General features: G+C 39.7%; 1 protein-coding gene across 1 annotated transcript; it reads left to right on the plus strand.

Annotated features, from left to right (window-relative positions):
* The first annotated feature begins 7,764 nt into the window (after positions 1 to 7,764).
* On the plus strand, positions 7,765 to 117,247 carry RNF24 (ring finger protein 24). Its single transcript, XM_070381282.1, has 6 exons — positions 7,765 to 7,892; positions 75,683 to 75,832; positions 88,977 to 89,019; positions 91,150 to 91,191; positions 112,260 to 112,339; positions 113,115 to 117,247. The coding sequence occupies exons 2-6, from the start codon at positions 75,690 to 75,692 to the stop codon at positions 113,251 to 113,253; spliced, it is 447 nt and encodes a 148-aa protein (XP_070237383.1). The 5' UTR covers positions 7,765 to 7,892; positions 75,683 to 75,689; the 3' UTR covers positions 113,254 to 117,247.
* The last annotated feature ends 4,232 nt before the right edge of the window (positions 117,248 to 121,479 follow it).

Consider the following 121,479-nt stretch of genomic DNA (forward strand, 5'->3'; position numbering starts at 1 on the left):
AAGTTACTGGAAACCTAAGAGTTTCCAATCTCTGGAGGGGTCAGGAAGACAAGACAGATGTTTCCATCTGTTTATAAAGTGTAATTTTACCAAATTATTGTCATAATTAGTTTGAGGGGAAGGTTTTCCCTACTCCTGGAAAACACAGATTCAAACCCACAACTTTTCAGATAGAAACCGTAAAAGTTATAAGCATATTTACCAGTTCAGTTCTTCATATTTACCAGTTCAGTTCTTCTGTTAACCTTTGTAAAGTCATCAGGCTTCTCCTTAGAATACCAGAACATGTCGGAATTTTAGGAAATCCATATGATTTCTGCTGCTAAGTCACTTCAGTCGTGTCCGACTCTGTGCGACCCCATAGACGGCAGCCCACCAGGCTTCACCGTCCCTGGGATTCTCCAGGCAAGAACACTGGAGTGGGTTGCCATTTCCTTCTCCAATGCCTGAAAGTGAAAAGTGAAAGTGAAGTCTCTCAGTCATGTCCAACCCTTAGCGACCCCATGGACTGCAGCCTACCAGGCTCCTCCATCCATGGGATTTTCCAGGCAAGAGTACTGGAGTGGGTTGCCATTGCCTTCTCCATATAATTTCTAGGATACCTATATTAGTTATACTTACCATACAATATAACCTGAGAGGATTTATTACTCATCTGATAACATTTCCCATGTAATTTAACCAACCAAATAAACCCAATTAATTTAATATCTCTCTTTGGGATGTTTCAGGGGCCCTTTGAAGCATCCCAAAGGTAGCTAGAGGTCGAAAGAACTTCAAGAGAATTTGATTTAGGAAATTTTGTCCAAAAAAATCAAAAAGGTTTAGAACATTCAGTGAGATCTAGCCAATGCTGATGGGTGTGTCACTTAGCCTGCTGATATCTTACAATGGGTGTACATACAGAGGCTCAAAGTCTAGTCAAAGTCAATTCCACCATCTTGGACCTAGTTGGTTTTAACCAGTTTTCCTATGACTGAGTCATTCCTAATGAAATCCATTTACCTAATGAATTTTAATCCAATTTTAGAAAATCCTGATCATGTATAACTCTTTTCAGTAATTTTTTATATCTTCGTCTACTGAAAACACATCTTAGTTTCCCTAAAGTATTTTCCACAATGAGGTACATTTCTGGCTGACAAATTTGTAACAGAATACAATCTTATTTGACCTCTAGTAAACCTAGGTTTGGCTTCCGTGGTGGCTGAGATGGTAAAGCATCTGCCTACAAAGCCAGAGACCCGGGTTCAATCCCTGGATTGGGAAGATCTCCTGGAGAAGGAAATGGCAACCCACTCCAGTATTCTTGCCTGGAAAATCCCATGGACAGAGGAGCCTGGGAGGCTACAGTCCATGGGGTTGCAAAGAGTCAGACACGACTGAGCGACTTCACTTCACTTCACTTCAAACCTAGGTACAACAGAAGTATTATACTTGTTGATGGTTTGAAAAACCAGATATTAACTTAATACTGAATATTTCCCAGTTCACATGAATCCGGAATTCATTTAGCTTAATTTAGAATTCTTTGCTTTGTTAGCACTTTTATTTTTTAAGCCAATTAAATAATTAAATATTATCCAGAGACAAAGACATACCAAGACAGACACATATTCAGACAGACACAACGTGATATCTAGCTTCATTTCTAAACTTAGTCATGAATTAGATATTACAGTATAAAATTTACTAGTTTATAAATAATAATTGGAGTAAATAAAAATTTTAAAGTCTTCTTCCCATTTTTCCTCAGTCTCAGGAGTTAGAGATGGCCTACATAAGTGTTCCTGAGGGCCCTGGTCTCAAGGCACAGGGAAAGAAAATCAAGTTCTAACAAAATGGCAACAGGTCTAAACCAAATGGTGGCCACACAAAGCCAAATGGCCATCACAAATTACAACACCAAACACAGAGTATAAAACACATACATAGACCTGGCAGTCCTAATCAGAAACTCCCTTAAATATAAGATTACAGTCTCTCAGAAAACATCCTGTAGAGACATAGAACTTCAGATCCAAGTACTAACAGAGTAAATGAAATATCTCAGGTCTTCAAAGATTTCAAAGGGAAAAAAGGAAGCCAAGTTGAAAGAAGAGGGGAGGAGGTGGGAGAGGAAGCAAAATGGGTGGCCTTTCAGATATCTCTTGCAGATACCCAGGCATTAAGGGACTTTACCCTGAGCCTCCAGAGAAGGGAAGACTGGAATTCAGCCCTACTAGAAACCAGACCAGAATAGAACAGAACCAGAATTCGAGTTCTCTGCCAAGAGGAGGTGATCAGCCTCCAATCCTCAGCTCAGGCTGAGGCTCTTCGACCAGATTCCTGCGTCCAAGACCAGGGGACTAGAAAAAGGGATAGGATAGGAAGGGTTAAAGCGAGAAAAGAGAGAAGGGAGGCAAGAGAGGTCAATAAAGTCTCTTGTTCCTTACCCAGTCTGGGCACTCTGGCTAGTTGTCTGCATCAGGAGGAGACCAGGGACAAAAGGGTCCGGTTGCGGCCACTGGTCTGGTCCATCAGCAGGCAAGCTAGTCCCCAAGTACCCCAAGTGGTCAGGATGTCAGTCACAGCAAAGAAGAGAATCACCATTTGTTGCAGGAAGGGAGACACCCACCCCCACCCCCAATCAGGGCCCAAGACTGGGCTCTTAGTCTAACACTCAGAAATGAACTGTCCGAGGAGACACATGTGCTGACAAACCAAGAGATTTTATTGGGACAGGAAGCCTGGGTGGAGAGCAGTAGGGTAAGGGAAACCAGGAGAGATGCTCTGCTTGCAATCTCGTGTATTATGGTGATGGGATTAGTTTCCAGGCTGTCTTTGCCCAACCATTCTGACTCAGAGTCCTTCCTGGTGGTGCACGCATTGTTCAGCCAAGACGGATGTCAGCAAGAAGGATTCTGGGAGGTGGTCAGACACGTGGTGCCTCCTTTTGGGAAACTCAGAAGAGTTTCCTAAACTCTTCCGGTTGGTGGTGGCTTATTAGTTCCATACTTACCAGGACCTCCCGTCGTAAAACAACTCATGCACATGGTCACTATGGTGCCTGGCCAGGGTGGGCAGTTTCAGTCAGTGTTCTTCCCCTAACACACCCACACACCCCCCACTCTCTTCCCTGCAACAGAAGGAGAACCTCAAAGGGGGAAAATGAGGGAAAGTGAGCAATCATTTCTCTAACTTCCCTCAGCTGCAGTGCCCACACACTCAACTGAAGCGCCTCAGATGAGATCACCATGAGGCCTGTTGCAGACTCCCAACAGCACCAACGATTTCTGTGGCCCAGGAATAGCAGAGCCAAGGAGCTGGGAACAGGAGGGTGTCTCTTGAGAATACACTCCGTGCTGAAGAAAAGACACCTCTTCTGCTCTTGAAGCAGCACTAGATTGACCCTAGGCTTTGTTGTTACAGGATGCGCTAAACCATCCCCCCTCCAAGTGTTAGTTGCACAGCCACATCCGAGTCTTTGCAACCCCATGAACTGGGGTCCCATCAGGCTCCTCTGGCCATGGAATTCTCCAGGTAAGAACACTAGAGTGTGTTGCCATTCCATTTTCCAGGGGAACCTTCCTGATCCAGGGATCAAACCCTAGTCTCCTGCACTGCAGGCAGATTCTTTACCAGCTGAGCCACCAGGGAAGTCAAACCCCTCAAAGGTAAGTTTTTTGGTGTTTTTTTTTTTTTTTTTTTTACTTTACAATATTGTATTGGGTTTGCCATACATTGACATGAATCCACCATGGGTGTACATGTGTTCCCCCTCCTGAACCCCCTTCTCACCTCCCTCCCTGTCCCATCCCTCTGGGTCATCCCAGTGCACCAGCCCTGAGCACCCTGTATCATGCATTGAACCTGGACTGGCAATTCGTTTCACATGTGATAATTTACATGTTTCAATGCCATTCTCCCATATCATTCCGCCCTCTCCCTCTCCCACAGAGTCCAAAATATTGTTCTATACATCTGTGTTTCTTTTGCTGTCTCACATACAGGGTTATCATTGCCACCTTTCTAAATTCCATATATATGTGTTAGGATTGCCGGGAGAAATATCAATAACCTTGGATATGCAGATGATAGCACTCTTATGGCAGAAAGTGAAGAGGAACTAAAAAGCCTCTTGATGAAAGTGAAAGAGGAGAGTGAAAAAGTTGGCTTAAAGCTCAACATTCAGAAAACTAAGATCATGGCATCTTGTCCCATCACTTCATGGCAGATAGATGGGGAAACTCTGGAATGTCAGACTTTATTTTGGGGGGCTCCAAAATCACTGCAGATGGTGATTGCAGCCATGAATCACATGAGTAAGCATTCAGTTCAGTTCAGTCACTCAGTCGTGTCCGACTCTTTGCGACCCCATGAATCGCAGCACGCCAGGCCTCCCTATCCATCACCAACTCCCTGAGTTCACCCAGACTCATGTCCATGGAGTCAGTGATGCCATCCAGCCATCTCATCCTCTGTTGTCCCCTTCTCCTCCTGCCCCCAATCCCTCCCAGCATCAGAGTCTTTTCCAATGAGTCAACTCTTCGCATGAAGTGGCCAAAGTACTGGACTTAAGCTTTAGCATTATTTCTTCCAAAGAAATCCCAGGGCTGATCTCCTTCAGAATGGACTGGTTGGATCTCCTTGCAGTCCAAGGGACTCTCAAGAGTCTTCTCCAACACCACAGTTCAAAAGCATCAATTCTTCAGTGCTCAGCCTTCTTCACAGTCCAACTCTCACATCCATACATGACCACAGGAAAAACCATAGCCTTAACTAGACGGACCTTTGTTGGCAAAGTAATGTATCTGCTTTTCAATATGCTATCTAGGTTGGTCATAACTTTCCTTCCAAGGAGTAAGCATATTTTAATTTCATGGCTGCACTCACCATATGCAATGATTTTGGAGCCCCCCAAAATAAAGTCTGACACTGTTTCCACTGTTTCCCCATCTATTTCCCATGAAGTGATGGGACCGGATGCCATGATCTTCGTTTTCTGAATGTTGAGCTTTAAGCCAACTTTTTCACTCTCCTCTTTCACTTTCATCAAGAGGCTTTTTAGTTCCTCTTCACTTTCTGCCATAAGGGTGGTGTCATCTGCATAACTGAGGTTATTGATATTCCTCCCGGCAATCTTGATTCCAGCTTGTGTTTCTTCCAGTCCAGAGTTTCTCATGATATACTCTGCATATAAGTTAAATAAGCAGGGTGACAATATACAGCCTTGACGTACTCCTTTTCCTATTTGGAACCAGTCTGTTGTTCCATGTCCAGTTCTAACTGTTGCTTCCTGACCTGCACACAAAAGAAGACTCTACACATGGACATTACCAGACGGTCAACACCGAAATCAAATTGATTATATTCTTTGCAGCCAAAGATGGAGAAGCTCTATACAGTCAACAAAAACAAGACCAGGAGCTGACTGTGGCTCAGATCATGAACTCCTTATTACCAAATTCAGACTTAAATTGAAGAAAGTAGGGAAAACCACTAGACCATTCAGGTATGACCTAAATCAAATCCCTTACAATTATACAGTGGAAGTGAGAAATAGATTTAAGGGCCTAGATCTGATAGATAGAGTGCCTGATGAACTATGGAATGAGGTTCATGACATTGTACAGGAGACAGGGATCAAGACAATCCCCATGGAAAAGAAATGCAAAAAAGCAAAATGGCTGTCTGGGGAGGCCTTACAAATAGCTGTGAAAAGAAGAGAAGCGAAAAGCAAAGGAGAAAAGGAAAGATATACCCATTTGAATGCAGAGTTCCAAAGAATAGCAAGAAGAGGTAAGAAAGCCTTCTTCAGGGATCAATGCAAAGAAATAGAGGAAAACAACAGAATGGGAAAGACTAGAGATCTCTTCAAGAAAATTAGAGACACCAAGGGAACATTTCATGCAAAGATCGGCTCAATAAAGGACAGAAATGGTATGGAACTAACAGAAGCAGAAGATATCAAGAAGAGGTGGCAAGAATACACAGAAGAACTGTACAAAAAAGATCTTCATGACCCAGATAATCACGATGGTGTGATCACTGACCTAGAGCCAGACATCCTGGAATGTGAAGTCAAGTGGGCCTTAGAAAGCATCACTATGAACAAAGCTAGTGGAGGTGATGGCATTCCAGTTGAGCTATTTCAAATCCTGAAAGATGATGCTGTGAAAGTGCTGCACTCAATATGCCAGCAAATTTGGAAAACTCAGCAGTGGCCACAGGACTGGAAAAGGTCAGTTTTCATTCCAATCCCTAAGAAAGGCAATGCCAAAGAATGCTCAAACTACTGCACAATTGCACTCATCTCACATGCTAGTAAAGTAATGCTCAAAATTCTCCAAGCCAGGCTTCAGCAATATGTGAACCGTGAACTTCCTGATGTTCAAGCTGGTTTTAGAAAAGGCAGAGGAACCAGAGGTCAAATTGCCAACATCCGCTGGATCATGGAAAAAGCAAGAGATTTCCAGAAAAACACCTATTTCTGCTTTATTGACTATGCCAAAGCCTTTGACTGTGTGGATCACAATAAACTGTGGAAAATTCTGAAAGAGATAGGAATACCATAACACCTGACCTGCCTCTTGAGTAAGCATTAAAAGACTTTCCTTGGAAGGAAAGTTATGACCAACCTAGATAGCATATTCAAAAGCAGAGATATTACTTTGCCAACAAAGGTCCATCTAGTCAAGGCTATGGTTTTTCCAGTGGTCATGTATGTATGTGAGAGTTGGACTGTGAAGAAAGCTGAGCGCCAAAGAATTGATGCTTTTGAACTGTGATGTTGGAGAAAACCCTTGAGAGTCCCTTGGACTGCAAGGAGATCCAATCAGTCCATCCTAAAGGAGATCAGTCCTGAGTGTTCATTGGAAGGACTGATGCTAAAGCTGAAACTCCAATACTTTGGCCACCTCACGCAAGTGTTGACTCATTGGAAAAGACCCTGATGCTGGAAGGGATTGGGAGCAGGAGGAGAAGGGGACGACAGAGGATGAGATGGCTGGATGGCATCACCAATTCGATGCACATGAGTTTGGGTGAACTCCGGGAGTTGATGATGGTCAGGGAGACCTGGCGTGCTGTGATTCATGGGGTCGCAAAGAGTAAGACATGACTGAGTGACTGAACTGAACTGATACTGTACTGATGTTTTTCTTTCTGGCTTACTTCACTGTGTATAATAGGCTCCAGTTTCATCTGCCTTATTAGAACTGATTCAAATGTATTCTTTTTAACAACTGAGTAATATTCCATTGTGTGTATGTAGCACAGCTTTTTGCCTGCCCTATGAAATGGGAGCTGGTGACTGAACAGACTAGGTCAATGCAAATAAAGTAATGCGCTCTTTCTTGCACACGCTGCTGTCCACTATTTGGGCAGATTCTGGGTCTCAGAGGTCTAAGAGGACCTGCTGCAGATGAAGCAGTTGGAGGAGGGGGCGGTGTCTTCCTTATTCATGCTACTCTGTGTCCCCGCGATGCTGGTGGACTGAATGCTAGGAAGAGGTGGCAGTTCCAATTTTTCACTTTAAAACTTTATAGGTCGAGCAAAAATACTAAACATAAGAAGCAGAAAGCCGCAACTCCTCCCTAGGACATCCCCAGCGGGTAAGGCAGGCTCCGAGTCCAGAGAGCCGCGCCTGCGCACTACGGACTCTGAAGCACAGGCCAACTGAGGGAGGTGGGCGGGGCTGCCCGGCCATCCGGGTTCCCTCACCCCGCCCCCGCTGCATGAATGAGAGGCGCGGCGCCCGCCCTTCCCCCGCTGGGCCCGCCCCTCGCCGGGGCTGTGGCGCGCCGTCTGCCGCTGCCACCTCAGCCGCGCTTGGTTCAGCCAGACGCCCGCTGGTTACTGCCCGGAGCTGACGGTCCCAGCACGCTCGCCGCCTCTGCCAGCACGACAGAGTAAGTAAGCAAGCGAGGGTTGGGCCGCTGAGCGCCGTCGCCCCCTGGTTTGGGGAGTAAGGGACCGGGCCGGTCCGGGTTCGGGATGCTAAGGAGACCGTGGGCCCGCGCCAGCCTCCCCCACTCACACTCCCGGCGCCTCGGTCGGGAGCTGGGACGGGTAGGACAGCGGCCCTGGGCCGGGAGGGGCGCGGAAGAGGGTCCGCGCACGAACAGGAGGGTGAGTTCCGCACAAAGGGAGGCGCGGAGCTGTCACCGGGAGACTACAGAGAAAGGTTCGCGGCGCCCTGTGCGCCCAGCTAGCCCGTGCCCCGCGTCTGGTCCCCGGGCGTGGGAGCTGCTGGGATGTGCCCGGAGCGAGGACGAGGATGGCGAAGACTGCTGCCTCCCTGTTGGCCGTGGGAACGCGCCTTGGGGGGGCGCGGCGTGGCAGTGTTTTCCTGGTCCCCGTCTGCTCCTCCCCTTTCTTTGTGGCGTCTGTCTCATGCCCGTTTGTCACTGGGTATAAGCAGTGGTCTGGGATGAGACCTCTTGCCTCGCTTACTCATTAATGAAAGTCAGGTGCTGGCCTCATATTTGTGAGTGGGGGGCCGTGTGTGCTTCCACAGGGCAGAGAATTAAGTCCCCTCTTTTGTTTCCAGAGACTTAATGGTTTGTATGTGACCTCTGAAATGAGCGAATTGGAGATCATTTAAAGGGGATGAGGAAAAAAAGACATATTCCTTCATCAGATCTTCAGGCAATTCTGTCTCTGGCATTCTTTCAAACAGTATTTCTTTGTTTCTTGCTGCAAAACCAGTGGGTTTTTTTTAACTGAAAATATGTGTCTACATTCTCAATGTATTTCTATATTCTCAGAATATCCGGAACACTTGCTTTCCGAGTGTTGGTAAATGGTCATATACTCATGTATATGTACATGAGAAGAGTACATATAGAACACTGCTTTTTAGTTAATTGGTAATTATGTCTGTATATTGATATACGTTGTCTATAGAAATGCTCCAGTATATCTAGGACACTTTTTTCAGCTCCTCAGTACAGGCAGATTTTGTTTCTTCCTGCCTCCCGGTGTTAATAAGAAGGTGGTCCAGCAGGTTCTCTCCGCCTCCTTGCCTTTTTTTCCCCGTAATTCTGTGGCAAAGGGTGTTACTGCATATTTCCCTGGCATGCGCCCTTGCTTTGATCTGAATTTTCCTGTGCTCTGTTGTCTGGTTGTGCAGCCCAGCTCAGTGGCACCTCTTACAGGACTATTGGAAAACAGAACACCTTTTTTTTTTTTTGTCCTCATCCCCAGAGAGAGGAGGAAGCTCCGCAGTTTCCCACAGACTTTGGCTCTGTGGGGACTGACTGCCTGACTTTGTTTGCTTGGTGAAGTTATGAGGAGTCACAGCTGATATGGACCAATTAAAAAGAAGCAGTTATAATAGCACCAGCTATTCCTTGCTGTTTCACTTGGACCTTTTACTCTCTTAAACGTATAAGTTTTAGAAGATAGTTGGTTGCATTTGCTGTTTCTTTTGTGTACCCTTATAATTTTGCAGAGTGACAGGAAATTAGCTAAACTCAGTTGTTGTAAGGAACATACCTCCAAATATTAATATACTTTTGTTATGATCTTTTGATTCAGAATAGCAGCAGTAAAAAAAAAAAAGTGAGGAGCTAATTAGAGGATATGAATAGTTGAATTGATTCAGTTTTAAGATTCCCTTTAAGGTTATTTTTAGTAACATGTATTTTAATTCCTGGTAGTTTTCGGTGCAAAATGAAATTGAAACTAAGCAGTCTTCCATAGCATCTGTTTATGTATATTCCCTCTGTTGCAAACATTTGCTTTTAATTTGAAAGAGAAATTTTCCATTTGGTTGGAACAGGATCCATTATTCTTGGTAAAAATCTTACCTTATGTTAGCATGATCAAATTCTTTCTTTGTAAAAGTTAAAATTAATAAAAGTTGATTTTTTAATTTGAAATTTTGGTTCTATGATGTCACATTTAAATAAAATTTTTATGAATTAACTCAAAATAAGGCAACTTATAAATGAGTGCTTCATTAATTACATTAACTAGTGTCACTAATACTGAAGCAACCCAAATAACTTATGAATTGCCTGCATAAGATTTTTCTCTTTTAGGAAGCCCTTTAAAACAAATTATAAGGGGAAGTCTTAAATAAACAGCGTAGTGTAACCGGAATTATCACTGAAATAGGCTTGCATAGTACTACAATATTGGGCAACTTTAATTTTGCAAGCATGACTTAGCTATTGTTTGTACCAACAAAGGAAACTAAAAACATCCTGGCCTTGTTATTCAGCATTCTGTTAATCAAAATCTTTACCAGTCCATAGTTTTGCATTTTTGTAGGATGATGATTGAGGAAAAATTCCAAAGTAATATCTATATTGCCAAAATAGGTTACATGCTGTTTTATTAATAAATATAATCTTTATATTCATTAGAAATACTGATATTGTTATGTTAGTAATAGTATATATGATGACACTTTGTCACCCAAACTGGGATACATTATCCTCCCAGTATTCTGTCAGTAATTGTTTTCTGGGAATTCCCTGGTGGTCTAGTGATTAGGACTCTGCTTACACTACAGTGAGCATGGATTGATCCCTGGTGGGGGAACTAAGTTCCTATATGCTGTGCAGCCAAATACTAATTGTTTTCTGTTTCAAATGGCAGTTTATTCTAAAATCAGTAATAATCTTATCATAATGTATTATTAGATCAGTGCAAACATAATTACAATTTTGCATTGTTGAAGTTTGCCATTTGATATTGGAATACATTCTTAAATAAATATGGTTATGTTATACTATAGAAATGATGTCAGACAAAAAGCAAATTCCAGTGATTTTTTTTTTATTGGAGTTCAAAATGGGTCATAAAGCAGCAGAGACAACTCGCAGCATCAACAACGCATTTGGCCCAAGAACTGCTAACAAACATACAGTGCAATAGTGGTTCAAGAAGTTTTGCAAAGGAGACAGAGCCTTGAAGATAAGGAGCGCAGTGGCTGGCCATTGGAAGTTAACAACAACCAATTGAGAGCAATCATCAAAGCTCTTAGAACTACGTGAGAAGTTGCTAAAGAACCCAATATCCACCGTTCTACAGTCATTCTGCATTTGAAGCAAATTGGAGAGGTGAAAAAGCTCAATAAGTGGGTGCCTCATGAGCTGACTGAAAATCAAAAAAAATCATCATGTTAAAGTGTAGTCTTCTCTTAGCCTATGCAACAACAATGAACCATTTCTCGATCAGATTATAATGTGTGATGAAAAGTGGATTTTATATGACAACCAGCTCAGTGGTTGGACCGAGAAGAAACTCCCAAAACACTTCCCAAAGCCAAACTTGCACTGAAAAAAGGTCATAGTCATTGTTTGGTGGTCTGCTGCCTATCTGATCAACTACAGCTTTCTGAATCCCAGCAAAGCCATTACATCTGAGAAGTATGCTCAGCAAATCAATGAGATGCACTGAAAACTGCAACGCCTGCAGCTGGCATTGGTCAACAGAATGGGCCCAGTTCTCCTCCACAACATCACCTGACCACACGTCACACAACCAAAGCTTCAGAATTTGAATGAATTGGGCTATGAAGTTTTGCCTCAAACGCCATATTCACCTGACCTCTTACCAACTGACTACCACTTCTTCAAGCATCTCAACAACTTTTTCCAGGGAAAATGCTTCCACAACCATCAGGAAGCAGAAAATGCTTTCCAAGAGTTTATCTAATCCCAAAGCACAGATTTTTACACAACAGGAATAAAAAAACTTGTTGACAAAAATGTGTTGATTGTAATGGTTCCTATTTTGATTAAAAAAGATGTGTTTTAGCCTAGTTATAATGATTTAAAATTCACAGTCTGAAACCACAACTACTTTTGCACTAACCTAATAGCAGCTTAAACTATATGAAATTGCCATTTTTTTTTTTAGATTGGGGAGTTACCAAAAATCAGTGGTTTCATATGGTTCAATTATTTTAAATTCTTAGCAGTTCTTTCTAGTATTTACCTTTATATTTATTTCATTTTCAATGTTTAAACTGCAATTCCTTGATTTTCTACCTTTGTATATTATCCATGGAGTTCTAGTTTGGAAGTTGAGTACTTAATTGTTCCACATAACCATCCTTCAACTCCCCCACCTCATATCTATACTTTACAGTTTCCAGTTAAGTCAGTATTCAGTATTTATATGACTGTGGCAGTATACCTAAATTCACAGATGAGCCGTATTGAATATGTATTACCTATTATGTTTCTTTTTTGTACAACTTTATTTCTCCTGAGTTAAATAATTGCCACTTTTGTTTGTTCTTCATTTGCCTAGTTTTCTTTTTACCAGTCACAAATTCTCCTCAAATTTTATGACAGAAATGATCATCTTTCAATATATTCAGATAATCTGTTTCATTTCTATTTCCTAGCTGTCATATAGGACCTCCCTTTTTATCTTCTTGTGAATTCTCTTTGCCTTCCTCCTATGTTTCCTGGATCCTGTGTCTTCCTTATTCTTTAGTAGTTTCCTGAGAAAGAACATCTACAAACTCTGAAATTTCTTCCTGAATTCAGAAGTTGCATGTCTGAAATGTCTTCATTTTACCTACACACTTGAATGGTGGTTTCACTGGATGTTGAATTCCAGATTGAAAATTAGTGTCTGTCTCTTGAAGGCTTCCAGCTGTAATCCCCATTCTCTTTTTCCTCCCACTCTGAAAGACTGGGAGGATCTTCTAGTTATCCCTGGTGTTCTGACATTTCATGGTGTTCCTCAAAATGGTGTTTCATGGTGTTCCTTTTTCATTCCTTTTGCTTGTAGGGCAGATAATATTTCCCCAAATATCTATATATATGTGCACACAGGCATACATACTGTCTCACCCAATATGCTATTCTTCATGATGTTGACATGCATCCATCAAGAGGTGCGGTCTTTGTTTCCTCTGCTTGAACCTGTGCAGACAACCTGTGCTTCCCAGGATGTTTTGGGTCTTGAGCCAACATGATGGTTTAGGAATACAGTTGGATGATCAAAAGCAGCCACTTTGAGGGGATGTTTTATTTGTTTATTTATTTTTTACTTTTAAATGAAGTCATCAGTTTACTTTTGACTAGAAATATGAGTTAACACCAGAGAAAGTGTCTTTCAGCATTGAAATGTAATCACCTCTGGAATCAACATGAAGACCATCAGTTGCATTTTTTTAAAAATCTGCTTTAGGAAGTGATAGAGCCGTTTATGACCAAAAAAAAAAAAAAAAAACCAATCTATAAGCTTCATGATTAAATACGTCATGACTATAACTAAAACAAACACATTATTTGCAAGAATTTCTCTGATAAGAAGATAGAGGCAAATTGAGTTACATAAACCAGGGCTTGTTTGGACATTGTCAGTGACTTAGTGTTTATCTCAGGGATGCATATTTTTAAATATTTTTTAACCCATGAATTTTTTTCTATTTACAGCTGCTTTACTCCTCATCTAGCCTTCCCCAAGGGCCCATATCATATAAGTTGACTATTACTAGAGAACTTCAGATTCAGGACTAAAAATCTGAAGTGGACTACTCTCATCACTGGCCCCAGAAAATTGCCAGATTCTTAATAACTTGTAATTCTTAATTTTGGCCTATATTAATGTCTCCACACTCTTTAACTTCATGAGCAGCCCACCCATCCCAATGCTGATAAGTGGGCTGTGTACTTATTTCATTGAGGGTTTAAAAGTTATCAGACAGATACTCTTCATCCTCTCCTCACCAAATCTATAAATCTACCTTGTTTAGGATCCTTATTTTCTGTTTTCTTCCCATCAGAGGCCAATTTGCCTCCCCACCTTACACCCCCTCGAGCTAGTCAAAAACTTGACTTCTGCTTTTGTGCTCTCTTTCACGTCCTCAACAACTTTCCAAGGCACCACCAATATCAGCATACATACATGCTCTAATATTGCCCATTTTTAAAAACAACAAAAAATTAAAACAACTTTCCCCTGACCTTACATCCATCTCTTTCTGTTTACCTTCATGGTTAAATGTCTCAAAAGAGTAGTCTACACATTTCCTCCCTATCTCCTCTGTACTATGTGTCACTCTCTGAAATTCTGTTGTTGACTGAATTTTTTTGTCTCTTACCCTCCACTGGAAAGTGAGCTCCAGGAAAGCAAGACCTCATCTATCCTGTTTACCACTATGTTCCTAGGACAGCAACTGACACAAGTACCTACTCAGTACATGGGCAAAAAAGGCATAACTGACATATTTAGCCGGGTAGAATAGCTCTTTTTAAAAAAATTTCTAACAAGAAAATCAATTTTCATTTATTTTTTAAATTATTCTCTACTTTTTGCTACACTTGAAAGTTGAAAAATTATGAAGACTATATTAATGGTTGAATTTTACCTACGTTACATTACATTTTGTTCTTTCCTAAAGTGAAAGTGAAGTCGCTCAGTCGTGTCCGACTCTTTGCAACCCCATGGACTATAGCCTCCCAGGCTCCTCTGTCCATGGGATTTTCCAGGCAATAGTACTGGAGTGGATTGCCATTTCCTTCTCCAGGGGATCTTCCCAACCCAGGGATCCAACCCCGGTCTCCCACATTGTAGACAGGCGCTTTACCGTCTGGGCCACCAGGGAAGTCTAAGTATAATTTAAATTGTCAGTCTTACACCTGGATTGATTGACTGATCAGTCAGACTGATTGGAGTTGAATTTTAGTTCTTTTCACTTTTTGCCATGTGACCTTGGGCAGATTAACCCCTCTGTTTCCTCATCTGCAAGGTGGAAATAAGAAAGTACCTACCTCATATGTTGTGTAGGTCAAGTGAGATAACATGTAAAATGCTAAACCCAGTACTTGCCATGGTGGCTAATACAATGAAAATAGTTACAGTTATTGTTTGTATACTCTTCTCTGCTTTCTAATATTTGATCTGACTTGGTCACTGTAGTTTTGTGTTTTCTTTTTTGTCACTTTAGTATTTTTGTTTGAAGTATTTATATCTAGAGTATATTGACTATGAATGTGACTCTCCTGTTTTTAGTTTTGTTGGAGTATATTGACTATGAATATGTTGACTGCTACTGCTGCTGCTAAGTCACTTCAGTTGTGTCCAACTCTGTGCGACCCCATAGACAGCAGCCCACCAGGCTCCCCGGTCCCTGGGATTCTCCAGGCAAGAACACTGGAGTGGGTTGCCATTTCCTTCTCCAATGCATGAAAATAAAAAGTGAAAGTGGAAAGTGGAAAGTGAAAGTGAAGTCACTCAGTTGTGTCCGACCCTTAGCAACCCCATGGACTGCAGCCCACCAGGCTCCTCTGTCCATGGGGTTTTCCAGGCAAGAGTGCTGGAGTGGGGTGCCATTGCCTTCTCCAAATATATTGACTACCTAGAGTATATTGACTATGAATGTGACTCTCCTGTTTTTAGTTTTGTTGGATTTTTTTCTAATTCCTTGCTCCTCTATTCCTCACATTACCCCCACATAATATCAATAAATTGATTAAATGATCTTCATTGACAGATGAGCACCCCCTAGCACTTCCCAGCAGTTTGGTCACTGAGAAATCATTTTGATAACTTGATGAAATATTTTTATTTCAAGCCAAATTCTGTACTTTGTTTATTTGGCTTGCTCAGAGGTGAGGCTGCTTCTTTGTGTTAATTCATGTTATTTTTCATTAAATTTTCTTATTTATGCTAATGGAACTTTTAAAACACCTAGTGTATCATCAACAGATTTTTTTAAGTAGTTATAAGATACTGTTCTTTTCACTTACTAGCTAGCTAGGAAGATAAATATATGATACAATACAAAATCCATTCTACAGGCCTCACTGAGGGATAAGGACAGGCTATGTATTAATAGAAGTCCAAAGTAGGGAGAGTTGTGTCCAGCCAGCCTTAAGGGAGTCTTAAAACTTTTCCACATGTTAAATTGTCTATACCCCTTATTTTCTGTCTTGATTTTTAATTTTAGAAATTGTTTCCTGAAGTAATTGACTTACCAGTTACTCTGCCTGTTTCTTATCTAGGTTGGCAGTGGAGACACCTCCAATTATCTGAGCATTTCAGACATTAGAATGTAGTGTTAGATAAATTTAAGATACAAAAAGAATGCCAGATGGTTTGAAAGGAAATGTAAACACTAGTGCAGGCAGTCCTTTGAAAGCCAGCTGACTGAGCTTTATCTGCTCTGAAGGTAGGAATCAGACACTGTTCCATACTAGCTGGCCTAGGAACAGTGGCCTTACTTTTGGTTGGGAAAGTCAGCCTGGGCCCTCCCTCCACCTGCTGTAAAGACAGTAAGACACCAGATAGTTGCTCTGCACCTCCATGGATTTGAGTTGGAACAAACCTGAATGGCAAGGAAAGGAAGCTACTTTTTAGATAGCATTACAAGTAAACATATTACATAGTGATTTTGCTCTGAAAAAATGTAATGCAACTTGAATTTTTATGGATTCAATGCTGTTAGGTGTATTTTGAGTTGCTTACTATTTTAGCAACTATAGAAGTTTGTGGCTTCTGTAGAACATTAGTTATACATGTCTTAAAATCATTTTGTCTGTTATTTATGTTTTCCTAACTAGACAGGTGTTTGTATCAGATACAGTTCTTCTCTAGCAAACTTAATGTTATAATTATTTAATTGAGAACAAAAGAAGTACAAATATGGCACTGCAGGTATAATGATGATAGTGTTTATTGAATTCTCAAAGTTAATAACTTCACCAGTAGTCTATCAGTATGCTTTATGTTATCTTTAATTTTTTTTTAAATTTGGAGATTGAATGGTGCTGTATTACCTGTTTGTTAAGTTCATCTAGGCAAACCAAAATATTATAAATTACTTGTACCTCTTTATTGTTCTCTCCTAACTCTGAGCATGAAAAATTTTGCTCGGTGGTATAAACTTGAAATATCCAAATAGGCTCTTCATCTTAGACTGAGAGAAAAAGTTTGGCAAACATCAAAGTATGAGCCAGTATAATTTATGGAAAATTGGTGAAAATGTAAATCAAAAGTGTAGGCTTTCATTCTTTTCCTTTAGTGCAAAAGAAATTGCAAAACTTATTCAGAAGTGTGTTGGAAATTTTATGCTTGGCTATAATTAAATAAAAGATTTTACTTAAATTTATTAATTGTCCTTGAAAGCAGTCCAGAGGAAATTTTGTGGTAGTAAGATTTTTTTTTAATATAGTAGAACAGTATATCAATAGCCAGAAGCAGTATTGTACCCAGAAATCATCTTTCGCATTAGCTAGATGCGATTCATGGGGTCGCGGAGAGTCAGACACGACTGAGCGACTGAACTGAACTGAACTGAACTGAAACCTATAGTAAAAACCTTTCATGTCAGTATTTTTTGGGCTTCCCAGTTGGCTTAGTAGTAAAGAATCCACCTGCCAATACAGGAGATGTGGGTTCAATCCCTGGGTTGGGAAGATTCCCTGGAGCAGGAAATGGCAACCCACTCCAGTATTCTTGCCTGAAAAATCTTCCTCTTGCAGAGGAGCATGGCAGGCTACAGTCCATGGGGTTGCAAAGGAATCGGACACAGCTTAACAACTAGACAACAAGGTCAGAATCTTTACATGCATTTCTTCTTTACTACTTACAGCATCTCTCAAAGGGTTATTAATGAATGATAAAGCAAAAAGTCAAAGCAGTAAGCTGTTTAGGTTCACATAGTCACCTGGGTCAGGTTTAGAACCCGGGCTTTTATTCTCCAACCCACCACATGTCTCAGTTGATACTGTCAACTTTCACAAGAACACAGATCTTTTCTATTCAGTTGGTATCTTGCTATTCAGTTGGGACTTCCCTGGTGGCTCAGATGGTTAAGAATCTGCCTGCAATGTGGGAGACCTGGGTTGGGAAGATCCCCTGGAGAAGGGAACAGCTACCCACTCTAGTATTCTGGCCTGGAGAATTCCATGGACAGAGGAGCCTGGCAGGTTACAGTCCATGGGGTCTCAAAGAATCACACCACTGAGCGATTTTCACTTTCACTTGGTATCCTGCACTGGGACTTTTGGAACAATCTAGGGTAGGGGGTGCACACCAAGTGGCTTATGAGATCCTAGTTCCCTGACTAGGGATAGAACCCAGGCTATTGCAGTGAAAGTGCCAAGTCCTAACCACTGGACCGCCAGGGAATGCCCTGAAAGACTATTGATAAAGGAAACTTAGAGACCTTTGTAGGAAATGGCTGGCAAATAAGGAGAGATTTGGCAGCATATATATTTTTTATTTCTTTTGATACTCTTGAACTAATTAACCATTATAGATCTTTTGCAGTAAATAAAAGTGAGGTAAATAAAAACAATTTGTTAGAATGCAGCAAAGAGGCTGTATAGTTTTCTAGCATTGCTGTAACAAATTACTACAAAATTGATGGCCTGAAACAGTAGAAATTTAGTCTCTCACAGTTTGAAAGGCCAGAAGTCTGAATGAAATCAGAATGTCAACAGAGTTGCTGCACTCCCTCCAAAAACTAGGAGAGAATCCTTCCTTGCTTCTTCCAACTTTTCATTGCTCCACACATTCCTTGATTTTTGTCTACATAACTCCATTCTTTGCTTCCATGTTCACATGGTCTTCTTTTTCTTTCTTATAAAGACATTGTCATTGGATTTAGAGTCCACCTGGATAATCCAAAGCTCACACAATTCAGTTCAGAATGCAAACTGTGATTTCTGTTTTCTGTGTTTCAGTTTTCTCTATTTCAATTCACTGCCTCTGTCTATTTAGAACTACAGAATTATATGAACTCCACAGTTTTGAGGAGAGGAAAAAGTTGGATTCCTAAAAAAAATTTTTTTAATGTATCCGTAAAACTTCTTAGTCTTTGCCATGGGCTTTCAGTAGTATAACCTACCTCAGGAATAAAACTTTATATTTCACAGGTGTCAGATTGTCTTAATCTGTTATGGCTGCTATAACAAAATACCCATAGAAATTCCTCATAATTCTGAAGGCTCAGAAATCCAAGACCAGCAGTTTCAGTGTCTGGTAAGGGCTCACTTGCTGGTGCATAGATAGTATTTTTCACTCTTTTTGCTTTGTCTTCCTGTGGTGGAAGGGGCGAGGAAGCTATCTAGAGTCTTTTTTTATTGAGCCCTCTTATATAAGGGCGTCAATCCTATTCTTGGGGGTGTCACCCTCAACAATCACTTCCAGATACCATTACATTGGGGATTAGATTTCAGTGTGTGAATTTGCAGAGCAGTGCGGAATATTTGCTTTATAGCACAATTTCTAGCACTCACCGTATGATACAAAGAGAAAATTGATATTTTCTATATAACTCATTCAGTATCTAAATAAGCACTGCAGCATTAATTTTTTCATTGATCCATTTATTTTCTACCCAAGATTAATATTACTAGATTGACCTGTACTATTTTTCAGGTTTCTCCACTAATGAGGTTCTTCTTTTTAATTTTTTTATTATAGGTAACTGTAAATACATTTAAAAATAGGTCATTTATCCTTTTTCCTTTTACTTTGTTTGCTGAGGTATTTTAAAGCAAAGCCAAGGCATTTTTGTACATATTTCCTGACATACTTCTATATGCATCTTTTTAAAATAAGGATGTTGTCTTATAGAACCAAAGTGCTATTCTCGTACCTAATAAAATTAACAGTTACTCCTTGGTATCATCTAATAGCTAGATGCTGTTAAGGTTTGCCGGAGATGATTTGTTCACACCAGGATTTCAGAGTCCACAGATCATGTTTGGTCATTTTGTGCCTCATGCCTATTTTAATTTAGGGCAGTTCCTCCTTCCTTTCTCCCCACTTTTTCTTTGTGTGTCATGGACTAGTTACAGGAACCAGGTCAATTGTCCAATGGAATTTCTCATATTTGGGATTTGATTAAAACAGATTTAAATTTTTTGGTAAGAATGCTTAGGAGATGCTTAATATTGCATCACATCCAGAGTCCTGCTGGGGTACTGGGGTGGTTCTGGCTACCTCACTTCTGGTGATGCTGAAAGACCACACTGATGGTCATGTCAGCATCCTTTATGACAAAATGGTAATTTTTTTTTAATTTTTATTTATTTATTTTTGGCTGCGCTGGTCTAAATTGCTGTATGCAGGCATTCTCTAGTTGCAGCCAGTAGGGGCTACCCTCTAGTTGCGGTGCTTGGCCTTATTGTGGTGGCTTCTCTTGTTGGAGAGCACAGCTCTAGGCAGGAGGGCTTCAGTAGTTGTGGTGCGTGGGCTCAGTTGCTGCAGTTCGTGGGTTCTAGAGTGCAGTCTCAGTAGTTATGGCGCTAGGGCTTAGTTGCTCCTTAGCATATGGGAGCCTCCTAGAACAGAGATGGAACCCATGGATCCATCTAGAACCACTGGACCAGCAGGGAAATCCCAAAATGGTGATTTTCTTATCCTGTCCTCTCTTCTACATTTATTATCAGGAGTTCTATAAAGAAATACCTGTATATCATCAACTAAGACTGTTTTGGGTTACTCTGAAATACATTTTGTATGAGAGACTGCCAAGTAATCTTACACTGCTAATGTTCTTGATAAGAGATGAATTTGAATCAGGATAAAAGGAATTGTGTAATCTTTTGTTTTAATAAATATACAACAAACTTCTGAGTACTGTAGTAAAAATGTGAATGATTTTTTTTTTTTTTTTTTTTTTTTTTTGCTGCTCTGGGTCTTCATTGCCACATGTGGGCTCTTTGTTGTAGCATGAAGGCTTTCTCTAGTTGTGGCACGTGGGCTTCTTTTGTTGCAGAGCACAGGTTCTGGAGCAAATGGGCTTAGTAGTTGTGGCACACAAGCTTCTCCAGCTGCCATGCAAGGGCTTAGTTGGCCTGTAGCTTGTGGAATCCTAGTTCCCCAACCAGAGATCAAACCATGTACCCTGCATTGGAAGGCAGATTCTTAACCACTGGATCACCAAGGAAGTCCTTTTTTTTTTTTTTTTTTTTTTAACAATTGAGAATGTACACTCTAATTGCTTTGGAAGTTACAAATAAAAATAAATGAAAGGCTTTTATAAATTAAAATCAAGCAGCAAAGAGGAAAGAATACTAACTAGATTAAAATTTAAAAATTGGAAGAGAATAGAGCCAATATTTTGTAATAACTATAAGTGGATTAGTTTATAGTATAAATAGCCTTTAAAAGTTATGAGTCACTCGATTGTAACTTATACACTATTGTACACCATCTGTACTTCAATTTCTTATTTAATTAGTTTTTAAAATTGAGAGATTTCCAGAGTCAGCATGACCCAGCCCCTGAATGTCTAAACCATTCACTCTTCTTAGACTGATCTTTTCACATAGTATATCCCTAACATGTGGTGAGTGTTTTCATGAGATTGTGTCTAGACTAAAGAAATCAAGGTTATATATTATAGAATTAATGCTTAAATATCTTCAAAGGCAGGGAGAATTCTTCATTGAATATCATTCTTTTTCTTTAAATTTTACTTTATGGGAAAAAATCTTTTGATTACTATTTCTCATAATACCTCTTGTTTAACTTCATGTCTTGATATTCTTATTCAGTAAAATTACTGAATAAAGTCATGCAAATATAAAGCCTTACTTATTTTTCTTGCTTCATTTTACTTTAAGCCAGTTGTGTTTATTTATCTTCTGAATCTGTGTATTCTGGGGAAAGTCACTTTGATATCAAATGAAAATTAAACAAGTGTTTTTAGCTTCATAACCATCTCTAGACAGCCTCTAATCATAGTTGAGAGATCATTAAATGTATGTGCTATTATGATTTGTCCATCGGCAAAATATTACTATGATTATGCTGTTTTATTTTAAAATAATAGTACTATGGGTCTTTTCTGAAAGATAAAGAATACCTTTATAGAGGGATGCCTCAAAAGACCATAGTATAATAAAATCAGTATAATCATTTTTAGTCAGTTGAGCTGATTATTCCTCATCAGGACTCTAAAATGGTTTTAGTGCTGAAAATTACATTTCCCTACCTATTGAATTAAAACAGATGATTGCAAAACACTTACTCTATGCAAGTCATTATGCTTGGTGCTGAGTAGTATGGCTGCTTTCACTATTCAGATAAAGAAGAAAGTACATACTTCTTCAACATCCATTTATGATAAAAAGTCTCCATAAAGTGGGAATTCAGGGAACCTATATCAACATAATAAAGGCAATATATGACAAGCCCACAGCTAATATCATTTTCAACTGTGAAAAGCTGAAGGCACTCTCTCTAAAATCAGAAACAAAATACTACCAGAAGATTACTAGAACTCAATAATGAATTCGGTAACATTGCAGGATAAAAATTAATACATGGAAATCTCTTGCATTCCTCTACACTAACAATGAAAGATCAGAAAGAAAGATTAAGGAAGCAATCCCATTTACCATCCCATCATGGTAATAAAATACCTGAAAATGACATGCCTAAGGAGACAAAAGACCTGTACTCTGAAAACTATAAGAAGCTGATGGAAGAAATCAAAGATGATATAAACAGAAAGATATACCATATTCTTTGATTGGAAGAATCAATATTGTCAAAATGACAATACTCCCCAAGGCAATCTACAGATTCACTGCAATCCTATGTCATATTACCAATGACATTTTTAACAGACTATAACAAAAATTTTTGTTAATTTGTATGGAAACTCTAAAGACCCCAAATAGCCAACGAAATCCTGAGTAAGGAAAACAGAGCTGGAGAAATCACATTCCCTGACTTCAGACTTTACTACAAAGCTACAGGTATGGTACTGCCCAAGGACGGAAATACAGATCAATAGATCAGGATGGAAAGCCCAGAAATAAACCCACACACTTATAGTCAGTTAATCTGTGATAAAGAAGGCAAGAATATTAAGTGGGGAAAAGACAAGTTTCTTCAGTAAGTGGTGCTGGGAAAACTGCAAAGCTACGTGTAAAAGGAGATTAGAACATTCCCTAACACTATACACAAAAACAACTCAAGATGAATCAAAGACCTATGTGTAAGGCCAGACACTATAAAACTCTTAGAGGAAAACATAGAACAGTCTTTGACATAAACTGTAGCAATATCTTCTTTGATCCATCTCCTAGAGTAGTGCAAGTAAAAACAAATAAATGGGACCTAATTAAACTTAAAAGCTTCTGCACAACAATGGAAACTATAAACAAAATGAAAAGACAGCCCACAGAATGGGAGAAAATTGTTGCAAGCAAAGCAGTCAACAAAGGATAATCTTCCAAATATACAATAAAGTAGCTCATGCACTGTATATCAAATATAAAACCCAATCAAAAAATGAGCAGAAGATCTAAATAGACATTTCTCCAAATGAGACATATAGATGGACAAAAAGCACATGAAAAGATGCTCAATATCACATTATCAGAGAAATGCAAATCAAAACTACCATTAGGTATCACCTCACACCAGTCAGAATGGCCATCATCAAAAAATCTACAAATAAATGCTGAGTAGATGTGGGGGAAAGGGAACTCTCCTAACTCTGTTGGTAGCAATGTATTAAAAAATTGGTACAACCACTATGTATAACAGTATGGAGGTTCCTTAAAAAGCTGAAATTAGAACTACCATATGATCCAGCAGCCCCTCTCCTGGCATATATCCAGAGAAAACTATAATTTGAAAAGATACATTCACCTCAGTTCATTGCAGCACTATTTACAATAGCCAAGACATGGAAGCAACCTAAATGTCCATCAACATCAACAGAGGGATGGATAAAGAAGATGTGGTACATATATACAATAGAATATTAACCAACCATGAAAAGATTTAAAATAACGCCATTTACAGCAACACAGATGGACCTAGAGATTATCATACTAAATGAAGTAAGTCATACAGAGAAAGACAAATACCATATCACTCATATGTGGAATCTAATTTTTAAAAATTATACAAATGAACTTATCTACAAAACAGATGTCAAAAAAGAAACTTATGGTTACCAACAGGAAAAGGTAGTGGGGAGGGATAATTCAGGAGCTTGGTTAACAAGCAGACACTGCTATATATAAAGTAGATAACTAACAAGGACCTAATGTAAAGCACAAGGAACTCTACTCAGTACTCTGTAATAATCTTTATGAGGAAAGAATCTGAGAAAGAATGAATATATGTATGAATAAATCACTTTGCTGTACACATGAAACTAATACAACATTGTAAATTAATTATATGCCAATACAAAATTCAATACAAAAACATTTTTTTTCATACATACTTCTTTTATTCAGAGAACCCTCTGGAAATATGTGTTTCAACTGTGTTGTCTCCTTACCCTCATTTGCAGCCAGAAGCCTCTGGGCTTGTGCCCCACCATGCAGCCTTTGTCCAGTTTCCAATAATATTTATTGAGTATCTTTTAAGTGCCAGGTATTGTTTAATCTGAATTTATAGAAATCCTACATCTCATGATAAGACACTCTTGTTGAATAACTCCACTATATTTAATGAAGTTATAGTATGGGTAACATCTGAATTTATTAGCTCTGAGGTTGTAATTTTAATATTCTTTTTCTGACATTTTATATATTATCTGACTTAAAGGTTCCTGTAAAACTGAAGAAACTTGGCTCCTCACGAGGAAGTTTAGGACTTTTTTCAGGCTAAGATAACTAACCACAAGTGCAATGAAATCAGTAGAGCAGAGGCTGCATTTAGATTTTATTCAGACCAACTTCTAACTCTTGAAAACCTAAGCATATATTTTTACACAGTAAGTTACAAGTTTATTTTTATATAGGCAAAAAAGAAATAAGGTGATGTGGTGGAAAGCATGTGGCATTTAAGTAAGTTGTTTCTTTTTTTTTTTTTTTCAAGTTGGGATTTAAGTAACTTAAGTGGCCCTGTGTGTTAGGGTAGCTAAGTCATGTCTGACTCTTGTAACCCCATGGACTATAGCCAGCCAGGCTTCTCTATCCATGGGATTTCCCAGGCAAGAATACTAGAGTGGGTTGCCAATCCCTTCTCCAGGGGCTGAATCTTCCCAACCCAGGATCAAAACCAGTCTCCTGCATTGCAGGCTGATTCTTTACCATCTGAGCTACCAGGGAAGCCCTTGTGTGGCCCTTCTATTTATTAACTGTTTGGCTTTGGTGAAGTACTACCTCTCTTAGCCTCAAAAGGAATAATTACAATGGAATCTTTAAGAATTATTGAATTTATAATTGAGTAACTTCAGAGGTTATTGTGAGTATAGTTTATCACCTTTAATAAAGTACTGTCCTAGTAATTGTTGTTGTAAGGCAAGGGGTGGAGCAATGGAAAGGGTGAACACAAGAACAATCTTTTCTGTTACTCAGGTCTGTCCTTTTCATAAATATGAGACCAGTTATGCTGCCATTTCAACCTGGCTGCCTAACTGTGGCTGGTTAGAAGTTCCATTCCAGTAGTGGTCAGATGATATAAGAAATTGTTACCACTTAACAGTACTATATACTTTCTTAAGTTGTTAGGAGGTTTTGGGTATCTCATTTCTGATGGTTATCTTAAGTCAGTTTTCTTCCCTCCCTTTTTTTTCAGGAAGTAACTTAAAAAAATTGAGGTATACTTGATTTATAGTATTATGTTACTTTCAGATATACAGCATAGTGATTCAAAAGTTTTATAGATTATATACCATTTAAAGTTATGAAAAAATGTTGATTATATTCCCTGTGCTGTACAAATATTTCTTTGTACCTTATTTATTTTATACATAGTAGTTTGTACTTATTAATCCTCTGCCTCTATCTTGCTCCTCCCTGCTTCCTTCTCCCCACTGATAACCATTAGTTTGTGAGTCTGTTTCTGTTTTGTTATATTCACTAGTGTTTTGGGGCAATGGATCAGCCCCAGGGCAGCGAATGGCAGTGAAGAGGCCAGGGTGCCCTCTGCTCCTGGGTGGCAGATCAGCCCCAGAGTGGCCAGTAGCAACAGTGAGGCCAGGGAACTTTGTGTTCCTGGGCATCCTCCAACATCAGCTCCAGCCTTCACCAGACCCCCTTTTCTGCAACTCCAGCAGAGCCGCTGCCTCGGCTCCCAGGTGACACATTGACCAACATCCAACAGTCAGTGAAGGGTCACACACTCAACGAGGCCAGTGGTGGGACAACCTGAGCGCCAAGCATACCATCCACCTATGTGAAGTGGCTGAAGGACATGTCCCTGCTAGTCAGGGCCTGACAAACTGTGGTCCACTGGAGAAGTGAATGGCAACCACTTCAGTATTCTTTCCTTGAGAACCCCATGAACAGTATGAAAAGGCAGAAAGATATGCCACTGAAAGATGAGCCCCCCAGGTCATTAGGTGTCCAGTATGCTACTGGGGAAGAACAGAGAAATAGCTCCAGAAAGAATGAAGAGTCTGAGCCAAAGCAGAAATGACTCTCAGTTGTGGATGTACCTGGTGGTGAAAGTAAAGTCCAATGCTGTAAAGAACAATATTGCATAGGAACCTGGAATGTTAGGTCCATGAATCAAGGTAAATTCAATGTGGTCAAACAGGAGATGGCAAGAGTGAACATCGACATTTTGGAAATCAGTGAACTAAAATAGATGGGAATGGGCGAATTTAATTCAGATGACCATTATATCTACTACCATTCGCAAGAATCCCTTAGAAGGAATGGAGTAGCTCTCACAGTCAACAGAAGAATCTGAAATGCAGTACTTGGGTGTGATCTCAAAAATGACAGAGTGACTTGTCCGTTTCCAAGGCAAACCATTTAATATCACAGTAATCCAGTCTATGCCTCAACCACTATGCTGAAGAAGCTGAAGTTAATTCTATGAAGACCTACAAGACCTTTTAGAACTAACACCAAAAAAAAGATGTCCTTTTCATCATAGGGGATTGGAATGCAAAAATAGGAAGTCAGAAGATACCTGGAGTAATAAACAAGTTTGGCTTTGGAGTACAAAATGAAGCAGGGCAAAGGCAAATAGAATTTTGTCAAGAGAGCACACTGCTCATAGCAAAACCCTCTTCCAACATCACAGGACATACGGCTACACGTGGACATCACCAGATGGTCAATACTGAATACAGATTGATTATATTCTTTGCAGCCAGAGATGGAGAAGCTCTATACAGTCAGCAAAAACAAGACCTGGAGCTGACTGTGGCTCAGATCATCAGCTCCTTATTGCAAATTTAGGCTCAAATTGAAGAAATTAGGGAAAACCACTAGGCCATTCAGGTATGACCTAAATCAAATCCCTTATGATTATACTGTGGAGGTGATGAATAGATTCAAGGGACTAGAACTGGTAGACAGAGTGCCTGAAGAACTATGGATGGAGTACACCGTTGTACAGGAGGTGGTGACTAAAACCATCCCAAGAAAAAGAAATGCAAGAAGGCAAAATGGTTATCTAAGGAGGCCTTAAAAATAGCTGAGAAAAAAGAGAAGCGAGAGGCAAAGGAGAAAGGGAACGATATACCCAACTGAATGTAGAGTTCCAGAGAATAGCAAGGAGAGATAAGAAAGCCTTCTTAAATGAACAATGCAAAGAAATAGAGGAAAACAATAGAATGGGAAAAAATTAGAAATACCAAGGGAACATTTCATGCAAAGATGGGCACAATAAAGGACAGAAAGGACAAGGACCTAACAGAAGCAAAAGAGATTAAAAAGAGGTGGCAAGAATACACAGAAGAACTGTACAAAGAAGGTCTTAATGAACTGGATACCATGATGGTGTGGTCACCTAGAACCAGACATCCTGGAATGTGAAGTCAGGTGGGCGTTAGGAAGCATTACACGAACAAAGCTAGTGGAGGAGATGGAATGCCAGCTGAGCTATTTCTAATCCTAAAAGATGATGCTGTTAAAGTGCTGCACTCAGTATGCCAGCAAATTTGGAAAACTCAGCAGTGGCCACAGTACTGAAAAATGTCAGTTTTCATTTCGGTCCCAAAAAAGGGCAATGCCAAAGAATATTCAAACTGCCACACAATTGTGCTCATTCACTTGCTAGCAAGGTAATACTCAAAATGCCTCAAGCTAGGCTTCAACAATAAGTGAACCAAGAACTTCCGTATGTATAAGCTGGATATAGAAAAGGCAGAGAAACTAGATATCAAATTGCCAACATCGGCTAGATCATAGAAAAAGCAAAGGAATTCCTTTTAAAAATCTAGTTCTGCTTCGTAACTATGCTAAAATCTTTGACTGTGTGGATCACAACAAACTGAGGAAAATTCTTAAAAAGATGGGAATACCAGACCACTTTACCTGCCTCCTGAGAAACCTGTATACAGCATGAGAAGCAGCAGTTAGAACCAGACATGAAACAATGGACTCATTCAAAGTTGGGAAAGGACTATGTCAAGGCTGTGTATTGTCACCCTGCTTATTTAACTTACAGAGTACATCATGCGAGATGCCGGGGTGGATGAGTTACAAGCTGGATTTAAGATTGCCAGGAGAAATGTCAACAACCTCAGGTATGCAGATGATATGACATTAATGGCAGAAAGCAAAGAACTAAAGAACATCTTGATGAAAGTGAAAGAGGAGAATGGAAAAGCTGGCTTAAAGCTCAACATTCAGAAAACTAAGGCCACGGCCTCTGGTCCCATGATTTCATGGCAAATAGATGGGGAAAAATTGGAAACTGTGACAGATTTCTTTTTCTTGGGCTTCAAAATCACTGTGGATGGTGTCTGCAGCCACGAAATTAAAGGACACTTGCTCCTTGGAAGAAAAGCTATGACAGACCTAGAAAGCATGTTAAAAAGCAGAGACATCAAAGCCAACAAAGGTCCATATAGTCAAATTTATGGTTTTTCCAGCAGTCATGTGTGGTTGTGAGAGTTGGACCAAAAAGAAGGCTGAGTCCTGAAAAACTGATACTTTCAAACTGTGGGTGCTTGAGAAGACTCTTGAGAACCCTTGGACTGCACGAAGATTAAACCAGTCAATCCTAAAGAAAATTAACCCTGAATATTCATTGGAAGGACTTATGCTAAAGCTAAAGCTGCAATATTTTGGCCACCTCATGCTAAGAGTCGACTCATTGGCATAGACCCCGATAACGGGAAAGATTGAGGGCAGGAGGAGAAGAGGGTAACAGTGGATGAGATGGTTAGATTCCATCACTGACTCAGTGAACATTAGTTTGAGCAAACTTGAGGAGATAGTGAAGGACAGGGAAGCCTGATGTGCTGCAGTTCATGGGGTCGCAAAGACCCAGACATGACTTAGCAACTGAACAACAACAACAGTAGTGTGTTGTATTTTTTAAATTCTACATACATGTTATGACATACAGTATTTGTTTTTCTGTGACTTATTTCATTTAGCATAGTTCCCTGCATGGAGAAGGAAATGGCAATCCACTCCAGTGTTCTTGCCTGGGAAATCCCATGGACAGAGGGGCCTGATGGGCTATGGTCCATGGGGTTCCAAAGAGTTATATGTGACTTAGCAATTAAATCGGAGGAGGAAATGGCAACCCACTCCAGTATTCTTGCCTGGAGAATCCTGTGGACAGAGGAGCCTGGTGGGCTGCTGTCCATAGGGTCGCACAGAGTCAGACACAACTGAAGCAACTCAGCATGCATGCATTGGAGAAGGAAATGGCAACCCACTCCAGTATTCTTGCCTGGAGAATCCCAGGGAGAGAGGAGCCTGGTGGGCTGCTGTCTGTGGGGTCACACACAGTCAGACACGACTGAAGTGACTTAGCAGCAGCAGCAGCAGAGCCCTGCAAGTCCATCCATGTTGCTGCAAACGGCAAGATTTTATTCTTTTTTATGATGGAGTAGTATTCCATTGTGTATACAGACCACATCTTCTTTATCCACTCATTTGTTGATGGACACTTTAGATTGCTTCCATATATTGGCTATTGTAAATAATGCTGCTGTGGATGTTGGAAAGCATTTATCTTTTTGAATAAGTGTTTTGGTGGGGGTTATTTTTTGTTGTTGTTGTTATGTAAATACATAGGAGTGAAATTGCTAGACACTATGGATGTGAGAGTTGGACTGTGAAGAAAGCTGAACGCCGAAAAATTGATGCTGTGGTACTGTGAATGTTTTTGAACTGTGGTACTGGAGAAGACTCTTGCGAGTTCCTTGGACTACAAGGAGATCCAACTAGTCCATCCTAAAGGAGACCAGTCCTGGGTTCATTGGAAGGACTGATGCTGAGGCTGAAACTCCAATACTTTGGCCACCTCATGCGAAGAGTTGACTCATTGGAAAAGACCCTGATGCTGGGAGGGATTGGGGGCAGGAGGAGGAGACGACAGAGGATGAGATGGCTGGATGGCATCACTGACTCAATGCACATGAGTTTGGGTGAACTCTGGGAGTTGGTGATGGAACAGGGAGGCCTGGCGTGCTGCAATTCATGGGGTTGCAAAGAGTCGGACACAACTGAGCGACTGAACTGAACTGAACTGAATGTAGTTCTGTTTTTAGTTTTTGGAGAAACCTTATACTTTCCATAGTGGCTGCACCAATTTGCATTCCCACCACGAGTGTACAAAGATTCCCTTTTCTCTACATCCTCACCAAGATTTGTTATTTTTGTATTTTTTGATGATAGCCATTCTGACAGGTGTGAGGTAATATCTCAATGTGGTTTTGATTTGCATTTCTCTGGTGATTAGTAGTGTTGAGCATCTTTTCATGTGTTCATTGGCCATCTTTGTGTCTTCTTTGGAAAAATGTCTATTTGAGTCTTCTGCCCATTTTTAAATCAGATTGCTTTTTTTTTTTTTAATGTTGAGTTGCATGTGTTATTTATATATTTTGGATATTAACTCCTTATTGGTCATATCATTTGTGAACATTTTCTCCCATTCAGTAGTTTGTCTTTTTGTTTTGTCATTGCTTTCCTTTTGTCATGCTTTTTGCTGTGCAAAAGTTTTTGAGTTTAATCAGGTCCCACATGTTGATTTCTGTTTTTGTTTCCTTTGCCTAGGAGACAGATAAAAAAAAATGTTGCCACAATTTATGTCAAAGAGTGTTCTACCTATGTTTTCTTAATGGGAGTTTTATGGTTTCCAGTGTTATATTTAGCTCTTTAACCAATTTTTATTTTATTTTTACATATAGTATGAGAAAATATTCTAATTTCATTCTTTTACATGTAGCTGTTCAGTTTTCCCCACTTATTGAAGAGACTATAATTTCTCTGTTGTATGTTCTTGCCTCCTTTGTCATAGATTAATTGGCCATAAATCCATGGGTTTATTTTGGGGCACTCTATTCTATTTCATGGCTTCCTAGGTGGCCCATTGGTAAATAATCCACCTGCCGGTGCAGGAGCTTTAGGAGACACAGGTTCGGTCCCTGGGTTGGGAAGATTTCCTAGAGGAGGAATGTCAGCCCACTCCAGTATCCCTGATAGGAGAATCTCACAGATAGTGGAACCTGGCAGGCTGCATTCTATGGGGTCACAAAGAGTCAGATACAACTGAGCACATTCCAGTTCTATTCCATGGGCTTCCAAGGGGGCTCAGTGATAAAGAATCTACCTGAGAATGCAGGTGACACAGGAGATGTGGGTTTGATCCCTGGGTCGAGAAGATCCCTTGGAGTAGGAAATGGCAACCCGCTGCAGTATTCTTGCCTGGGAAATCCCACAGACAGAGGAGCCTGGTGAGCTGCAGTCCCTGTGGTCACAGTGTGTTGGACATTACTGAGCATGCACACACACATGCATGCATTCTATTCCATTGATCTGTGTGTCTCTTCTTGTGCCAATACTGTACTATTTTGATTAATGTAGCTTTGTGCTGAAATCCGGGAGCATGATACCTCCAGCTCTGCTCTTCTTTCTCAAGATTACTTTGGCTATTCAAGGTCTTTCGTGTTTCCATACAAATTTTATATTTATTTGTTCTAGTTCTGTGAGAAATAGATTGCTTTTGACAGTATTGTCTTATTGACAGTATTGTCATTGTCTGTTAAAAATCCATGAACATGGTATATCTTTCCATTTGTTTGTGTCATCTTCCAATTTCTTTCATCAGTGTTTTATAGTTTTCTAACTACATGTCTTTTACTTCCTTAGTTAGACTTATTTTTAGTTATTTTATTCTTTTTGAGGCAATGGTATATGGGATTGTTTCCTTAATTTCTCTTCCTGATAGTTCTTTGTTAGTATATAGAAATACAACAGGTTTTAATTTTGTATCCTGCAACTTTACCAAATTCATTGATGAACTCTAGTAGTTTTCTGGTGATGTCTTTATATTTTCTGTGTATAATATCATGTCATCTACAAACAGTGACAGTTTTACTTCTTCCTTTCCAGTTTGGATTCCTCTTATTTCTTTTTCTTGTCTGATTGCTGTGGCTAAGACTACCCCTCTCCTTTTTTTAACAGCTTTATTGAGACATTGTTTACATCCAATATAGTTCACTCATTTAAATTTTACAGTCCAGTGGTTTTTGGCATATTCAAAATGTTGTGCATCTGTTATTACAATCAATTTTAGAATGTTTTCATTATCATTATCCCCAAAAGAAGCCCTACTCACATAGCCATCATTCCCAGTGCTGCCACTATCCCCCAACATACACCATTCCCACCCTTGAGAAATTACTAACATACTCTTCCTATAGATTTGTATAGATGGTATCATACAATAGGTGATCCTTTTTAACTGGCATCTTTTACCTCGGCATGATGTTTTCAAGATCTCTCCATGTTCCCTTTTTGGTTTCTGAGTTTTTTATTTGGTTGCATCATGTCTTAGTTGCAGCATGAAGGATCTTTGTTGCAGCATATGGGCTCTCTAGTTGTGGCATGCAGACTTAGTTGTTCTGCAGCCTGTGTAATCTTAGTTCCCCAACCAGGACTTGAACACATTTTCCCTGCAGTGCAGGGCAGATTCTTAACCACTGGACCACCAGAGAAGCACATCCCTTTTTTGTTACATTAAGATTTTCAGAGGCACACCAATGTATCCTATGAGAACAGATAATGTGACTTTTTAAAAATAAAGTTGATTGGTGTCACATGACTGGTGTTCAGTCAGAAATGATGAGAAAAGCCATATAAACAGTTATTACTGTGGCTGCAAAACAAAGAATGGTGTTTCAGTATAAATGTGGGAAAGATTTATGTCCCAGAATTCTTTTTTGCTGCCTTGCTGCTAAGTCACTTCAGTCGTGTCCAACTCTGTGCAACCCCATAGACAGCGGCCCACCAGGCTCCCCCATCCCTGGGATTCTCCAGGCAAGAACACTGGAGTGGGTTGCCACTTCCTTCTCCAATGCATGAAAGGGACAAGTGAAAGTGAAGTCACTCAGTCATGTCCGATTCTTCTCGACCCCATGGTCTGCAGCCTTCCAGGCTCCTCTGTCCATGGGATTGTCCAGGCAAGAGTACTGCAGTGGGGTGCCATTGCCTTCTCCATTTGCTGCCTTGATGTACATTAATAATGTATGATTATAATAATGTGTAACTCAATGGGACTATTTAACTAAAACTGTTGCACCACCATTATTTTTATTTGCTATTTTCCAGTTGTAACTAATTTTCCTGCTGAGCATTTTACATAATTCAGTCACTATACAATATCTGTGGTCACATGCTACAAGTTACATACAATTGTCTGTTGTTACATGCTACATTTTTCATTTTTATGTGAGCTTGATGAGCTAAGTGCTAGGTATTTTATTTGGTGATAACCAATGATTATATATTAGTAGAAGTGAATTGTTAGAAACAGGATACATAGAAATACACTCCTCAGAGCATATTTTTGTCAAGTTTGTGGCTGCAGTTAAAAAAGAAAAAAATCAGCTTTTTTAATTTGAAAAAACCAGCCTCTCTGTGCCTCAGATAATGTGGTATCATGACAGAAAGCTAATGAAATGTTTTAGCAAAAGTCATATTTTTCTGAACTGGAGCTAAGATAGATGGTCTGCCTTTTACCAATGTCTTAATACAAAACAATTGTTAATAGTACTCATCCAGAACACCTGTATATTAGATACATGGATTCAGCTGTAACAAAATCCAAAACAATTGGTTTCACACAAGCTTAAAATTTATTTCTTATGCATATAAGAGTTGGCACTGATGTGATAGGGAACTTGATGGCATTTTACCATTTTATCCCCTTTTTCTTAGTATTCTGTTTTCCCCTTGAGTGAAACCGTGTTCTTATTAAGCAAGATCATGGCATCCACATTACAGGCTGGAGAAAGGAATAAAACAGAATATGGTGGATGATACCTTCAGTGCTCTATTAAGCATAATTCCCATTTACTTCCTTGGGAGTCATCATGTATGAATCCATGAAACACGTGGCCATGTACAGCTGCAAGGAAAGCTTGGAAGCTAAAAATTGTGATTACAGTGGGAGAAAAAGAGAAGAGATATTGGAGGGAAGGTGTGTCTCTGCTGTCTAGATATATAGAAAGGACAATCAAGGAATATATGTCATTATATCTCTTCCACTAAAGAAGGATGCTTCTGTTTTTAGTTGCTGATACTGGTTCTCTAAATGGAAATGTCCTTTAGAAAAAAACTGACAATATAATAAAACATCTGTTAAGAATATGTTATTCTTTTTTCTGTAAATTGGGGTTATCACAAGATCTTCCAAGAGAGAACCGCTAGACACATTTCCTGGTTTGAATTCATCAGTTGACATTATGATGTATGAGCCAGCCTCATACAAATTTAGTTAGTGTATATTTTTCCCACTGAGCCCAGTAATGCCAGGGGAAATTGATTAAGCAGAGAATAGACCCAACCCTAGATGTACAGTGACCTTACTGGGAACATATACCTTGTAAGGCTTCATCTGACCTGAGCCACCCATCTCATTCCTGATCTTGAAGGAGGGAAAAAAATCACAAATTTGTACCATCTATAAAATCAAAATAATACTGCTTTGCATGACTAGTGGTCTTATAACATGTTTTTATATATGAGCTTCCAGGGCTGATGATAAAGCAAATCTTGACCTTTAATATCCTATTTAGTGGAGAATTATTCACTATTCTGGAATGATTGTGATTTTTTTTTTTTTTTTTAGAATTTTGGAAAATACAAAATCAGCAGAACCAGACTCACCCCCCAGAATATTGAAATAAGATATTTTACCTGTGCCATTGTCTCATCTGTTCCATTAACTGCCTGAAATCATCTTAAAGATATTTTCTCATATCTTTCTTAAAAGAACAAAATGATTCCCAGTAGACAAAGGGCAGAGACTTTCAAGCCATGCTTAGGACTGTAATCTGTAGAAACTTAAAGCTATCATGAGTGTCAAACTATCTGGCAACATGCACACTGTGCTATATTCGTAACTATTTGGGGTTTGCTGAGTTAGTCATAAGCATGCTAGATGCTGTTTTAAGGCTATAGAATTTTCCTTCTACAAAATTAAGATCCAAAAACGGATAGGCTTTTGATTTATACAAATTACCCATCTGGAAATCGTTATTGAAGAAATGTACCTAACCTAATTCCTGTTTCCCAAAATTCTCTGCTATATCTGAGTCAATTCAGAAAGGAGTCCACTTGTGGCCCAGTCTCAAACATTTGTATCTGAACCAGAGTGGCCCAGGGAAGTGTGACTCAGGCCCAATTCCAGCCAGCAACTCAGGCTCTGGCTAGGAAAATTTAGACACGAACCCCAATGCTAATCTTGCACCAAAGAACCAAGAGACCTTAGTGATAATAAGCACTCACTATATGCTAGACACATCCCTCAGAAACAGATGTTGTAACTATCCTCATTTTATACATGTGAAAATTGAGACTTGCCAGTCTTAGTGACAGGTATGGCTAAGCTCAAGTCTGAAGTCAATGCCTCTGCTATGGCATCTTTTGTGGAGCCCACTTACTGCCATGGATCCTTCCGATTTACCCTCATTTCCTGACTGATAAATTTTAAAACCACAAAGACATTGTTTTCTCTTAGTTTTTAAGGCTGTATGCTAACAGAATCTTTTTATTTGTTAGCTTGTTTTCGTTCTTTTCTTTGTTGTTCAGTTGCTAAATCATGTCCAACTCTGCGACTCCATGGACTGCAGCATGCCAGGCTCCTCTGTCCTCCACTGTCTTCTAGAGTTTGCTCAAACTCATGTACACTGAGTCTGTGATACTATCTAACCATCTCATCCTCTGCTGCCCCTTCTTTTGCCTTCAGTTTTCCCAGCATCAAAGTCTTTTCTAATGAGTCGGCTCTTCACATCAGGTGGCCAAAGTATTAGAGCTTCACCATCTGTCTTTCCAATGAATATGCAGGGTTGATGTCCTTTGGGATTGACTGGTTTGATCTCCTTGCAATCCAAGGGACTCTCAAGAGTCTTCTCCAGCACCACAGTTCAAAAGCATCAATTCTTCAGTGCTCAGCCTTCTTTATGGTCCAACTCTCACATCCATACATGACCACTGGAAAAACCATAGCTTTGACTATACGGACCTTTGTTGGCAAAGTGATGTCTCGGCTTTTTAATATGCTGTCTAAGTTTGTCATAACTTTCCTTCCAAGTAGCAAGCATCTTTTAATTTCATGTCTGTAGTCACCATCCACAGTGATCACTCCAGATTTGCTTGTGATTTACTAAACATCCTTGTTTCGGTTTTAATACACAGTTATATCTTCTAATCTTTCCTCTTCAGGGATTCTAAGCTCCAATAGGAATTCTGAAAAACCATTACCTTTTCAGGTAACTGAGAATCCATTAGTAAAGTATAATTATATTTATATTTAATCATTATCATTATAATCATCATTATAATTAATGTGCTCCAACCCAGAATCCTGAAGAATAGGATGTAACCTACCCACATTTGTAGAGGACCATCTTGCCACTTCTCCCTGAGTAGCTTAAATAGTGTGTAGAGATTGTGTACCTTCCAAAGGGTTAAGGGTTTCAATTAGAGTCACCCACAACTCAGCAACTTTTATGCTATAGTTGAGAAAAGAGAGTCCATATGTAGGGGAAATTTAGTGCCTTCTAATAACCTTTTGTATACTTGCATTTAGTTATTAGGTTCCCTTATCTGTAGATGGAACACATTCAGGTCCTTTAAAAACAAATTAATATTTCATGACTACTCTGTTAAACGGAGTTGTATTGATTTCTATCTGGTACCCTGTGCTTTTCCAGGGAGTTTTAACTGATTGTTGACTTCTTTTCTGTGGACAGGTATGTTAAATATAACTGACCGATTCAGACTATCTCAGCAAAGTCTTCTTTTTATTTAAAGAGTGATTCTTTTTTTCCATCTGTAAGACCACTGTAGCTTTTTAGTAGCTCTTTATTTTAGGATGTTTTCTTGATTATCACATAGACCGAGCAATTCCCAAGGCAGGTTTTCAATATTTAATGCTGTTTCCAGAAATGCCATGACTTTTTCAGAATCAAATTAACCTTGACTAATTTTAATTTAAAAGTCACAGTTCTTTATCACAGATTGAAGACTAAAGAGACATAACTAAGTGTGATGCAGGATCTTAGATTGGATCCTTGAAAACAAAAAGGACATTAGTGGGAACACTGGTCGAATTTGAGCAAAGTCTGAAGTTTAGTTCTATGATTTCCTGTCATTGTATTGTGGCTGTGTAAGATTTTAACATTAGGGAGGACTTCCCTGGCAGTCCATTGGTGAAGACAGTGCTTCCACTGCCCAGCGTGTGGGTTCAATCCCTGATTAGGGAACTAAGATCCGGCATGCTGCATGGAGCAGCCCAAAAAAAAAATCAGGGGATGGATTTTAACATGAGGGGAAGCTAGGTGAAGTGTATGTGGGAATTAGTGAACTTTTCTGTAAATCTAAAATTATTTCAAAATTAAAAGTTTTTTAAAACATTTTTTTTCACTGTTCCAAATTGGGAATCATGGTACAGTATTGGGCTTTCTTGGGCCTCTTTCTCTAAGGCATTGAAGATAACACAGGATGTATCAGCATATTCATAATTACGTATGTGAATGCTAGTCATCAGCTCTCTAAAACATTTTGCATATTGTTTATTTTGACTAATAGCCTAAAGAATTGTTTGAAGAAAAAAAGATTCCCCAGCTTAGAATATGTTAGACTGGCTCTCCTGCAGTAATTTTTCCTAGATTAATTGTACTGCTGCATTGAGTGCAGTCAAAATCTATAGGTGATATATTTATAATTGTGCTTTTGATATTTTGAATATTGTATTATTAACAATTAGTTTGAACTTGAACCAATATGATTAAGAAACACAAAGCAGTAAGCCGAAAATTATAGTCTATTTAATATAGAAATTTTACATGCACATTTTTTTACTTACTTAAGCCAGTGTTGCTTAAACCTTGTTGCTCTGGAAGTCATGACCCTAGGAAGAGAATTTCAAATATGAAAGCCCCAAGGTTGTTAGTTTTACTGAAATTTAAAGCGAAAACTATCAATGGAATCTGTGGAGTTATTTTCAAGAGAGACGTCGGAAAGATACAGTCTCCAACTTGCCAATTATATGAGACCTCTAACCTTGTAGTTCATTTCCAAAAGTAAATTATTCTGTAACAAATTGAAAGCAAGGAGCTCAGTGAAAATATTTAAGTAGTATTGCCAACTGTCTGTGATGAAATTTTGTTTTTTTTAAATCTACACTTGAGAGATGTAAAGTTGATTCTAAGTCCATATTTCAGATGGTTAAATACTCTGATTTGATATTTGGTAAAGAGCTGCTGTAAATGGATTCAGTTAGATCTTAATTATTCTGTGTGCTGTGTCTAATGTCTATTGATTTACTCACTTCAATAAAGCAGCCTCACAGAGATCAATGAAGTTCTTTTTCAAAAATCTCAATCTAAAGCCAAGACCAGAAGAGGTCAAAGAAATAGAAGATCTTCAAGTGAAGTCAGAGTTACTCATAAGTAGTCCGTAAGTGATTTTTTTGAGTAGAGAGAAATATTAAAAAGACTAATTGTTACTGCGTTGATAAAATGAGTAAGTAAAATCTATCCTCAAAGAATGTATTTTCCAATTCAGTAAGAAGTACTTTATTAGACATAGATAGAAACTTCTTAATATGGTAAATGTGTTTGTTTTAAGCTACATACATCCTATTTACTGATAAAACAGCAGTCTCATTAGATTATGAATAAGACAAGAATGCCCACTCTTAATGTTATTTTTAATATTGTTCTAGAGACATTAGACAACTTAGAGAAGAAATAATTTATATATACATGATTATAACGGAGGAAAATTATCGTTCAGTAATCACCTTATGTAAGGAAATGATGATTTAAGACAGCTACAGGATATTTATGAAATATCTAATAATCTTTGTGGAAAAATTTTCTCACCAAATCTATCCAGAAAAGGCCAGGATTTTCAACCAAGTCTTTTAAATAAGAATTGAGTTTGAGAGCTTCCCTGGTGGCTCGGTGGTAAAGAATCTGCCTGCCAATGCAGGAGACACAGGTTCGATCCCTGGTGCGGGAAGATCTCACATGCTGTCGAGCAACTAAGCCCATGCACCACAGTTATTGAGCCTGTGCTCTAAAACCCGGGAACCACAACTACTGAGCCTACATGCAGCAACTACTGAAGCCCATACACCCTGGAACCTGTGCTCTGCAACAGGAGAAGCCACCACAATGAGAAACCAGCACATTGCAACTAGAGAGTAACCCCCACTCGCCATAAGTAGAGAAAATCCTGGACAGCATTGAAGACCCAGCACAGCCAAAAATAAATAAATAAAATTATTTTTAAAAAAAAGAATTGAGTTCGAGAAAGCCTTTCAAAACTTTACAGACAACACAGGGAACCTTTCTTTCTGTTTCCATTTACAATTAAAATTTTATTTTACCCTGGAGAAGGGAATGGCAATCCACTCCAGTATTCTTGCCACTTCAGAACTCCATAGACAGAGGAGCCTGGCAGGCTACAGTCCATGGTGTTGCAAAGAGTGAGACATGACTGTGTGACTAACACTTTCAGGTATGAAGTCTGGGGCCAAGTGTTGGGAATGCTGACGCACCCTCTCACTCTGAGAAGACCTGGCTCGGACGTAATTGAGGGGTATGGATTCTGGCAGGAAAAGTAGGGAAGGATGAATGAAAGGAAATTAGTTGCTCCACTCTTTTTTTTTTTTCTAATATCTAGAAACAATGATCTGACAGGTTTTTGAAATATATTTTCAGTGGAATAAATTGGCAAATGGCCTGATAAGTTTTCCTTGTGGAATGTTTGCTTTTTCTTGTATAAATATACTAAGTACATTGTCCTGAACTTTTATTAAATGTTTTGAATGTTAAAAAAAAAAATTTTATTTTATTCTCTGTAATACATAATATGTGTACATACTATAAAATACAAAAGGTATCATAAGCAAGTATTCAGTGAAAAGTCAGTCTCCTCCCAGCCCTGTCAGAGGCAATCACCACTACCAGTTTTTTATGTTCCCTTCCAGAGAATTTTTAGACATATGCAAAACTAGCTTATCTCTTAATTCTTTTTACATTACTAGTAATATGCTACATACACTGTTCTGTACCTTGTTTCTGTTTTATTTACATAGTAATATTGTAATGGAAACTGCCAGATGAACAGATCTATAAATCTATAACACTTTTTAAATAATTGCTGAATTAGATTATGGTTATATGCTCTAACCATCAAAGTTAACTGCTTAGCAGTTGCATGTTTAGATTGCTTCCAGCCTGTTGCTAATAAAGGCAAAGCTGTGAAAAAACCTTGGTACATGTGTGTCATTTAAGGTAGAAGGTAGACAGGCCCCTGGGCTGAGTTGCTAGAGTTTGTCATGCAGAGTAAATTGGAACTTTGTTTTCCCTGGACACTCCAAGGACAAAGTTAATGGCAGGAGCTGAGGTCTGCTGGAATAAAGAAATAAAAGGACCACATCTATCACTCCTGAGGTCAAGGAAATCTCCCTGACTATACACACTCAGGAAGGCTCCTCGGTGATCAAAAAGGGAGGGGGTATCATACCATAATATGTGTGCCCATACTCCTTTTAGCCTTTGCAGTGGAATTCATCTTGACAAAAGATGCATATGCATATTGGAAGGAGTCCTAGGGCAGGTCACATGTGGAAAAGAAGAGATAATTGGCCAGAGGAAAACAAAATTTAACCACTAAGGATTAGGGGCAGGAGGAGAAGGGGACGACAGAGGATGAGATGGCTGGATGGCATCGCCAACTCGATGGACATGAGTTTGAGTGAACTCTGGGAGTTGGTGATGGACAGGGAGGCCTGGCATGCTGTGATTCATGGGGTCGCAAAGAGTCAGACACGACTGAGCGACTGAACTGAACTGAATTTACTGCACTCCTATTAAGGGGGACATCCACACCATTTCTCTGTGAGTGTGTATTCCTGCTTTGTTTCTGCCTTGAATATACTTCTCCAGTGTGCTCTCCCACATGTTGTCTTGTGCTTCTAATAATAAACTTCATACCTGTCTTACAATTTTTACCTCCTTGAAACATTCTTGCTTTCAAAAGAGGCAAGAACCAAGGCAACTTTGCTTCTAGCCTCTGGCCCCACATAGACTGCTGCTGCTGCTGCTGCTAAGTCGCTTCAGTCATGTCCAACTCTGACTAGTGGCTAGGATTTCTGGTTTGTCATCCAGGCTATTCAGGTTCAATTTCTGGGCAAGAAGGTAAGATCCTGCTTCAAAACCATTCACCATGTCTCTCCAAGAACACTTTGAATGTACATGTAAACACATTTGAAAGATAAATTTCTAAATGTGAAATTGCTAGGTCAGTGGGTAAGTCCCTGCATAATTTTGTTCAATTGCTCTCATGGAGGCTGCCAATTTTACTGATTGACAGTTTCACTAAAAATGTGTTATGAGAGTGCTTTCTCTCACTAATGGGTAATATCAACTTTATGACATACTAGGTTTCTGCTTGAATGTGGGCTGCTCTTCAACTTTTTTGTATCTGCCAGGGTAGGCTATTATGTCTTAGTAAAACAACCTCAAAATCCTAATGGCTTGTAACAAGAAATATCTTTCCCTTTGATACATGCCCCCTAAGGGTTGTTCAGGGGCTCTGCACCACATCTCCCTACTCAAAAACTTAGGCTAACAGGGAAGCCACCATCTTCAGTTCAGTCACTCACTTGTATCTGACTCTTTGTGACCCCATGGACCGCAGCATGCCAGGCCTCCCTGTCCATCACCAAATCCTGGAGTTTACTTATTGAGTCGGTGATGCCATCCAATCATCTCATCCTCTGTTGTCCCCTTCTCCTCCTGCCTTCAGTCTTTCCTAGCATCAGGGTCTTTTCTAATGAGTCACTTCACATCAGGTGGCCAATCAGGTGGAGTTTCAGCTTCAGCATCAGTCCTTCCAATGAATATTCAGGACTGATGTCCTTTAGGATGGACTGGTTAGATCTCCTTGCAGTCCAAGGGACTCTCAAGAGTCTTCTCCAGCACCACAATTCAAAACCATCAATTCTTTGCCACCATCTTGAGCATTGCCAGTTGTCCTGGCTAAGGAAAATAGGGCTCTGGAGAGTCTTACACCATCAACATATACATTGCTTAGCCTGAAAGTAACAAATATCGATTCCCTTTACAACTTGTTGACAAGTATTTACTTCATGGCCTCACCCACTATAAAAGAACCAGGAATTGCAGTCATATGTGAGCCTAGTTGGAAAACTGAAACTATTTGGCAAACAGCAGCTATGACTAACAACTTTATCTCTGTCTCGTCCTGTTAATCTGTCAATTCATGTGGTAATAACACAGGTTTTTTCTTTCTTTGGGACATTTCTGGCTGTTGTTTCATTTTCATTTTTCCTGTTGAACTAAAATTAGCTTCTCTAACCACCCTCCTCTCTCCAGAAACAGCCAAATTGTCAGAATTTTTTAATTGTGTCTGCATTAAATTTATGGATCTTCCAGGTGGCACTAGTGGTAAAGAACATGCCTGCCAATGCAAGAGATGTAAAAGATATGAGTTCAATCCCTGAGTCAGGAAGATCCCTTGGAAGAGGAAATGGCAGCCCACTCCAGTATTCTTGCCTGGAGAATCCCATGGACAGAGGAGCCTGGTGGGCTACAGTCCATAGGATCACAAAGAGTGGGACATGACTGAAGTGATTGGCATGCATTAAATTTATAGATTTAAAGAAATTGCTGTCTTTCTAATATTTGCATTTCCACAACCAAGAAGCAGATACATCTTTTTAGTTATTCATATCTTCCTCTGTATATTTGTTCTTATCTTTTCTTTTTCTAAAATTAATTAGTTATTTTTTTAGTTGCACTGGGTCTTTGTTGCTGTGCACAGGCTTTTCTCTGGTTGTGGCAAGCAGGGGCTACTCTTTGTTGCAGTGTACAGGCTTCTCTTCTTGCAAAGCACAGGATGTAGGATCATGAGCTTCATTAGTTGTAGCATGCAGGCTTAGTCGTGGCTCGTGGGCCCTAGAGCTGTGGGCTTCAGTAGTTACAGCTCGTGGGCTCTAGAGCACCGGTTCAGTAGCTGTGGCACATGGGCTTAGTTGTTCTGTGGCATGTGGAATCTTCCCAGACCAGGAATCAAACCCATGTCTCCTACATTGGCAGGTGGATTCTTGACCACTGGATCACCAGGGAAATCTCATTGTTTCTTTCCCTTTTTTTTTTTAATGCTACAAAGCATTTTATTAATAAATATCAGGATTGTTAAATAAATATATAATGAGTCAGAGAAGGCAATGGCACCCCACTCCAGTACTCATGCCTGGAAAATCCCATGGATGGAGGAGCCTGGTAGGCTACAATCTATGGGGTCGCTGAGGGTTGGACATGACTGAGCGACTTCACTTTCACTTTTCACTCTCATGCATTGGAGAAGGAAATGGCAACCCACTCCAGTGTTCTTGCCTGGAGAATCCCAGGGACGGGGGAGCCTGGTGGGCTGCCATCTATGGGGTCACACAGAGTCGGACACGACTGAAGCGACTTAGCAGTAGCAGCAATGTGGTTAATGTGTAGCATTTTTTCCTTCCGTAGAGATGATCAACGTTATCCACATCATTTTTTTATTTTTTAATTTATTTATTTTTAATTGGAGAATAATTGCTTTACAATATTGTGTTGGTCTCTGCCATACATCACATAAATCAGCCATAGGATACATATGCCCCTTCCGTCTTGAACCTCTCTCCCACCTCCCACCCATCTAGGTTGTCACAGAGCACCAGGTTTCAGCTCCCTGTGTGAAACCCAAGGAGCTAATTCCCACTGGCTATCTAATTTTACATATGGTAATGTGTATGTTTCAGTGCTGCTCTTTAAATTTGTTCCACCCTCTCCTTTCTCCACTCTGTCCATTATTCTGTTCTCTATGCTGTTCTCTATCTCCATTGCTGCCCTGCAGATAGGTTCATCAGTACATGCAATATTTTTCTCTTTCTGATTTTCTTCACTCTATATAATAGGCTGTAGGTTCATCCAACTCATTAGAACCGACTCAAATGCATTCCTTTTTATGGCTAAGTAACATTCCATTGTGGATCACAATAAACTGGAAAATTCTGAAAGAGATGGGAATACCAGACCACCTGACCTGCCTCTTGAGAAACCTATATACAGGTCAGGAAGCAACAGTTAGAACTGGACATGGAACAACAGACTGATTCCAAATAGGAAAAGGCGTACGTCAAGGCTGTATATTGTCACCCTGCTTATTTAACTTCTATGCAGAGTACATCATGAGAAACGCTGGGCTGGAAGAAGCACAAGCTGGAATCAAGATTGCTGGGAGAAATATCAATAACCTCAGATATGCAGATGACACCACCCTTATGGCAGAAAGTGAAGAGGAACTGAAAAGCCTCTTGATGAAGGTAAAAGAGGAGAGTGAAAAAGTTGGCTTAAAACTCAACATTCAGAAAACGAAGATCGTGGCATCTGGTCCCATCACTTCATGGGAAATAGATGGGGAAACAGTGTCAGACTTTATTTTGGGGGGCTCCAAAATCACTGCAGATGGTGATTGCAGCCATGAAATTAAAAGACGCTTACTCCTTGGAAGGAAAGTTATGACCAACCTAGATAGCATATTCAAAAGCAGAGACGTTACTTTGCCAACAAAGGTCTGTCTAGTCAAGGCTATGGTTTTTCCCAGTAATCATGTATGGATGTGAGAGTTGGACTATAAAGAAGGCTGAGCGCCAAAGAATTGATGCTTTTGAACTGTGGTGTTGGAGAAGACTCTTGAGAGTCCCTTGGACTGCAAGGAGATCCAACCAGTCCATTCTGAAGGAGATCAGCCCTGGGATTTCTTTGGAAGGAATGATGCTAAAGCTGAAACTCCAATACTTTGGCCACTTCATGCGAAGAGTTGACTCATTGGAAAAGACTCTGATGCTGGAAGGGATTGGGGGCAGGAGGAGAAGGGGACGACGGAGGATGAGATGGCTGGATGGCATCACTGACTCGATGGACATGGGTCTGAGTGAACTCCAGGAGTTGGTGATGGACAGGGAGGCCTGGCGTGCTGCGATTCATGGGGTCGCAAAGAGTTGGACACAACTGAGCGACTGAACTGAACTGAACATTCCATTGTATATATGTTCCACAACTTCTTTATCCATTTATCTGTCACTGGGCATCTAGGTTGCTTCCATGTCCTATTGTAAATAGTGCTACGATGAACACTGGGGTACATGTGTCATTTTCAACTATGGTTTCTTCAGGGTATATGCCCAGTAGTGGGATTATTGGGTCATATGGTAGTTTTACTCTTAGTTTTTTAAAGAATTTCCATCCTGTTCTCCATAGTGTCTATCAATTTACATTCCCACAGACAGTGCAAGAAGGTTCCCTTTTCTCCACACTGTCTCCAGCATTTATTGTTTATAGATTTTTTTGACAATGGCCATTCTAACCAGTGTAAGGTGATACCTTACTGTAGTTTTCATTTGTATTTCTCTAATAATGAGCAGTGTTGAGCATCTTTTCATGTGTTTATTAGCCATCTGTATGTCTTCCTTGGAGAAATGTCTGTTTAGGTCTTCTACCCATTCTTTGATTGGGTTGTTTGTTTTTCTGGTATTGAGCTGCATGTGCCACTTGTATATTTTGGAGATGACGCCTTTGTTGATTGTTTCATTTGCTGTTTCATCTCTCATTCTGAGGGTTGTCTTTTCACCTTGTTTATTGTTTCCTTCACTGTACAAAAGCTTTTAAATTTAATTAGGTCCCATTTGTTTATATTTGTTTTTATTTCTATTACTCTAGGAAGTGAGTCATAGAGAATCTTGCTGTGGTTTATGTCAGAGAGTCTTCTCCCTGTGTTTTCCTCTAAGAATTTTATGGTTTCTGGTCTTACATTTAGGTTTTTATTTTGTTTTTTGTGTATGGTGTTAGAAAGTATTCTAATTTCATTATTTTACACATACCTGCACAGTTTTACTACCACCACTGTTGAAGAGACTGTCTTTTCTACATTGTTATTTTTGCCTTCTTTGTCAAAGATAAGGTGTTCATAGCTGTGTGGGTTTTTCTCTGGGATTTCTGTCTTCTTCTTTTGGTCTATATTTCTGTTTTTGTGCCAGTACCATACTATCTTGATGACTGTAGCTTTGTAATATTGTCTGAAGTCAGGGAGATAGATTCCTCCAGCTCCATTCTTCTTTCTCAAGATTATTTTGGCTATTCGGGGTCTTTTGTATTTCCATGCAAATTGTGAAATTTTTTGTTCCAGTTCTGTGGAAAATACCTTTGGTGGTTTGACAGAGGTTACATTGACTCTGTAGATTGCTTTGGATAGTATAGTCATTTTCACAGTATTGATTTTTCCAATCCAAGATGGTATATCTTTCCATCTGTTTGCGTTGTCTTTGATTTATTTCATCATTGTCTTAATGTTTTCTGCATGCAAGTCTTTTGTCTCTTTAGGTAGGTATATTCCTAGGTATTTTATTCTTTTTGTAGCAGTGGTGAATGAGATTGTTTCCTTAATTTCTCTTTCTGAATTTTCACTGTTAGTGTATAAGACTGCAAAGGATTTATGTGTATTAATTTTATATCCTGCAAGTTTCCTATATTCACTGATTAGCTCTAATAATTTTCTGGTGGCATCTTTAGGGTTGTCTATGTAAAGAATCATATCATCTGCAAACAGAGTTTTACTTCTTATCCAAACTGGGTTCCTTTTATTTCTTTTTATTCTCTGGTTGCTGTGGCCAGGACTTCCAAAACTATGTTGAATAACAATGGTGTGATTGTTTTGTTCCTGATCTTAGAGGAAATGCTTTCAGTTTTTCACCATTGAGAATAATGTTTGCTGTGGGTTTGTCATATATGGCCTTTATTATGTTGAGGTATATTCCTTCTGTTTCTATTTTCTGGAGAGTTTTTATCATAAATGGGTGTTGAATTTTGTCAAAAGCATTCTCAGCATCTACTGAGATACTATGATTTGTATCTTTCAGTTTGTTAATATAGTGTATCACATTGATTGATCTGTGCATATTGAAGAATCCCTGCATCCCTGGGATAAAGCCCACTTGATCATGATGTATGATCTTTTTAATGTGTTGTTTGATTCCTTAATGTGCTGTTGTTTGCTAGAATTTTGAGGATTTTGGCATCTATGTTCATCAGTGATACTGGCCTGTAATTTTCTTTTTGTGGCATCTTTGGTTTGCTATCAGAGTGATGGTGGCCTCGTAAAATGACTTGAGAGTTTTCCTTCCCCTGCAATTTTCTGTAAGAATTTGAGCAAGATAGGTGTTAGCTATACTCCAAATGTTTGATAGAATTCACCTGTGAAAACATCAGGCCCTGGGCTTTTGTTTGTTGAAAGATTTTTCATTACAGTTTTGATTTCCATGCCTGTGATTGGTCTGTTCATATTTTCTGTTTCTTCCTGGTTCAGTTTTTGGAAGGCTTATGTTTTTCTAACAATTTGTCCATTTCTTCCAAGTTGTCCATTTTATTGGCATATAGTTGCTCATAGTTGTCTCATATTATCCTTTGTATTTTCGTGTTGTCTTTTCCTTTTCCATTTCTAGTATTATTGATTTGAGTCTTCTCTTTTTTTTTTCTTTATAAGTCTGGCTACTGGTTTATCAATTTTGTTTATCTTCTCAAAGAAATTGCTTTCGGTTTTACTGATCTTTCCTTCATTTCTTTTTCTTTTATTTCTGCTTTGATCTTTATAATTTATTCCCTTCTACTAACTTTGGAGTTTTCTTGTTCTTCTTTTTCTAGTTACTTTAGGTATAATGTTAGGATGTTTATTTGATGTTTCTTGAGGTAGGCTTGTATTGCTCTGAACTTCACTCTCAGCAGTTCTTTTACTGCATCCCATAGGTTTTGAGATGTGTGTTTATTGTCATTTGTTTCTAGGTATATTTCAGTTTCCTTTTTTATTTCTTCTGTGATTTCTTGGTTATTCAGAACCATATTCGGAAAAGGCAATGGCACCCCACTCCAGTACTCATGCCTGGAAAATCCCATGGACAGAGGAGCCTGGCAGGCTGCAGTCCATGGGGTCGCTAAGAGTCAGCCACAACTGAGCGACTTCACTTTCCCTTTTCACTTTCATGCATTGGAGAAGGAAATGGCAACCCACTCCAGTGTTCTTGCCTGGAGAATCCCAGGGACAGGGGAGCCTGGTGGGCTGCCGTCTATGGGGTCCGGACACAACTGAAGCGACACAGCAGCAGCAGCCGCAGAACCATATTGTTTAGCCTCCATGTGTTTGTGTTTTTATGCTTTTTTTCTAGTTGATATCTAATCTTATAGTGATGTTATGCAGATGACACCACTCTTATGGCAGAAATCAAAGGGGAACTAAAGAGCCTCTTGATGAAGGTGAAAGAGGAGAGTGAAAAAGCTAGCTTAAAACTCAACATTCAAAAAACTAAGATTATGGCATCTGGTCCCCTAACTTCATGGCAAACAGATGGGGAAACAATGGAAACAGTGACAGACTATTTTCTTGGGCTCCAAAATCACTGCAGACAGTGTCTGCAGTTATGAAATTAAAAGACACTTGCTCCTTGGAAGAAAACTCCTGACAAACCTAGACAGCATATTAAAAAGCAGAAACATTACTTTGCTGACAAAGGTCTGTCTAGTCAAAGCTATGGTTTTTGCAGTAGTCATGTATAGATGTGAGAGTTGGACTGTAAAGAAGTTTGAGTGCTGAAGAATTGATGCTTTTGAACTGTGATGTTGGAGAAGACTCTTGAGTTGCCTTGGACTGCAAGGAGATCAAACCAGTGAATCCTAAAGGAAATCAACTCTGAATATTCATTGGAAGGACTGAAACTGAAGCTGAAGCTCCAATACTTTGGCCACTTGATGCAAAGTGCCAACTCATTGGAGAAGACCCAGATGCTGGGAAAGATTGAAGGCAGGAGAAGGGGATGACAGAGGACAAGATGGTTGTATAGCATTACCGACTCAATAAACATGAGTTTGAGCAAGCTCCGGGAGATGGTGAAGGTCAGGGAAGCCTGGTGTGCTGCAGTCCATGGATCACAAGAGTTGGACACGACTGAGTGACTGAACAACTTGTAGCATTCTGGTCAGGAAAGATGCTTGAAATGTTTTCAATTTTTTTTAATTTACCAAGGTTTGGTTTATGGCCCAAAATGTGATCTATCCTGAAATATGTTCCATATGCACTTGCAAAAAAGTGAAATCTACTGTTTTTGGATGAAATGCCCTGTAGATATCAGTTAGGCCCAACTGGTCCAGTGTATTGTTTAAAGCTTGTGTTTTCTTACTAGTTTTCTGTCTGGATGATGTATGTGTCTTTTGGTATGAGCAGGGCAGTAAAGTCCCTCACTATTATTGTACTGTTGTTGATGTCCTCTTTAACAGTTGTTAGCATTTGTCTTATGTATTGAGGTGTTCCTATGTTAGGTGCATGTATATGTTTATAATTGTTATATCTTCTTCTTGGGTTGATCCCTTGATCATTATGTAGTGTTCTTCCTTGTCTCTTGTAATGGTCTTTATTTTAAAGTCTGTTTTGTTTTGATATGTGTGTTGCTACTCCCACTTTCTTCTGATGTGTGTTTGCATGGAATATCTTTTTCCAGCCCCTTGCTTTCAGTCTGTATGTGTCTCTAAGTCTGAGGTGGGTCTCTTGTAGGCACCATGTATAGGGGTCTTGTTTTTGTATCCATTCAGCCAATCTGTGTCTTTTGGTAGGAGCATTTAGTCCACTTACATTTAAGGTAATTATTGATATGTATGATCCTGTTACCATTTATTTTATTGTTTTTGATTTGTTTTTGTAGGCCTTTTCTTTCTCTTATGTTTCCTGTCTAAATAAGTTCTTTAGCATTTATTGTAAAGCTGGTTTGGTGGTGCTGAATTCTCTTAACTTTTGCTTATCTATAAAGCTTTTGATTTCTCCTTCAGAGGAAACTTCTGAAATGTAAGCAGTGAAGACTAGACCACTTTGAAGGAAATGAGGTAGTGGAATTATCCAGGAGTGGCAGCTTAAGTATTCAGGAACAAAACCTCTCAGTGCAGGCACTCCACTCGAATTGCTGCATTCTAGGGTCTGGGCCTCTTACATATACAGAAATGCAACCTTACCTTTTACTCAGGGCTAACTGAAGCCTAGAAAACTCTTGCTACAAAATTCACAAGACTGCCAATTTATAGATTCGCCATGAGAAATTGAATTTTCAGGTAAACTTGAATGTTGACTAGGGGAGTCATGTGAGGAAAACAGAATTTAAAACAGTGTATAACTTTGGTGAATTTAGAATTAGAATAAACATAGGTGGTTGTTAGAAGTGTTTCTCTGTGACACGTGAAGTATTATTCACTGATATAGGGGTGCTTTCTGGGGGACCTAACTGTTTGAAATTAACTGTCACACTCTGGAAATGGCAGAAAATATATGCTTAAATATATATATATATAATTTATGCTTCTATACAGATGGACTTCTACTAACATTTTCTTTGTTAAATTTCTTTAGTAACATTGTCTCAGCTAGCTTTTATATGCAGCTGTAGACAAATTTTAGTCAAGTATTTCACAGATTTTTTTTACTTTAAAAGATATAAAAGATATATATATATGAATAAACAAAAAGTCATGAAATTAAAACATGCTTGCTACTTGAAAGGAAAGCTATGACAAACCTAGACAGTGCTTTGAAAAGCATATATTAAAAAATAAAACAATTACATCTTCTAAAGCACAGTGTTTGGGCACTGTCCTGTTTGGGTAGAGTCTTTTTTTTTTTTTTTAATTGGAGGAAAATCACTTTATAACGTTGTGTTGGTTTCTGCCATGTAACAACATAAATCAGCCGTAATTATACACACATCACCTCTCTCTTGAGCCTGCCCCCTATTCCACCCATCTTGGTCATCACAGAGCAGCACACTGAGCTCCCTGAGTTATATAGTAACTTCTCACCAGCTATCTACTTTACACATAGTAGTATATATATATATTGATGCTACTTTCTCTGTTCGTCCCACTCTTTCCTTCCCAAACTGTGCCCACAATTCCTTTCTGTAAGTCTGTGTCTGCATCCCTTCCTTGCAAATAGGTTCATCAGTACCATTTTTCAAGATTCCATATATATGCATTAATATTCTATATTTGTTTTTCTCTTTCTGACTTACTTCACTCTATATAACAGGCTCTAGATTCATCCACCTCACAAACTGACAATTTCTTATTTTATTGCTAGAAAGATGATGTCTAAATCAGTTATTTCAGAATGAAAGTTGTATTCGGTGATATAAGTAAAAAGTCACTGTGTTCAGTTGACTCAGTGTGTTTTTGCAGCTAGTTTTTCATGGAGTACTCACTGCTCAGAGATGAGTGTTGTTCTGTGGGTGCTTTATAAAGATTTATTTTTATGCAGGCAATTAGTTACACCTGCCCTAAAAGTTTCTTGAAGTTAGGCTCCAAAATAAAAATACAGAAAGTAGTAGCTTTACTCCATGCCAGGAATAACCAGCTCAGAAAATATAATGGAAAAAAGTTCCCAATCTTAACAATAAAAGTATATACAATAACTGAAATAAACTAACAAAAAGTGTAAAACGTGTATGACTAAAGCTATGAGAATCTACTGAGAGCCATAAAATGAGACTAGAATGTATGAAAAACATATCATGTGCCTGGCTATGAAGACCCAGTCTCCCTAAAGTAAGCTATAAATTTAATATACTTTCAGTCAACTTCCCAACAGGATATTTTTTTTAATTGTTTATCTGGAAAAGATTGTGTAATAATAGCCTTGAAAATACTAAAGAGGTAGAGTAATGACGGAAATATTGTCCTTATGCTAAAGTTATGTTAAAACTTTTGAGTGCTGATCCAGGTCATCATGAACAGAAAAAAAGAACAGACTATAAAATCCAAAAACAGACCCAGGAATGTATAAAAAGTGACTCTGTGAAAGAAGTAGAAGTTTAAAACAGTGGAGAAAAAAATCTTACAAATGCTATTGGAATAAATGACTGTTTGGAAAAACAGTTTTAGATCTTTTCTCCATACCATAGATTTGGCTCAGTGGTAAAGAATCTTCCTGCCAATGCAGGAGAGAGGGATTCAATCCCTGATCCAGAAAGATCCCACATGCCACAGAACAACTAAGTCCATGCAACACAACTGTTGAGCTTGTGTGTGTTTTAGAGTCCCGGAACAGCAACTACTGAGCCTACACGCTGCAACTGCTGAAGCACATACACCCACCCTAGAGCCTGTGCTCCACAGCAACAGAAGCCACTGCAATGAAAAGCCCACACACCACAACTAGAGAGTAGCCCTTACTCATGGTAACTAGAGAAAAGTCCACTCAGCAATGAAGACCCAGCACAGCCAAAAATAAATAAATAAAATTATTTTCACACTTTCAATTTCAGTACTTGTGACTGGTCTATTCTTATTTTCCATTTCCTCCAAGTTCGGTCTTGGAAGATTATACCTTTCTAAGAATGTGTCCATTTCTTCTAGGTTGTCCATTTTATTGGCATATAGTTGCTTGTAGTAGTCTCTTATGATCTTTTGTATTTCTATGGTGTCAGTTGTAAGTTCTCCTTTTTCATTTCTAATTTCATTGATTTGAACCCTCTCCCTTCTATTCTTGATGAGTCTGGCTAAAGTTTTATCGATTTTGTTTCTCCGTTTCAGAAAACCAGCTTTTAGTTTCATTGAGCTTTTCTATTTTTTTTTCTTTGTCTCTATTTCATTTATTTCTGCTCTGATCTTTATGATTTCTTTCTCTCCACTTTCGTTTTTGTTTGTTCTCCCTTCTCTCGATGCTTTAGGTGTAAAGCTAGGTTGTTTAGGGATTTTTTCATTTCCTCTTTGACATTTTCAATGATCCACTGGGTGTTTAGTAACATATTATTTAGCTTCCATGTGTTGGTGTTTTTTTACAGCTTTTCTTTTCTTGTCATTGATTTCTAATCTCATAGTGTTTACTTGGGAAAGATCCTGGATATGGTTTCCATTTCCTTAAATTTACCAGAGCTTGCTTTCTGGCCCAGCATGTGATCTATCCTGGAGAATGTTTCATGTGCACTTGAGAGGAACGTGTATTCTGCTGCTTTCAGATGGAATGTTCTATAGATATCAGTTAAGTCTACCTGGTACAATGTATAATTTAAGGCCTATGATTCCTTGTTGATTTTCTGTCCATTGGTGTAAGTGAGATGTAAAGTCCTCCACTACTATTGTATTACTGTTGATTTCTCCTTTTATGGTTGTTAGCATTTGCCTTATATATTGAGATGCTTCTATGTTGGGTACACATGTATTTACAGTTATTACATCTTATTGTTGGATTGATCCCTTAATCATTATGTATAATGTCCTTCTTTGTCTCATTTAATGGTCTTAAGAGGAGAGTGAAAAAGTTGGCTTAAAGCTCAACATTCAGAAAACTAAGATCATGGCATCCGGTCCCATCACTTCAGGGGAAATAGATGGAGAAACAGTGGAAACAGTGTCAGACTTTATTTTGGGGGGCTCCAAAAGCACTGCAGATGGTGATTGCAGCCATGAGATTAAAAGACGCTTACTCCTTGGAAGGAAAGTTATGACCAACCTAGATAGCATATTCAAAAGCAGAGACATTACTTTGCCAACAAAGGTCCGTTTAGTCAAGGCTATGGTTTTTCCAGTGGTCATGTATGGATGTGAGAGTTGGACTATAAAGAAAGCTGAGCCCCGAAGAATTGATGCTTTTGTACTGTGGTGTTGGAGAAGACCCTTGAGAGTCCCTTGGACTACAAGGAGATCCAACCAGTCCATTCTAAAGGAGATCAGTTCTGGGTGTTCTTTGGAAGGACTGATGCTAAAGCTGAAACTCCAATACTTTGGCCACCTCATGCGAAGAGTTGACTCATTGGAAAAGACTCAGATGCTGGGAGGGATTGGGGGCAGGAGGAGAAGGGGACGACAGAGAATGAGATGGCTGGATGGCATCACTGACTTGATGCACATGAGTTTGAGTGAACTCCGGGAGTTGGTGATGGACAGGGAGGCCTGGCATGCTGCGATTCATGGGGTTGCAAAGAGTTGGACACGACTGAGCGACTGAACTGAACTGAACTGAAAGTCTATTTTGTCTGATGAGTATTGCTACTCCAGCTTTCTTTGGGTTTCCATTTGCATGGAATACATTTTTCCATCCCCTTACTTTCAGACTTTGTGTGTCTCTAGATTAGAAGTAGGACTCTTGTAGACAGCATGTATCCATTTGCCTTGTTTTTGTATCCATTCAGCCCATCTGTTTCTTTTTGTTTGGAGCATTTAATCCATTTACATTTAAGGTAATTATCAATATGTGTGTTCTTATTGCCATTTTGTTGATTGTTTCAAATTTGTTTTTGTAAGTCTTTTTTTCTTCCCTTACTCATTTGCTCTCTTCTCTTATGACTTGATGAATATCTTTTGTGTTATGTTTAGATTGCTTTTTCTTTTGTGTATGTATATATCTATTGTAGACTTTTGGTTTGCAGTTACCATGAGGTTTTGATATAGTAGTTTGTATATACACCAGATTGTTTTAAGTTGCTTGTCTCTTAATTTCAAATGTATTTCCAATATCCTACATTTGTACTTGACCTCTTCCCACAATTGCTGGTTTTGAGATCATATTTGTGTGTGAATGATTCCCTACCTTTACTGTATGTTTACCTTGCCAATGAGCTTTCCCACTTACAGTTTTCTTGTTTCTAGATGTGGACTTCTCTCTTCCACCTAGAGAATTTCCTTTAACATTTGTTGTAAAGTTGGTTTGGTGGTGCTGATTCTCTTAGCTTTTGCTTATCTGTAAAGCTTTTACTTTCTCCATCGAATCTGATGAGAGCCTGACTGGATGGAGTATTCTTGGTTGTAGTTTTTTCCTTTTTACCACTTTAAATATATTGTGCCACTGCCTTCTGGCCTGCAGCTTCTGCTAAATAATCAGCTGCTAACCTTATGGAGATCCTTTCTATGTTATTCGTTGATTGTCCCTTGTTTTTAATATTTTCACTTTGTCTATAATTCTTATCAATTTGATTAATATGTGTCTTGGAATGTTTCTCCTTGGGACTCTTTGTGCTTCATGAATTTGAGTGAGTGGTTTTATCCCCCATTTAGGGAAGTTTTTGACCATTACTGCTTCAAGTATTTTCTCTGGCCCTTCTCTCCTTTCTCCTTCTGGGATCTCTGTAATGCAAATATTAGTATGTTTAATGTTGTCCCAGAAGTCCCTTAGACTGTCCTCATTTCTTTTCATTCTTTTTTTTTTATTTTGTTCTGTGGCAGTGATTTCATCAATCTTTCTTTTCACTTATTCTTTCTTCAGCCTCATTTATTCTGTTATTGATTCTTTCTAGTGTGTTTTTAATTTCAGTTATTGTATTGTTCAACTCTGTTCTTCAAATCTTCTAGCTGTTTGTTAAACATTTCTTGTATTGTCATGTACTGTGCCTCCATCCTTTTTCTGAGGTTTTGGATCATCTTTACTGTTGTTATTAGGAATCTTAGTTGTTATTCCTGGGTTTTATCTTGTTCCTTCATCTGGAACATATTTCTCTTCTGTCTCATTTTGTCTAACTTTCTGTGTTTGTGGTCTCCATTTCTCAGGCTACAGATTTGTAGCTCCTCTTGCTTCTGATGTCTGCTTCCTGGTGTATGAGGTTGGTCCTGGGGCTTGTGTGGGCTTCCTGGTGGATGGAACTGATGTATCCACACTGGTGAGTGGAAGTGGGTCTTGTCCCTCTGGTGGACAGGACTATGTCAAGGGATGTGTTTAGAGGCAGCCAGGAGCTCAAGACAACTTTTGGTAGCTTGTCTGTGATGGGTCAGGCTGTTGTCTGGCCTGAGGTGTCCCAGTATTGGAGCCATCAGGCAGTTGGGTGGTGCCAGGTCTCAGTGCCAAAATGGTGGCCTTCAGGAGCTCATGCAGACGAATATTCCATGGGGCCTCCACTACCAGTGTCCTTGTCCCACAGTGAGCTACAGCTGATGCCTGCCTCCACGGGAGACCCACAAAGACCCACAGGTAGGTCTGGCTCAGACTCCTATGGAGTCACTGCTTTGGTCCGGGTCCAGTGTACATGAACCCTCCTCCAAGAGTGGAGTCTTTGTTTCATCCAGTCCTATGGAGCTCCTGTAACCAAGCCCTGCTGGCCTTCAAAGCCAAATGCTCTGGGGATTCCTCCTCCCAATACCAGACCCCCAGACTGGAAAGCCTGACATGAGGCTCAGAACTCTCATTCCTGTGGGAGAACCTCTGTGATATAACAGTTTTGTGGGTTGCCCACATGGCAGTTTTAAGATTTGATTATATTGTGAAAGTGCCCCTCCTACTGTCTCCTGGCTTCTTCTTTGTCTTTGGATGTAAAATATCTTTTTTGGTAGGTTCCAATCATTTTTGTTGATGGTTGTTTATCTGTTGGTGGTGATTTTGGTGTTTTTGTGAGAAGAGGTGAGCTCAAGTTCTTTTATCCCACCAGCTTGTCTTCAGTCCTAAGATGAGTGAATCTTAGTGGATCCTGGTGACTGCCACCAGCACGAGTGCAAGCTAGCACATCCACATCATGGTCCTGTCCTAGTCTCTGGAGGTCATGAGGCAGGGCAGCTGCAGAGAGCTCTAACAGAAGGTGGAACTTCACAGATCACCAGCCTTAGAGGCATGTATATAACACATTTTTTATTCATATAAAATGTTATATATATTTAAGGTGTACAACATAATGATTTACAAATTTTAAAGGTTATATCCCATTTATAGTTATTAACTATTTACTGTTGTTGCTTATTTATCTTATACATACTAGTTTGTACCTCTTAATCCCCTACTGCTATCCTGCCCCATTCCCTTCTCTCTCCCCACGGGTAACCACTCATTTTTTTCTCTGTATCTCAAGTCTATTTCTGTTTTGTTGTAGTCATTAATTTTATTTTTTACATCTCACGTATAATTGATATCATCATTTGTCTTTTCTGCTTGACTTATTTCACTTAGCATAATACTCTCGAAGTCCATCTGTGTTGTTTTAAATGGAAAATTTTCCTTCTTTTTTATGGCTGAGTGGTAGTATTCCATTGTCTGTATATGTATGTGTATACACACACACCACATATTTATCCATTCATTTGTAATGGACAGGTTGGTTCCATAACTTGCACACAATTATATAATCATATAATCTCATAATGCTGCTGTGAACACTAAGGTGCCTGGATCTTTTTGAATTAGTGTTTTTGTGGATTAAGACCCAGGAATGAAATTGCTGGATCACATGGTAGTTCTACTTTTAGCTTTTGGTGACACCTCCATACTGTTTTCTATAGTGGCTGCACCAATTGCTTTCTGCCAAACAGTGTGCAACGGTTCCCTTTTTCCATATCTTTGCCAACATTTGTTACTTGTGTTCTTTTTGATAATAGCTGTTCTGACAGTTGTGAGGTGATATCTCATTGTATTTTTAATTTGCATTTTTCTGATGATTAACAATGTTGAACATCTTTTCATGTCCCTGTTGGCCATCTGTATGTCTTTGAAAAAAAAGTCTATTTGGGTCTTCTGCCTATTTTTTAATCAGATTGCTTAGGTTTTTTTGATGTTGAGTTGTATGAGCTGTTTATATATTTTGGTTATTAATCTTTTATTGGTCATATCATTTGTAAATATTTTCTCCCAATCAGTAGGTTGTCTTTCTGTTTTGTGAACAGGTTCCTTTGCTGTGATCTCTCTTTCTTTCCTTGGTGTACCACAGTTTCTTTTTTTTTATATTGAAGTATGCCTGATTTACAACATTGTGTTCATTTCTGTTGTACAGCAAATTGATTCAGTTTTATATATATATATATATAAATCTTTTTCATAATCTTTTCCATAATGCTTTCCATTATGGTTTATCACAAAATAATGAGTATAGTTCCCTGTGCTATACAGTAAAACCTTGTTGTTTATCCATTCTGTATATACTGGTTTGCATCTGCTAACCCCAAATTCTCACTCCATCCTTGCCCCAACTCCTGTCACCCTTGGCAACCCAGATAAGATCATTTGTGCTATATTTCAGTTTCCACATGTAAGTCATATCATATGGCATTTGTCTTTGACTTTCTGACTGACTTCATTTAGCATGATCATCTCTAGGTCTGTCCGTGCTGCTGCAGATGGCATTTATTGAACTCTTTTTTATGGCTGAGTAGTAGTCCATTGTGTGTGTGTGTGTGTGTGTGTGTGTGTGTGTACATATATATACCACATCTTTTTATTAACTTTCTATTTTCAAAAGCTTTTTTTTTAATTTCTCTGTCTTCATTTAGTGTGATAATCTCCAGGTTCATCTAAGTGCTGCAAATGACGTTATTTTATTCTTTTTAATGACTGAGTAATATTCCATTGTATATATGTACTATATCTTCTTTATCCATTCATCTGTCAATGGACATTAGGACATTTAGGTTTCCATGTCCTTGCTACTGTAAATAGTGCTGCTATGAACATAGAGGTGCATGTATGTTTTTGAGTTAGTTTTATCTGCCTATATGCCAGGAGTAGTATTGCTAGATCATACGGCAACTCTATTTTTAGTTTTTTAAGGAAGCTGCATACTGTTTTCCATAGTGGCTGTACCAACTTACCGCCCACCAACAGTGTAGGAGAGTTTCTATTTCTCCACCTCCCCTCCAGTATTTGTTATCAGCCTTTTTAATGATGGCTATTCTGACTGGGGTGAGGTTGTATTTCATTGTTGTTTTTATTTTCATTTCTCAAATAATCAGCAGTGTTCAGCACCTTTACATGTGCCTGTTGTTTATCTGTGTATCTTCTTTGGAAAAATGTCTCTTTAAGTCTTCTGTCCATTTTTTTATTGGGTTACTTGTTTCATTGTAGTTGTTGTTCTGTTGCATGAGCTCTTTGTATATTTTGGAAATTAAGCCCTTGTCAGTCACATTATTTTCAAATATTTTCTCCCAGCAAAAGGTTGTCTTTACATTTTGTTTGTGGTTTCCTTTGCTGTGTAAAAGCTTGTAACTTTGATTAGATCCCATTTGTTTGTTTTTCCCTTTATTTCTGTTGCCTTGGGAGACTGAACTAAGAAAATATTGGTAGAATTTATGTCAGAGAATGCTTTGCCAATGTTACTTTCTAGAAGTTTTATGGTGTCCTGTATTATATTTAAGTCTTTAAGCCATTTTGAGTTTATTTTTGTGTACAGTGTGAGGATGTGTTCTAACTTCATTGATTTACATGCAGCTGTCCAACTTGCCAAACACCACCTGCTGAAGAGATTGTCTTTTTCCCGTTGTATATTCTTATCCATTTTGTCAAAGATTAATTGACCATAGGTGTGTAGGTTTATTTTGGGGCTCTTTAGCCTGTTCCTTTGATCTATATGTCTAGGTTTGTGCCAGGCTCCTCACTAATGCTTATTATTTTCTGTGCTGTTTTCAAAATACCCATCCTTGTGGATATGAAGTGGTATATCATTATGGTTTTGGTTTGCATTTCTCTAATGATGTGGTTGTAGTTGTTGTTCAGTCACTCAGTCCGATTCTTTGTGACCCCATGGACTGCAGCACACTAGGCTTCCCTGTGCTGAACGTAGAGCATCCTTTTATGTGCTTGCTCCACAAATATGCTTACTTGTATTTCTTGTGCATCCTTTTGATGACTTCTAATTTAATTCTATTATGATCAGAGCACATACTTTGTTGAGTTTCAATATTTTTAAATTTATTGAAATTTATATTATGACGTAGCACAGGAGTTTGCAAACTAAGCACAACCTGCTTGTTTATGTAAATAAAGTTCAGTGGAACACAGTCATGCCTGTTGATGAAAGTGTTGTCCATGGCTGCTTCTGAGAGGAGAAGAGCTGAGTAGCTGTGACAGAGACTATATAGGCAGCAAGCCTAGTATATTTACTGTGAGGTCCTTTAAGAAACTTTTTTGCCAGCCACTGGCCTACCATATAGTCTATGACTGCAAATTGTGCTTAAGAAGAATATGTATTCTGCTCATTAGGTAGAGTGTTCTTTAAGTGCTAGTTAGGTCAAGTTAGTTGATAGAGTTATTTAACTCTTGTTATCTTTGATGAATTTTGGTCTAATTGTTCTACCTATTATTAAGCATGAGATATTAAAGTTTTCAACTATTATTGTTGAGCTATTTTCCCCTTTAATTTTGTCAGTTTTTGTCTTGTATTTTGGGGATCAGTTGTTACGTTGACCTATCTTACTGATGAATTGACTATTTAATTGTAAAACATCTTTGTCTCTGGTAAATTTTTTTGTCTTAAAGTATATTTTGTCCTATATTGACATAACCACTCTATCTCTCTTATGCATATTTTTTGCAAGATGTAGCTTTTTCCATCATCCTATGTCTTTGAATATAAAGTACAATTCTTGCTTAAAAAAAAAAAAAAACCATGTAGCTAGATCTTGTTTTATGGGTTTGGGGCTTTGGTTTTGCTTTTGCTTTTTTTTAATCCAGTCAGCCAATGCCAGCCTTTAATTGGAGTGGTTGATTCACATATATGTTATTCTTACTGTGCTTAATTTATGTACCATTTGGTATATATTTCATCTCCTTTTTCCTGAATTTTTATATGAAATGTATATTTTTCATTTGAATTTGTTATTTGAATTTTGAAACATTTTTTCTTAACTGATTTTTTAAAATAATTGTAGATTCATAGGCAGTTGTAAGAAGTAATACAGAGATCCCTTATATACTTTGCCAAGTTTTTGACAATGGTAACAACCATTCTTGTTGTTGTTCAGTCACTAAGTGGTATCTGACTCTTTGCAACCCAACGGACTACAGCACACCAGGCTTCCCTGTCCTTCACTCTTTCATGCAGTTTTCTCAAACTCATGTCCATTGAGTCAATGATGCCATCCAACCGTGTCATTCTCTGTCATCCCCTTCTTCTCCTGCCCTCAGTTCTCTCAGGATCAGGGTCCTTTCCAGTGAGTTGGCTCTTCACATCAGGTGGGCAAAGTGCTGGAGCTTCAGCTTCACCATCAATCTTTCCAATGAATATGCAGGGTTGATTTCTTTTAGGATTGACTGGTTTGGTCTCCTTGCTGTCCAAGGGACTCTCAAGAGTCTTCTCTCGCACCACAGTTTGAAAGCACCAGTTCTTCAGTACTCAGCCTTCTTTATAGTCCCAATCTGACATCCACACATGACTACTGGAAAAACCCATAGCTTTGACTATACAGAACTTCATCAACAAAGTAAAGTCTCTGCTTTTTAATACGCTGTCTAGGTTTGTCATAGCTTTTCTTCCAAGGAGCAAGTGTCTTTTATGACTGCAATCACCATCCACAGTGATTTTTGACCCCAAGAAAATAAAATCTGCCATTCTTTGCATTTTTTCCCCCATCTATTTGCCATGAAGTGATGGGACTGGATGCCACGATCTTTGTTTTTTGAATGTTGAGTTTTAAGCCAACATTTTCACTCTCCTCTTTCACTTTCATCAAGAGGATCTTTAGTTCCTCTTCACTTTCTGCCATTAGGGTGGCATCATCTGCTTATCTGAAGTTGTTCGTATTTTTCCTGGCAATCTTGATTCCAGCTTGTGAGTCTTCCGGTCTGGCTTTTCACATGATGTACTCAGCATACAAGTTAAATAAGCAGGGTGACAATATACAGCCTTGATGTCCTCCTTTCCTGATTTTGAACCAGTCTGTAGTTCCATGTCTGGTTCTAATTGTTCTTATTTTCTTGAAGAGATCTCTAGTCTTTCCCATTCCATTGTTTTCTTCTATTTCTTTGCCTTGTTCATTTAAGAAGGCCTTCTTATCTCCTTGATGTTCTCTGAAACTCCACATTCAGTTAGGTGTATCTTTCCCTTTCTCCCTTTCCTTTCATTTTTCTTCTTTCCTCAGCTATTTGTAAAGCCTCCCCAACCATTTTGCCTTCTTGCATTTTTTTTTGTTTGGGATGGTTTTGGTCACTGCCCCTTGTACAGTGCTACAAACCTCTGTCCATAGTTCCTCACACACTCTGAAGAACTGATCTGGTCCCTTGAATCTATTTGTCACCTCCACTGTATAAGGGTCATGATTTAGGTGGCTCAGACGGTAAAGCATCTGTCTACAATACGGGAGACCTGGGTTCAATCCCTGGGTCAGGAAGATCCACTGGAGAAGGAAATGACAATCCACTCCAGTACTATTGCCTGGAAAATCCTATGGAGGAGGAGCCTGGTAGGCTACAGTCCATGGGGTCTCAAGGAGTCAGACACAGCTGAGCTATTTCACTTTCCTTTAAATGGCCTAGTGGTTTTCCCTACTTTCTTCAGTTTAAGCCTGAATTTTGCAATAAGGAGCTCACTATCTGAGCCACAGTATGCTCCAGGTCTTGTTTTTTGCTGACTGTATAAAAATTTTCCATCTTCGGCTGCAAAGAACACAATCAGTCTGATTTCAGTGTTGACCATCTGGTGATGTCCATGTGTAGAGTTGTCTCTTGTGTTGTTGGAAAAGGGTGTTTGCTATTACCAGTGTGTTTACTTCACAAAACTCTGTTAGCCTTTGCTCTGCTTCATTTTGTACTCCAAGGCAATCTTGCCTGTTCTTCCAGGTATCTCTTGACTTCCTACTTTTGCATTACAATTCCCTATGATTAAAAGGACATCTTTTTGTGTGTGTTAGTTCTAGAAGGTGTTGCAAGTCTTCATAGTCAACTTCAGCTTCTTTGGCATCAGCGGTTGGGGCATAGACTTGGATTACTGTGAGGCTGGACGGTTTCCCTTGGAAATGAACTGAGATCATTCTGTCGTTTTTGAGGTTGCACCCAATTACTGCATTTCAGACTCTCTTGTTGACTATGTGACTATGTATTTGTTAGTTATACATGTTTCCTATCAACAGATGTATAGGACAATAGATGCAGAGGGTTTTTTTCATGATTATATGGAAGTAAACAGTGAAAATAATCAAAGAACAACAGCATAAATGAAAGAGACTGTGTTTATCCACTTTCTTTACATTGCTGCTGCTGCTGCTGCTAAGTCGCTTCAGTCATGTCCGACTCTGTGCGACCCCATAGATGGCCTCCTACCAGGCTCCCCCGTCCCTGGGATTCTCGAGGCAAGAACACTGGAGTGGGTTGTCATTTCCTTCTCCAGTGCATGAAAATGAAAAGTGAAAGTGAAGTCACTCAGTTGTGTCCGATTCTTAGCAACCTCACGGACTGAAGCCTACCAGGCTCCTCCATCCATGAGATTTTCTAGGCAAAAGTACTGGAGTAGGGTGCCATTGCCTTCTCTGTTCTTCATATTACCTCCTGGCTTAATGCAGGAACCCACCTAGGCTCGGAGAAGGCAATGACACCCCACTCCAGTACTCTTACCTGGAAAATCCCATGGACGGCGGAGCCTGGTAGGCTGCAGTCCATGGGGTCGCTAAGAGTCAGACACGACTGAGCGACTTCCCTTTCACTTTTCATTTGCATGCATTGGAGAAGGAAATGGCAACCCACTTCAGTGTTCTTGCCTGGAGAATCCCAGGGATGGGGGAGCCTGGTGGGCTGCTGTCTATGGGGTCGCACAGAGTCGGACATGACTGAAAGCGACTTAGCAGCTGCAAAGCAGCACCTAGGCTAGGCTGCAAGCTTGAGTTTGTGTTCCCTTGGCCCCAGGAGACATGTCCATATCAGCAGATATCTCACCATAAAAGGGGCTTCACCATTCCAGTCTTGAGCACCTTGGAGTTCCTGCTTTGCCTTAGATTTTGACTGAGGCAAAATATGATGAGTGAATCAAGCTATACATTTCCTCTGCTGAAGTCTTTAAAAAAAATAAGAGGTAGAAAGTATTGCACTGAAGAAAGACTTAAAAATGGAAAGGAGCACCCATGTAAAGGACATGGTGAAATGTTCTTCCTTGAAAATAATGTTGTTGTTGTTCAGCCACTAAGTTGTGTCCAACTTTTTGTGACCCAATGGATTGTAGCATGCCAGGCTTCTCTATCCTCCACTGTCTCCTGGAGTTTGCTCAAAGTCACATCCATTGAGTCAATGATGCTATCTAACCCTCTCATCTTCTGCCACCCCCTTCTCCTTTTGCCTTTAATCTTTCCCAGCATCAGTCTTTTCCAATGAATTGGCTCTTTGCATCAGGGGGCCAAAATATTGGAGTTTCAGCATCACTCCTTCCAATGAATATTCAGGGTTGATTTCCTTTAGGATTGACTGGTTTGATCTCCTTGACAGTCCAAGGGACACCTAAATAGGATAACCAGGAATTTTGTTTTGGAAATAAATATGCAGGGCTTCCCTGCTGGTCCAGTGGTTAAGATTCTACCTGCCAATGCAGGGGATGGGTGTTTGATATCTGTTCCAGGAAGATCCTACATGCCCTGGAGCACCTAAGCTCATAGGCCATAATAACTGAGCCCGTGCGCTAGAGCCTGCAAGCCACAACTACTAAAGTCAACTTGCCTGAAGCCTGTGCTTCAGGAGAAACCACCACAATGAGAAGCTCACACACCACAATGAAGCATACCCCATGCTTGCTTCAACTAGGGAAAGCCCGTGCACAGCAACAAAGACCTACCACAGCCAAAAATTAAAATAAATAAATCTTTTTTTTTTAAAAAGAACTACCTAAAAACCATAAAATTGATACATTCAAAGATGAAGTTAGTGATCTTTGAAAGTGAAAGTGAACTCACTTAGTCGTTTCCGACTCTTTGTGACCCCTTGGACTGTAGCCCACCAGGTTCCTCGGTCCATGGGATTTTCCAGGCATGAATACTGGAGTGGGTTGCCATTTCCTTCTCCAGCGGATCTTCCCGACCCAGGGATCGAACCTGGGTCTCCTGCATTGTAGGCAGACGCTTTACTGTCTGAGCTACCAGGGATGATCTTAGTGATCTTTAGGAGATACAAGTTGTGGATAATAGAATAGCTAGGACAGACTAGGGATATAACATGAATTATTTTATAGAGCTGTTTGTTAAGAGTCTCTCACCTATTGAGAGACTAAAAGCTAAACACAAAAGAATATATACTGTGTGATTTCATTTAAATATGAAATCCTAACATAAGGAAAATTAATCTGTAATGATGGAAATCAGATCAGTAGTTAGGAGTGGTGATTAATGGCAAAGGGGTACAGGGAACTCTCTGGGGATAAAGAAATGCTCTGCATCTTGATTAGAGTGGTGGCAACAAGGGCATATTCATTTGTGCAAATTCCTTGACCTATACACATGGGTTCATTTTTAATATGAATTTATATGTCTGTTTTTTTAAAGATTAACAAAGTCTAAAATAATTTTTCTTAGAAAGTTTTTCTTGAATGTCTTGTATTTATAAGAAATATATGGTCTTTAATAGTTTATGAACCATAAATTAAAGAATACAGCAGTCTAATTACTGGTGTAATTAGAAATGACCTGTGTCTCTTCTTTTTCTGAGCATTTTTAAAACAAAAGTAGAGTACTGGCTACTGGGAGGATGCTGGCTAGGGTCAGTTCAGTTCAGTTCAGTCGCTCAGTCGTGTCCAACTCTTTGTGACCCCATTAATTGCAGCATGCCAGGCCTCCCTGTCCATGACCATCTCCTGGAGTTCACTCAAACTCATGTCCATCGAGTCAGTGATGCCATCCACCCATCTCATCCTCTGTCGTCCCCTTCTCCTCCTGCCCCCAGTCCCTCCCAGCATCAAAGTCTTTTCCAATGAGTCAACTCTTCACATGAGGTGGCCAAAGTACTGGAGTTTCAGCTTTAGCATCATTCCTTCCAAAGAACACCCAAGACTGATCTCCTTTAGAATGGATTGGTTGGATCTCCTTGCAGTCCAAGGGACTCTCAAGAGTCTTCTCCAACACCATAGTTCAAAAGCACCAATTCTTTGGTGCTCAGCTTTCTTCACAGTCCAACTCTCACATCCATACATGACTACTGAAAAAACCATAGCCTTGATTAATGGACCTTTGTTGTCAAAGTAATGTCTCTGTTTTTGAATATGCTATCTATGTTGGTCATAACATTCCTTCCAAGGAATAAGCGTCTTTTAATTTCATGGCTGCAATCACCATCTGCAGTGATTTTGGAGCCCCACAAAATAAAGTCTGACACTGTTTCCACTGTTTCCCCATCTATTTCCCATGAAGTGATGGGACCAGATGCCATGATCTTCGTTTTCTGAATGTTGAGCTTTAAGCCAACTTTTTCATGCTCCTCTTTCACTTTCATCAAGAGGCTTTTTAGTTCCTCTTCACTTTCTGCTATAAGGGTGGTGTCATCTGCATATCTGAGGTTATTGATATTTCTCCCAGCAATCTTGATTCCAGCTTGTGCTTCTTCCAGCCCAGCGTTTCTCATGATGTACTCTGCATATATGTTAAACAAGCAGGGTGACTCTATGAAGAATGAGGCCACCAGACATACTTCAGCAAAACACCTGCTGCAGCCCATCTAACTGTGGTGTACTGTGTTAAGCTAAGGTCCTCAATGGGGCCAAATGTATATTCCTTTTGTATCTTGGTGAAAAAAAAAAATCCCATTGCTGATTTAAAAAAAAAAACAACAACAACAACTCAGATATTTCTGTCTTTTTCTTTCTTTCTTAATAAACTTATTAGATAGTTTGAAATTTACACTGAGATTAGAGATTTCAGGGACTATGGAATTGCATAAAGGGGGAAAAGATTTTCATGGGAATGAAGTCAGAAGTGCTAAGTAAGATCCAACAGTTTATTATATCTTCTATTTCTTCTCTTCATTCCCACAAAGTGCAGTTACTAGGTAACTTTTATATTTGCAATAGCTAAATAGCGAAGAATACTTAGCTTATTATGAGGATCTTGAATAGTAGCTTTCTTTTTAAAGATTGACTTATTTTTTAAAAATTATTCATATTCATACCCAAAATTTTATAACGAAAATATTATAAAATTAATGTATCTAGACCAGGTTAACATCTTGGAATAATACACCATCTACTTAGACTGTTGGGAAATAGATCAGTTGTAGCTAAGCAATTCCATTTACCAGAAGAAAGGGTAGGGATTCCCAAAATGTGTTCTACATCAGTGTATCCCCTGTCAACCCCCATTCCTCTGTGAGAATGGAGGACTCATAAGAAACAGCTAGCCTCCAGGAGCACTGAGGCAGACATCTCTTCCTTCTGATGACAGTGCTACCTCTAGTACTCCCTGTCTGTATCTCCATTCAGAATTCCCCCAGAGTTTGTTGGTGGTGCCACCCAGTACAAGGATCCCTACAGGGTGAGACCACTGGCTCCCAGCTGGCCTATATGATGATTGCCTTTGGCCAGGATAGGTTTCCTGCCTCTGGTGGCCAGTTTGGCACAAGTTATGTGTGTTGGCACAAGTTGGCTGTGTGTGCAGAGGAGTTCCTTGAGGAAGGAGCAATTGGTTTGGTAGAATCCTTTATAGAGATTTGATCTTTGCCAGGGAATCTTTTATGTTCTTTACTTTTTTTTTAAATGTCATCCCTTTCCCCTGCTGCTGCTGCTGCTACTAAGTCGCTTCAGACGTGTCCAATTCTTCGCGACCCCATGGACTGCAGCCCACCAGGCTCCTCTGTCCCTGGGATTTTCCAGGCAAGAGCACTGGAGTGGGGTTGCCATTTCCTTCTCCATCCCTCTCCCCTACCCCTTGCCAAAATGTACACACACACACACACACACACTTTTTTTTTAACTTTTTATTTTGTATTGTGGTAGAGTCAATTAACAACATTGTGATAGTTTCAGGTGAACAATGAAGTGACTCAACCATACATCTGCATGTATCCATTCTCCGCCAAACTGCCTTCTCATCCGGCAGCCACATAACATTGAGCAGAGCTCCATGTGCCATACAGTAGATCCTTGCTGGTTCACCTTTTTAATTATAGCAGTAAGTACATGTCCATCCCAAACTCCCTAACTATCCCTTCCCCCTTCTCTCCCACCAACCACTGTCCATCACCCCTGCCCTGGCAGTTCTAAGTTCATTGTCTAAGTGTGTGAGTCTCTTTCTGTTTTGTAAGAAAGTTCATTTGTATCATTGTTTTAGTAAATCTTCACATATATCTTAACAGTGTTTTTGCTTTCACTAAGGCACTTCTCAGTCAGTCATCTGATAAAAATAACACATTTTTAACAATAATAATCAACATTTATTGGCTGCTTTTTATTTGCCAAGTACAGAAAAGATCCTAGATACATTATATGAATGCATTTCTAGCACTTAAACGATCCTATTTTAAATAAGAATATATTTTGTAGCTATTTCTATTACTTAAAGATTTTAACTCTTTTGGTTCTCTGATTCTTTTGGCAAACATTTTTTTAATTGAGATATTATTGTGTATAACATTACATAATCCCTGCACTGTACAGTATATTCTGTTTTAAAAAACTTTTTATTTTGTATTGAGGTATAAATGATTAATAAACAGTGTTGTGATAGTTTCCAGTGAACAGTGAAAGGACTCAGCAATGCATATACATGTATCCATTCCCCTCCAAACTCCCCTCCCATCCAGGCTGCCACATCACATTGAGCAGAGTTCTGTATACTATAGAGTAGGTCCTTGTTGGTTATCCATTTTAAAATAGCAGTGTGTACATGTCCACCCTAAACTCCCTAACTATCCTTCTCCACCCCATCATTCCCCTTCCCCCACAACCATAAGTTTGTTCTCTAAGTCCATGAGTCTCTTTCTGTCTGGGGGGGTTATAATTTTATTTATTTTTGGCTGTGCTGGGTCTTCGTTGCTGCTCACTTTTCACAAGTTGCAGCGAGCAGTGGCTACTCTGTAGCTGTGGTGTATAGACTTCGTAGTTGCAGCTCAGTAGTTGTGATTCCTGGGCTCTAGAGCACAGGCTCAGTAGTTGTGGTGCACTGGCTTAGTTGCTCCTTGGCATGTGGAATCTTCCTGGACCAGGGCTCAAACCTGCAACTCCTTTGTTGGCAGATGGATTCTTTACCACTGAGCCACCAGAGAAACCCCTCTTTCTGTTTTTTAAGTAAGTTCATTTGTATCGTTTCTTTTTAGATTCCACATATAAGGGATGTCATACAATATTTCTTCCCTGTCTGACTTACTCATTATGACAATCTGTAGGTCCATCCATGTTGCTGCAAATAGCACAATTTCATTCTTTTTAATGGTTGAGTAGTATTACAGTGTATATATGTACCACATCTTCTTTATCCATTCTTCCATCAATGGACATTTAGGTTGCTTCCACGTGTTGGCTATTGTAAACAGCACACGCACACATACATGTTTTGTCCTTAGTATTTTGTCCTAACTCTTAGAGTTTTCAGATACTTCAGTATCTATCATCTATTTTATCCTTTCAGGAATCCTTTGAAGCATTGTCCCAGTGAGGTATACAGATTGACCAAATATTGACATCTACCTAGTGACATTCTGGAAATAATATCCAGAGTTGCTGACTGCAAACCTGTCCCTTTTTCCACCTGTTTGCCTATTTTTTCTCTTAGTCTTCCCAACATGTGCATTTAATCTCGTATTTCTTTTTTTTTTTTTTAAACTTTACATAATTGTATTAGTTTTGCCAAATATCAAAATGAATCCACCACAGGTATACATGTGTTCCCCATCCTGAACCCTCCTCCCTCCTCCCTCCCCATACCATCCTTCTGGGTCGTCCCAGTGCACTAGCCCCAATCATCCAGTATCGTGCATCGAACCTGGACTGGCATCTCGTTTCATACATGATATTTTACATGTTTCAATGCCATTCTCCCAAATCTTCCCACCCTCTCCCTCTCCCACAGAGTCTGTAAGACTGTTCTATACATCAGTGTCTCTTTTGCTGTCTCATACACAGGGTTATTGTTACCATCTTTCTAAATTCCATATATATGCGTTAGTATACTGTATTGGTGTTTTTCCTTCTGGCTTACTTCACTCTGTATAATAGGCTCCAGTTTCATCCACCTCGTTAGAACTGATTCAAATGTATTCTTTTTAATGGCTGAGTAATACTCCATTGTGTATATGTACCATAGCTTTCTTATCCATTCATCTGCTGATGGACATCTAGGTTGCTTCTGCCTTATGATCCAGCAATCCCACTGCTGGGCATACACACTGAGGAAACCAGAAGGGAAAGAGACACGTGTACCCCAATGTTCATCGCAGCACTGTTTATAATAATCTCGTATTTCCTAATGTGAGAATTGTTTTACCAAGCAAAATTTGTCTACTGAGGGGTATTTCTAAAGGATTGAGGGATAGTCTTGACTGTAGCAGGAGTCAAATGAAGCCCTATTAGCAATGTGGAAGAGTTAAGTTTGCACAGCTGTTACTTTCTTAGAGCTGTACAATTTGTGTGCTAGATATATTTGGTAAAGTACTCCTGAACAACTGCCTTCTCTTCCTAGAAGATTTGAATGTAAGAAAAAGGAAATTATATATTTCAATAAAATCTGCAGAAAATGGCTGAAAATTCATAACTAAATATTACACATTACTTACGTCTGGAAGTTCTTAGGAGTTTCCTTGAGATGAAATAGTTCTTTGCAGCTGTTGACTTCCTGGTATAAGTTATTAGAAGTTGGAAATTAAGTTGATAATAAACTGAGGTTTCTGATACAACAAGTCAGTATCTCAACGTCATCTATAATATAAATATACTCTTCCAGGAACCAACAAGGACACTAAAGATTTGCAAACACATTTGTAATGTGCCTTCTATTAATAAAAGTAGAATCATTTTGTTTGATGGGGTTTTATTTTGTTTTGATTTTGGCAGTAGTTGTAATCCAGTTACCATTATGGGTCTTGATAATCAAGCCTGGCAGTTGCTCTTTATTTTCTAGTGAATCAAAATGACAAGAAAAATTCTAACATGAAGGTATGATGAGCCACTTTATCACTATAGCTTATCACCTAAAGAAGGAGGCAACCTTCATTCATGGTATTTTAACTGTACAGTGATCAGTAAGTATTATTAAACTAATCAGCAGAAATAGTCCCCTTATAGTGCTTAAACAATATTTGCTGTTTTCTGATTATACAGACTAGAGCATATAGGCTGAGGGCACTGGCTTTTGAGTTGGAGAGTCCTTGACTCCCATACATACTTGGTCAGTCATGGCTATGTGACCAAAACTCCTTATCTATAAAATAGAGGAGATGTGTTTTTTGTTTTTTTTTTTTCACCACGCCACACAGCTTGCAAGATCTTAGTTCCCTGACCAGGGATCAAACCTATGCCTCCTGCAATGGAAGAACAAAGTCCTTACCACTGGACCATCAGGGAGTTGCCCATAATCTGATTTAATAAAGTATTTAAAAAAAAAAAAAGAAGACGAAAATCAAAATGACTAGTAAGCCACAAGCCATTATTAACATTTTGATATGTTGGAGCTTCCAGTTCAAGATGGCAAAGTAGAAAGATATGCGCTCATCTCATCCTGCAGGAGCACCAAAATCACAACTAGCTGTTGAACAGCCACTGACAGGAGGACACTGGAACCCACCAAAAAAGATACGCCACATCCAGAGACAAAGAAAAAGCTACAGTGAGATGGTAGGCGGGGCACAATCACGATAAAGTCAAACCCCATACCCACCAGGTGGGTGCCCCACAAACTAGAGAACAATAATACCAAAGAAGTTCTCCCACTGTTGTAATGGTTCTAAACTCCACCTCAGGCTTCCCAGCCTGGGGATCCAACACAGGAACTGGGAATCCCCAGGGAATCTGACCTTGAAGGCCAGTGGGATTTGATTATAGGATTTCCACAGAACTGAGGGGAACAGAGACTCCAGTCTTGGAGGGCACAAACAAAATCTTGCCCACACCAAGACCCAGAGGAAAGGAGCAGTGACCCCATAGGATACAGAACCAAAACTACCTGCTAGTGTTGGAGTCTCCTGAGGAGGCATGGGTCAGCAGGGGCTCACCACAGGAACAGGGGCACCAGCAGCAGCGGGGCGGGAAGGTCCCCCTTGGTGTAAGCCCTCTTGGAGGTTCCCATAAACCCTACCATAGAGTCTGTAGACCCAAGGGCTGAGTCACCTCAGGCCAGACAACTACCAGGGAAGGAGTGCAGCCCCACCCATTAGCAGATAATTGGATTAAAGTTTTACTGAGCAAGGCCCTGCCCACCTGAGCAAGACTCAGTTTTTCCACCTCCAGTCCCTCCCATCAGGAAACTTACAGTCTCTTAGCTTCCTCCATCAGAGGGCAGACAGAAGAAGCAAGAAGAACCACAGTCCCACAGTGGCTTAAACAAAAATCATATTACAGAAAGTTAATCAGGATGAAAAAGCAGAAAGTTATGTCCCAGAAGAAGGGACAAGATAAAACCCCAGAAAAATAATTAAATGAAGTGGAGATAGGCAACTTCTAGAAAAAGAATTCAGATAATGATAATGAAGGTGATCCAGGATCTCAGAAAAATAATGAAGAAGATGCAAGAAATGTTTACCAAAGACCCAGAAAAACTAAAGAACAGAGATGAATAATACAGTGAGAAGAATCAATAGCAGAATAGCTGAGGCAGAAGAACAGATGAGTGACCTGGAGGACAGAATGGTGGAAATCAGTGCTGCAGAACAGAATATAGAAAAAAGAATGAAAAGAAATGAAGACAGCCTAGGAGACCTCTGGGGCAACATTAAATGCCCCAACATTCACACTGTAGGGCCCCAGAAGGAGAAGAAAGAAAGGACCTGAGAAAATATTTGAAGAGATAATAGCTGAAAACTTCCCTACCATGAGAAAGGAAATTGTCAACCAAGTCCAGGCAGCACAGGGAGTCCAGGCAGGATAAACCCAAGGAGGAACACACCAAGACACATAGTAATCGAACTGACAAAAATTTAAAACAAAGATAAAATATTAAAAGCAGCAAGAGAATTCCCATCAGGCTATCAGCTGATTTCTCAACTGAAACTGTACAAGCCAGAAGGGAATGGCACAATATATTTAAAGTGATGAAAGGGAAGAACCTATAACCAGGAATACTTTACCCAGCAAGACTCTCCTTCAGATTTGATGAAGAAATCAAAAGTTTTCCAGACAAGCCAAAGTTAAGAGAATCCAGTACCACCAAACAAGCTTTACAACAAATGCTAAAGGAATTTCTCTAAGCAGGAAACACAAGAGAAGGAAAAGACCTACAGAAGATAAACCCAAAACAGTTAAGAAAATGGATCATATATATTGATAATTACCTTAAATATAAATGCACCAGCCAAAAGACATAGATTGGCTGGATGGATGAAAATATGTTCGTGTATGCACTTCCACTTACCACATCACTTTGCTTAACCCCCCAAATTGTATGTAATTATTTTATATTAGGTTAATCATGTTCCCATTATGGCTTGCAATTATAATTATCTTTTATTTTTTTCTGGATATTGATTGTGAAAACTAATAAACATCTTTTACTATTGTGATTATGTAACTATTATTCACTTAATACCATTGTATCATGATCAGTTAACAAAAAAATAACAGAACTCTATATCACCAAAATTACCATGTAATAGAAAAACCTGCAATCACTTTTTAAAATCCAGAGGCATATCTGAATTATCTAGGAATTTTTTGAAAAATGGAAGTGCCGAAGTATTGCTTTTTTCTTCACCAGAGCTCTAGATATGTTTCTGATGATCAGCCATGTTTAAAAACAACTGAATTATATGATGATCTTTTACTTTTATCTAGTTTGTTTCACTTTTTCTATGTCATATTCAGTGCTCCCATTTCATTTAGTTTATGTTTTTCAATTTCTCCATTTCTTTTTTTGTTGTTCTTTCTCAAGCCTTTATCAAATGTAGTATAAAAGCTTTTGCATATTATATATAAATAATGTAGTATAAAAGCTTTTGCATATTATATATAAATAATATGCATAATATATATATTTTAGAAAACTTATGAATTTTTGCCTAACTAAAAAATGTATGACATTTTTATTCCACCTGTTTGACTTAGTATGAATAGAGTGCTAGATTTCTAATTTTTTAAAAAACATATGCAACAAGCAACAGAGGTTCACTGTATAGCACAGGGAAGTGTAGTCAATATCTTGTAATAACCTAGACCAACCTAGATAGCATATTCAAAAGCAGAGACATTACTTTGCCAACAAAGGTCCATCTAGTCAAGGCTATGGTTTTTCCTGTGGTCATGTATGGATGTGAGAGTTGGACTGTGAAGAAGGCTGAGCGCCGAAGAATTGATGCTTTTGAACTGTGGTGTTGGAGAAGACTCTTGAGAGTCCCTTGGACTGCAAGGAGATCCAACCAGTCCATTCTGAAGGAGATCAGCCCTGGGATTTCTTTGGAGGGAATGATGCTGAAGCTGAAACTCCAGTACTTTGGCCACCTCATGCAAAGAGTTGACTCATTGGAAAAGACTCTGATGCTGGGAGGGATTGGGGGCAGGAGGAGAAGGGGACGACAGAGGATGAGATGGCTGGATGGAATCACTGACTCGATGGATGTGAGTCTGAGTGAACTCCGGGAGTTGGTGATGGACAGGGAGGCCTGGCGTGCTGTGATTCATGGGGTCGCAAAGAGTCAGACACGACTGAGCGACTGAACTGAACTGATATTCACCTTGCTTGCACTTGAAACATTGTAAGTCAGCTATACTTCAATAAAATATAAATATTAAGAGAAAAACACAAATTAAAAAAAACATTTTGCTCTGTTGGCTTTAAGGCTTTTTTCTGCCACACGTGTCCACACCTATATATACACGTGTATTTACATATGTAATCCACCAAACTGGGATCACATTTTGTATACAATTTATATATTGCTTAATTTTTCCTGCATATGTTTATTAAAATTTAGAAGTTAATGAAAACAGCTTTTCATGACCAAATAATATTGTAACATATGACTCTATATAAGTATTTAATCATTATCTTCTTGTGACACATTAAGTTATTTCCAGTATTTTAGCATTATAAATATTATTACTTTAAAAGTTCAAGAGTTTTTAAAAATCTTTAAACTTCTTTTATTTCCCTTTCCACTTCCATGAAAATAAATACATTTTCTTGTATTTATTGATTATTGCCTTTATTTCAGTGAAGTACCTCTCTGTGAATACCTTTTTGTAAAGCGTTTTAGGTAGGATCACAAGCTTCTGGAATAGTGCCAGATACATAGTAAGTACTAAATAAGTATTTGTGGTGTGATAAATGAATTAATTGCAAGGATATTAACCCTCGTCTATCATATTTGTTTTAAATGGGATCAAGCCTTATGAAAAAATTTTCCTCTATACATGTATTATACAAAATAATGTGATCATGGTTCTTAGTCTTTATAACCTAATTTTTTTTCATTCTTTTGTTTCCCCACAGTTCATCCATGAGCTCGGATTTCCCACATTACAACTTCAGGATGCCTAATATTGGATTCCAGAACCTGCCACTCAACATATATATTGTGGTTTTTGGCACTGCTGTATTTGTCTTCATCCTTAGTTTACTCTTCTGTTGCTACTTGATTAGGTAATCAATTTTCATTCTATGTTGTTTTAATATATGTTAAACAGTCAATAATAAATCAGCCTTCTGCCCTTAAAGTGTTTTAAACCTATGGTAATTAACAAATGTTCTAAAATTAAGGTGGGTCCATGATTCATTCATTCTCACAAATCCTCCACAACTAGCTCGTTCTCTTTAATATTATATTTATAGATATAATATTTATAAATTTTTACTAGTCACTAAGCCATGTCTGACTCTTTGCGACCCCCTGGATGGTAGCCTCCAAGGCTCCTCTGTCCATGGGACTTCCCAGGCAAGAATACCGGATTGGGTTGCCATTTCTTTCTCCAAAGGATCTTCTCAACGCAGGGATTGAACCCTCATCTCCTGCTTGGCAGACAGATTCTTTACCACTTCGATACATTTTAGGAATTAATATTTATTAGGTACTTACTGTGTGCCAGACCCTGTGCTGTGTGTGCACTGCAATTAAACAAGGTAACCTTATTATCTTTATTTTTCAGAAGTTAAATAATTTCCCTATAGTCACACAGATGAAAAATTGGTTAGACTTGGTACCCAAACCTAGTTGTGTCTGACCTTAGAGCATGTGCTCTTAACCACTGAAAAAATGAAAATAAATCATATTTATCAGGCTTCATTTCCAAAATAACCATTTCAGAATTTCATAATCACTCTCAAAGGACAGATTTGTACACTAAGGATATTCTAAAACTTTTCTATTAAAGTACAGTTGATTTACAATATTAAAACATTTTTGAGCCTGGAATTTTTTAATGAAGACGAGAACCTACTTTACTTTTCTTTTAGTAGCGGATGGCAAGCTGTTAGGTTGGCCAAAAAGTTATTTCAGGTTTGCCCGTAATTTGCTACAGAAAAAAAACAAACTTTTTGGCCCACCCAATACTTAAGAAAAACAAAATATTCCCCATTCTTACCTCCTTTTGAGCTTCCCTGGTGGCTCAGATGGTAAAGAATCTGCCTGCAATGCAGGAGACCCAGGTTCGATCCCTGGGTCGGGAAGATCCCCTAGAGAAGGGAATGGCTAAATAAGTCACAATTTATTATTACTAGAATGTTTTCTGGAAGAATAGCAAAAAGATATTTCTGTTAAATGCACCTGCCATAGCAAATGCAAGATAAAATAGTGCAATCTAAAATATTAGTTAAGGCTTCCCTGGTGGCTCAGTGATAATCCAGCCTTGTCCAGGAAGATCCCACATACCATGGAGCAACTAAGCCCATGAGCCACAACAGTTGAGCCTGTGCTCTAGAGCCTGGGAATTGCAACTGCTGAAGCCTGCACACTCTAGAGCCCATGCTCCACAACAACAGAAGCCACTGCAGTGAGAAGCCCACGCACTGCAATTTGAGAGTAGCCCCTGCTCACAACTAGAGAAAAGCCCGCGCAACAACAAAAACCCAGCACAGCCAAAAATAAATAAATAAAATTTTAAAAATAATAATAAAAAAGAAGTTCAACAAACCACAGAAAAATGGGCTTTTGGCGGGAGAGTGTTTTTTTGTAAAATGGCTGACAATCCATGACTAAGAGCAAATATTACACACATGCATACATGCACACATATACACAGAGAGAAATGCATTTCTGTAAAAAGAGAATTTTGCTACATGGCATATCTAAAATATTTGAAAACTTACATCCTCACAAAAACCAACACACTGATGTTTGTAGAAAGAAGCTGTACCCATAATTACCAAAACTTAGAAGCAACCAAGATATTTTTCACTGAATGAATGAATTGTAGTGATCTAGATAATAGAATGTTATTCAGCTCTGAAAGTAAATGAGTTATATCTAGCATTGAAAAGACATAGAGGGATCTTAAACACATATTTCTAAGTGAAAGAAGCCAGTTTGAAAATGCTACATACTATATGATTCAAACTATATGACATACTGAAAAAGGCAAAACTATGGAGACAGTAAAAAGATCACTTGATGCCAGGAGCTAGGGAAGAGGGAGGGATGAACAGGTGGAGCAAAAGAATGTGTAGGTCAGTAAGACTATTTTATATGTTACTATAATGGTGGATTTCGTTTGCATGGTCTAGGACATCTTCATTTTGTTATCCATAAGGAGTATTTCTAGCATATCCAGTAAAAGCATGTATGTTTTATTTATTTATTAAAATTTTTAAATTTTATATTGGATATAGTTGGTTAACAGTGTCATGTTAGTTTCAGGTGTACAGCACAGTGATTGTTATACATATATATCTATGCATGTAATTGCTATGACTTTGGTTATTTTGTTTTTCTGTGACAGAGTAAATCAGCTTTCTCTCTCTCTTTTTTTTTCTTATTCAGCTTATTCTGATTATTTCCATCATAATAAGAGTATGATTGGAGTAGTAAATAGCAACCCACTCTAGTATTCTTGTCTGGAAAATTCCACAGACCGAGGAGCCTGGTGGGTTACAGTCCATGGGATTGCAGAGTTGCACACAACTGAGCACACCAAGAGTACGATGGAGGACTGATAGTGCTTTGGGGATAGTATTTGCAATCAGGCACATGTTATGTTTAGCTTAAAACTAACAAGATTGGATATTAATAGATTTGTAGTAGTGATCATACTCTGTTCCTTGACAAATTGAGTCATTGTTAACTGAGTAATTCTTATTTGGGAAGCATCTCCGACTTTGCTGAATAACCTTTTGGTGAAGTAGTTATTACAGTTTCTCAGTAGCATTCCTTCTTTTTCTTCCATCTCATGCATGGATGTCTAGTTCAGTCCAGTGAGTTTCCCCGGGGTCTCAGATGGTAAAGAATCTGCCTGCAATGCCAGAGACCTGGGTTCAGTCCCTGGGTTGGGAAGATCCCCTGGAGGAGGGCATGGCAACCCACTCCAGCATTCTTACCTGGGGAATCCCCATGGACAGAGGAGCCTGGTAGGCTATAGTCCATGGGGTTGCAAAGAGTCAGACACAACTGAGTGACCAAGCACAGCATAGTGGTAGATACCTGTCATTGTGTATTTTAAAAAAAAAAAAAAAAAGATCTGATTTCTCAACAGAAACAGTGGGGGGAAAAAAATAAAAGCATTGATATTCATTAAAAAAAAAAAAAAGAGGCTCACTTTCACCATTACCATTCAACATTGTACTAGAAGTTCTAGCCAGAAGATTTAGGCAAGACAAAGAAATAGAGGGTATTCAATTGGAAAGAAAGAAGTAAAACTATCTCTTTTTGAAGATGACCTGATTCTATATATAGACAATCCCATAGAATATATATATACACACACACACACACAAAAAAAATCTAGGAGTAACAGACAAGCAAACTTTGAGAATATAGAAGTAACACAAAAAAAATCAGTTATATTTCTTCTCACCAGCAAGGGACAATCTGAAAAGGAAATAGATGAAACATTTACAGTAGCATCCAAAAGAATTAAAATCCTAGGAATAAGTTTAACCAAGAAGGTGAAAGACTTACACACTGAGAACTATAAAATATTGCAGAAATAAAGAAAACCTAAATTAATGGAAAGATTTCAGGAACTGGAAGACTTAATATTATTAATATGGCAGTATTCCTCAAAGCAATCAACAGATTCAGTGCAAAGACCCAAAATTCTAATAACCTTTGATACAGAAATGGAAAAACTGATCCTCGGAGGTCTTAATGATCCGGATAACCACAATCATGTGATCACTCACCTAGAGCCAGACATCCTAGAGTGTGAAGTTAAGGGGGCCTTAGGAAATTTTACTGTGAACAAATACCAGACCACCTTACCTGCCTGCTGAGAAACGTGTATGCAGATCAAGAAGCAACAGTTAGAACCAGACATGGAACAACGGACTGGTTCAAAATTGGGAAAAGAGTACATCATAGCTGTATATTGTCACCATGCTTATTTAATTTTAACTTATATGCAGAGTACATCATGCGAAATGCTGGGCTGGATGAAGCACATGCTGGAATCAAGATTGCTAGAAGAAATATCAATAACCTCAGATATGCAGATGATACCACCCTTATAGCAAAAGGTGAAGAGGAACTAAAGAGCCTCTTGGTGAAGGTGAAAGAGGAGAGTGAAAAGGCTGGCTTAAAACTCAACATTCAAAAACAAAGATCATGGCATCCATGATCACTTCATGGCAAACAGATGGAAAAACAGTGGAAACAGTGACAGACTTTATTTTCTCGGGCTCCAAAATCATTGCAGACTGTGACTGCAGTCATGAAATTAAAAGACATTTGTTCCTTGGAAGGAAAGCTCTGGCAAACCTAGATAGCATATTCAAAAGCAGAGACATTACTTTGCCAACAAAGGTCCATATAGTCAAAGCTATGGTTTTTCCAGAAGTCATGTATGGATATGAGAGTTGGACTATAAAGAAGGCTGAGTGCTGAAGAATTGATGCTTTTGAACTGTGGTGTTGGAGAAGACTCTTGAGAGTCCCTTGGACTGCAAGGAGATCCAACCAGTCCATCCTAAAGGAAATCAGTCCTGAATATTCATTGGAAGGACTCATGCTGAAGCTGAAACTCCAATACTTTGGCCACCTGATGGGAAGAACTGACTCATTGGAAAAGACCCTGATGCTGGGAAGGATTGAAGGCAGGAGGAGAAGGGGATGACAGAGGATGAGATGGTTGGATGGCATCACCGACTTGATGGACATGAGTTTGAATAGCTCCAGGAGTTGGTGATGGACAGGGAAGCCCAGTGTGCTGCAGTCCATGGGGTCGCAGAGAGTCAGACACGACTGAGCTACTGAACTGAACCTTGGTGACTGCTTTTGATTGAGGTTCCCAGGGGTAATGACTGTATTACTGGTGTTATTTTACATTTAGTGTAGCATAATACTATTATTATGCATATTTAATGGTGATTGTTCTATTAAAAATCTACTGTGGTGTCAGACATGAGGAAGACTTATTCTGATGTCTACCCTTAATTTTTTGTAAAACAGTTTAAACTAAGGAAGAATATTACCTATTTAGGCTTTCAAAATACATTATAAAAATTTTTTAACATATTATATTCTCCTTAATTTTAGAAAATAAAGAAAAATAAGATTTTTCTTAACTCAACAGCAAGAAGACAGCTGAATTTAAAAATAAGTAAAAGGGATTTCCCTGATGATCCAGTAGTTAAGAATCCACCTTGCAATGCAAGGGACACCAGTTCAACCCCTGGTCCAAGAAGATCCCACATGCTGCAGGGCAACTAAAGCCCATGCACCACAAATACTGAAACCTGTGTGGCCTAGAGCCCATGCTCCCCAACAAGAGAAGCCACCACAACCCAGCACAGCCTAAATAAATGAACATTTTTAAAAACATACGTGAAGGGCTTAAATAGCCATTTCTCTAAAGAAGATATATAGACGGTCAACAAACACATGAAAAGATGTTCAACAGCATTGGTCATTACGGAAATGTAAGTTAAAATCACAACAAAATTCACAACAGGTAGATGCTATAGTCAAAAATATGGAAAATGATAAGTGTTGATAAGGATATAGAGAAATAGGAACACTCATACATTGCTGGTGGGAATGTAAAATGGTATAGTCACTGTGAAAAAGAGTTCATCAGGTCTTTGAAAGTTAAACATAGAATTCCCATAAGACCCAGAAATTTCATTCCTAGGTATATGCCCAAGACAAATGAAGAAGTATGTCCACAAGGAAGTTTGTATACTATGTTTATAGCATTATTCAAGAGAGCCAAAAGGTGTAAACAACCCAAATGCTCATCAGCAGATAAATGGGTAATCAAATTGTGGCATATACATACAGTGAAATATTATTCAGCCATAAAAAAGTAGCAGTGTACTGATACTTGCTACAACTAGAAAGAGGCTTGAAAACATTATACTAAATGAAAAGCCAGATACAGAAAGGTCATATGTTGTATGATTTATTTTATGTAATGTATCTATAATAGACAAATCCATAGAGACAGCAGGGAAGGTGGGATAGGGACCAACTACTTAATGAGTACCAGATATTTTTGATGAATAAATTTTTTTTAAGATTTATTTATTTATTTTATTTTTTGGCTGTGATGGGTCTTTGTTGCTGCACTCAGGCTTTCTCTAGTTGTGGCAAGTTGGGGCTACTCTTCACTGCAGTGTGCTAGCTTCTCATTACAGTGGCTTTTCTTGTTGTGGAGCATGGGCTCTAGACACACAAGCTTCAGTGGTTGCAGTGTGTGAGCTCAGTAGTTGCAGTTTTCTGGCTTAGTTCTTCCACAACCTGACTCTTCCTGAACCAGGGATTGAACTGGTGTCCTTGCATTGCAAAGCATATTCTTAACTACAGGACCACCAGGGAAGCCCGAAAAAGCTTTGAAATTAAAGTGAACTAGTTAAAAGATGCTTACTCCTTGGAAGGAAAGTTATGACCAACATAGATAGCATATTGAAAAGCAGAGACATTACTTTGCCAACAAAGGTCTAGTCAAGGCTATGGTTTTTCCAGTGGTCATATATGGATGTGAGAGTTGGACTGTGAAAAAAGCTGAGCGCCAAAGAATTGATACTTTTGAACTGTGGTGTTGGAGAAGACTCTTGAGAGTCCCTTGGACTGCAAGGAGATCCAACCAGTCCATTCTAAAAGAGATCAGTCCTGGGTGTTCTTTGGAAGGAATGATGCTAAAGCTGAAACTCCAGTACTTTGGCCACCTCATGAGAAGAGTTGACTCATTGGAAAAGACTCTGATGCTGGGAGGGATTGGGGGCAGGAGGAAAAGGGGATGACAGAGGATGAGATGGCTGGATGGTATCACTGACTCAATGGACGTGAGTTTGAGTGAACTCCGGGAGTTGGTGATGGATAGGGAGGCCTGGCGTGCTGCGATTCATGGGGTCGCAAAGAGTCGGACACGACTGAGCGACTGAACTGAACTTAACTGAGTGGTTTCACAATGTTGTGACTATACTAAGTACTACTGGATTATATACTTTAAGATGGTTAATTGTGTGTTATATGAATACAAATAAAAGAATGATAGTATTTTTAACTGAGTCAAGAAGAAATAGAAAGTATTAATAACTATATATCTAATAAGAAAAGCATTCCCACAAAGAAACTGCAAGCCAGGTAGCTTCACCAGTGAATTTCTCCATTTAAGGAAAAAATACTACTCTTATATGACTTTTCCAGAGAACAGAAGTGGAAGAAGTATTTCTTAACTCAAATAATGAGGCCAGATAATTTTTATTCCAAAGCCTGACAAGGACATTATAAGAATGAAAATTATAGACTAATCTCTCTCATGAACAAAATATTAGTAAATCAAATTCAGGGGTGTGCAAACTGGTGGTACATCACAACCAAATGGAGTTTTGTTCCAGAAATGAAGGTTGTTTTAACATCTGAAAATCAATCAATACAGTGTACCACATTAACAGTAAAAAGGAAAAGTATGATGGGAAAAAAAAGCACTTGACAAAAATTAATACCTATTCATGACTTTTTTTAAAATCTAAAACAAGGATACAGGGAACTTTGTTTATTTGAATAAATATATCTACAAAAAATTTAGAGAAAACATTGTATTTAATAGTAACTATTGATAAGGACGGGAGAAGGCGATGGCACCCTACTCCAGTACTCTTGCCTGGAAAATTCCATGGATGGAGGAGCCTGGTAGGCTGCAGTCCATGGGGTCACTAAGAGTCGGACACGACTAAGTGACTTCACTTTCCCTTTTCACTTTCATGCATTGGAGAAGGAAATGGCAACCCACTCCAGTGTTCTTGCCTGGAGAATCCCAGGGACGGGGGAGCCTGGTGGGCTGCCATCTATGGGGTCGCACAGAGTCGGACACGACTGAAGCGACTTAGCAGCAGCATTAATAAGGACATTCACTGTTGCCACTTTTATTTAATATTGTAGTCAAGGTCCTAGCCAGTGCAGGGGGAAAAAAGTAAAATAAAGAATAAAGAACAAAATCTGTGAAGGTGCTGTTACTATATGCAGACAAAATAATTGTGTATTTTAAAATCCAAAACTTCCACAGATAAGCTGTTTAGAATTAATAAGTGAACTTTGCAAGTCACTAGATACAGGATCAATGTACAAAAATTGAATTTTTTCTATGTAGTAGCAACAAAGAATTCGAATTTAAAAAATTTTAAATACCATTTACAGTAAATCAAAAATTATCAAATATCTCGGAATAAATTTAGTGAAGGATATGTAAGTGTTATACATAGAAATGTGTACAGAGAAAGAAGACCTAATAAATAGAGTATGCTATATTCATAGGTTGGAAATTCAATCTTACAAAGATGTCAGTTCTTCTCCCCAGTTAATCTAAAAATTAAACACAATCTCAGTCAAAATCCCAACAGGTTTTTTTGTGGAAATTGATGAGCTCATGAAATTTATATGAAAATGCAAAGGCCCCAAAATAACCAAAATAGTTAAGAAGAACAAAGCTTGAGGACTTACACTACCAGACTCCAAAATTTGTTACAAAGGTCCAGGACTGAAAACAGAGTGCTCTTCAAAGGAATCAAAGCTCTTTGAAAGAAGTCATTAACTCCACAACTGAGCATGGAAAGTAAAAGATGAGCTTGTAACATGTTTTGGTGCCAGTGAGCTAGAAAATGCATGGAAAAGGATGAGGATATGTTGAAAGGCCACAAGAGTCAATCTGAAGGAGGGCCTAAAAGCCTAAATCTGAGCAACAAAATAATGATCATATTAAATTATAACCTGTAGATTAACACAAATATCCATGAGTCCATGCTGATATAAACAAATGAGGGAAGAAGGGCATCTTTTCCTTACAGAATAATCCCAGTTAATGGACAAGGGATTAGGAAACCACGAAACCACCACTAGGCAAACAATACAGAATTGTTGCAAGCAGGATGTCTTGATGCTAAAATCAGTGGGCAAAATCTTGAGAAAAAGTAAATTTTCATAATTTCAACATCTCTCCCCCAACTATATTGATATTTGCAACTGGTATCGATCAGTTGCAAAGGGGAAAATAGTAATTTTACAATGGGGAGACCCAGTAGACACTGCCATAGCCAAGTGATACATCGGAATCCTGAAAAACAAGGAAAAATTAAGGAACTGTCACAGATTAGTAAAAGCTAAAGAGATGTAACTAGAGGCAAGCTGGGATCCTGAATTGGATCACAAGATAAGAAAAAAATAAGAAATAAATATTAAAAATAAGAAAAAAAATATTAATGAAAAAACTGGTGAAATTCAAATAAATCTGTTTGGTTAATATTGCTACTGCTGCTGCTAAGTCGCTTCAGTCGTGTCCAACTCTGTGCAATCCCATAGATGGCAGCCCACCAGGCTCCCCGTCCCTGGGATTCTCCAGGCAAGAACACTGGAGTGGGTTGCCATTTCCTTCTGCAATGCATGCAAGTGAAAAGTGAAAGTGAAGTTGCTCAGTCATGTCCGACTGCAGCCCACCAGGCTCCTCCATCCATGGGATTTTCCAGGCAAGAGTACTGGAGTAGGGTGCCATTGCCTTCTCCTTGGTTAATACTATATGAGTATTAATGTCAAAATATCAGTGTTAATTTCCTGCTTTTGATCATTGTACTACGGTTGTGTAAGATGTGAATATTGGAAAACTAGGGAGAGAAGTATCTGTGAACTCTGATATTTTTTGCAGCTTTCCTGTAAGTCCAAGATTATTTAAAAAAAAAAAAAAACCAGCATGGTATTGACACAAGGCGCATTAGTTTCCGAGGGTTTCTGTAACAAAGAACCACAAGCTAGATGGCTTAAAACAATAGAAATGTATTAATCTCTTGCAGTTCTAAAGGCTAGGAGTTCAAAATTAAGGTGCTGGCAGGGCCATGCTACCTCTGAAGGCTATGTGGGGAGGATCTTTCCTTGCCTCTTCCTAGTTCCTGGTGGTTATCAGCAATCCTTGATGTTTTTTGACTGGTAGGTGCCTCACTTCAGTTTCTGCCTTTGTCTTCACCTGGCCTTCTTCCCTGTGTATGTCCTCTCATCTTCCTCTAAGAACAACAGTCTTATTGGATTTATGGTCCACCTTCATCGTAATATGACCTCATTTTAACTAATACATAGTCTGCAAAAATTATATTTTCAATTAAGGTTACATTCTGAAGTAGCAATTTTATATTAACTTTGAGGGGGCTCTGTTCAATCTAGTACACAAGAACTGACAAATAAACCAATGGGAGAGAACAGAAACTCTAGAAACAGAACCACATACTGGTCTGACTTAAACAGCAGATATATCATGGCAACACGGTGGGGAAGGATCTTTTCAATAAATGAGTCAAATGAAAATCTGCATGTAGGTAAAAAGAATCTTGACCTCTACCTCATGTCATACATACAAATTTCAGATGGATCATAAACCTAAATGTGATAGGTAAAATAAATTATTTTCACAGTACACGCACGAGATTATCTTCATGATCTGGAGGTTGACAAAGATTTCTTTAACTGCACACAAAAAGAACTGATGTTATTGGAAAGAGGTGATAAACTGGTGCATGTGTGCTCAGTCATTGTCCAACTCTTTGTGACCCCATGGACTGCAGCCTGCCAGGCTCCTCTGTCCATGGGATTATCCAGGCAATAATACTGGAGTGGGTTGCTATTTCCTCCTCCAGGGGATCTTCCTGACTCAGAAGTTGAACCTGAGTCTCCTCCATCAGCAGGCAGATTCTTTACCACTGAGCCACCTGGGAAACCCAACTGGGCTTATTAAATTAAAAGCTGTTGTTCATCAAAAGATAACATTAAGAGAATGAAAAAAGCCATAGAGTAGGAGAAAATAATTGCAGTACCCAACAAAGGACTTGCATCTAAAATATTTAAAGAACTTCTATAAATCAATAAGGAAAAGACAGTCAACTCATTTTCTTAAATGGACAAAATATTTGAATAGGCATTTCATAAAAGAATATATCCAGGCAGCTCTCACCTTCTGAGTTGGCCCACACTCTGTCTGTGGAGTGTTTCTCTCTAAATAAACCCACTTCTTACCGATTACTTTCTCTCACTAAATCTTTCTGCAATGAGACTTTAAAGTCTTATTGTAATGAAGCAGAGCTTCATTACATCCAGAGATCAGGTGTGATCTTGAAACCAGGCAGGGCCCTTTGGGGTGCCCAAGGATGGAGGCCTTTCTGTCTCCCATTTCTTTTTTTTTAATTTATTTATTTTTTGGTTGAAGGATAACTGCTTTACAGAATTTTGTTGTCTGTCAAACATCAACATGAATCAGCCATAGGTATACATATGTCCCCTCCCTGTCTCCCGTTTCTTGTAGGCAAGACTTCAGTCTCCCATTACCTTCCCTGAGTTTCAAAGGGTGGATTAAAACAGTTGCTAATCAAAGAAGGAGCAGCAGCCAAGAAACCAGTGAGGCAAGATTAGAGGGACCAGAGAAGCCCATCAAGATTAGGAGACCTGTCACCTGAGATGAGATTAAGTGAAAGTCTCTCGTGTCTGACTCTGTGACCCCATGGACTATACTGTCCATGGAATTCTTCAGGCCAGAATACTGGAGTGGGTAGCCATTCCCTTCTCCAGGGGATCTTCCCAACCCAGGGATAGAACCCAGGTCTCCCACGTTGCAGGTGGATTCTTTACCAGCTGAGCCACCAGGAAAGCCCAAGAATATTAGAGTGGGTAGCCTATCCCTTCTCCAGCAGATCTTCCCAACTCAGAAATCAAACCCAGGTCTCCTGCATTGCAGGATTATTGAGATTAAAGGAGTGCAAGCCCTGCTTACACCCTAATCTTGTCAGATACCACCTTTGAGCCCTTATAAAAACCCTCATCAAGTTCCCTGGGGTTGAGACACATAGTTTTTCGAGGCAGAAACCTGTCCTGTCTCCCTTTGCCTGACAAAACTTTAATAAAGCTATCCTTTTCTGCTTCACTGCCCTGCCTCAAAAAGAAGTATCCAATCAGGCAACAGGCATATGAAAGGGTTCTAAACATCATTTGGGAAATGCAAAATTAAAACCAAAATGAGAGGGTACTTCTCTGGCAGGCCAGTGGTTAGGACTTCACTCTCTAATGCAGGGGATGTGAGTTCAGTCCCTGGTCAGGGAGCTAAGATCCCACATGCCTTGTAGCCAAAACACCAAAACATAAAACAGAAGCAGTATTCTAACAAATTCAATTAAGACTTTTTAAAAAAAAAGTCCACATCAAAAAAAAAACTTAAGAAAAAGAAAACCAAAATGAGATACCACTGAACACTCACCAGATTGGCCAAAAAGTTTTAAACTGACCTTACCAAGCTGTGGCAAAGATGTGGAACAACTAGAACTTTCATGTATACTACCTATCCACAGGCGTAAAACTTGTACAAGCACTTTGGAGCAGCAGTTCTACTCCTAGGTATATACTCAACAGAAATGAGTCTGTGTGTCCACCAAAAGACATGCAGAAGAATTTGTATAGCAGCTTTATTTGTAATAGCCCCAAACTGAAAGTAACCTAAATATTTGCCAACAGTGAAATGGATAGTTTCATATTTATTCATAAAATGGAACACTATGTCAGTCAAAAATAACAATTACTGCAGCAACATGGATGCATTTCTCAAGTAACTGTTGACTGACAGAAGTCAACACAGAAGAGTATACACCAAATGATCCATTTATGTGAAGGTCAAAAACAATCATAGTTAATCTACAATGATAAAAATTAGGAGTTTTAGGGGTGAATGTTGATTGGGAAGAATCATTTAAGGGATGTTGGAAATGTTCTATGCACTGATCTGGGTGATAGTTAAACTAGTGTGTATAATTATTTTTTAATATGTGTATTTTTGAGGCTTTTGTTCATTGTTAGATGTATATTATACTTCAATTTTTAATTAAGAAAAATGTGATAAATATTATAAATAGGAAAAGAATTGACACTTCATTAAAATATTTTAGATTTTGTTTTAATGAGATTGCACTTGATCTTATATGTTTGGATAATGTTCTATGGTTCACTGGTCACTTTCTCATAACATAGTAGTGGGTATGTCATTTGAGTGTATTCTAGAATAAAGATTCTAGATTTTAAACCATAAATGATACAAATTAATACCAAAAACAGGAAGTTTAAAATTTTTTTCAAAGTCTTATATGGAAATCTCAATATTGCATTGCTCATTTCTGTCTTTTAGGCTAAGACATCAAGCACACAAAGAATTTTATGCCTACAAACAGGTGAGAGAGATTTACTTAAGACTGGCTTTCATCTTGTTTTTCACCAAATAATGAGGGCTCAGATTTCCACACATATTTTGAACTGAGACTGGATTTTCTTGTGTTCATTTTAGCATTTTGCTTGTCAGTTTGCAGTACAATACACTTCACTTTAAGTATTCTTAAGTATTACTTGAAGTTATAGAAAGTTCAAATGATAAAATAATACAATTTAACAGGGAACTCTGGAGAACATTTTGCTAAAGGGAAATGCTGTAGCTTAAAATCCTAAAGTTACTATTATTCTAATGGAGTTCAGAGGTCCAGTAAATGAATTTTTTACCTTCCTCCTTGGTAAAATACATACTCGTTCCTTGGAGGTAACCAGGTGTATTATACTGATCTCATCTCCTCCCTTTTTACTTTAAATATTAGTTCACATCATACCACTGAGAAGTCCAGATACTTCTGTCATTGTTGTTAATTCCTTGCCCTTAGTACTGTCCCTTTGCTGATTTGCTCTTTAAGGTAATAAATTTAGCTTTTCTTGAAGGCCTGTAAAATTTTTTTTTCTTCCATGTGTCATCCATTAATATTTTACCACTGACACCAAAATTAAGGGCCTAGGTGTTCCTTAATTTTCTTTTGAAATTATTTTTGTCATCCTTAGTAGTTTGGGAGGGGGAAAGAAGTGGGGGCACAAACTTCAGTTTTTTTGGGTCTTTAATCTTGCTGCTACTGATGTTACAGAACCATGTCATCATTTTAGAATTACATATCTTTTTGTCCATCTTTTGTCTGTGTTGCTTTGAAATCTGAGCTCATTGGTGAGTTCCTTGGATGTCCACACTGATATTCATAGGTAACCCCACTCTTCTCCATGGGTCCCGTGGGATTCATTTACAGAGATAAATGTCTTAGTTTTCTAATGGAATGAATCTGTTTGTCTCAATTTTGTCTCAAATTGTTTTTTGAGAAACCTTTATACTGTTTTCCATAGTTAGTGGCTGCACCAACTTACGTTCCCACCAACAGCACAGGAGAATTCCCTTTTTTTCCACACCCTCTCCAGCATTTGTTATTTGTAGATTCTTAATGCTGGCCTTTCTGACTGGTGTGAGGTGGCACTCACTGCGGTTTTGATTTGCATTTCTCTGATAATTAGTAATGTTGAGCATCTTTTCACATGACTGTTGGCCATCTGTATGTCTTCTTTGGAGAAATGTCTATTTAGGTCTTCTCCCCATTTTTCAATTGGGTTGTTTTTTGTTACTGAGTTGTAGGAGTTGTTTGTGTATTTTGGAAATTAAGCCCTTTGCAGTCACATCATTTGTGACTGAAATGTCAATTGTGACACATATTTTCTCCAGTCTGTAGATGATCTTTTCATTTTGTTTATGGTTTCCTTTGGGCTTCCCAGGTGACTCAGTGGTAAAGAATCTACCTGCCAATGCAGGAGACAAAGGAGACATGGGTTTGATCCCTGGGTTGGGAAGATGCCCTGGAGGAGGAAATGGCAACTCACTCTAGTATTCTTAGGGGAGAATCCCATGGACAGAGGAACCTGTTGGGCTGCTGTCCATGGGGTGGCAAAGAGTTGGACACAATTGAGCACACATGCATGCAGTCTCCATAAAGTTAGGTTAGGGACAGCACCTGGATGAATTTCAAGCCCATTTATATAACTCTAGATAGAGCTAAAGTTTTCTGAGGATAGTCATGTATAATAATAAGCAAAGCTTCAAAAATTAAGGTTGACCTTACCTTTCATTCTTTTATAAATTACCAGTCAGTCCCATGAGTCAAAACTGTGTTTTACCAAATCTTGAGGCAAGCAGTCTCATTTACTTTCCCCCCATATTAGCAATTACTCCAGATTGCTGTGTATTAATGTTGTCTCCCAGAATTTAGTCTGTTCTCAAAGAGATTTTAAAATTGCTTTTAAGAATATTGCTCCATTGCTCAAGTTAAAAGAATATTGCTGAAATGTTCTGTCTCAAACTGTAAAAGAAATTCTCCCCAATACTGAATATGAGGTGATATGAGCTATATATACAAGAATATAAAAGAAAAAGTATTTGTGAGTAAAATGAGACATATTTCAAATTACAGATATAAATGGGCATAAAAGCATACGTTTTTGTCTTACAGGTTATATTAAAAGAAAAAGTAAAAGAACTGAATTTGCATGAGGTAAGTTGCCTATAAGTATTTTAATCTGTTCTTGATTATTTGGGGGCTTCCCAGGTGGCTCAGTGGTAAAGAATCCGCCTGCTAATACAGGAGACATGGAAGACTCATGTTTGATCCCTAGGTCAGAAGATCACCTGGAGTAGGAAACAGCAACCCACTCCAGTATTCTTACCTGGAAAATTCCATGGACTGAGGAGCCTGGTGGGCTACAGTCCATGGCGTTGCAAAGAGTCAGACATGACTGAGCACACACACCACCACTGAGTATATTCTCATATGCTTAAATGTCTTTATTTTCAGAAGCTGAAAAAAAAAATTAGGCTTATTTTGATCAGCTTAATAGAATATTTGAGGGTGAGGTCACATAAAAATCCATTTTGTAAAGACTTACAAGAGAGTAAAATAACTCATTTTTAATGGGATTGTTGCCAACATAAGATATCATAGCAGCAGAGATGCTGCTTACTGTCCATACTATGTGAGTAGGAGACAAATCTAAACAAGTTTTTCTACTCAAGGTGAATTTGCATTAATTTCACTCTTAAAAATGTTCCCAGAAGTTTTTTCTTACCAATGCCACAAAAAAGGCAGTGATTGCTTCATGACAGTGGGGATTTGGGGAGGTGAGATGGAAAGATGGAATGGGGCAGAACATACAAGGAGAAATAAGAACTCTTGCAGTTGTTACTTAGTGATGAAGTTGTGGGGTTGGAATATTCACTATGTTGTTATGCTATCTAAATTAAATACAAAAGTGTGTGTGTGTCCTGCTGTACACCTTAAGACAAATAATCTATAATAATTCTTGTTTATTTTATTCCTGTGTTGCCTCTGATTATAAATGTTCAGAATTTTTATTTTTAGAGCCCTATCTCTTCCACCCTTACTGAGTTTTTTAATTGGTATTTAAAGTAAGGACTTGAAAAGCTTCACATTATAATACCTATATTTTATATAACCTAACTATGGTGAAGCTACATTGCCAATCCCTTCAAAGAGAGTTAATTTGTAAAAGTATTTGAATAATAATAAAAATAATGATTTGTGTTATTGTTGAACACTTTGAAGTCTCTGCTGGTTTTGGGGGCTTCCCTGTTGGCTCAGATGGTAAAAAGGAATCTGCCTGCAATGCAAGAGACCTGGGTTCAATTCCTGGGCCAGAAAGATTATCTGGAAAAGGGAATGGCAACCCATTCCAGTATTCTTGCCTGGAGAATTCCATGGACAGAGGAGCCTGGCAGGCTACAGTCCATGGGGTCGCAAAGAGTTGGACACAACTGAGCAACACACACACACACACACTGCTTCTTTGCTCTTTCTGCATATATTTTATCAAAGAGTTGATATGGTTACACCATCCTCATTGCATAGTGGTGAGTATCCCCGCCTGTCATGCGGGAGACCAGGGTTCCCCATCCAGGAGGCAACACGCCCTTTGGGCTTCCCTGGTAGCTCAGCTGATACAGAATTTGTACAGCATTTCAGACCTAATCATGGATTAAACTCAAGCATCAGTTACTATTTGACTTTAAAATTTTTCCCAAAACAGTAATAGAAAGTGATCCTCTTCTGTTTGGGGTCATTTTGATGACCATAATTGAAAAGATCAAATTCTAACACACATTAACAATATTGAATAACCATGTTTGTCAGGAATAGAAGTCTTCCTTATTGGTTTGACCCATTAGTTTAGCATCTTTATCCTGAAAAAGTACATTGTGGTATATTATTTTGTGTCAGAATTGTTATCCCAGCTGCACCTATCAATTCCAGTTTCACTGTAACTAAGAAAACCTAACCTGGCTGTACAACTGTTTTCAGAGGCCGATCATATATTTTTCACAGTTCATTTGGTTCTTTTTGGATGCATTTCTTTGTGTGGAAACTATTTTCTGTCAGACTTCTTTGTGTTGTTTGAATCTGTGGATACAGAGGAACTAAAGATACAAAGGAACCATGGATACAGAGGGCTGACTAGAAATTATACATGGATTTTTCAACTGCATGGAGGGTCAGCACCCATAGCCCCCTGCGTTATGTTCCAGGGTCAACTGTAATTTTAAAAGTTACTGAATAGATAAAACATATCAGACATTGTAATAAACCATGGAGACACAAAGAAACATAACTAATCTCTGCTTTTAAGACATTAACCATCTATTACAGAAGACTATAAATGAGAATCACACAAGAGTGTACAGAAGGGTGCCTTGTGTTATCTGAAGTAACAGTGAGAAGCTCTTCAGGGCTCCACTATTGCACAATTGCTTCTTCTTGGCTTTTGCTCCCCTAATGGAACGTTCCTGGGACCTTGCAGACTCAGCTGCCCAAACACCACCCACCCTTCCAACTTCTTAGACCACTCTACAGCTACAATTATTTATATCACTTTTTGTTTACATTGTTCTACCAGTCTAGGAGTCGAGCAACACTCAACATGTGAAACTAAGGAGATGATGTGTACATATTAAAATCATAAGAATATATTGCCCTTCTGTAAACAAAAAATACCTTCTTTTAAAACCCATAGTCTTCCTTGTTTACCTTTTCTTCCTCCATCTTTTAATAGAGACATAGATCCAGAGAAACAGATTTCTGAGAGAAAACAATAGGACAGTCATGTAAGTGGGATAATAAATTGCATCTAATGGAATCTTGGTATCAAGAGAAACAGAAAGGTGCCCTGGAAGCTGTGACACACTGGGGCAGGCATCAGATCAGATGAGATCAGATCAGTCGCTCAGTCGTGTCCGACTCTTTGCGACCCCATGAATCGCAGCACTCCAGGCCTCCCTGTCCATCACCAACTCCCGGAGTTCACTCAGACTCACGTCCATCGAGTCAGTGATGCCATCCAGCCATCTCATCCTCTGTCGTCCCCTTCTCCTCCTGCCCCCAATCCCCCCCAGCATCAGAGTCTTTTCCAATGAGTCAACTCTTTGCATGAAGTGGCCAAAGTACTGGAGTTTCAGCTTTAGCATCATTCCTTCCAAAGAAATCCCAGGGCTGATCTCCTTCAGAATGGACTGGTTGGATCTCCTTGCAGTCCAAGGGACTCTCAAGAGTCTTCTCCAACACCACAGTTCAAAAGCATCAATTCTTCGGCGCTCAGCCTTCTTCACAGTCCAACTCTCACATCCATACATGACTACAGGAAAAACCATAGCCTTGACTAGACGAACCTTGGGCAGGCAAGGTCTTGTGTTAAAGAAATCGTCAGCACTCAGCTCCAGGGGAATAGAGGCCAGCTATCGCCAGATCTGAGTTTTGTTTTGTTTTAAGAAAAGCCCGAGAGCCTTGTCATTTGCATTTAGTCTTTGATTTGTTCACCACAGTATCCCCAGCTCTGGTTATGGTGAGTGGTTGCTTTCTCCATTAAATCTTTTTTGCACCTTTATCAAAAATCAAAGGGCCATATTTTTATGAGTCTATTTCTGGATTCTGTTCTATTTATTTTTGTGCCTGTTTCCTTCACCAGTACCACAGTTTTGATTATTGTACCTTTATAGCAAGTCTTAAAATCAGGTGTATGATTCCTCCAACTTTAGTTTTTTTTCCAAAACTGTTTTAGCTGGTCTAGTTCCTTTGCTCTTTCATGTAAACTGTAGTAGCAACTTGTCTATAACTACACACACAGAGAGACACAAACATCCTGCTTTTTTATTATTATTTGCATTAAATATGTAAATCAGTTAGGGGGAAATTGGCATCTTTACCATGTTGAGTCATCTAATCTGTAAACACATTATGTCTATTTATATTTGAAGTAGTGTTTTTATAAACAGCATATAGTTATGTTTTTTAGTCCACCCTGCCAATCTGTCTTGTAATTGATGTGCTTAGACTATTTATGTTTAATGCAATTATTGCTATGTTTGGACTTAGGTCAACTCTTATTTATCATCTGCTTTTCCCTCTCTTATTTATTCCTTTGTTTCCCTTTCCTACCTTCTTTTGGGTCATTTAAACATTCATAAAATCATATTATGATTTTATCTTTTTGTATAATTTTTTAGTGGTTGCTTAGGGATTACAAAATAAATGCCTAGAATCAATTTTTTAGCACTTCAGTTGGAATGTAGAAACCTTCCCACCATATAGATCCCTTTACTTTCACCCCTATATATATAGTAAGTATATAGCATCTATATACATTGAAAATTCCATCAGACAGTGTTGTATTTTTTACTTTCAACCATTAGATATATTTTAAAGAATTCTGGAGGGGAAAAATAGTTTGTTGTTCCAAGTTTCCTTCTTATGTAATTTTCCTTCTATCTGATGAATCTCGTTTAGCAATTCTTTTAGAGTAGATCTGCTGGCTATGAATTCTGTTACTTTGCTTTCAGCTGAGAATGTCTTTATTTCATCTTTATCCCTAGGTTGACGTTTCTTTTCCTTCAGCGCTTTTAAAATGTTGTGCTGCTTCCTTCTGAACTCTGTGGTGTCTGATGAGAAAAACGTCGTCATTCAAATCATTGATCTCCTGTCAATAATGTGTCCTTTTTCTCTGGCTACTTTCAAGATTTTTTTCTTTGCCTTTTGTTTTCAGCATTTTGATTATGATTTGTCTCAGCATGGATTTCTTAGGATTTTTCCTGTTTGGAGTTTACTCAGCTTCATAAATATGTAGATTTGTCTTTCACCAAGCTTTTTAGCTATTATTTCTTAAAATATTTTTTCTGTATTGTACTCTTTCTATCCTGCCACTCTCCCAGAGCAAGCCTCATCCACCTTCTGTGGCCACGTGAGCCAATCAGAACGTTAGGCCTGTATCTACACAGTACAATACAGTGATACAGACATCCACGTAGCTTCCAAATTTGAGCACGTTTGGGTCCATCGCCTTTTCTGTTAGGGTGATACTGCAGAAAGGAAAGGAGAATCTGCTCCTTCCTGCATCTCAGCAGCTAGGATCCTAGCTGCACAAGGACCAGGAAAACTCCTGGGTCAGGCAGAGAGTGAATGAGGAGTCATGTGGCAAACACGCTATGGCCTTGCTCTACCCTAGTTTCCACAGGAAGAGACTCTAGGAAGGTAACCCCTTGAAGTCGCCCCTTGTGTAAAATGAAGTTAAAAACATCTTTTCCAGACTTCCCTGGTGGTCCAATGGTTAAGAATCTGCCTGCCAGCCGAGTTCTTTACCACTGGCGCCACCTTTAACATCTATATACATATACATACACATATATATAAAAAATTGAATCACTTTGCTGTATACCTGAAACACTGCAAATCAACTATATTTCAATTTAAAAAGTTAACATTAAAAAATATTTTAGGGACTTCCATGGTGGTCCAGTGGCTAAGACTCCATGCTCCCAATGCAGGGGGTTCAGTCCCTCTTGAGGGAACTAGATCCCACAGGTCACAGTTAAGACCTGGTACAGCCAAATAATAAAATAAATATTTTTTAATTAAAAAGAAAAGAATCTGCTGTCAATGCAGGGGACACAGTTTGATCCCTGGTCCAAGAAGATCCCACATGCCACAGGGCAACTCAGCCCATGCAGCACCACTACTGAGCCCAAGTGCCACAACTGCTGAACCCAGAGCGCCTAGAGCCCATGGTCTACAACAAGAGAAGCCACGGCAATGACAAGTCTGCACACCACAACTAGAGTAGCCCTCTCACTGCAACTAGAGAAAGCCCCTGGGCAGCAACAAAGATCCAGCACAGCCAAAAATAAATGAAATAAAAAAAATTTTTTTAAGAATATCTTTTCCTTCTCACTTCCCTACAAGCCCACTCCTTTCCCTTTGGTCCAGTGAGGAGGTGACTCTGTTGCTACAAGTTTTACCACATCCCTTTCTTATGTGGGAGGAGATTTTAAACCCACTCATCTTTCTGAGATTACTGATCAATCTTCTTATAAATCACATTACTGAAATTTATTTTTAAATTATAAGTACTTAGAACCCAACTGAGGTTTGTCCCAAGTTTACATTGTAAAAAATTGTTTTAAAAAAAAAAAGCCCAAAGCATGTATAGGGAACTGACAATATTTAGGACCCTAGAGACTGAGTGAGCAGAGTATAGTCCCTCCCTTCCCTCAAAGAGGGAGAGAAAGTCATAAGCCAATGAGGCTAGGACAGTAATGGGCTGAGCACACGAATACATGAAGGCCATGGCAGGGACTGCCCATTGTACTTCAGTCTGGAGCAAGAAAGTCAGATCTCTTCTGAGCAGCACAGCCATGTTTAGGTTGCTTTCATAGCTTTCAAAGATTCCAACATTAAATGACACCTCTGAATTGGGAATGCTGCCTTTGCAAATATATGATTATCCTTGTAACTATTCAAGGAAAAGTGTAATAATTATTGTCCACTACCACCATCAAAGAATGATTGTCTATTTAAAAGAAAACCATTTTGGCTAAATGACATCAGCTGTGGGTCATTTGCATTGCATGATGTTGTCTTCCCCATGTGATTCTCCATCCCTAGCTCACATTTGAGGTACATTTACAGGTTGTGTCAGCCCGTTGGGAAATGTCAAATCCTTCCTTCTTGGGCATTTTAGGGATCATATACTCTGTGAGTACTAGAAAATTAGTCTTCTTCCCAGTGTGCTATGGTCCCTAAAAGCCATTTTCCCTTCAAGTTTGTTTTATTTATGGGTATAATGTCAAAGTTAAAAAAAAAATGGAATCATGTATTCCAGGTGGTAAGATTACCAAGATGTCTGTTTCTTCATATAATTTATCTCAGGAGCAAGGGAACTCACACTATAAAAAAATTAGGTTAGGTAGCTGCTGCTGCTAAGTCGCTTCAGTCGTGTCCAACTCTCTGCGACCCCATAGACGGCCTCCTACCAGGCTCCCCTGTCCCTGGGATTCTCCAGGCAAGAACACTGGAGTGGGTTGCCATTTCCTTCTCCAATGCATGAGAGTGAAAAGTGAAAGGGAAGTCGCTCAGTCGTGTCCGACTCTTAGCGACCTCATGGACTATAGCCCACCAGGATCCTCTGTCCATGGAATTTTCCAGGCAAGAGTACTGGAGTGGGGTGCCATTGCCTTCTCTGAAGGTTAGTTAGGGTAAGTGTTATTCCTTGTTTTGCTTTTATAGCAGTTGAGGTTTAAAAAAGTTGAGGAGAATGGACATATCCTCCAACTTCTGAGTGTGGAGAAAAATAGATGGCCCTTTATCTTTTTTAGTCTGGAGCCTTCACGTTATGATGCCCCTGTTGTACCCACAAACGTGAAGCTTCTGCTGTTCCCCAAGCTGCAAAAATTACTCTGAAATGCCAGCTCCCTTCTATTCTCTGAAGAGCTGTCAGTTAACTTGCTATTGACTAGCGGATTTTTGCCGAAACTAATGCCTGTGGCTGGTGATTTGTATTTTCGCTGGCCAAAAATCAGTTCTGTTACCTCACTAACACTTTGCAGGTTATTAAATTCAATAGTTACACCTGACACACCTGTGAAGTCTTCTCCAGCACCACGGGCTTCATTTTCACTTTCCTTATCAGAATCAATCACTAAGGTCTTTTGTCATTTTTGTTGGTCTAATAAGAGAAGCGAAAAGCAAAGGAGAAAAGGAAAGATATAAGCATCTGAATGCAGAGTTCCAAAGAATAGCAAGGAGAGATAAGAAAGCCTTCCTCAGTGATGAATGCAAAGAAATAGAGGAAAACAACAGAATGGGAAAGACTAGACATCTCTTCAAGAAAATTAGAGATACCAAGGGAACATTTCATGCAAAGATGTGCTCAATAAAAGACAGAAATGGTAGGGACCTAAGAGAAGCAGAAGATATTAAGAAGAGGTGGCAAGAATACACAGAAGAACTATACAAAAAAGATCTTCATGACCAAGATAATCACGATGGTGAGATCACTCACCTATAGCCAGACATCCTGGAATGTGAAGTCAAGTGGGCCTTAGAAAGCATCACTACGAACAAAGCTAGTGGAGGTGATGGCATTCCAGTTGAGCTATTTCAAATCCTGAAAGATGATGCTGTGAAAGTGCTGCACTCAGTATGCCAGCAAATGTGGAAAACTCAGCAGTGGCCACAGGACTGGAAAGTGTCAGTTTTCATTCCAATCCCAAAGAAAGGCAATGCCAAAGAATGCTCAAACTACCGCACAACTGCACTCATCTCACACGCTAGTAAAGTAATGCTTAAAATTCTCCAAGCCAGGCTTTAGCAATACGTGAACGTTCAAGCTGGTTTTAGAAAAGGCAGAGGAACCAGAGATCAAATTGCCAACATCCGCTGGATCATGGAAAAAGCAAGAGAGTTCCAGAAAAGCATCTATTTCTGCTTTATTGACTATGCCAAAGCCTTTGACTGTGTGGATCACAATAAACTGTGGAAAATTCTGAAAGAGATGGGGATATCAGACCACGTGACCTGCCTCTTGAGAAACCTCTATGCAGGTCAGGAAGCAACAGTTATAACTGGACATGGAACAACAGACTAGTTCCAAATAGGAAAAGGAGTACATCAAGGGTGTATATTGTCACCCTGCTTATTTAACTTCTATGCAGAGTACATCATGAGAAACGCTGGGCTGGAAGAAGCACAAGCTGGAATCAAGATTGCTGGGAGAAATATCAATAACCTCAGATATGCAGATGACACCACCCTTATGGCAGAAAGTGAAGAGGAACTAAAAAGCCTCTTGATGAAAGTGAAAGAGGAGAGTGAAAAAGTTGGCTTAAAACTCAACATTCAGAAAACAAAGATATGGCATCTGGTCCCATCACTTCATGGGAAATAGATGGGGAAACAGTATCAGACTTTATTTTTTGGGGCTCCAAAATCACTGCAGATAGTGACTGCAGCCATGAAATTAAAAGACGCTTACTTCTTGGAAGGAAAGTTATGACCAACCTAGATAGCATATTGAAAAGCAGAGACATTACTTTGCCAACAAAGGTCCATCTAGTCAAGGCTATGGTTTTTCCAGTGGTCCTGTATGGATGTGAGAGTTGGACTGTGAAAAAGCTGAGCACCGAAGAACTGATGCTTTTGAACTGTGGTGCTGGAGAAGACCCTTGAGAGTCCTTTGGACTGCAAGGAGATCCAACCAGTCCATTCTAAAGGAGATCGGTCCTGGGTGTTCTTTGGAAGGACTGATGCTGAAGCTGAAACTCTAGTACTTTGGCCACCTCATGCGAAGAGTTGACTCATTGGAAAAGACTCTGATGCTGGAAGGGATTGGGGGCAGGAGGAGAAGGGAACGACAGAGAATGAGATGGCTGGATGGCATCACCGACTCAATGGACGTGAGTTTGAGTGAACTCCAGGAGTTGGTGATGGACAGGGAGGCCTGGCGTGCTGCGATTCATGGGGTCGCAAAGAGTCGGACACAACTGAGTGACTGAACTGAACTGAACTGAATATTCATATCTGAATTAGAAGTGTATTCTGAAAAATCATCTTCTGATGCACTAGTATATATGTTGCACAGACAAGAGAGAAAGTATCTGCATAAAATTTACCGGAAAATTCTTATTTACTCAAAATTTCACAATGTGTCATTTTTGAAAATTTTACAGTAATAAACTTGCATTTATAACATACACAAAGTTGGAAGAAAAATCCAACAGAACAAAATGTGAATGATCATGACAATCATAAGTTGTATAATGACGCCTTGATCAATTTTAAACTCTTAACAACTTCACATGGTAATGTTAATTGTATCACTCTCAAAAAATATATTAATACGTCTCTGGTCAATAATGTTCAGGTAACAAACGATGAATTAATATATCTCTAGTCAACAATGTGTTAAGGACCTTTCTGCCTTTTATCATGCAAAACAAATGGCCTCAAGTATCTATGCAGTGACCAATCAGTAAATGTATGTCCTAGCCCAGTTTCTAACAGGGCTGATAGGATCTATTCTTTGACTTTGAAAAATGAAGAGTCATTTCCTGTCTCATTCTGTAAGGCCAGTATCATCTTGATATCCGGACCAGTCAGTGATATCATAAAAAAGAAAAAACTCCAAATCAATATCACTTATCAATATAGTTGTAAAAATCTTCAACAAACACTAGCAAACCAAAATCAGCAGCATATAAAAAGGATTATAATTTGTCCCAGGAATACAGAGTTGGTTGAACAAAGGAAAATCAGTCAATGTAATACACCCAGTTGATAGAATAAAGGGGTAGGGAGAACACATGACCACCTGAATAGATGTAGAAAAAGCATTTGACAAAATTCAACATTCTTTTATGATAAAAATACTCAATAAACTAGAAGCAGAAGGGAACTTCTGCAACTTGATCAAGGTTTCTATGAAAAACCCACAACTAACATCATACTTATTGAAAGACTAGAAGCTTTTCTTCCTAAGAGGAAATTAGACAAGGATGCCTACTCTAATTGCTTTTATTTAACATTGTACTGGAGGGGTCAAGCCAGAGCAGTTGAGCAGGAAAAAGTAGTAAAAGGCATCCAGATTGCAAACTAAGAAGTAAAACTGTATTTGTAGATATGATTTTGTAGCCACAGGAACCCCAAAAGAATCCACCAAAAATCAAGAGATAAATGAGTTCAGAAATTTTTCAGAATAAAGATCAATATACAAGATCAGCTTTGTAGTGGCAATGAACAATCTGAATGAAATGAAGAAAACAATTCCAATTACAATGGCACCAAAAAGGGTAAGATTCCTGGGAATAAATTTGACAAAAGAAAGATGCTCAGACTTGTACACTGAAAACTATAAAACATCACTGAAAGACATTAAAGAAGACATAAATGAATGGAAAGACATCCTGTATTCATGATTTGGAAGACCTACTGTTTTGGGTTTGTTTGTTTTTTTCTGTGCTTGATGTCTGCTGCAGGTTTTCTCTAGCTGTGGCTACTCTCTGGTTACAGTGCACAGGCATCTAATTGCAATGGATTCCCTTGTGGCAGAGCACGGGCTCCAGGGTGCTCAAATTGTGGTGCACAGGCTTAGTTGCCCTGTGGTATGTGGAGTCTTCTCAGACCAGGGATCAAACCTGTGTCCATTGGCAAGTGGATTCTTAACCACTGGATCACCAGGGAAGTCCTTACTATTATTAAATACAGCAGTATTCCCCCAAAATATTTACAAAATCAGCACAACTCCTATCAAAACTACAGCTGCCCTTTTTTTATAGAAATAAACAAGCAGAACTTAAAATTCACATGGAACTATAACAGTCCCAAATGGCCAAATACAATCTCAAAAAGGAAGAGAACTGGAGGATTCACACTTCCCAATATCAGAACTTACCACAAAGCTACAGTATTTAAGACAGTGTGATACAAGCACATGGATAGACATAAAAATCAATGGAATAGAATTGAGAGTTCAGAAATAAACCAATACATTTATGGTCAATTGATTTTCAACAAGGATGCCAAGACATTCAATAGGAAAAGAACCATCTATTCAACAAATGGTGCTGTAGATTGGTTCAAGGTGGTGGAGCAGAAGGACATGTGCTCATCTCCTCCTGCAAGAGCAGAATCACAACTAGCTGTTGAACAGCCATCTACAGGAGGATGCAGGAACCCACCAAAAATAGATACCCCATGTCCAAAGACAAAGGAGAAGCTGCAACAAGATGGTAAGGAGAGCTGCAGTCACCATAAAATCAAATCCCATACTCGTGGGGTGAGTGACTCACAAACTGGAGGACAGTAATACCAAAGAAGTTCTCCTACTGTTACAAAGGTTCTGAGACCCATGCCAGGCTTCCCAGCCTGGGTATCTGGCAAAGGGACTAGGAATCCTCATAGAAACTGACCTTGAAGGCCAGTGGAATTTGACTATAGAACTTCCACAAAACTGGGGGAAACAGAGACTCCACTCTTGAAGGGTACAAACAAAATCTTGTGTGTGCCAAGACCCAGGGGAAAGGAACGGTCACCTCACAGAAGACTACCTGCTTAGTGCTGGAGGATGTCCTGTGGGTTGGCCATGGCTCACTGCAGGGATGGGGGCACTGGCAGCTGCAGTCCAAGGAGGTGCCCCTTGGCACATGAGCCCTCTTGGAGTTCACCATTAACCCTAGCTTATAGACTCCAGGACTGGGTCACCTCAGTCCAAAAAACTGCCAGGGAGGGAGTGCAGCCTCACCCATCAGCAGACAATCAGATTAAAGTTTTACTGAGCACAGCCCTGCCCACCAGAACAAGACCCAGTTTTTCCCACCTCTCCTCCCTCCCATCAGGAAGCCTATACAAGCCTCTTAACCTCATCCACCAGATGACAGACAGAATAAGGAAAGACTACAATCCCATAGCCACCAAAACGAAAACCACATCACAGAAAGTTAATCAAAATGAAAAGGCAGAGATTATGTCCCAGATGAAGGGACAAGATAAAAGCCCAGAAAAAAACAACTAAATGAAATGGAGGTAGGCAATCTTCTAGAAAAAGAATTCAGAATGATAGTTAGACAATCCACAGTCTCAGAAAAAGAATGGAAAAGATCCAAGAAATGTTTACCAAAGACCTACAAGAACTACAGAATAAACAGAGATGAACAATACACTAGAAGGATCAACAGAATAACTGAGCAGAAGAATGGATAAGTGACCTGGAAGACTGAATGGTGGAAATCACAGCCACAAAGCAGAACATAGAGAAAAAAAAATGAAGACAGCCTAAGAGACCTCTGGGACAACATTAAATGCACCAGTGTTAGCATTATAGAAGTCCCAGAAGGAGAAGACAGAGAAGACTCAAGAAAATATTTGAAGAGCTAATAGCTGAAAACTTCCCTAACATGGAAAAGGAAATAGTCAACCAAGTGCAGGAAGCACAGAGAGTCCCAGGAAGGATAAACCCAAGGAGGAACACACTGAGACACACAGTAATCAAACTGACAAAAATTAAAGACAAAATATTAAAAGCAACAAGGGAAAAACAACAAATAGCATACAAGAGAACTCACATGAGGCTATCAGCTGGTTTCTCAACAGAAACTCTGTGCCAGAAGGGAAGGGCACAGTGTGTTTAAAGTGATGAGAGGGAGGAGCCTACAACCAAGAAGACTCATTCAGATTTGATGGAGAAATCAGAAGCTTAACAGACAAGTGAAAGTTGAGAGAACTCAGCACCATCAAACCAGCTTTTCAACTAATGCTAAAGGAACTTCTCTAGGCAAGAAACACAAGAAAAGGAAAAGACCTACAAAAAACAAAACAGTTAAGAAAATGGTAATAGGATCATACATGTTGATAATGACCTTAACTGTAAATGGATTAAATGTGCCAACCACAGAACATAGACTTGCTGGATGGATTAAAACATATGCATGTCATAAGCACTTCCAGTTTCCACATCACTCTACTTAATCCCCTAAATTGTATGTAATTATTTTATATTGTTAGGTTAGTCATGTTTCCATTATGGCCTGCAACTGTAATTATCTTTTATTTTTGTTTGGATATTGATTGTGAAAACTAATAAACATCTTTTACTGTTGTGATTATGTAACTGTTGTTCACTTAGTACCATTAAATCATGATTGGTCAAAATAAATAATAGAACTCTGTATCACCAAAATTACCATATAATAGAAAAACCTGTAATCACTTTTTAAAATCCAGATGCATATTACTTGGAATTTTTTGAAAAATACAAATACCCAGGTATTGTTTTTTTCTCCAAAGCTCTGGATGTGACTCCAGTGAATAGCTATCTTTAAAAACAACTGGATTATATGATGATCTTTTACTTTTATCTAGTTTGTTTCATTTCTCTATTTCATATTCAGTATTGCCATTTCATTTAGTTTATGTTTTCCAATTTCTCCTCTGTTCTTTCTTAATATCTAGTATAGTAAGAAAGCTTTTTGTGTGTGTGTATATATATATATACACACACAGTATATATAATACATACATTTTAAGAAACTTAGGATCCTATTTTTTTTTTTTTTTTTTTTAGGATCCTATTTTGGCCTAGCTAAAAATTTTATGACATTTTGGTTTCACTTGTTTGACTAAGTATGAGTAGAATGCTAGATTTCTAATTTATATTCACTCAAAACTTTGATATAGTTCCACTTAGTATTACTGCTAAAAGTCTAGAAAGCTTATTATCTTCGTGATTTTTTTTTTAATGTGAATGAGGCTTGAAACTTCTAATCCAATTCTGAGAATATAAAAAAATACTATGTTGTAAAAAAAAAACAACAAGAAACTAACATGTGATACAGTATTATTAACTACAGATTTTGTTCAGATTTCACCAAATTTTATGCTCATGTCCATTATCTGTTTTCATACCTTATTTAAAATTCCACATTATATTTAGTTGCATTGAGCAGCTTCAGCTTCATGCAACAAATTCTGATAAATTCTTTTCATTTTTATTCTACTACAAATATTTTTCTAATTTTCCTTGTTATGGCTTCTTAGATACACCCATCATTTAAAAGTGGACATTTACTTTCCGAATAACATGGGATTTTGTTTAAAGTATTTTTAATATTAATTTCTCATTTTGATACTAATTTCTCATTTAAATGTTTTCTTCTCTGCAATCGCCCTCTGTTTTTTTTAGTCTTTTAACTTCATTGAAGCTTTCAATGGCTAAGTCAAAGGTCTCTCTTGGTAAATGTCACATTGCACTTGAAAATATGTGGGTTATTTTCGAGTATCTTTTGATTTTGATTTCTAACATAATTCTACAGTGATAAGAGAACAGACTGTATGATTTCAATACCTTTAGACCATGAAACTTTTGCACCTTGTTATGTGTCTCTGGATATGTTCCAGTGTCTCCTAGTTTATAGTCTATGGGAACTGGAATAGAATTTGTATCCTGTTGTGTGAAAATTATATAAATCTTAATCATGTTGAATTGGTTCATAAGGCTTTTCAGGTCTACTACATCCTTCTACTTTTCTGTCTTTTCATTCTATTAATTTTTTAGTGTTTGATATTGAAACTCCAATTAAAATCTTAATTTATCTACTTAAAAAGTAATTATAATATATAGTAGAACTATATGTAACTTTGTGTTTTCCAAGTCTCCTGTAAATGTGTTGCCTTACTCCCATAATTTGAAAAAGTGGGGAGAACAAATGGTCCTGGGATAACTAGATACCCACACACAAAAGAATGAAATTGGTCATCATATATAACTTTGTGCTCAACTTGCTAATATTTACTCATGTGCAGAGTATTTTTCTTTCCTTGGAAATGAAAATAAGTCAAAGGATGTTGACTGGATTATATTGATTTGATTATATTATTCTTACTACAGTCAAATAAAAGTTTTTAAAATAATAACTTAGAAGTCATATTGGGGGTTTTAACTATAAAAGTTTTTGCAAAAGAAAAAAAAGAATGAAATTGGAGCCCTCCTTCACAGCATACACAAAATAACTCAAAAATGAATCAAAGACCTAAATGTAACAACTAAAATAACCAAACTCTTAGAAGTAAACATAAATATCTATCTTCATGGCTTTGGATTAGACAGTGGTTTCTTAGGTATGACACCTAAAGCACAAGCAGTCAAAGAAGAACCTAGATAAATTGAACTTCATCAAAACTTAAAACTTTTGTGCTTCAAAGAACATTATCAAGAAAGTAAAGAGACAAATCACAGGAAGGAAATATTTGCAAATCTTTTATCTGAAAAGTTTGGTATTTAGCATATATAAATAACTTCTACAACTCAATAATAAAAAGCCTACAAAATAAAAAGATCTGGGACTTTCCTGGTGGTTCAGTGGTTAAGAATATAAGTGCTACTGAGGTTCAAGAGGGAGGGGATATATGTATACCTATGGCTGATTCATGTTGATGAATGGCACAAACCAACACAGCATTGTAAAGCAATTATCCTCTGATTAAAAATTTTTTTTAATATTAAAAAAAAAAAGAATCCACCTGCCAATGCAGAGGATGTGGGTTCAATCCCTGGTTCCAGGACGATTCCACATGCTGCAGGGCAACTAAGCCCATGTACCACAGCTACAGGAGCCTGTGCTTTCTAGGGCCCATGTGCTGCCGCTACTGAAGCTCACACACCTAAAGCCTGTGCTTTGCAACATGAGAAGCCAGCACAATGAGAAGCCTATGCATCCCAACAAAGAGTAGCTCCCACTTGCCATACCTAGGAAAAGCCTATGTTCAGCAACAAAAACCCAGCACAGCCATTCATTTACTCATTAATTAAAAATTAAAAAGATTTGCAAACACTTTATCCCAGTATTTTTATCCTAACAGATCTTTCGTAGAACAAAAGTTTTTAAATTTGATGAAGTCCACTTTACCATTTTTTTTTTTGGTTGCTTTAGAGATCCTATCATATTTCTGGTGCCTCTGGATGTCCAGTTGCTCCAACACCGTTTGCCGAAAGGCCATCCTTCTGCCATAGAAACTCTTTTGAACCCTTGTCAAAATCAGCTGGCTGTCTGATAAAGGATTTGTGTCTAGAATATATAAAAAACTCATACAACTCAAAAAGAAAAAGAAAAATTACCCAACTAAAAAATTGCCAAGAATCTGAAAAGACATTTCTCCAAAGAAGGTGTATGAATGGTCAATAAACACATCGTTAGTCATTAGGGCAATCCAGTTCAAACATAAAGTATCTCTTCATACCATCTAGACTGTATATAAATCAACAAGATATAATAACCTGAAGATACAGAGAGATTGGGGCCCTAATACACTGCTGATGGGAATGTGAAATGGTTTGACCACTTTGGAGAACAGTTTAGTAGTTCCTCAAAAACTTAAACACAGAGTTACCGTATGACCCAGCAATTCTACTCCTAACTGAAAACTCCAAGAGAACTGAAAACTCTAACAGATGCTTGTACACTAATGTTTCGAGCAATATTCACAATACCCAAAAGGTAGAAACAACCCAGGTTGCTGTCAACAGATGACTGGATAAACAAAGGTGGTATATTCAATATAACAGAATACCATTTTGCCGTTAAAATGAGGTGTTGATTCATGCTGCAATATAGATGACCCATGAAGGTATCATTCTAAGTGAAAGGAGGTAGACACAACAGACCACATGTTGTATGACACCATTTCGTGATTCCAGTCCATTTTGAAATGACCAGAATAAACAAATACATTAAGCCAGGAAATTAATCAGTGGTTACCAGGGGAAAAGGCAGAATGGATAGTGACTGCTTATTTGTTGTTGTTCAGTTGCTAAGTAATGTTCAACTCTTTGCGACCCCATGAACTGAATGCAGCACACCAGGCTTCCCTGTCCTTCACTATCTCCTGGAGTTTGCTCAAACTCATGTCCATTAAGTTGGTGATGCTATCCAACTATCTCATTCTCTGTTGCCCCATTCTCCTCATGCTCTCAATCCTTCCCAGCACCAGGGTCTTTTGCAGTGAGTAGGCTGTTCACATCAGGTGGCCAAAAGTATTGGAGTTTCAGCTACATTATCAGTCCTTCCAATGAATATTCAGGGTTGATTTCCTTGAGGATTGACTGGTTTGATCTCCTTGCAGTCTGAGGGAATCTCAAGAGTCTTCTCCAGCACCACAATTTGAAAGCATCAATTCTTTGGTGCTCAACCTTCTCTGTGGTCTAACTCTCACATCTGTACATGACTACTGGAAAAACCATAACTTTGACTAGACGGACCTTTGTCGGCAAAGTGATGTCTCTGCTTTTGAATATGCTGTCTAGGTTTGTCATAGCTTTCCTTCCAAGGAGCAAGCATCTTTTAATTTCAGAGCTGCAGTCACCATCTGCAGTGACTTTGGAGCCCCCAGAAATAAAGCCTCTCACTATTTACATTTTTTCCTATCTATTTGCTATGAAGTGATGGGACCAGATGACATGATCTTATTTTTTGAATGTTGAATTTTAAGCCAGCTTTTTCACTCTCCTCTTTCACCGTCATCAGGAGGCTCTTTAGTTCCTCTTCACTTTCTGCCTTTGGAGTGGCATCATCTGTATATCTGAGATTGTTGATATTTCTCCCGGTAATCTTGACTCCAGCTTATAAGTCATCCAACCCAGCATTTCACATGATGTACTCTGCATATAAGTTAAATAAGTGAGGTGACAATACACAGTCTTGATGTACTCCTTTCCCAATTTTGAAACAGTCTGTTGTTCCATGTCTGGTTCTAAATGTTGCTTCTTGAGCTGCATACAAGTTTCTCAGGAGACAGGGATGGTGGTCTGGTATTCCCATCTCTTAAAGAAATTTCCACAGTTTGTTGTGATCTGCACAGTCAAAAGCTTTAGAATAGTCAATGAAACAGGAGTAGATGTTTTTCTGGAATTCCCTTGCTTTCTCTGTGACCCAGCAAATGTTGGCAATTTGATCTGTGGTTCATCTGCCTTTTCTAAATCCAGCTGATACATCTGGAAGTTTTTAGTTCATGTACTGCTGAAGCCTCGCTTGAAGGATTTTGAGCATAACATTGCTAGCATGTATGAGTGTGTTAGTCGCTCAGTTGTGTCCAACTCTTTGTGACTCCATGAACTGTAGTCCCAAGTTCCTCTGTCCATGGAGATCTCCAGGCAAGAATACTGGAGTGGGTAGCCATTTCCTTCTCCAGAGGATCTTCCCGACCCAGGTATCCTGCAATGCAGGAAGATTCTTTACCATCTGAGCCACCAGCTAGCATGTGAAATGAGCACAATTGTATAGTAATTTGAACATTCTTTGGCATTGCCCTTCTTTGGGATTGGAATGAAAACTGACCTTTTCCAGTCCTGTGGCCACTGCTGAGTTTTCCAAATTTGCTGACATAGAAATTAGATAGTGGTGATGGTTGCACAACTCTGTGAATATATTTAAAAAAAAACAAAAACACTACTGAATTGCTTCCCTGGTAGCACAGACAGTAAAGAATCTTCCTGCAATGCAGGAGACCCAGGTTCAATCCCTGTGTCAGGAAGATCCCCTAAGGAGGAACTGGCAGCCCACTCCAGTATCTTGCCTGGAGAAGACCACGGACAGAGGAGCCTTATGGGCTACAGTCCATGGGGTTGCAAAGAGTCAGACACGACTGAAGTGACTTAGCATGCACTGAACTGTATGCTTTACAGGGTGAATATTATGGTGTATGAATTATATCTCCATTTTAAAAGACGGAGTGAAAAAAAACAGTCTCATTGAAATACTGCAGAATAAAGCTCATTTGCAAAGTACAATCTGTAAATTTGTAAAATTAGTTGGACCCTTGAGGGAACTGCTAAGTAGTCAGATCTAAGCTTTTTTCATCATGACTGCCCTTGGCTTCTGGTCACCTTTAGCACTTAACATGTCAGAGTTTATCTTGTTCTTTTTTTTCAGGTGACTATGGTTTTAGAATTTTTTTAAAAGAACATAATAGCCATTAATAGTAACTCCATTTGAAAAAGCTACAAATCTAATTTTGGATTCTGGGAAAATAACCAAATAAAAATGAATGACTCATCCAACGTCTTGCCCTTTGGTAGGATCAGCACTGAATCTCTACAGGGCAGAGCCAGCAGTCCTCAATTTTTTTTTTTTTTTCAGAAGGTTATGCCAGGAAGAAAGCTGGATGTTAAGGCCAGAGGACCTGTTCACACAGTGTAGGAGGTGGGAACATCATTCCCCCTTTACAGATGGGAAGCTGAAGCCCAAAAGATCATCCCAAGACCAAAACTGCTAGTTTCTCATCTTTACTCACAGGTTGTTCTTAACCTTCCTCCAGAAAACAAAAATGGGCTTGAAAATAGTGTTCCCATCACTCAATTTAAGTATGAATAAAAACTGGTATTGGTAGAATGCCTTCCTACCTCCTCAGGCCTGCCCCCAGCCTGAGCTGATGACATGATGACAGTCTCAGGTGGAGGGAGAGGCACATAATGTCCTTACCCTGCAGATGAAGGAACAGAGCTTGAGGGGCATCATGATGGCAGAAGTTACACAGCTTGGGTGTCCCAGCCGAGGCCAGCCATCTGTCCTGCTCTCCTCCCTCCTCTCATGCTGTCTCAGCAGTAATCCAAGCTGATAAGGCACTTATCCATTCTCCTCCTCCTGTGAAGATCTTGACTGCTGTATACACAAGGCCCTGAGAGTTCTGTGAAGGGTGATGGAAGACCAACATTCATAGCACTGGCCACAGGGCACAAAGAGCCACGTGTCCTGTCACAAAACCTGAGAATATTGGATTACATATTATAGGTTAAGAAATGGGTGACAGGGAGGCTGGTCAGCAGTCTGGACAAGAAATGGTGATGGCTTAACCAGGATCCCTGGAGATGGACAGGGAAGCAAGCAGGGAGGAGTTCAAGCTTTGGGCAAATGAAAGTGTTTACAGACCTGGATCCTCAGCCAGGCCTGGCACTCACCAACTGCATTGCCTCCAGGCAACATGGTTACTGCTCTGAGTTTCTGTTTCCCCATCTGTAAATTGAGTAAATGGGACGATACTTGGTGTCCCTTGGCCCTGCTAAGTGCTCAAGAAGTAGTGGTTGGAACCCAGCATCTGGGTTTGAATAAGGCTTCTTTCCAAGCAGTTGAGGCTAGCCACCTATCAGAGCAATCCTGGCCCCATCTGCACATTTTCCCAAGTTTAAATTCAGTGACTCTTGAATCAGTTTTTATATGACAAAGACAGACACTGACAGGACAGTGTCAGAGTGAGGGACCCCAGGAACTACGAGAAGCGTATTACCGAAGGCTGTGCTATGGTTTACAGATTCCACATTATGAAGAGCAGAAAAAGGAGAGCCCCAGCACCTGCCTCAGGATCCGAGCAGTCCTTTCAGGGGCTCTACTACTGAGTAGGTAGAGCATTTCCTACAAAAAGTCAGCTCCTTGGCACAGCACAAAAAATTATGTTCAGTCTATCTAATAAGAAAAAACCTAAGTCAGACTCTTCTGATAGACTGAAGTAAAGGAACCTGCCTCTTGCTTTCTGTCTTCTCCCATCTGCCCTCAAATTTTGAGATATGTGCAGGAAGAGCAGGAGACTCTTCTTCAGAAGACCTTGCCCATTTGATCCTGTTTCTTTCACTCAGACCTGTGGGATACTGAAGTCCCTTCAAATGGCTGGGCCTCAGGGGCCTGCACTTTACATTGGCCTGGGGAATGACTTAGCAGATACTTTGCCTCATTTGCAAATCTGTCTTTCAGCTCTGTGCAGTGTGTCTAGAAGACTTCAAGCCTCGAGATGAGTTGGGGATTTGTCCATGTAAGCATGCCTTCCACAGAAAGTGAGTATTGGCGTGGGATTATTTAAGAGGACCTGAGTTTGAGGCACATTGACCAACTCACCCATGGGCTTGGGGCAGTGCCAGACAAGCTTGATGACTTCATGACTGGTTTATAATGTAGAAAGCTGAAAGCACCCTACTGAGTGGCATTTGTATTTATGTGTGTGTATGTGTGTAAGAGAGAAGAGACAGACAGACAGACATTAGGAGGGATCAGGGTAATGGAAATGTGACTACCAAGGCAGGACTTGAGGCAGAGTCAGACAAGCCCATACCTCCTTGGAGACCCAGGCTATAAAAAGTTATTTTACTGGAACTTTTCAATAAGAATTTCCTTTCCTAAAAGTTTAATCAAAACCATAATTATTTTAAATCAGAATAAATAAGTCAGTGTAAGTAGCAGTGTAGGACCATCTCTTCCCCTTTCCTACAGACATGCTTAAGACTCCCCCCTCTCTTACAATTTTATGTTTTGTATGCGTACTAGAACACTTTACTCCCCTCCTTCCCACCACCCTCCTCAGTGTACTTCATTCTTTAAGAAGTCATGGACTGAGGATGTATGCTGACTGTAGCTTCTTGGAAAACTGGAGTCTCTGGTTCCTCCAGAGAATGAAATGCATTCTCCACCCAGTGGTAGGGCCCTTCGGGACCTGGCTGTTGACTCTGCTCCCCAGATCTGGGTTTCCAAAATGTTCAGCATGTGAGGTGTGTGGGCAGGTGGTGCCACAGACACGGACTGACATCTTGCCTCTTGTGGTGTCTCATTCTGCAGGTGCCTTATCAAATGGCTGGAAGTTCGCAAAGTATGTCCACTGTGCAACATGCCAGTTCTGCAGCTGGCCCAGTTGCACAGTAAGCAGGACCGTGGACCCCTACAGGGACCCCTCCCCGGGGCGGAGAACATTGTATAGCTCACCACAAGGATCAAACTGTTGCAGGATCTGGGAGGAGCAGAGCTGGGAGGAACACAAGTGGTCTCTGTGTTGGCTGCTCTACCTAGGGCACCAGCTGCTGCTCCCTTTGTCTCATGAAGAACTCTCGGGCCAGCTAGGCTGGGAACCCAGACTTCTGGGTCTTGTGACAACCAAAGTACTCTGACACTACCCCGTGCCAAGAGGAATGGATGAGCCCGCAATTTGGTTCAAGAAACCTCATGAGGATCTCTTGCTAACTCCATTACATTCTGTCTCCCAGACACTCATCTCCACGCCAGGATGAATCTTTATCAACCAGAAGGGAAGATAAACCCAAGTGTTTCAGAAAGGAACTGAAGGCAGGTCTTTAAAGCCCCTACCCTCCCCCCCACACACACACCCTGGGGACACACGAGCTTCTCTGCAGACCCTGCACACCTTTGCAGCAGCAAACCCTCCCAGCAGCCTCTAAGCCAAGTGAAAACAGCGGTTACCTCAGCCCAGGCACAGCCGGCTGCAGTGCCAGAGGCAGTGTCAACAAGGCCACTCACATTACGTTCCTTTGGTAAGGCCATCTTGGAAACCAGGGGCTTGGTTACAACAAAGCAGCAGTGGCTGCCACCACTGATTCTTCCTCAAGTCCACATTTGCTTATCCAATCATCTGAGCTAAAAACAGTACACATGCTTGGAAAGGTCTGGTCAAAAGCCATTTCCTCTTATTTCCCCTCCTACTCACCAGTGAGGCACAGCCAAGCCACCATCAGGAGCCCCAGCAGGGGGTGGGTCTCTGAGCCCATGCTGTCCCTGTATGACCCGAGCACCCCAGGGTGCTGCCCACATCCCCACATATACAACGTGGCTCCAGTGTAGCTGCTAGTCTTGGCCCACTGCCCCAGTAGGAAGCTGCTGTGAGCCCTTCCCATGGCTCCGGAAAGGAGCATCTCTCTGATAATGGCCAGTCCTCCTGGCCTTGCTGAGCTGGGGAGGCTGCTAACCCCTTGCCTCTCCTTGTCCTGCCCTCTGTTCTCTTCCCTCCCTTCCCTTCCCTGTCTGTCTCTCCTCAAGAGAAAATGCCTGTCGTTGACATTTTAACTATTTAAAGCATCGCAAATAAGATCCCAATGTAATTCTGAAGCCAGGGATGCACTTGCAATTGTAGTTTCAGGAAGCTCCTGCAGGGCTATTCATCGTTGGCCTGTGCCTCAGTATTCAGACGACGATAACTGAGTGTCGTTATAGGAGAAAAACGCATGCTGCTCTTTGGTTCTTTGTCCTACTTTTCTAGAAATGACTGAGTCCAGCAGGATTCATGACTACTTTATAGGTTCACTATGTGAAGCAGCATTGGCTCAGACAGCAAGTTCTCTTCCACAGCCCTGCTCTCCACCTCCTTCCATTTTAGGGGTGGCCTCCTCAACAGCGCTGCCTCTGCTCCACCCAACAGGTGCGAATAGGGGCAGCTTCTCATGGGAAATGCAGCGTGTATGACACGGAGCGGGGGTGGAGGAAACTTTGCTACTCTGTTCAGGGAATGTCTCCAGGAATATTTTTGGAATCCAGCCTCTACTCTCTTAGGATGGGAGAGGGAACCTATCCTTGGCTCAGATGGCTGGGATCAGATGAAGAGGAAAATTCCCATTAGCCTAGAAAAGTGCTGGGCAGAATCCAGTTTGGAAAATTACAAATCCATTGGTCAGAATTGGCTGTACCCTATGTGACCTATTTGTGGTATGCCAACTGGACTGCTTCTTTAAACAGGGCAAGGGAAGTGTGGAATAGTTTTATATGAAAGCCTTATTAGCCTGTCTGGCGCCCATGCAAAGAGCTATTTGCACACTCGTACTTTCACTCTGTTTCTGCACTCACTGTAGCACAGTAGAGGTGAATGCTGGGAAGCACTCAGTTTCCAGTGACATGTTTTCAGTGACCGATGTCAGAGGCAGGCTTGCTTCTGGACTTGCCTCATTAATAGCCAACACTCACCGTTTTCATGTAACAGCCTTGGGACAAATGTCACATCTTCGTTATAAAGTTCCAATAGGAAAAAGAATTTTTCCCTTCAGAGGAGGAATTCTTGTGTTCTGTGCTTGCAAATTATTTTCATCTCACAGCTTTCACAGGATTTCAGTGTATCAGTACCAAGGAGACAGACTCACGAAGTCCCTGTATTTGTAGTAATCTCAGCATTTGTGAACGTGCAGGGCTTTTAAAAACTCAGCTCTTCCACTAAGGTGGGGCTTGACACTGACGTGCTTGAGTGTTCACTCTGCTAGTAGTCAGCGTCCCTTTCCTGGCTTAGTGTCCTACTGTGTCACCTGGCCAGTGTCACTCATGAGTTCTTATGCCTCCAAACAACGCAACACAAATGTTTGCTCCCCACATCTAGGTCCTCCTCCAGGACTTAACTGGGCTGCACTGCTGTAACAGAGTGGCCAGGGTTTAATTTACATCTTCAATTCTGATTAAAATCAGTTTTATGTGAAGGACAAGGTCAAATCTCCATTATTAAGGAAGTTAAAGATTCCTTAATACTCTTTGATCAGGCTCAGTGAGACAGTGAGGCTGTGCTGTCCAGATCTATCTCCATGAGTTATTCACCTTTTGTTAATCTGTGAGGACTCTGGTCTGCTTTGGGGCCGCTGGCAGGTGACGTGGTTTTATAACTTAGTCTTAACATGTCTTAAGCAGCTCAGAGTTGGGTGTGGCTTGTGTACCATGGGCTAGAGGAGCAGAACTTAGCCTCAACTCAACTCCACGGGTGGGTCAATCATTATCTAGTTGTTACTAGGGGTACAGCTGAATTCAGCTGGCTGCAGGAACAGGAAACAAAACCAGCCTGACCTGATTCCTGGCTGAGTAGGTACAGAGATTTGGTCAGGCCAAGAAAGTAATGGTCAGATAGGAGCAGGTGGCCCATGCAGAGTTCTGTGCTGAGGGATACTGAGGACCTCCCACCGTGGCTAAAGGCCCTGTTCTTAACAAAGATCCTTTCTTTCCACATCCCTATTCCAAAGCCTATCATCTTCTAGGCCTGATTCCACTCTAAGTTACTTAACAACTACAGTAACTGTTTCTGAGAGGTTTTCTGGGAAGTATGAAATGCACACGAGGAGACATCCCCAGAGTTCTGGACAGAAAAGCTGCTCAGGTTCAGCCACCCCCTTGCCACTCACTAGCCATGTGCCTTTCTACAAGTTAGCCTCTCAAAGCCTGTTTCCTTAGCTGCTCACCCAGGAGTGTGTACTAAGGGTGTCCCCACCAGCCCTTATGGGGACTACCATGTCTGGAGCCCAGCAGGCAGGCCTGGGGGGTCACAGGAGCTGGTGCTACTAAGTGACATCATCATGCTGGCCACATGGGACTCCCCTGTTGTCCTGATAGAAACCACAGCTGAAAGCCTCCTGAGATTTAGGGGCTCTCCACTGAGCCCCAGTTCACCTGGCTCCCTTCCCTTTCCCCTCCTGATCTGCCCCAGTCATTTCCATTTACCTTTGCCCACTGTGCTCAATGTGGTTTCGCTCAGCGCTGAATATTCCTTCTAAATTCTTTGAATAGGTAATCCCTTCACGTGGTTCACAAATCATAAAGTTAAGTCGTCCTTGCATTCCTGAACTCCAGTAAGCCAAGTTTCCCACCCCTTGAGTACACACTATTAGTTGGTTCCTTGTGAACCTTCCAGAGTTCGTTCATGCATATACAAGCAAGTACACACACACGTACATGTGTGTAGGTATGTGTGTGTGTATATGTATCTATATATACACAGCTGACTCTTGAACAAAAGAGGTTAGGTGTGCTGACACTCTGTATGGCCTGCATGTAACCTGACAGTCAGCTATCCGTATCGGTGGTTCTGCATCTGTGGATTCAACCAACCTTGGACCGTGTAGAATGTATTTATTGAAAAAAATCCATGTGTAAGTAGACCTTAGTTCAAATCCATCTTGTTCAAGAATCAACTGTATGTGTATAATTTTTTATTTTTCCACTTATGTAATACCAGACAAGTACTACTCAAGAACCATTCCCAGTCATGGGAAGACCCATCCCAGAAGTCAGAATATCTGTAAAAGGTGAGCCAGAATTGGGGGATGTTTTTGTAATCACATTCCTTTTTAATAAGGCATATTTTCCACTGATTGCAGCATGATGAAATCTTCATTTCCTACACAAATCGAACTACAGTCCCTCCCTGACCCTAACTACAGATGCCCAAATAACAAGAGAGCACAACCATTTTTTTTTTCCTTTCCCCCGACGTGGGATGTGGGATCTAGTTCCCCGACCAGGAACTGAACCCGGGCCCCCTGCACTGGGGAGAGCAAAGTCAGCGGCAGCACAGGCTGCAGGCCCACCCCAGCCCCCAATCCAGTTTCCAGCGAGGACTGACAGCCCAGCAGTGACATCTGGCTACAACTGCCATGGTTTCTTATGCAAACCCATGTTTCTGAGAGGCGGGACTTGGAGCAGCAGGCTGAGCAATTCGTTTTGTGGGGCAGATATCTCAAATGTTGCTAAGCAAATAGGTGGTCAGCTGCCGTATAGCTGAATGTTCAAGTTCGTGAACCTATTCCCTTTCCCTCCCAACTCTATGCACACACTAAAAAGCAAATGTTCCCACAGAACTTTCTCCTCGCCCAACATTTTTTCCAGTCAATGAGAAATTACCCCACCAATTTTTTTTAAGTTCATTCTTCCCTCTGCAGATCAAAGTTAAAGATTCTTCCTCCAGGCAGCCCTTGGGGAGAGGGGCAGGGACCTGTGCCTCTCATTCTTTACCCACCTCCCCTATCCTGCCACCCACAGCAGCAGCCCAGGGATTCACTGGATTAAAAGTGTAACTTAAGCCTGTGACCAGAAATTTGGAAAGGAACTATGTGTGAAACCACCCTTCTTCTATCGGTGAACCTCTTTCATTATTAGTATTTAGGAATTTGAGCAAAGGAGATGAATGTGTCTCAATTCTGATGAAATCTGCAGTTGCTAACTGGAAAATGCTGGGCCACGTTCCTTTAGTGTCTTAATGTAGGCTCCCGTGTGCCACAGAATGTGCTTCCATTTGATTGGAACATGAGGAGGAAAATAGAGGGGCTTATTCAGTAAATCTGTTATTGTTCCAGTTCAGCTTCAGAGCCTGAATTGTTATTGCAAGATGCAGAGTTTTATTCCACTTTTAGACCAAGCATCAGCACATGTGGCTTACCAACCCAGAAATCACTTCTGTGGCTATACAGTCAGGGGCTCCCTGCTCCAGAGACACATACCTACCAGCGTCAAGGGCCTTGGCTATACTTCGATGAAGCCCCTCACAGTTCCCTGAGCTAGTACAAGCCTGGAAAATCTGCATCTCAGGCCAGGTGCACACCATCCCTCCATCCATCCTTCCCTCTCAGGCCCAGAACAGGAGAATAAGATGGGGCTAGTGTTTCTTTCCTGATGATAGCTCAGTCTTCCAAGAAAGTGTTCCTGAACTGTCCTCTCTCGGTCTCTTGACAGATCTTTGCCAGAAAGAGGGGATATTAGTCTTGTAGTTTTAAGCCTACTGGGGTTTACTCACTAGATATTGTATAACTCCTTCAAAAAAAAGTTTATGAAACGCTGAGCCTCAGGTTTCATAGACATGTTTGTACACTATGAATTCTGCAGCAGAATATTTTTAAACATTTGCGGTTTTTTTATAAGCTATATATTTTTGTATATTTAATTGCTATTTTAAAACTTTAATGCATTTTGCTAATTACTCATTTAAAAAATAAAACATGCATGTAATTGACTTAAATGTAAATAAAAAGCAGATTTTAAAAATACTTTGTGCTAAGCACATACATACCCTTGGTCACCCACATCCCCTTTAAGCCCATGTGGCAAGAGCTATAAAGTCAAGGTAAGTGCTTCTGAACAAATGGAACTGATCACCAGCAACAGGTGACTGAGAGAGCCGCCAGCCTGTCTCCTTGTGGTGTGGGGTGCCAGTCAGGGATAAGTAGTACAGCATCAGGCCACAGCAAGGGAGAAGGCAGAGAGGCCAAGGGCTCCCTGCCACCCTGGCCTCAGCACCGGAGATGTGGGGGGACACAGTCAAGGAGTCTCCCGAATGTGGACGCCAGTACTCAGGAGGGTTGCAGTGGTGGAACTAGCCCACACCTCACTCCTCTAGCTATATCCCAGGCCTGGAAATGCCAACTATTCTGTTGGCGGAGAAACAAAATCTCAGTCCAAAGCCATCCTGTGGCAGCTACTGTTTCTACTCACCAACCCTCACTCCCTAGGACCTCTGCACAGCTCAGCTTTGGCTCCACAGCTTCAGGGAAACTGCTCCCCTCACGGTCATCCATGACCTGCAACCAAATCTGTGCCAACTCTGAAACCTCCTCCTAGTGGAAGTGCCTGCAGGGTTCCTCTCTCCTCCAGTCTCCTGAGCCATGGGCCACCTGCGCTAGTCCCCTCTTCAATGTTCTTTGCAGCCCTGTCCTCCTCCGCCCATCTCTGGTTCCATCACTCTACCTTAGGACTCACTAAATCCCCACCTACACGCACATCATTCTCAGGTCTATTGTCCCCAACCTAAATATCCGGCTGCCTATTTGGCATCAAAATTCAGGCAGCCCAAGATCAAGCCCCGCCAGCAAGCCTAAGTACCCTCACAGAACCTCCTTCCCCCGCTTCCAATCTCCACATCTCTAAACCCACCAAAGCACCTCTCTCTACCTGACCATACACTGCTCCCATCTTACGCTGCCCACCTTCCTTTCACACCTGGACCATTATTACAGCCACTACCACCCCCACTGCCTCTAGTGGGGGAGTGTGGGGTGAGACCCTCAGGCTACCCAGGCTGGCAGACTGGAAGGGATAACTGCTGAGATGAGACAGGGCAGTGGTTTAGATCAGGGTGGTGCCTGTGGTGAAGAGAGATTGAGCATCCACGCATCTTACAAACTGGAGTTAGTGAAGTAGCAGTAACTGGGAGAAGATGCTGCCGGAGGTTCAGGGGAGAGGATGGAGACATTTCTGTGTAAAGATGACCTGGAAATACAGAAGAAAAGGGGGAAGGGGGCAAAGGAAAAGGGCAGTCACTGCCTTGAGATGAGCTTAGAGGAAAGGACTAGGCCAGACATGCTACCCTGGAAATCAAAGTGAGTGATATCTGCTTAAGTAGATCCAGGATTTAGCCTGAGAGCTGGCGATCTCTGTCTTCAGTGGAGAATAAACTGGCAGAGATAAAGTGGCGTAGGAGATAGAAGGAAAAGCAAGTGTGGACTGCAATGATAGAACTAAAGATGAGAACATGAAATGTCCATCAGATTTAGCAATGAGATTCGCTATAGTAAAAGGATCGGCTAATCAGAAGTACAAAGTGTAGCCACAGAAGCAGTTTCTCCAGAGCAGGAAGTGGTGAATCCATGGAGGTGGAAGGCAACTGCAAGGCGTAAGAGGAAAGGGGGCTCTGTCGGATCCTAAATGTGTGACTTTCGGCAGGTGCCTTCTTCTGTTAGATGGTGGGGATGACAAGGGCTGCATGACATGACCCACAAAAAGCACTGGCACAGCCTCACGAACACGGTAAGTCCAAGGAGAAAAGGCAGGACCCCACGAGGCCTCAGAGGCCAACCTCGGTATCCACGGGCAGCAACCAGGCTTACTCAGGCTCCCTTCCTCTGCCCGGTGGAAGTAGGAAAGAGGGTCTGGCGTGCAAGGGGCTTGAAAAGCATGACTATGGTACCAGTGAGTGGGTGGTGGCACTGACTCTGGTGGCCGTGGGGGGAAGTTGGGGCTACAAGCCCATGGTTGGAATGGGCAGAAGGCAGAAGGACAAGACTGGAGGTGACTCAGGCTGAGGCCCAGGAGGGGCAGCAGCAACAGAGGAAGCTAATCACATGGCCCTGGGCGGCAGTTCCCATCCCCCAGTGTCCCTCCAGCTCCACAGCCTGCCCTAGCCAGCAGCACCACCACCTGCACGTGCCCAGGAAAGTGTGCAAGGTGGCCACCCTTGGGAAACGGCGCTGGGCTGACCCCGCGCAGGCTGTGCCCTCCCTGCAGGTGGGCAGACCATGACTCTCGACAACAGCCAAGAGAGGGAGGGGACTGTGGGGTCAAACTCCCTCCTCCCTCAGTGATCCAACCCCACTCTCCTGTGCCCCTCTGTCCCTTGGAACATTGCCTCCCATATGTGGTCCCTCCCAGGCCAGTCTCCTCGCCTGAAGCCAAGGGGCACGAAGAG

This window comes from Bos mutus, chromosome 13, assembly GCF_027580195.1.
Source record: "Bos mutus isolate GX-2022 chromosome 13, NWIPB_WYAK_1.1, whole genome shotgun sequence".
Taxonomy (NCBI): domain Eukaryota; kingdom Metazoa; phylum Chordata; class Mammalia; order Artiodactyla; family Bovidae; genus Bos; species Bos mutus.

Bases quoted from the DNA above. Each gene is read 5' to 3' on its own strand.
- RNF24 (XM_070381282.1), top strand. From the start codon at position 75,690: ATGAGCTCGGATTTCCCACATTACAACTTCAGGATGCCTAATATTGGA. The intron at 91,192-112,259 runs GTAAGTTGCCTA...TCTGTCTTTCAG, and splicing joins AAGAACTGAATTTGCATGAG to CTCTGTGCAGTGTGTCTAGA. The intron at 112,340-113,114 runs GTGAGTATTGGC...CTCATTCTGCAG, and splicing joins AAGCATGCCTTCCACAGAAA to GTGCCTTATCAAATGGCTGG.